Genomic DNA, 144,179 nt, shown 5'->3' on the forward strand with positions numbered 1-144,179 from the left:
GTGGCTAAATGTACAACTAATTTTGAAAAGTACATACAAATCTGCCTAGCAAGCATCTACAGTATTTGGTATATGTCAAAGGGATAATGGCTCTCCAAAGTTGCACACTAGGGCCCAGATGTGAGAGGGTCTATGTAGGGGGCTGGCCTGGTTTGTAGTGGGTACCTTGGGTACTTACACCTTATACCAGGTCCAGTTATCCCTTATTAGTGAAATATAGTAGTGTTCTAGCAGATTAGGCTGATAGTGGTAATTATAGAAGAGCAGCTTAGGCTGAACTAGGAGACATGCAAAGCTCATGCAATACCACTTATAATTACACAGTACTTATACACAAGTAAAGACAATACTCAGGCCCGTATTTATACTTTTTGACGCTAAACTGCGCTAACGCAGTTTACCGTCAAAAAAATTTGCGCCGGCTAACGCCATTCTGAAGCGCCATGCGGGCGCCGTATTTATTGAATGGCCTTAGCCGGCGCAAGCAGACCGGCGCTGCCTGGTGTGCGTGGAAAAAAACCACATACACCAGGCAGCGCCGGCGTTGGGAAAAATGGCGTTAGGGCGTCTTAAAATGGCGCAAGTCAGGTTGACGCTAAAAAATCGTCTTAACCCGATTTGCGCCATTTGAAACGACGCCCAGACGCCATTTACATGACTCCTGTCTTAGTAAAGACAGGAGTCATGCCCCCTTGCCCAATGGCCATGCCCAGGGGACTTATGTCCCCTGGGCATGGTCATTGGGCATTGTGGCATGTAGGGGGGCACAAATCAGGCCCCCCTATGCCAAAAAAAAAATATTAAAAAAAATATATATATACTTACCTGAACTTACCTGAATGTCCCTGGGGTGGGTCCCTCCAGCCTTGGGTGTCCTCCTGGGGTCGGCAAGGGTGGCAGGGGGGGTCCCTGGGGGCATGGGAGGGCACCTGTGGGCTCATTTTGAGCCCACAGGCCCCTTAACGCCTACCCTGACCCAGGCGTTAAAAAGTGGCGCAAATGCGGTTTTTTTTGACCCGACCACTCCCGGGCGTGATTTTTGCCCGGGAGTATAAATACGACGCATTTGCGTCGCCGTCATTTTTTTAGACGGGAACGCCTTCCTTGCATCTCATTAACGCAAGGAAGGCGTTCACGCAAAAAAATGACGCTCTTTACTCATACTTTGGCGCTAGACGCGTCTAACGCCAAAGTATAAATATGGCATTAGTTTTGCGCCGAATTTGCGTCGAAAAAAACTACGCTAATTCGGCGCAAACGGAGTATAAATATGCCCCTCAGTGTTACCAAAAATGAAGGTATTTATTTTGGTGAAACAGTACCAAAAATATCTGAGAGACAATACTCCATCTGGAGGTAAATAATATACACAATATATACACTAGACACCAAATTAGACAATAGTCATAGAACAATGCAAACAATATGAAAATGCTATAGAATGCAACGGGAGAAAATAGGTCTAGGGGTAACACAAACCATATACTAAGAAAGTGGAATGCAAATCATGAATTCCCCCTAGACAAGTGTAGTGTGTGCAGAATCACTGGGAGAGTAAGAAAACAGTAAAGGCAAGTAAATTACCCCACCCCAGAGCCCAGAAAAGGAGGAGTAAAGTACTGCAAGTTCCCTTAGGAAACACTACACCTTGTGATTGGGATTATGCAGTAACCAACCAAGTCTGCAAACAACAACTGCTGGATACCTGGACCTGAAGACCTGCAATAGAAGGGGACCAAGCCCAGAAGTCGAAATAAGCCCCTGTCAACACAGAAGAGGGTGCAAAAGAAGAGTCCCTGGTTAGTTGAAGACTGCAGGAATGCACCCTAGGAAGATGCCAGTGGATTTCTGCATGATGCAAATTATGGCCAACGATGTGAAGATGGATTCAGATGTGATTTTGGGTTGGAAGTTGCCAACAAGCCTTGGTTACGACAAAAGTGCCTTTTGCGTCAAAATGGCGCTGGCTGGACCCAAGAGGGACCTGGGGGCCTCAACTCTGTGTGAGGAGGAAGAGGGGGCTCTCAGCACTTTAGAGAGCCCTCAGGAGGCCAGACAGTACCCACTGGAGTTCCATGACATGGGGACAAAGAAGGTGCAAAATGCAGTTGGTACAGCACAACAAAGGAAGGTCCCACGCTGCCGGAGAACAACTCAGTGACTTGAGCTTCACAGGATGGAGTGCTGGAGACCTGGGTCAGGCTGTGCATGAAGGAATTTTGCAAATAGTGCACAGAGGCCTCAGGAGGTAAAGAAGACGCAGTACAAAGGGGTACCATCGCTCTCAGGGAAGGCATAGTCTTACCTCCTCCAAATTGCTTCAGCAGGACCTCAGGACAGTCTAAGTCAATGGGGTCTAACCTCTGTGTCCTTCGGAGCATGCTTGTTGCTGTGAGAGGAGTCCAAGGGTACCGGTCGTCATCTTAAAAGGTACCTGCTGGAGCAGGGAAGTGACTCTGTCACCCCACGTGAGATTTCTTCGGTCCTTCTGGTGCAGAATGAAGACAGGGAGTCCTCCGAGCGTGCACACCATGGAAACTGTTGCAGTTGCAGGCTGGAGCTGAAGTTGCACGAAAAGTATCCCTTGTGGATACTTTGTTGCTGTTACAGCGGTTCCTGGAGCAGGTTGCGGTTGATCGAAGGTCAGAGGATGATGAAGTAGTTGCAGAGGATTCCTGAAGGAAACTTGCAAGCAGACTCTGAAGAGAACAGACAGGAGAGACCCTAAATAGCCCTGAGAGGGGGATGGGCTACCTTATCAGGTTTGGACCTATCAGGAGGGGTCTCTGATGTCACCTGCTGGCACTGGCCACTTAGAGCCCTTCAGAGTGCCCCCACACCGTGCACAGCAAGATGTCTGAAGTCTGGGACACACTGGAGGAGCTCTGGGCACCACCCCTAGGGTGGTGATGGACAGGGGAGTGGTCACTCCCCTTTCCTTTGTCCAGTTTTGTGCCAGAGCAGGAGACAAGGGGTCCCTGAACCGGTGTAGGCTGGCTTATGCAAGGAGGGCACCATCTGTGCCCTTCAAAGCATTTCCAGAGGCTGGGGGAGGCTACCCCTCCCCAGCCTGTTACACCTATTTCCAAAGGGAGAGGGTGCAACACCCTCCTCTCAGAGGAAATGCTTTGTTCTGCCTTCCTGGGACTGAGCTACTCAGACCCCAGGAGGGCAGAACCCTGTCTGTGAAGTGGCAGCAGCTGTAGCTGCAGTGCAAGCCTCAGAGAGATGGTTTGGCAGTACTGTTGGTGCATGGTGGAGCCCCCAGGATGCATGGAATTGCCTCCCCAATCCCAGATTTGGAATGGGGGGACATTTCCATGATCTTAGACATGTTACATGGTCATATTTGGAGTTACCATGGTGAAGCTACATATAGGTATTGACCTATATGTAGTGCATGCGTGCAATGGCATCCCCGTACTCACACAGTCCCGGGAAATGGCCTGAACTATGTGAGGGCACCTTTGCTAGTAAAAAAGGTGCTCTCACACTTAGTAACTTTGCACCCAACCTTCAGCAAGTGATGGTTAGACATATAGGTGACTTATAAGTTACTTAGTGCACTGAAAATGGCTGTGAAATAACATGTGCGTTATTTCACACAGGCTGCAATGGCAGGCCTGTGCAAGGTTTTGTCTGAGCTCCCTATGGGTGGCAAAAGAAATGCTGCAGCCCATAAGGATCTTCTGGAACCCCAATGCCCTGGGTACCTAGGTACCATATACTAGGGACTTACAAGTGGGGTTGAGTGTGCAAATTGAAATTGGTAAAAGAAGTCACTAGCCTACAGTGACAAATTTAAAAGCAGAGAGAGCATAAGCACTGAGGTTCTGGTTAGCAGAGCCTCAGCGACACAGTCAAGCACTACCAACAACACATACATTAGGCCACAGATTATGAGCACTGGGGTCCTGGCTAGCAGGATCCCAGTGACACAGTAAAAACACACTGACACACACTCACAAACAAGCCAATAGTGGGGGTAACCATGCTAGAAGGAGGCTATTTTCTCACAGTCTAGGGCCCCTTTTCATCACATTAGCGTCATAAACAATATGGCACAACAAGGCCAACTGGTCAGCAGAATCTCAATAAAGTGGTGCAATATCTGTAATGTGCCACTTTGTCAACCCTTACCTCTCATTAGGCCTGTGCCAGGCATGATGTATGCAAGGTTCGAGCTACCCCAGTAGGGTGACTGCCAAAATGGCGCACTGCAATCTAAGAGATTCCGCTGCCTCATTATTTTATTCCTAGTTTTAATACCAGCTCAGAGCAAGAACTAAAAGGGGACACCCCATTGGTCACAATGGGCCCCTATGGACAGTCCAGATTAACATAAGATTCTCTTGCACTAACCATGAATGGTACATCATGTCCATCAAGATGTTAACAACATTTGGCACATACCCAGCACCATGGTGCACTGAATATTATTTAAGGCTCATACATGGTGGCAGATATGGGGGAGCTAAGGACTGCAAGAGGAGTTGTGCAGCACTGGGTTCGGCACTGGCTTACCTGTATATGTCCCTCTTGATGCACAAACTTGATAGACCTCCTAACTACCAGGTACACAATCACCATGTACATTTCGTACACATGTGATGGTGATGTGATCATGATTGCTCACAACTATCATGATGGCTAAAGCCTGCCATTTCATCTGCACACATCCTATCTACTACAATCCATGGCCTTGTCCCATATCCATCTGGAGAAGAGTGCAAATCCTAATGTGTACTCAACTAACTGCTGTCTTTCTCAACAAAGCTCCTTGTATGTCTGGTGCCTCAATTCATTATTGAAGAGCAGTGAAGCACCGGGGGTGCAAGTGTCTCCTTGGGAAAGACCCTCAGAGAGCTACACCCTGGTACATATATTTTACGATGTCCTGATTAAATTTGTGCAACAAGTTGCGCACAGTGCTGGAACAGTTGTTGTGAAAACATATGTTTGCTACATCCATGCATTGCACAGAGCCCGCACCTTTAACAAATATGGTGAATGACATCAGTGTGTTTGTGGCCATACAAAACATTTCCTGACACCCACTAATCCATGGCAGCACTTGTTGGCACCTGTGCAACATTCTATAAATTCCACATCCTCAACATACCATCAGACATGATGTTGATACCCAAGGATAGATGATGATGTCCAAATTGACATACATTCCATTTGTACTTGGCTTAATACACATCAAACCCTCTCAGACACAACACTGTATGTACATATGTGACATACTAGGTGACACTTACTGGGTGCATTGGGGTCTTCAAAAGTGGAAACCTCTCCTATGGTGTAATTTGCAGGCCTGCCTGCAAGACATGACAGAAAAACATAGCTTTATGATATGTGAACAAAGATTAGCAGGGACAACAGTTACACAGTGCACTGGTGTAGCTGGGTGACCTAGTCAACTTAATGTTTGGAATGACCCACTGCTATCTACAACATGTCAGTCATACAGACATAGGTAGTACCCCCAAACATATATAGCTATATGACTCACCCATACATACACATCCCTGATTAATATGTGACACATAAAGGGGGACAGGACACTGTTAATTGTGCAAAGCTTAGGGGCAGAAAATAGGGAAGTGTTGTGCACCCAGTGCAGCGCCGTTTTCCTTGTACCCCCCTGGTACCTGCTACTGCCGCCATGTGTGCGCTGTATCTTAGCACACACATGGTGATGGTAGGGGGTGCTAAGGGGTGCAAGGATGTGGCCCTGCCCTGGGTGTAGAAACACTTTCCTTACATCTACCCCCTTGATGTCCTCACCTTTCTCATGAAATGCTATTTTTTCTATATGCCTTACTGTCATGCACATGCAAAGGAGGATGTAGCAATGTTACAGGTTTACGCATCAACAGGTCCGCCAACCCAAACCACCAGGTGATCCAGAAGATCACCTTCCCTGGCACTGAGGTTTGCCCACTGGTGCTTGATCTGGTGGTCTGTGCAGTTCACCTTGAAGATACTGCGCAGCTGGAACAGGATCTTCCTCCAGTGCAGCTTCCTCGGCCACCTATTCTCAACATGTTGAAGAGGTAGTGGAACACTAACCAAATTAACCCCCCCAGTTTATCTGGACTCATGCACTGGGATCTTCCCTTGCAAGGCATCCCTCCATACCAACCAAGGACCCCCCCCAAAAAAAGTAAGCCCACCTAACTCCAAATACCCCAACAAACTATACTACCCCAAGATGAACACCCAACAATACTAATACAATGACAGGACAATTATGCTAAACAAAACTCACAAATACAACAAAAAGGACTGAACAGCAACAGGACACAGCACAGAACTCTCACCAACCATCACTCCTTAACCAGCACTAGCTCCACACAACCTCTCTCAATGACAGGCAGAATAGACTGTAATGTAAATGTGAAAGTAAATTCACTTTACCATGTGTGCATCAAGTAAGCCCTGTTATATCACTTCCTGGCATATGCATCACGTTTCCTGATATGCATCATTTGTTTTCATGCATGACGGCCATGCGTGGATTTTTACCATGAAGGCTGACAAGGCCTGTTGAATTGTAATTTACACGCAAAGGCCAGGTGTCACTTTTGGAATTTGTGAAGTTTATGGGACAATGGCATGCATCAAATGTTTTGACACACACCGGGCATGTGTGGATTTTTGAGGGAAGGCTGAGAGAGGAAGACAATTCAGATGCGCATGGTGCCAGGTGTCATTTTAGTTACTTGAGCTGTACGGATATGTAGCACATGCGTAAAAATTTGTGACGCATAACATACATGTGTGGATTTAGGGAGAAAGGATGACGGTACACCGAGATTAACATTGCTTGTTACAGGTGCATGCATCTATGTATTTTGTATAGTATAGCTACATGTGTGTGAATGAGCAGAGTTAATTATTCAGAGCAACACATGTAATGTATGGTTCACTATGCATGCGAAATGTGGGAGATGGTGTGCTAACGTGTGATTGTAGCTGTATATGTGACATGTATTTTGTGTAATAATATTTGTATCACGTCTGATAAGTGCTGCATGATACAGTGGTGTGTTTAGGGAGTGGACACATAACAAATCTCGAGTACAACTATCTTATATGTGGGCCATAGTGCTATACATTTGTACTCATATCTGTATAACACATTGTTAAAAATTGGGTCATTGGTTGGCAGTCAGGTTACCCCATGTCCAAGGAAGGACCCTCACTCTAGTCAGAGTAAAGGAGAATCACCCTCAGTTAACCCTAGCTCATCACCTTGGTAGCTTGGCATGAGCAGGCAGGCTTAACTTCAGAATCAATGTGTGCAATGTTTGTACCAATTCACACAGTAACTCAGTGAAAACACTACAAAATGACACAACATTGGTTTAGGAAAATAGGTTTTATTTATCTAAACAAAACAAGATCAAAATGACAAAAATCCAATATACACCAGTCAAGTTATGAATTTAAAAAGCAAACGAGTCTTAGAAAACTGAGAACGTTGTTAACGTACACACGTACCTGGGTAGCATCAAAATAACACCCCACCAGCAAGCGTGTGTTAAAAAAGACGAGCGATGAGTCGATTTCTCATTTGCAAGCAAGACCGTGTGCCGTTCCTCCTCCGGTCGGATCAGCATGCATTGTTTGTTCTCTCCAACAAGAGAGTGATGCTGATCGGGTCCGGGCAGGCTTTGCGTTGTTTTCCGCAACCAGTCGCACGGTGTAACAAAACCATGCTGAGTATGGTTTGTCTCGTTATCATCCTCTGTTAGCAGGTGTTGAGCATTGTTTCTCTAGCTGTGTTGCGTCGATCTTGCAGCAGCAATGCAGGTGGAGCGTTGATTTCAGCCACGAAGCTGGTGGCGAGTGACACGGAAGGTGGGTCGAAAATGTCCCCGCCCAGCGGTCTGTGCGTGGATTTTCAGTTCTTGGCTGCCAGCTTCACATCTTAAGGGCCCAGGGACTAGATAGGGCACAACTTGGCAGGGCAGGAGTCTCAGCAGAGAGTCCAGGTGCTGGCAGGGGAAGTCTTTGATGGCCCTGAAACTTCAAAACAGGAAGCATGCTCAGCTCAAGCAATTGGAGATTCTTTTCAAGCAGGAATGCAGAACAAAGTGCAGTCTTTGTCGCCTTTCATAGTCATAAGAAGAAGGCAAACTTCAAAGGAAAGTCTCTCTTGTTTGTAAGATCGTGCCTGGCCCAGGCCAGGCCACAGACACACACCAGGGGATTGGAGACTGCATTGTGTGACGGCAGGCATAGCCCTTCCACGTGTAGGTGACCAATCTTCCCCTCCCCTTAGCCCAGATTGCCCATCAGGATATGCAGGCTGCACCCCAGCCCCCATTGTGTCACTGTTTAGAGGAGTGGTGGAAACAGCCCAACTGTCAAACTGACCCAGACAGGGAATCCACAAACAAGCAGAGTCACAGAATGGTTTAAGCAAGAAAATGCCTACTTTCTAAAAGTGGCATTTCCAAACACACAATCTAAAAACCAACTTCACTAAATGTTTAAATTGTGAGTTCAGAGACACCATACTCCACATGTCTATCTGCTCTCAAAGGAAATCTTCACTTTAATAATATTTGAAGGCAGCCCCCATGTGAACCTATGAGAGAGATAGGCCTTGCAAAAGTGAAAACCGAATTTGGCAGTATTTCACTGTCAGGACATGTAAGACACCTAAGTACATGTCCCACCTTTAACATACACTGCACCCTGCCCATGGGGCTACCTAGGACCTACTTTAAGGGTGCCTTACATGTATAAAAAGGGAAGGTTTTGGCCTGGCAAATGGGTACATTTCCCAAGTCGAATTGGCAGTTTAAAGCTGCACTCACAGACCCTGCAGTGGCAGGTCTAAGCCATGTTTACATGGCTACTAATGTGAGTGGCACAACCAGTGCTGCAGGATCACTAGTAACATTTGATTTACAGGCCCTGGGCACCTCTACTGCACTGTACTAGGGACTTACTAGTAAATCAAACAGGCCAATCATGGAAAGCCAATTACACATACATTTTACATAGGAGCACTGGCACTTTAGCATTGGATAGCAGTGGTAAAGTTCCCAGAGTATCAAAAACAGCAAAAACAGAGTCCAGGACACATCAACAACCCGGGAAACAGAGGTAAAAAGTTAGAAGGGACCACACCAAGGATGCCAAGTCTAACATGTGTCCTCCCCACTGAAAGTGGGGAGCAATTACTCAACCTCTTGGGAGTTCTCATCACTGCGGCAGAAGAATCTGGACAGAGCATTGGCACGTTCTGTGCCAGGGTGGTGTTCCACCAAAAAGTCCATCCCCAGTAGGGAAAAGGGCCACCTCAACAATTTTGGATTCTCACCCCTTGTAGGAGCCATCCTGGTTTGTAGTAGGTACCAAAGGTACTTACACCTTATACCAGGTCCAGTTATCCCTTATTAGTGAAATATAGTCAGTGTCTAGAAGCCAGGCTGTCTAGAGGTAGCTGTAGGCAGAGAAGCCAAGCCTGAACTAGGAGACATGCAAAACTCTTGCAATATCACTATAGTCACACTATACTCACACACGAAAGACAATAATCAGTGTTACAAAAATAAAGGTACTTTATTTTAGTGAAACAAGGCCAAAAATACTTTGGAGACTATACTCCCTTAGGAGGTAAGTAAATCACACAATATACACACTATTAGCCAAAAACAGGTGAGTACACAGTAGGAAAACAGTGCAAATAGTGAAAATCACAATAGGTTGCAATGGGCCTAGGGGAAACACAAACCATATACCAAAATAGTAGAATGCGAAAGTCGGTTTTCCACCTAGGCAAGTGTAATGTGTAGGGGTGCTGGGAGTGTAAGAAAACACCAAAGGTAAGTAATAGACCCCACCCCAGAGCCCAGGAAACCAGAAGTAAAACACAGCAAGTTTCCTAAAGCACAGTAGAAGTCAAATCAAACAAAACTTTATTCAGCTTTCAACGAGCCATAAAAGTGTCACGTAATAGCACATTGGTAATAAATAAGTATAAAAAGGATTGTACATAAAATAAGTAAGATTATAAGACACATCCTTAATTCGTTCAAGAACAGGTATATATAAAACTTAATAGATGTACATCAGTGCAAAGACGGGTTCAATTACGGTGTTTTTTTTTTTTTTTTTTTTTTTTTAAGTAAAGAATTTGCCAGAAATTGCAGAGTTTCAAATAAAGTTAATTCAGTACACCCATAGACTTCCTTACAGAGAGTACTGTGCATACAAAATTTGCTAAAATTCCGCATACTTCAATAGAGGATAAAATCTGTAAGCTAAAATATGCGTCGCGACACTTGCGCATATTAGTTGATCTTAAAAAAGGCAGTAAAAGACGTTTTCTTGGTATATCATAAAATTTACAGAAGAGGACCACATGCATTGTAGATTGGGGAGCTTTCGCATCACATGGACATACTCTTAAGACTGTACTCCAGTCACGCATAGTCGGAAAAGTTACTAGCCGGTGGAAAATATTTAAGCGGAATCTTGTGAGAACAAATCGATGTCGGGGATTTACCACGCTTACTAGGTAGGGCTGGACTGCGTCCGTCGACAGAATTAGTTGGTTAGACATTACTGTTGTTTTTTTTGATTCCTCTTCCCATCTCTGTTCATCCAAGTACTTCAGAGTCAGGGCCCTCAAGTCTCTCCTGGTTATTTTTTCCAATGATTGTGGGTTTAGATAATACGCTTCGCAGCCCATATTTTTGAAAAAGGTCATGATGTATTTTAGCCAGGGAACTCTATACGAGTGTGTTAGATTCATACAGTCTGATAGTATGGCCTGGTTTAGTCCGGTATACTCAGAGGTCCACACTTTATGCCATAATAATAAAGGCTGTATCTTAATTAAATCAGTTACGAAGTGGACCCCAAGTTCCGAATGGCTAATATATGATGACGTGCTCTTTGGTGCCATTAATAGATATCTCAGAAAGTCATTTTCCACCAACTGTATCGCGTGGCAGTTCGTGTACCCCCAGATGCATGCTCCATAGGTAGCCGCCGGGATACATTTGGCTTTGTAGATTTTTACCATGTTTGACGGGGAGATTCCCCCTAGTTTTTTGGAGAAAATCTTCAAGGCCGCCGTTATTTTAATAATCTGGTCTTTTTTTGTTTTCACACAGTGTGCCCAGGTGGCCTGTTTATCAAACATTATGCCCAAATATGAGAAGGTGGGAGCTATCTTCACTTTGTCCTCTTGAATAGTAGTTTTATAGGGCTTACTCAATTTCCTGCCACAGTTCATTATGAACGTTTTCAAACGGTTAACTGTGAGGCCCAGGGCTGTCATGTAGTTTATACAGGAGGTTAGGAGTTTCTGGAGGGCTAGCGGTGTCCTGGCCATGAGTACTGCATCGTCTGCGTAAAGGAGTGCAGGGACGGGGCGGTTACCTATTTGTGGGAGATCTTTACATTTGTTTATCAATTCATTTTCTAGGTTATTTATATATAATGAAAATAGTAGTGGTGCTAAAACACAACCTTGACGCACCCCTTTGTATATACCAAAAGACTTAGTGCATTCCCCTCTCATCCCGTACCTTACACTTGCTCCACACCCAGTATACAGTTCTCTTATAAAGTGGACTATTGTTGGTTCAACTCCCATGCTTGTTAGGATGTCCCATAACTTTTCATGCAGGACACAGTCGAATGCTGAGGACAAGTCTATGAAGGCCAGATGCAAATTACCCTCTCTAGTCTTCGTATACTTCCCCTCTAGAATAGTTAAGTTCAGAGCCTGTTCCACTGTGCCTAGTCCTGTGCGGAAGCCATACTGCACTGGGGATAAAATATTATTTTCTTCCGCCCATATTTGAAGTCTGTTTAAAATTATTCTCCCTGCTAATTTGGCTGATGTATCAAGGAGGGAGATTGGCCTATAACAGGCTGGGTTTAGACAATCGCCCTTTTTGTATATGGGTATGATGATAGAATGACGCCATGTTGATGGTGGGCCTTGTGAGCAAATGGCCCTCAGTACCTGCGTCAGTAGGGGGCCCCATAAGTCAGTGTTAGCTTTATATAGATCAATTGGGACACCATCAGGCCCTGGCGCTTTCCCAGCTTTGCTTGTGTTTATAGCTTCTACTACCTCCCCTAAGGTAAAGTGAGGTGATACTGCTGGGTGTCAAACTTCCTCAGGATCTGGGACTTTTAAAAGGTCCGGGGGAACTCTGTCATTGGGTTGACAGTATATTTTAGAAAAGTATGTAATCCAGTCCTCTTCCGAAATTGCAATTTCCATGCTGGGGGTAATATTGGCCCCTAGAACGGGAGAATTTATTGTTTTCCAGAAGAGGGCGTTGTCTTTCGTCAGACTGGCTCTGTGTAGGTTGTCCCATGACTTCTCCCTCAAGGCGAGTTTCCTCTTTTTTGTGGCTATCTTGTATGCCTGTCTACAGGTGTGTATTTCAGTCTGACATCTTATGGGGGCGCTTAGGGCTTTTTTTAATCTTGTGTGCGCTTTTGTGCAATCGTGGTCGAACCAACCGATTTCCCTTTTCTTGCCCCCTGCCCCTCCAGTCCTAACCGTGAGGGCGTTTTTTACAGCATGGGTTATCTGTTGAAAGGCACTTAGGCATTGTCCAGGGTCCGTGTCTTCACTAAGGCAATCTAAGAACACATGGGTATGTTCACGTAATATGTCTTTCAATAATGCCTGTGGGTCAGTCTGAGTCCATCTCAAAGTGTAACCATTACCCGGGACTAGTTCAATACCGTTTGCCATTGTTACCTCTCTGGTATTAGCCTGTGTGGGTGGGATTAATGAAAGTTCCAAGCTTTGGGGGAAATGGTCGCTTATTGCGATGTTGTGGATTGTATAATTAGTAAAATAGTGTAAAAAATGTGTTGACATTAAAATATAATCAATAATTGTGTGTGCACCCCTTCCATTAAAGGTTGGTTTAAGCTGTAGTTCTTTAGTCAGTAATTCATTTACAAAAGACAAATTATATTTTTGAGCCACTGAATTCATTGCCTCTCCTTGAATGGTATGTGAGAAGTGCAATCCTAGGCCAAGGTCTTCGGTATCCCAGCCACACACCTTTCCTGTAAGTTCCTTGCAGAGGTGTACGTTAAAATCGCCCCCCCCATATAATGAGGGTATCACGTCTATTGCTCGCGCATATTTCCTCTAGGTCCTCACCCATCTCTGTTAAAATTTTGGGGACTTCTCTGTGGGTTGCATTATTATAGAAGTTGATGAGTACTAGGTGCGTGCTCTGATCCAAATTGCATTCAATCATTTGATAATAGGTTTTTGTAATTTGCATTTTTGGGTTATTTAACCGTGCCTTGTTTGAGATATATGTGCATAAGCCTCCCTTTGGCCTGCCGTGATTAACCTGTACAGCTGGTGTATGGAATGTCTTATACCCATTTATGTGAACTGGATTTAATGTCCAGATCTCCTGAAGACAATACAGGGAAAATCCCCGATGAAGTTCACCCAGAGTTCGTTGTTGATCTTATTGGTTAGGCCTGCCATGTTCCAATAGAGTATAGTTGTTCCCGTGTATTGGTAGGGTTGAGGGTGCACCTCCTCTGTAGATGGTATAGGTTGTACATCGTCATGAGTGTAGATTATTGGGGGGAGTTGGTTTCTCTGATTCGAACGGATATCTGTGATGTTCCGATCGGGTGCCTTCACTAGAAGTCATGTTAGAAGATAATGCAAGAACCAGAAGAGACTGCAAGACACCAGTGATAGATTCCTGGACCTTAAGACCTGTGGAAGAGGGTGACCAAGACCAAGAAGCAATGAAGAGTCCAGGGAGAACAGAAGCCCCTTCTAACCAGGATGAAGGTGCAAAAGAAGAAACACTGGTGAGAAGACAAAGTCAGTATCACACCAAAGAAGTCAGATGAGGGTTCCTGGTTGGTGCAGAAGGTGTCCCACGTGGAATGCATATATGCAGTCTGGTTTGCATCACTGGATTCCGCCAACAAGCCTTGGCACACGCAAGGCTCATGGTTAGCGGAAAATGACGCTGCCCAGGACCAGGAGGGACCTGGTGGCCTCTACCCAGGAGTGGAAGACTGGGGGGCCTCTCAGCAACTCAGAGAGCCCTCAAAAGACCTGGCAGGACACACAGGAGTCCCACAGTCTGGGGACAAAAGAGGTGCAAATGGAGTTCCATGCAGCACGACACAAAGGATTCCCACGCTGCCGGAGAACCACTCAGGAAGCTCTGTGTCACAAGATGGAGTGCTGGAGGCCTAAGCTGTGCTGTGCATGAAGATCTTCTTGGAAGGTCACACACAAGCCTTGGCAACTGCAAGTCACGTGGTGCTTGGGGAGGCAAGCTCTTACCTCTACCAAAGTTGGACAGCTGGACGTTGGGACTGTTGGAGTCACTTTAGTCCACCACCCATGTTGCTGGATCCACTCCTGTCATCTGGAGAGGGGACCCAAGCCACTGGTCGTCGCTGAGGAGAGGTGCTTGCTGAAGCAGGGAAGTGACTCAGTCACTCCACGGGAAATTCCTTCATTTATTCTGGTGCAGGTTGAAGACAGGCAGTCCTTGGAGGATGCATAACCTCAAAACTGTTGCAGTTGCTGGCAGGAGCTGGAGGTACAATGCTGCAGAAGTTATCTTTGCTTCTTTGTTGCAGTTTTGTAGAGTTCCTGGTGCAGTCAGTGGTTGATCCGATTGTACAATATGAAGTAAAGGATGCAGTGGATTTCTGTGGAGTCTTGCAAAAATAATCTGAAGAAACACCCACAGGAGAGACCCCAAGTAGCCCTGAAAGGGGGATTGGTAACCTAACCAGGTAAGCACTGTGAGAGAACACGGCCGAATGTAGAGGCCCCCTAACTTTTTGCCCCCATTTTCCACTTTTTGCTGGTGATTTCGTGACTCTGATGGTGCCCTGGGTAATGCTAACAAGTCCCAGGGCCTGTGCTCTGTATAAAATCAGTATGCAAATTAGGCTGATTATAATTGGCTAAGTCAACCTACCTATAAGTCCCTAGTATATGGTAGGGCATGGAGGTTTAGGGACCCCAGCATAGGTAATGCCCCCATAGGTGCACCACTGAGGTGCCCAGTGTCATTTTAAGGGTAGGCCTGCCTTGCTGGCTGCTTTTAAATTAAAGTTATATGCAAATTCGACTTTGGAATTAAAAGTAGTTCCAAAGTCTTAAACTACCTTATTTTTACATATAAGTCACCCCTAAGGTGTGCCCTATGTGCCCCTAAGACTGGGTGCCATGTAACTATTAGCAGGGACCTTCTAAAAATCGTTTTATAAGCCCTGGTGAGGTAAAACAGCCAAATTAGTTTGCCCCTCGTTATAGTGAATGGCCTCCATAGAGTGGAATGGAAACACTTTTTTTAATTTTTTAAGTCCCCTTAAGTAACAGATACCAGAAGTTCGGTATCAAATGAATTGTTATAATAAATCCCACAACTTCCAGTTGTTGGATTTAATATACCTTGTTCAGGTAAAGAGTCTTAAACTTTACCTGAAAAGTTGCCAACTTCAGCCCTGCATTGTTTGTGCTGCTGTGCTCTGATTGGCCAGCCTCTGCAGCCTGGCCAGGCTGCCTTGATGAGGTGTGAAGTGGCCTAGCTCCACACAAAGAGATGTGCCTGGGGGAGGAGACCTCCCCTCAGCAGATGGTGAAGCAGGAAGGGGGAGGGATGCCAAACTGGTCTTCAAAGGCAGAGAAGGACATTTGGAGCAACCCAGCCACACCCTCACAGCCTGCAAACCCAGACAATTAGGTGCCCCCTTGATTAGATTAGGAGAGGGCAGGAGAGGGGTGTGTTTAGGATTTTCAGTCACACCAGTGGATGGGCTCAGCCAGATGTAACCTCCAAAAATCACTTTCAGCGATGATGGATTTTTGAGGAATGTTGCTCCCTGGGACTGATTTTTGCCACACTTCCCAGGAAGTGGTTATCACAGGGGGAAGGACCCTGCCCCTGATTGGAGAACCAGGACCCCCTGTTTTTCACCCAGGCACAAGGATAAAACTGGCAGACCTGCACCCACACATCAATTCCCTACCAGATCCCCATCAGATTCCAACAAGGAAGAACTACAGGAGAAGAAGGACTGCCCTGCTGGACCCCTGGCCTGCACCTGGACCCTGCACTCTGACGGACTGCACCAGCTGCACACTTGGGCTTCACCACAAGAAAGACTTTGCCTGGCTTCAACTGGTTCAAGGATGGACTCCCTGTTTGCTACAGGTGAAAACTTGCTAACCAGAGTCTCCTGCACCAACTCCTGAAGAAACCAACGAGCTGACCACTGTCCAGTGGCCAAAAAGGAGTTTGCACCAGGTGCATTCTGGGAGTTGTAGTCCACACCCCCAAGGAGCATCTCAGAGCTTCTGGAACCTTGGGGTGAGCTGTGGATCCAAAATGAACCTTAAAAGAACATCTGAAAGAAGATCCAGAAGTTTGGAGAACTTTGGAGAACTTTTGGAAAAAAGCTCCATAGAGGGACCGACCCGCCGCGGCAACTCTAGCCGGCTTGCCTCAACTGCAACCCGGCCTGACTTGCAGGTTCGTCCCAGTGAAGAAAATCTCCAAAAAAGAGACTAAGGTGGTCATTATGAACATGGCGGGAAAGACTGCCGATCGCCGTGGCGGTGGTGAACAGAATCCCGCCAGAGGCGGCGAATGGAAACCCGCCATATCGGGATCGAAAAACCCAACCCCGCCAAAAATTCCCAGACCACCACTCCCCACCTGGACCCTGTCGGTGGGAATCCCGGCCCACCCTACCGCGCCACCGCCAAGCACACCCACATCCTGCCCTCCAAATAATGATGCACAAATCACCTTGGCAAACAGTGGAGGCTGGACGACCATTGGCGGCTGGGACTGCCACGGGCAGCAAGTGGGCCCAACAGCAACCAGTGTACACAGTTGCTAGGCCTAGCACCCAACCACCTGACACACATCCAGAACACCATAAAACACACCCAGACACACCCCACAATGAAACCAGGACCAGAAGATGGAGAGCACCAGAGCCAGACAGAGAACGCCAGCAGACAGGACACGCACAGCGACCCACACAGGAGCACCCAAACCCCGTCCCAGTCCCGACGCCATCCACCACCCTCACCATGTCCCCCCCAAAAATCCTCGCTTCACCGAAAGGGAGCTAAGGACCATGGTGGACGAGATCCTAAAAGTGGAGCCACAAATATTCGGGTCCGAGGTGCAGCACACACCCATTGCACGGAAAATGGAGCAGTGGCAGACCATTGTGAACAGGGTGAATGCAGTGGGACACCATCCACGCACAGGGACGACATCCGCAAGAGATGGAACGACCTGCGGGGGAAGGTCCGGGCCATGGCATCCAGGCACCACATCGCAGTGCAGAAGACTGGGGGAGGACCGCCACCAACCCCACCTGACTAAACAGACTGGGAGGAGAAGGTACTCGCCATCCTGCACCCAGAGGGACTCACTGGACTCACTGGAGGAATGGACTCAGGTAAGTCATCTATAATTACCCCATATACACCATACCTGTAATGCATGCACCACCCCACCCCATCCACACCCACCTAGACCCACACCCCACCCAGCCTTTACCCACCACATCCACTACCCTGCATCAACCACAACTCACTATCAGGCCCACATCACTCCCACTGTGCACAGCCACCCACCCCTGCACGTACCCACAATGGAATAATAACCTGCACCACAATGTAACCCCACCACTGCCACTAAATGCAATGACCACCTCACAAAGGCACCCTGGAAGGCCACTGAAAGACACACCAGCACAAAATTGCACAGTTCAGTACACCTCAAACCCTCATGCATATGTAACATACATTTCTATGTCCCCCAACCACCCATGCAACCCTAATGGAGGGGATAAGGAGTGCCACAGCACTTCAGGGAGACAGAGCCACATCACAGGACACAGGTGAAGGATCCCTGGACGGCACTGATGAGCAGGCAGGCCCCTCACACAGCCCTGGATGCTCACCATGCAGCAGCCCCACCCAGGAAAACACTGTAACCCCTTACACCCAGTCAAGATCAGCAGGCCAGGGGAGGCGTACCCACACCAGTGGACCCAGGGCGCAAACAGGTGGAACACAGCTACAGAGGCCACAGTCTCCCACCCCCAACATGCAGGAAGACGAGGGACCCAGTACAAGTGGCACGTCAAGACCTGCACAGGGGACACAGGCACAGGGCGCCAGGGCAAGGTCAAGTGCCCCAGTGGGTCAGGGGTAGGGCACCGGATAGATACAGCAGCCCAGGACGTCATTCCAGAGGTATTGTGGGCCTACCAACATACCCAAGACAGGTTGGCACAGATTGTATCCACCCTTGGAGTCAGAGGATGCAGCTGGAACAACACCAACAGGCCATGGAGCAGCGGAAAGAACACAATGCCACAATGGCCACCATTGCTGGAGCACTGCTGCAGTTGGTCAACAAACAATCAGACATCCACACCAGAGAAGAGGCCCGCACAACAGCCCTGGACAACCAGCAACAGATGACCCAAGCAGCTGAAACAGCACAGGAAATACCCTCCCAGGAATCACAAGGCCCAACCATACCACCTCAAGAAGCTCCACAGCAGGTGCTCAAATGTAGTCTCAGGCCAAGATATGGCACTTGAAACCCAGCTAGGAACAAGCCTCACTCCAACAATTGACACTGCTACTACTGCCAAGCAACCATCCCACCCATTCACCAACTACACTTAGCTGAGGGCTAAATAAAGTACTAAACTACAAATAGAACCCACCTATGAAATCAAACAGGCCTGCCACCAAGTCGGTTTTGCGGACACCCAACCATTACGACTTCCATCACTCTACATAGCACATTTCACTGTATTCCACCAATAAACCACATATCTCACCTGTAACACTGTCCCCTGTCTTCAATGTTGAACAAAGTGGAGTATGGATGCAACTAGCAGGGAACAACTTTATTGTCAATTTGTGCATGGTGGGGGTAATGTGTGTTTCAAATTAGGCAAGGAGGAAATGCATATATTGTCAGTACCATGCTGAAGAGGTCAATGTCTCGCCTATCATGACCAATTCCCCCTAGATGACATGGCACATTTACAGTATCAGTCACTAACCACATTTACAGGCTTAAGTCCCACGCAGTTATTGGAAGTAGAGTTGTATCTGTTGGTTCCTGGAATTGACGTCTTCACCTTCCTCATCCTCATCATCACTCTCCTCACCTCTCTGAGGTAACTGATTAGGACCTATAGCACCCTCCACCGCCAAAAGGGGGATTTAATGTATCACTGCCACGTTGTGCAGCATGCAGCAGGACACCACTATTCTACACACCTTCTCAGGCCCATAGGCCAGGGAACCTCCAGAGATATGTAGGCGCCGGAATCTAGCCTTCAGGAGACCTATAGTATGCTCTATCACCCTCCTAGTAGGTCCATGGGCCTCATTGTACTTCCTCTCTGCATCTGTCCTGGGATTCCTCACTGGTGTCAGGAGACAACGCAAGTTTGGATGGCCAGAATTACCTAGAGAAATGGTGCAATACAGAGTCGTCATTGTTATGCCCCTTAGTCAGACAGGCTGGTTCTCAGCAATGTGTCAGTTAGTGACAGGCAAACTTACCTATGATCCACCCTCTGTCCTCTTGTAGTTGTTCCATCTTCTGTGGCACACTACTGTTCCTCAAAACAAATGAATCATGGCCAGAACCCAGAAACATGGCATTCACATGGGATATGTACTGGTCTGCAGTACATACCAATTGGATGTTCATGGAGTGAAAGTTCTTCCTGTTTCTGTACACCTGTTCACTCACTCTTGGGGGGTTGATAGCTATGTGGGTGCCATCAATGGCACCTATGACTTTGGGAATGTTTGCAAAGGCATAGAAGTCAGACTTGATGGCAGGGAGGTCAGCAGTTTGGGAAAATCGCACATAGGATTGCAGATGTTGTACAAATGCATTCAGAAATCTTGTCAGTACCAGGCTGAACATTGGCTGTGAGAAACCAGCACCCATGCCCACTGTCACTTGAAAAGAGCCTGTGGCCAGGAAATGGAGTGCAGAGAGCACCTGCCCCTTAGTTGGATTGGCATGCTGATTACATTTTCTGGGAGTCAGTGCAGGATCCAGTAATGCACATAGGTCCTGAATAGTTGCACGGTTGAGTCTGTAGGTGATTATGATCTGACGCTCCACCATGGTCCCCATATCCACAAGTGGTCTGTACATGGATGGTGCCCTTCCATGCCACAAGGGTCGGTACCTATGAGGGGTAAGAAAAAGGAGTGATGTGCACACATACACTGGCATATTTGCTACATACATGCACTGCATTCTGCATAGTAGTGTCTGTACAATAACTGCAACCTGGCCGATGTACATGTACGTCACTAGGAGGGAACGGAGTAAATCATGTGTGATTATATACTCAATGGTTAGAGGCCTTGGTGCTTCTTATGGCTAGTAGGCCCAGCATTGTGAGTAATATGAATTTCAATATGCGTAGAAGATGGCAAAAGGTCTGCCCACTGTAGATCTGCCCCTTCGTTGTGGAAGTGACTTAATACCGCTAGCGGTTGACATCACATCGTACGGCGGTGTTGACCGCTGTTCGCACCCTCTTTGGCTAACATGGATGCCAATGGGGAATCTTGGCGTATCATGATCACCGCCGGCGGTGACGGTGCATACCACCGTGGAACGTGCGCGCATTCGTCATCGTTTGATCACTTGACTCCCTGATCCTGTGCAGACAAATACTGCACTCTGTGTACTGCTGTGGCCTGCCTCTGGCTATGGATGTTCCATGTGGTGCAGGGGAAAGGGCCCGGCCTTCACCCAGGAAGAACTGGAGAAACTGGTGGAAGGGGTCCTGCCCCTGTACGGAAGACTCTACAGACGGCCAGAGGGACAGGTGAGTCCGGGTTTTGGGGGCACTGTGTGAGTGATGGATGGAGTGGATTGCACAGATGTGTGCTCCTGTGAGCATGGATGGGGCTCGGTGCATGGAATGCTGTGTGCCACTGTCCTGCATGTCTGGGAGTACCGTCTGTCCTATGTCTGACAATCTGCCAGCTGTTGCCATTGTGCAGGTGCCTGACCTCTCTGTTCCATTTCTGTGTCACCCTAAGAGGTCAGCACCCACCAGAAGAGGGCACATTGGCATGCCATTGCCAAGGAGGTACGGACCCTGGGGGTCTACAACCGGTGGAGCACCCACTGTCGAAAGAGGTGGGAGGACCTGCGGCGCTGGGCGCAGAAGATCACTGAGGTCCAACTGGGGAAGTCCTCCCACCGTGGAAGGGGTGCCCGTCGGGCACTGACCCACCTAATGCGAAGGATCCTGGTGGTGGCATACCCGGATCTAGATGGGAGCTTGAAGGCTGCACAGCAGTCACAAGGGGGTGAGTACTCACAGCCCATACTTCAACCTGGAAAGATGAGTGTGTGTGCGATAGGGCTCATGGTGCTTAGATCAGGGATTTTGACTGGTGTCCAGCTACTGTCTGCTCCCAAAAGGGTGTAGGGATGTCCCTGTCAGGTTTCACCTACCTCAGCTCCAATACAATTTCAGGATATGGGTGTAGGTCAGTATACTGCTCAGTAGTCAGGGCCATGGCCATGGGCCTAGCGCACGGTGATGTCTGTTGAATGTGTCTGCTGGGTAGGTGTATGTCTGGCCACTGTGTATCAGTATTCAGTTACTTACAAGTGTCTCTCCTGTTTTGTCTCCCTATCCCTGTTCTCTTGTGTTTGTCTGATACAGCATCAACATCAGGCGAGGGAGCTGAGGCACCGGCAAGTGGGGAGACAGCGGCCCACGGATCCTCCGAGGCAGAGACAACGGATGCCCAGGGGACCAGCTGGTGGGAGGGTGAGGGGACTTCCACAGGGGAGGCTACTACCACAAGAGGTAGTGACTTATAGACCTTCTCCGATGGGGGTCCTCCGGCGGTGGCGGACACTAGTGGACAAACCATGACTGTGAGATCTTACACCACCCCATACCATCATCGCCCTCCCTTCTTCTCCCTACTGAGTTGCCCATGCCTGCCCACCCAGGATGGTAGGTGTCTCCTTTGTCCCAGGCACCTCCTCCCCTGCCCCAGTCAGCCCTGCTGCCCTCACAAAGGAGGCTATTGACCTCCTGAGAACCATCTCTGTAGGGCAGACAACCATAGTCAATGCCATCCAGGGTCTGGCTTCTGAGGTGCAGCAGACCAATGCCTATCTGGATGGCATTCACGGTGCTGTGTCTGCCCTACAGAGATCTTTTCAGGCTCTGGCCTCCTCTTGGACAGCAGCCAGTTTCCCTGGCCATTCTGTCCCCCCTCCAACCTCCTCTACCCCTTCCAGCACCCCACTCCCTACACCCGTCCAAAGCACACAATCAGACCCGCTTACAGGCACATCAAAACACAAGAAGCACACTTCCAAACACAAGCACCACACCTCCCACCACAAGCATTCACACAGCCAACAGACACCTGCACACACAACAATGTAAACTTCCCCCAGTGTTCCAGCCTCTTCCGCCTCCCTTTCTGTCCCTTCTACATCCACACCCTCCTGCACTGCACCTTTACTCACTGTTACTGCTCCTCTTCCTGCACTCACCACAATAGCAGACAGCCATACATGCACCCCATACACCACACCTGCACTCACCACCTCCACTGTAGTTGACACATGCAGCACACTCACCCGACTTGCAGACACCCACCCAACATACATCCACACTAGCTGTCTGTCTTCTCCTACTGTGTCCACCCCCCCACCTCCCAAAACACTCAAACGCACCAAGACACCCACCCATAAAACATCCACCACACCACAGCATACTGAGCAGTCACCTGCACCCACTACACGCACACCCACACCCCATACATCAACTCCCTCTGCCTCGACTTCCACACCCTCATCCACGCCCACCCCAATTGCTCCAAAAAAACGTTTCCTCTCCCATGCAGAACTGTTTGAACCCACTGGCCCACCCGTCTTGTCCCGAAACGTGGCAACCTCCTTGCCCTTTCCGCTCCTTCCACATCACAGCCCACAACGGTCCAGACTTCACATTCCCGTGCCCCTTCTCTGGTGAAGAAGAAGGCCCGCTCGGAGCCTAAGCCATCCAGCTCAACCTGAGCCAAACAGCCCCCACCCACTTTATAGGAGAAGCCCACCACCCCAACCTCCTCACGCAATTCAAAGTCCCACCCCGTCGTAAAAAAACGACTAAGTCCGAAGGTAAAAATCTCCACTGAGGGCTCTCATGACACGTATCCGAGTAAGAGTTCCAGGAGGTTGGATTGACTGGCAGGTTCGTTCTGAGCCCTAAGGAAAACTTTTGGCAAAGGCCTCCCGTGGCCTGTAGCCAAGTCGAGCTTCATTGCAGTCTGCCTTAAACTTTGACTTTGCCCCGTTCGAAGTGTGACCAGATGACCAGATTGGCGCTTTTTGTTTCTATGAGCTAGAAAGTAGTAATTCTTGAAAAAATCATATCTCTGGTTCCACTTATCCGATTTAATTCGTTTTTGTGTCATTTTAAAGATACAAATATAATCTAATTTTATAAATTGATTTTGGATTTTTAAACTCTTTCCTGTGTTTTATTTAATTACTGTTTTGTGATATTTGAATACTTTACGCTTTGTCTCCTAAGTTTAGCCTTGTTGCTCGTTGCCAAGCTACCAAGGGTTGAGCTGGGTTTAATTTACTGAGACCTAACTGGACCTAAGTGGAGGTTAGTGGCCTATTGCTAAGTGTAGGTACTTACCTCCCCTTACCAATAACCCATTTTCCAACAAGCACCTATCATAAGGGGTCTCTGACGTCACCTTCTGGCACCGGCCACTCAGAGGCTCCCAGAGTGCCCCACCACCTTGGAATCCAAGATGGCAAAACCCAGGGATACTCTGGAGGAGCTTTGGGCACCAACCCTGGGGTGGTGATGGACAGGGGAGTGGTCACTCCCCTTTCCTTTGTCCAGTTTTGTGCCAGATCAAGGACTGGGGGTCCCTGAACCAGTTTAGACTGGAGTATGCAAGGAGGGCACCATCTGTGCCCTTCAAGGCATTTCCAGAGGCTCTGGGAGGATATTCCTCCCATGCCTGTAACACCTATTTCCGAAGGGAGAGGCTGTAACACACCTCTCCCAACAGAAATGCTTTGTTCTGCCTTCCTGGGATTGAGCTGCTCAAGCCGCAGGAGGGCAGAAGCCTATCTGTGAGGTGGCAGCAGCTGGGGGTCCCTGGAAAACCTCAGAAGGCTGGTATGGCAGTACTGGGGGTCCACTGTGGAGCCCCCAGAGTGCATGGGATTGTGCAACCAATACTGTAATCAGTATTGGGGTACAATTCCCAGTTGTTAGACACCTTACATGGGCATATTCAGAGTTACACTTGTGAAGCTGGAGCTAGGTATTGACCTATGTCCAGTGTGCACTTAAAATGGCATCCCCACACTCACGAAGTCTGGGAAAATGGGACTGGATGACATGGGGGCACCTTTGCTAGTGCAGGGAGGCCCTCACACACAGGTACTTTGCACCTAGCTTTCAGGGCCTGAAGGCCTGACATATAGGTGACTTATAAGTGACCTGGTGAAGTGAAAATGGCTGTGAAATAGTGCATGCACTATTTAATACAGGCTGCAATGGTAGTCCTGTAGAAGCCTTTGCATGGGCTCCCTATGGGTTGCAAAAGAAATGCTGCAGCCCATAGGGATCCCCTAGAACCCCAATGCACTGGGTACCTAGGTACCATATACTAGGGGCTTATAATGGAGGGCCAGTATGCCAATTTGGAGTGAAATACTGGGTTACCAGTATGTAAGGACAAATTTGGAACCAGAGCGAGCATAAGCACAGGGGTCCTGGTTACCAGGATCCCAGTGACACAGTCAACCATACTGATTAAAACGGTGAAACATACTGACATCAGGCCATAAGCCATAAGCACTGGGGTCCTAACTAGCAGGATTGCAGTGACACAGACAAAACACACTGACAAACAGGCCAAAAATAGGGGTAAACATGTGCTATAAAGAGGCTACTTTCTTGCACCCTTAATCTGCATTAACCATCTGAGGGGACTGTGGTCGGTCTGAAAACGGAAGTGTGTCCCAAACAAGTACGGTCTTATCTTCTTCAGTGCCCAGACCACAACAAAGCTTCATGCTCTATGGCACTCCACCTATGTTCCCTGGGGAGTAACCTACTAGTGAAGGCTACAGGTTGTTGTAGGCCCTCTTCATTAAGCTGTGAGAGTACTGCTCCTATACCATGGTCTAAGGTATCTGTCTGCACAACAAACTCCTTGGAGTAGTCATGTGCCTTCAGCACAGGTGCTGTGCACATGGAACCCTTCAGGGCATCAAAACCAGCCCGGCAAGCCTCTGTTCAGATCACCTTCTTGGGTTGCTTCGTCAAAGTCAAATCATTCAAGGGGGACAAAAATGGTGCCATATCCCTTGACAAACCTCCTGTAAGAGACAGTGAGGCCTAAAAAGGGCCTCACCTCGGTCTGGGTCTTAGGAGGATCCCAAACCATAATTGTGTCAATCTTTGGCTGTAGGGGTGCCACCTGGCCACTCCCTACCTGTTATCCCAAATACACTACTGAACCCTGCCCTATTTGCCACTTGCTTGCCTTAATAGGGAGGCCTGACTTTGGCAGAGCCTCCAACACTTTGCAGAGGTGCTGCAAGTCTTTTCTACCAAGTGGAATTGAACACTGCAGTGTCATCCAGGTATGCTGCACTGAAGTGATCCAGCCCAGTCAACACCTGGTTGACCAACCTCTGGAATGTGGCAGGGGCACTTTTCATCCCAAATGGCATTACTTTAAACTGGAAGAGTCCTTCTACGGTAGAAAATGCTGACCTCTCCCTGGCCCCCTCAGTTAAGGCAATCTGCCAATACACAGATGTCATATCAAACATGCTGAGGTACATGGCAGCTCCCAACCGATCTATGAGCTCACCAGCTCGGGGATGGGGTGTGCGTCAGTTGCAGTGACCTTATTAAGACCCCAGTACTTCACATAGAACCGGAGTTCTGCTGTGGCACAAGGAGTGTAACCTTTGGAACCAAGACCACAGGGCTGGCCCAAGGACTGCTAGAAAACTCAATTACCCCTAGGGATAATATCTTAGACACCTCATCTTCTATGCTAGACTTTACCTTATCAGTCACCCTGTAAACCTTTAGTTTAATGGGTGGACTGCCCCTGTGTCCACATCATGTGTACACAAGTGTGTGACCCCTGGGATCAAGGAGAACAGTGCGGCAAACTGACCCAACACCTGGCAACATTCCCTCTTTTGTTCTGAGGTCAGGGAGAGGTACACTCCCTCCAGAGACCCATCCTTTTCTCCAGCAGACAGAAGGTCAGGAAGAGGCTCTCTCTTGTCCTCCACCCCATCATCTATCGCTGAGAGCATTGACAATTCCGTCCACTCAAAGTGTGTCTTGAGGCGGTTGACATGTAGGACCCTCAAGGGGTTCCTGGCAGTGTTCAAGTTCACCAGGTAGGTGACTTCGCTCTTGCACTCCACTACATCAAATGGCCCAAACCATATGTCCTGGAGCACCGTAGTCTCCACTAGCACCATTACCCACACGTTTTGCCCCCGTTAGTACTCAACCAGAGTGGCATTCTGGTCATACCAGGACTTCATATCTTCCTGGCTTACTTCTGTATTCACTTGGGCAAGCTTTCTGAAGTGAGCTGTCTGGTTTTTGAAAGCCAGCATTAAACTGAATACATCCTGGGGAGGATTACTGGGGTCTTTCTCTAAGCCCTCCTTCATCAGACTCAAGGTTCCCCTAATAGGCCATACAGTAACCCAAAAGGACTAAATCCAAGCCCTTTTTGAGGCACCTCCCTGTAGGCGAACAGACGGCATGGCAAGAGGTTGTCACACTTCTGCCTCAAGTTCTCTGACATGCCAATGATCATGCCTTTTAAGGTGCAGTTGAGTCTTTTACCCAGACCATTGCTTTGAGGAGTGGTGAACTTATACCTTACCCCACTCCTGCCACGGAGACTTCATATAAGTAGATATGAAGTTGCTACACCTATCAGATACCACTTCCTTGGGGAACCCCATGTGGGTAAAAATCCCCATCAATGCATGACCCTCCACAGGGGAAGTGAGTGACCTCAGAGGAATGGCTTCTGGGTACCGGGTGGCGTGGTCCACCAAGACCAGGATGAACCTTTTGTTCATGTCTGTCTTGGGATCTAGAGGCCCCACAATGTCAATACCATCCCTCTCAAAGGGGGTACTAACAACTGGAAAAGGTTGGAGGGGAGCCTTACATTTCCTCCCACTCTTGCCAATTGCCTGACAAGTCTGGCAAGACCTGCAATAAGCATTGAGTGCCTGAGCATTAGGGTCCAGTAAAGGTGGGTGACAAGCAGCTCAAATGTCTTGTTCTGCCCCAAATGTCTAGCTAAAGGCACATCTTGAGCCAAACCCAGTAGGAAGGCTCTGAAGCAATGGGGTACCACAAGCACACAGGTTGAACCAGGCTCAGCAACCTTAGGCTCACTATACAGGAGGCCGTCCTCCCAATAAATCAGGTGAGATCCTGGCTCCTTTCCAGCCGCCTGGTCTGTAGCCTGCTGACACAAACTCACTAGAGTAGGGCATGCCCTCTGTGCCTCACAGAATTTGTCCCTGGTGGGTCCCCCTTCCTGCTGCCACTGTGACAGCTCAGGGACCTCTCCGAGCTCAGCCACCTTTTCCCCTGTAGGCTCGGGGGTGTCACCCTCAGGCTCTGCCTCCTCATGGACTGTGGGAACTTCAGGGGCCTGTTTTCCCTGCCCCTTGCCCTTCCTCTTTTTGCTGGTCCCCTGGGCCACTGTTTCAGGCTCCAGGGGCTCCTGACCACCCTGACGGGCTGCCATTGACCTGGTGGATACGCATACCTACCCAGGCAGACCCAACATCTCCAAGTGTGACCTGTGTTCCACCTCCTTCCAAGGGGAATCCTCCAGGTTATTGCCAAGCAAACAATTCACAGGCATGGTTGGACTCACATCCACCTTTATGGAACCTGACACACCCCATTCAAAGGGAACATGTGCCACACTGCACAGGCGCTCTGAGTTGTCCACAGCAACTACTTGATGAAGTACACGGGGATCTATCTGCTCTTCAGCTACCAGGTGACACCTCACTGTAGTCACACTGGCTGCTGTGTCTCTCAGAGCCTCCCCCGTCCAGTAATGGTCACTCACTGCCTGTACTTTTTAGTGTTCTCAGGCATGAGGGTTCTCTGGACCATCTCACTGTCCCCTAGCGAGACAAGGGTCATCTCAGCTGGCTCCCACTCACCTGGAACCAACTCCTCCCCAAGGCTACACTAACCAAACCCTTGGACTGTGCACCAGTGGGTGCTGGTGTACTCTTGGAGCATATGGGGTCCCCCCTCCCATGGCTCACCTCGTCACATGCATAACACTTACATGGGGGACCTCCTTCCACTGGTTTCCCTTTGGAGAACCATGGCATCTTTTCACTGGGGGTTGGACATCATACCCTGGGAACTAGGTTGGGGCCCTTTAGAGAACTTCCCATGTTTACCCTTACCTGCCCTTTGTTCTGCGAGGGACCCTGCCCACCCTCGGTGTGGTCTCCTCCATACCTCTTCTGGACCCTGGTGCTCTCCCAATGGTCTCCTTCCTGCACAAGGTTCCTTGGGTCAGTCAGCTTGCTGTCAATCAGGTGCTGGCACAGCTCTGGAAAACATAAACTGTACAGGTGCTCTCAAGTAATCAAATTATAAAGCCCCTCATATGTTGTCAGCAGTGCCACTACCCATGCTGAGCAACACTTAGGGGGTCATTCTGACCCCGGCGGGCGGCGGGAGCCGCCCGCCTGGAGGGAACCGCCAGAATACCGCTGCACGGTCAAAAGACCGCCACGGGTATTCTGGGTTTCCCACTGGGCTGGCGGGCGACCGCCAAAAGGCCGCCCGCCAGCCCAGTGGGAAACACCCCTCCATGAGGATGCCGGCTCCGAATGGAGCCGGCGGAGTGGAGGATGTGCAACGGGTGCAGTAGCTGAACAGACACTGAAATTCAAAGTGGGGCCCTCTTACGGGGGCCCACGACACCCCTCACCGCCATCCTGTTCCTGGCGGTCGGAACCGCCAGGAACAGGATGGCGGTGAGGGGGTCGGAATCCCCATGGCGGCGCAGAAAGCTGCGCTGCCATGGCGGATTCCCATGGGCAGCGGAAAGTCGGTGGTACACCGCTGACTTTCCGTTTCTGGCCGCGGCTGTACCGCCGCGGTCAGAATGCCCGGCGGAGCACCGCCAGCCTGTTGGCGGTGCTACCGCCGACCCCAGCTCCGGCGGTCCTTGACCGCCGGGGTCAGAATGACCCTCTTAGTCTCTCATTACGACATTGGTGGTAAATCCTGCTTACCGCCGCAGTGATGGCCCCCAACATACCGTTGCGGAGGCGAACATCCGTTCACCATATTATGACACACAGACACTAAACCAACAAAATACTGCCACAAACACATATCCGCCAGACCAAAGGTAAGTGTTAAAGTGTTGGTACAAACACCCATACCGTCATGCCAAAAACAAACGCCCTCCACATTATGACCCACAAATCATCAGGGAGGGCATTCAATGGCACCCACTGCACAACACAGACCGCACAAGACCCATGTCCCCACAAAGGCTCCCCCGTTTCACAGATGAGGAGTTAAGGGTCATGGTGTAGGAAATAGGGTAGAGCCACAGCTGTTTGAAGCACAGGTACAGCAAATCTCCATTACAAGGAAGATGGAGCTATGGTGGATAATAGCGGACCGGGTGAACACCGTGGGACAGCATCCAAGAACAAGGGATGACATCAGGAAGAGGTGGAACGACCTCCGGGAAAGGTTATTCCATGGTAGCAAGGCACCAGCTCACCATCCAGAGAACTGGCGGTGGACCCCCGCCCCCTCCCCCAAAGCTGACAGCATGGGAGGAGCAAGTATTGGCAATACTGCAGCCTGAAGGACTCACTGGCGTAACTGGAGGACTGGACACTGGTGAGTCAAGATTGATTAACTATCTCCCACATACCTGCATGCCACCATCACCTCGCCCTGACACCCATCACTTCACTCCATCCCACACAGTGCCCCACCACAATTGACTAACTTCACTCCCAAGCCCTGCATGCCATACCAACTGCATGAACATCCCTCCCAGCCCTGCATATAAACCCACCACCAATGCATGCACAGCAAGGAGACCTAACAATCCCACAATACATCACCACACACAACCAAAGGAGTCAGGGCAACAGCAGCGATATAGGGGAAGCTAGGGATGTAGAAAATGTCACAGACATGTAGCATAATACACCACTTGCATCCCCACAGGTGCCCCAACCAATCTCAGCGGTAAGAAGGTGCCACAGCTACCCAGTTCAACAACAGAAGATGCCCCCAATGATGACAGTAACTCTGGACTTCTAAATCTGGATAAACTACCTGGCCCATCAAGGACCACTGGTCAGTCGGCAACCCCAGCCCACATCCACTCAACCACAGAGCCTCCCCCCTCAGTATACAACACCACAGCAGCCACCCAACATCCCCAGACCTCTGTCCCCAGGACTGGTCAATCAGCAGTGTTCCCACCTGTACTGGGACCCCAGTCCATGCCTCACAGCTAAGACAGTCAGGGTCCTGGGGTCAGTGGGCACACCATTCAGAGAACACAGGCACAAGGGGCCAGGGACGGTCAGAAGACAGCGGTGCACCAGGGGAAGGATAGGCTCAGGGAACCATCTGGCCAGGAGGCACTCACCAATGTCCTGGAGGTTTACCAACAATCCCAGGACAAGACAGGTCAGATTCTAAACATCAGCGGGAGAACAAGCAGCTGCAGGAGGTACACCATTAGGAGATGAGGATTGATTTGCAGGCCCTCAACACCATCATGGCATCCATAGCAGGGGTGCTGGCTAATATGGCCAATATCATGAGCGACTACACAGTACACCAGCTGGCCCCTTCCACTAGCCATTCATCTGAAGAGCACACCAAATCTGCTGCAACTAGTGGACAGGAGGCCCTGCCACAGGACCCACGGGCCACCAGCACCTCTCCCCCTGCAAAAGGTAAACCACCCCACAAATGTTCCCTGCGACCCAGACAGATGCTAGAGACACTTTCCAAGACCAAGACAACCACCAGGAAATGAGACCCTCCTGAATGTCCCCCTTGTCTTCCACTAGGTCACCTTGTCCACTTTAAACTGCCATTGCTCCCCTTCCTATGGTCCCTTGGACACTGGACCTGTGCTACAAACAGACCGGACCAATACCCTGGACTTTACTCTACCATCACCCCATTCCATTACACTATTCCTCCTATATTTTTCACTTCAATAAACACCCCTAAACACAACTTGAGTGATAGTACTTTATGTGATTAAAATTTGCAATAATATCAACAGTTACATCTTGTGCAATTGTCCTGAACTTTGCAATTGCATACGAATAATGGCCTGTAGCTGTCTGTAGTCATCACATTAGTACAGAGTTGTAATTACACCAACATCTTCAAAATGAGAAGGCATAGGTGACAGTCAGTTGAGATGCAAAGGAAGTGACTGCCATCATTCTACAGCCACACTGAAAAGATAAATAATCAGAGGAATGGTCAGTTCCACTGTCTTACCTGTGTGTCATTGGAAGTACTGCCGTATCACTGATGTCCTGTTGTCCACATCCTCATCCTCTGCCTCCTCATCCTCACTGTCCTCAGGTTCCACTGCTGCCACAGGAGCTTTTTCACCCTCCTCCGCCTGCAGATAGGGCACATGTCATCTGAGGGCCAGGTTGAGCGACATGCAGCGTACAACAACTATCTGGCAGACCTTCTCAGGGGAGTAGCACAGGGATCCCCTGTCAGATGGAGACATCTGAACCTGGCATTCAGGAGGCCGAAGGTTTACTCAATTTTCCACCTGGTTTGCACATGAGCATCATTATACCAATTTTCAGCCCCTGTCCTGACATTCCTCACTGGAGTCAAGAGCCAGGACAGGTTTTGGTAGCCAGAGTCACCTGCAAGAATTGAGGTACAATCATTAGCCTTGCACAATGGTATAGGGGATGCCTTCTGAAGGAATACACTGAAATGCATTGGGTGGGGACTCAGGCTCACCTATTAGCTACACCCTGTGCCTCTGTAGTTGTGCCATCACATTTGGGATGCTGCTATTCCTCAAAACAAAGGCATCATGCACTGACCCAGGATACTTAGAAGTGACATGGGAGATGTACTGGTCAGCCAGGCACACCATTTGCACATTGAATGAGTGGAAACTCTTCTGATTTCTGTACACATGTTCATTGTGCCGGGTGGTACAATGCAATAAGTGTTCTGTCAATGACCACAATATTATTTGGAATAGGTCCCATTGCATTGAATCCAGCCTTCACAGTGGCCAAATCTTCCACTTGGGGGAAAGCGATGGAGCTGCACATGTGTTTGAGCAAGGCAGGCTCAACCCTTGCCAGCACTATTGAGAACATTTGCTGTGACATTCCTGCTGCCAAGCCCAATGTTACTTAGAAAGAACCAGTTACCAGGAAATAGAGCACAGATAGAATTTGCACAAGAGGGGAGATCCCAGAGGGATGACGGAGAGCAGGCTCCAAATGAGTATACAGCTCTCTGATTGTGGCCCTATCCAGTCTATAGGTGAGTATTAGGTGCCTGTCCTCCAGTGTAGCCAAGTCCCAAAGGGGTCTGTACACGGGGTCCTGCCTCCTCCTCCTATTCCTCGACAATGGTAGGTATCTAAAGGACACAAGAGTAGAAAGGTGTCACAATCTGAACAATGGAACCACCACCTCAGTGTAACTGAGCGTGTATGCAATTGGACAATGCAAATGGCAATGTATGTACTATTGACAGCAATGACACAGTTTCCAATTTCAGATTGTTGACCACCAACATAAAATAGTGATCGCCTCTCCTGTATGTAGGGACAGGTGGAAGTGATGTAACTTTGCTGGCTTTGGGTGTCATGGTGGAAGGGGGTCTTGGACCACCGTGCTATTCCTCATTGGCTTACATGGGGCTCTATGGAATACAGTGTCCAATGAGGGTCACCAGCGGCGGTGACGGTGTACATCACCGCAGACGTGACCGCCATTTTCTGTCTATAACCTCACTTGATTCCTGACTTTTAACAGGACAACACCTCCACTGCGTGTGCTGCTGTGACCTGTGTCTGGAAAGTACCATGGCCCGTGTGACAGGGGAGAGGGCCCCTGACTTTACTTCAGAGGAGTTGGAGCCCCTGGTGGATGGAGTCCTACCCCTGGATGGACAGCTGTATACTCAAGACCAAGAGGTGTGTACACCATGGGGACGATGCATGCAAAAAGGTTGCATGGAGATGTGTGTGCTGGCAGTGTGCCATTTGGGTGAGGGGTAGTGTACATGCACGGCTCCGGGTGATGTGTGGGCCAATTGAGGGGCAATCGTATTTGTGTGCCATATGTGTGATTCGCTGGATTGTATGGTTAATGGGATCCTCCTGTCTGTCTTACCTCTGCAGGTCAGCGCCCATCAGAAGAAGGGATTGTGGCATGCCATCACTGAGGACATACGGACCCTGGGGTCTATAGCAGGTGGTGCACCCACTGCAGCTGGGGATGGCCTACCAACGAGGGAGGGGTGCCCATCAGAACCCGACCCCCCTGATGGCCCACATACTGGCGGTGGCATACCCAGAGCTGGGTGGGCACTTGAGGGCAGCACAGCAGCCACAAGATTGTTAGTAGAGTGTGTGTAACAACCATCTTTGTTCCTAGCATGGGAGCTTGGTGGTGGGTTTCAGTTAGTGTGTTACCCTTAATGCCAGCTCAGACATTGCTGCATGGTCCAGCTCAAGGTAAATGGGTGTATGGCAACATCTTGTTAACTAGCTAGGTGGCATACCATGTCAAACAGGGCTTAGTGGGTCCCAGGAGGGGTGCAGATAGCAGTATTTGGCTCTCATCTTGCTGTGGTACCTAGTCAATGGAATGCCAGTGTGGTACATTGTACTCAACCTTGATCCCTTTGTGTGAAGGTAATGTGTATGCCATCTATGGTGTTGGTGCTGTAATTGACCCATTACTCCCTCCCCCCCTATTTTCTTCTGTCATCCTGTCCATGTGTGCATTAGCATCATCTGGTGGAGGAGCAGGGGCACAGGCGACTGAGGAAGCTGAATCCCAAAGGACCCAGGAGCCAGAGTCCACCAATGCAGAGGGGACCAGTGGGACGGAGGGCGAGGGGAGCACAACAGCGGAAACAGGAGGTGACAACACTGACTCAGATTCCTCCTCTGATGGGAGCACATGGTGGTGGCAGACATCCCTGGAACCACCACAGCTACTGGTACAGCTGCAACCCCCCGAATCAGCACCACCCTCTCAGTAGCACCCCACCAAGTTGCCCATGCCCGCTCAACCCAGGCACCTCAGGCACTGCTCCACTGAGCTGTGCTGCCCTCAGTGAGGAGTCTATTGACCTTCCGGGATCCATCTCTGTAGGGCAGTCAACCATAGTGAATACCATCCAGGGGCTGGCATCCCAGATGCAGCAAAGCAATGCCTACCTGCAAGGCATTTACGGTGGCTCGGCGGCCCTACAGAGATCGTTTCAGGCTCTGGCCTCCTCTCTGATGGCAGCCAGTGTTCCTGTTCCTACTATTCTCCATCCAAATACCACTTCCCAGTCCCAGTCTCAGTCTCCTCAACCCCAACCCCAACCCATCCCATGCACACATACAGACAAGCATGCACACAAAACATCACACAGAGAGCACAGACAAATAGAGGCAGTACACTTCAGGCCACAAGCACACACACAAACAACAGACAGTTGTACACACAACAACATCCACTGCCTCCACTGTCTCCTCCTCCTCCTCCTTCTCCTCCTCCCTCACAATCACATCCACAATCACACCTGCATACACGGCATCAACAGCCACCACCACCATCACCACATAATGCAACACACACTTCACTTGCAGACACCTCTACAACATCCATCCTGTTTGTCCTCTCCCAGCCTGTCTGCCCCTTCTAAGAGACACAAACTCTCACACTCAGACAGCCAACAGCCATCCACCTCACACATGCACACTGTCCATGCACCTGCACCCAAGTCAAGCAGATGTACACCTCCGACAACCACTCCCTCTACCTCCACTCTCATCCTTCCTCCCACATCCCACCCCAATGTGCCTAAGAAGCTTTTCCTTGCCCTTGCCCAGCTTGAAGTCTTCCCTCCCTATCCAACCCCGTCATACCCGTAAGAGCAGGGTCCCAACGACCCATCCCAACACCTCAGCCAAGGAGTCTGCCATTGCTCCCACCAAGAAATCAGCTGCTGGCACAAAGGGTCCTCTGAGTGTGATGGCAGCCTCTCCTGGTAAGAGCACACCTCCGCCTCAGAAAGGGAGGACTAGGGTGGTGAAAACCAAGGGACAAAGGATGGGGACAGTGGAGGCACCTCCTAGTCCTGGAGGTAAGGACACAAGTCACATGTCAAAGGCCAAGGGGGCCTGTCACAAGAGGGGACACATGGATCCCCCTCCACCACCAAAGAGAGACAAGGATCCCCCTCCACCAGCAAAGAGTGCGAAGGATCCCCCTCCACCACCAAAGAGAGCCAAGGATAGCCCTCCACCACCAAAGAAAGGCAAGGTTCACACTACACTACCAAAGAAAGGCAAGGGCCCCCCTCCGCCAGCAGAGGGAAGGGAGCCCTCACCTCCAGCAGAGGCAGCCAAGGAGACACCTCCATCAGCAGAGGGCAGGGAGTCCTCACCTTCAGCAGAGGCAGCCAGGGAGACACCTCGACCATCAGAGGGCAGGGAGCCCTCACCTCCAGCAGAGACAGCCAAGAAGACACCTCCACTAGCAGAGGGAGGGAGCCCTCACCTCCAGCAGAGGCAGCTAAGGAGACACCTTCACCAGCACAATGTAGGGAGCCCTCAACTCCATCAGAGGCAGCCAAAGAGACACCTCTACCAGCAGAGGGCAAGGATCCCTCTCCTCCAGCAGAGGGCATGTAGGTCACCCACCAGGGACTGTTGGGCAAGAAGCCGCCTCCAGAACCAGTGGGCTTATTACCCATCCAGAAACTATGGCCTAGCACTCCCACCAGAGACAAACTAGGCAAGGAGCCCCCTCCAGAACCAGTGGGCATGTTACCCACTTCAGCTGAGCTGCCCCCACCCCCTTACCTCTGAGGTACCTGCCCATTTCCAACATGTTGACCCTGAAACGTGGAGTCCGAAAGTTGTCAGGAATCGAGTTGGGCCTTGGACTGTGCCCTGTGGCCATGTGGCCCTTTTGTACTTTGGACTGGCCTTTGGCCCAATCTGGACATCAACGCCTAAATTTGCATTTGATTTAACATTATGGTGGCTGTTGGCAGCAAATTACAGTGTTCATTCACTCTAATTGTTGTCCTTGTTTTAATTTAACGTGGGTTCCTGTGACATTTATTTTACTCTGCAGCGGGTTCTGTGTATGGTGCGTGTGTGTGAATGGTGTGTGTTGTGCGTGTGTATCACTCTCCTTTTCCTTCCTCCGTCCCTTGTGTGCTAGCAGGTAGTACTCACCATCGTCATCTTCATTGGCGTTGGTGTTCTAGGATGACCATGGCGTAGTAGAGCATCTAGAAGAATTGGAAGTTCCGGTTCCATGGCAGCAGCGGAATCCTCTGTGTCCCTGTTGGTGAGTCTTTCGTTGTCTGTGCAATGTTTCTGCCAGGCTTTTGATGGTGTTGGTACCACCCCGGAAATCCTGGCAGTTTGCTATGTCATGATAAGGTGGGCGGTACCTTGGTTTCCGCCTGGCTGTTGATGGCTACTGCTGTGGTCACAGGTGTTAACACCCTCGCGGTTGGTGTGGTACATGGGATGTCTATGGGAGGTATCACCCATAGTCATGATTTGCTGGTAATGATTGCCAGCCTGTTGGCGGTATTACCGCCACTTTAACAGTTACCACAATGTCATAATGACCACCTTAGTGTACATTTGCAACACAGTATGACTGTGCAAAGCATTATGCATGCACAGGATATGTTCCCCCATTTGGCTAAAGCTAAAATGGTGCAGAAGTATAGAAGAGGTTCCAATGAATATATTTTATCTGGTACTTCTGATGCCTGCAGAGAGCAAATGGGGCACACCATTGCTTTACATGTAGGCCTATGTACTGTGCAAGATTTGCACTATACATTTGGCATTTATCCTACACAGTCCATTGATGGCATCCATCATGTTGACACTATTGCACTTACTAGGCACCATGGTGCGCAATATATTGACTACGGCACACACATGTTGGGTGGCGGGGGGAGCTAAGGTGCCCAAGTGAGGAAGCACTGCCTTAGATGCTGTCGAACTTTTCTGTCATGTGGCTCTTCATGCTTTTACTTTAGACCTACAGAAGATTAGTAGTAGACATGTGTTCCTATTTTGTGTGTTGTGTGTCATGGAACAGATGAAGGGCCCTTTGTGCTGCATGTGAATCCCACTCCTTTGCGCTAGGAATTCCTCCCTTGCACAGAGTGTTGTTGCATACTTATGTGCATGAGGTTCATTTGCCCAGTGTGGGATAGTTATGTGGGATGTATTGTGATGTATGAAGGATTTATCAGACAGCTGTGGGACACAACAGGAAATGCTGTGCTTTTCTGCCATGCACTGCATCAGGAGTCCAGCCCTGCTAAGTTCCATGTATCCCTATTAATGTACATTTCTGGCCTCTCCCTGTACATTGGCATTAGTACATCCTACACAGTCCATTGTTGGTACCCTTGTATCATGGTATGGAGATGTGGGATTTACCGGTCTGTTTGTTGATGTGCTGTGGGATGTCCATTTCTGCACATGATCTTTCATCGATAATGATGTTGTATTTCAATGTGTGTTGCACTATGCACCACACAAGGGAAAGTTATACGCAATGTGTATACCCATCATATTTAGGTGATATGTAGATGGTGATTGGTCCACTCAGGTGGCAATAGATATCAGTGCTGCTTGAGTCTTCTATAGCATAGTTAATGTGGAGCAGTGCCAATATGTCTGTTGTTTGACGTTTGAATGCCCAATGCAAATCACATAGTAAAGTGATTCCTTGGTAAGGGTTTTATGTGTGTAGGATCTGTGTTTTGTTGTGAACCTGTGGACAAATGCATTTGCTGGAGCCCAGCTTTTGTATTCATAGGGGACATTGCTCAACCTGTCCGTTCAGTGATGTGTCAGTCAGGTGGTGCCGGGGACTTGTAGATATGGGCGTGTGTGAGAGTGATCTGCATTGCATGCAGTGTAGTGTGGCATGTGGCTTATGTGTTGTTGTTTATACATCTGTGTTTCCATGTCCATGTATGTTTGATGTCTTTTTGTATCGTTTGTACTACAAGTTTGTTGTGTTGTGTGTAATATGATTTGTATGGTATCTTACCTACAAATAGGCCATTGCCATATTGTCCATCCTGGAATTGTTGGTTTATAGTAGAGTGCCTGAAGATGTAAGCATCATGGACACTTCCAGGATATTTGGCAAGGATGTTTGTGATAATTCCACTGTAGTTTACGATGGCCTGCACATTGATGGAGTGGGTATGTTTGTGATTCCTATAGAGGTATTTGGTTGCTGCAGGAAGGACAAGTTGGAAATGGGTGCAGTCCATAGCACCCAGCACATGCTGGAAGCCAGTAATCTGATAGAAACCTTGCGTGGTCTCCTGCTGCAGTTCCTGGGTATTGGGGAAGCAAATGTGGTGGGTTGTGAGTCTGATGATGGCATCCAGAAAATTTTCTAAGGAAGGCAGAGACGGATGGTTGTGAGATTCTACAAACTTGTGCAGCAGTTGTCTGAAATTAACCTGATGCCAGCAAGTTTAGTAAAGCCAGGACTTTGGTCATGGGTGGCATTGCTGTGTGCACTCTTTTTGTGATGTCTGGCACTATGTGATGGAGCAGGCGTACAATGGACTCCTGCCTCAGACGGTAGAGTCTGATCACCTCTTCTTCCCTAAGGGCCATGATGCTTGCACACTGGTGAAAGATCCTCTCTTGTCTTCTAGGCTGAGTTTGTGGCTGCTTTTATGGTGTTTGCGGTTGCTGCAGTGGTGCTGGTAGCACTTAGCGTCATCGCTGTCATCTTCTACAGGTGCCAATCTGTATGATTAACACTTTCATGGTGTCCTGTTGCTTTCCAATGCTCCTTTTGTGTGTTTCCTTATGTAGTAGTGTGTGGGTCTCATTTTAACACCTGGTGTGAACAGGCATTAACATTTTGACACTAATCAGTTTTAATCAGACTTGGGGGCATATTTATACTCTGCATTGAAATAGCATAATTTTTTTTTATGCTATGCCAGCGCAAACTTAACTCCATATTTATATTTTGATGCTAGACCCATCAAATGTCGAAATATTGCAGTTAAAGTAATTTTTTGCCTGCAGAAAACTACCTTGCGTCAATGAGATGCAAGGTAGGCATTTCCTGGAAAAAAATGACTCTAAGACCCAGGCGCCTTATCTATCCTCCCGTAAAAAAATGCTGCACAGGAGGGAGGCGGGCATAAATAATGGCGCTAAGTTGCTTAGGACCATTATTTAACGCCTGGGTCGGGGCAAGCGTTAGGGCACCTATGGGTCTTTTTCCATGGTCAGAGACCATGGAAAGAGCCCACATTTGCCCTTCCTTAGCTCCAGGGACACTCCTACCCACACCAGAGGGACTGCGGAAGATGGGAGAACCCATCCCAGGTAAGTATAGGTAAGTAGAGGTATGTAAAATATTTTGTTTTCTGTAGTGCCATAGGGGGGGCCTAACTTGGACCCCCTACATGGCATTGGGCCCAATGGCCCAGGCCTGGCTGGCATCTTGCGATGGTGCTAGCCAGTGGTATACTTTTTGACACTAAACTGCATTAGCGTAGTTTAGCATAAAAAAGTGTAAATCAGGGTCTTAGTGTCATTTTTTGGATCTGTTCTTTTGCATGTGTAGTTTTACCATCAGGATTTAAATTTGGCACTAGCAGGCTAGTGTAATTTTTTAGGAGCGAATGCCCACCATGCATATCATTGTTGTTAAACAACACAAGGTGAGGTGGTGCTCCAAAAAAATGATGCGAAGTCAAAATTATGCTAGACTACAATAGCATAAAAATCTAAAAATGCCATTAAGTTAGCCCCACTTTTCCGTCAAAGAAAATGGTGCAAATCCGGCACTAACATTTCTTAAATCTGGCCCTTAGTGCCTGTAACTGAGATTGTTTGTTTTCATGTGTGTCACAAGTAAGTGTTGAGTATGTATGTTCTAAGGTGGGACCTTGTACTTCTTTGTTGTTAATGGAAAAGCTTTAAATAATATAAGTGGCAATGGATTTTACTACAGCATTGCATGTTGATGGCATTATGCATTATGCAAGTTGAACATAGTTGTTTCAGGATGGTACATATGGATGTGTAGTAGTTCATGGTTAATCATTGACAACAGACTGTCAAACAACATCAATCCAGCAGCACTAATAGCAGTTCAAGAAAAAATGAGTTGAATAGTCAACATGAAACAGTATCCTGAAGAGACAATCTTGTGGCTGTGTAGAACAGTGGTGCGCACGTCCAAAAAGTTAGCTTCAAAATTGTAAACAAGAAAACTAGTGAAGGAAGTCCAAAGTCTCAAGTTATGTGTTCCAGGAGTGCCAGAGTGGTTGCCACACCTAGCCACAAGGTGTGCAGACTGAGAGCCAAGATGGTCCACAATCGTTTATGCGGAGAAATAAGAACCACAGCACATCCAACTGTTCATAGTTGTATTCTTTATTCTTCTTAGTTGGATAACACAGCAATTCGTAGTGAATTTGGCGTCATCACGGCCAAGGGCCACGAAATATAGTGCCAAATATAATGTCAAATCAAAACACTTGTATATTGTTCAATGCAAACAACAGCCTGTTCAATGCAAACGACAGCCGACTTTCTCAAGGCTTAAGTATTAAGGTAAAGAGACCATAAATTAAATGTTGAAGCCGTAGTATACGAATTCCAACAATAAAATCTTCATAAATGCGACACGCCGTCGGACTAGGAAATAATTGTCGTGCACCTTATCGGACTTACCATGGTCCCTGTGTGGTCTTGAGACACATCAAAACATATTCTTGGACTTACCCAATCAGATTTTGTTCGCATTTATGAAGATTTTATTGTATGTATGATGTAAGGAGTTTGGGAGAGAGGAGATAGTGGGCATCAGCTGCAATAAAGACATCACATTCCTTAAAAGTTGCCTCTATTTTAACTATAAGACATCATGCTTACATACATGCAGTGTATGTATGGGTAATGTGTGCATTTGACTGTAAAGATTAATGAGTATATTTGAGATACCCCCTGATGCACATGTAGCCACACCAAAAGATGTTGTTACTTACCAATGAACCACATGTCACTGGAATCACCAGAAACAAAGCCAACCACAACATATCACTGACGGAAGATGTAGCTATTATGTCTACTTCAAGGAAAGGAGGGATACACATCATTGAAGCAGCCCCTGGCATCAAACTAGCTTTGAGGGAGCGCCAGCAGTGTCTGCTATGTGATAAGATGAATGAAGTGTCACATGGGTGCAATCAATGGCAAATTCCACAATTGGGAAGTGGCCAAATATATAAAATCACTGGGCTATCCTTTGCCCTTTCACCAGTGACTGTGACATGGTGATAAACTGGTTCACACTTCTGTGGATGCATGTCAGTATGTGATGCAATCATTGAGACTGGCGTGCCTGTGAGCTGACTACATTGTCAGAACTAAGCCTCTAGAAAAGTCCAGTGGTCCTCAAAGGAAGTGCAACCATTATTTTCCATGGGCAGAGATAGCCTGGGAATGGGCTGTCGGGCAATCAAGCTCCTGCTACCAGTCTGCAGCTATGCCAGGGATTGCTTCAGGTGAGAAGCAGCATCTGTTATGCTACCATCATTCTGTCTCTAAGGGCACAGGCCATGGGCCAACTGCAGCTTCAAAACCACTTTGAAGGCTCATCTAAAGGCCCTTTGTGACTTCTGCCTGCTTCACATTTCAGTCTTGAATACACTGGAAGCCATATGTTTGATTTCATGTACTACTAATTCCAGAATACATTGTCAAGTATTCCCTGAGACACAACATCCATTGTGCATTGCTTTCAAAGGGAACAGTCCTGCTGTTTCTCAGCACTGAGATCTCTCCTCCAGGACTTGTGAGAGATGAAAATTTCCCACACCACTGACTAGTTTTATGCTGCCCAATCATATGACTCCACTGAGAGCTTGCTGCTGCCTGGAACTGCTCATAAGCTGCTGCTACATGGAACTGTTTGCTCATCCATTTATGTCTGAAACTCTGTGTACCAGAACTCTTGCTGCCTGTTATCCTGATTAATTCCTGTCTTGATTCAGCCATAGCCTGTGTCCTGTCCCTATGGAACTTGCTAAACACATTTTTCCAGCCTTGCCTGCATTTTGCTTACTTTCTTTTCTACCTTTTGTCTCCTCTCCTTAGGTTGCTTTCCTCCTCTAAGATGGCTCCCATTTTAATTGCTCTTTGTTCTTTCTGCTGTTGCTAGTATATTCCCTTTGCTTCTTTCTTTTGTTTCATGGTTCAATTATTTTCTTCCCAGTCTCATAGATTTTGCTCCTTGTTTATGTGTCTGATCTCTTCTAGTCTTTAGATCTCTTGCAATTCCTGTGTCTTGCATGTTATACTTCTTTGAATTCTTGTGCTTGTCCCATCTCCCGTATTTCTTTCTTTTCTTGCTTTAGTGTCACCTTTTTGTTGTGTAGTACTATGCTTATAGTTTCTTCAGTCTATCTGTGCTAGATTATGTACAGCAGTTCTCTCTGCTATCTTTATATCTCTCTTGGGCTTTGATAACTATCCTACTGTGTCCTCTCCTGTGTATAAGTGTATTCCTGTTGTGCAGTGATTGCCTCTTGTATTCCAAGAGGTAGTCTCTGCCCTACCATTTGTCTTTTGTTGCATGTAGTTTAAGTGTCTTCTTTTCGGCAGTGTGTTATTGCTATTTTCATAGGAATCTTCATTGTGCCACCAGCTTGTCCTGTATGGGTTTGTCTCGTGTATGTAAGTATAATCCTTTTCTATGACTTACAGTCCAGATACAAAATCATGTCTTTTGTCTCCTTTCTATGTGAGTAGCTGGGTTACTATCAGTAAGAATAATCTGCACAGATATTTTTACTTTACATTATGCTCTAGGAAGATCTGAGTCTTACCTGTGTACAACCCTAGTGGTAACCCAGTGGGTTTGTCTATTACTGGTTCCTTCCTCTGTGTCACAGTGCCCTTTCCTCGGGATCTGCATGCTGCTGACCAAAAGGCCCACCTCCCAGCATCACCAACTCAGAAAGCTATCAGAGTGCAGAGTATTGATGAAGCCAATGGGGGAGAAGGCAATTAGGGTAGGGAGCTGCAGGGAGAGAGATCTGAAAAGAAAATGGTTAGGACAAAGATGCATATACTCTTTCATAACAGTAGAAACTCACCAATAAACTCTGGAACAAAGGTGTCTCCATGATATCGGATTGAGTCCCTTTGTGAACTGGGCGTAGCCCCTTCTTTGAATCATGGAACAAGAACGAACTGCAATCTCTGTACCTAAAGATGTCAAGAGCTTTGAACTATGATCATACTCTGAATATTAACCATGTAACAATTATGCTTTCATAACATAAACGTTTGATCTCAGCCTAGAAATGCACAAATATTTAAATATGTATCGCACATATTGTACTTCCCAAAAAACAATGAATCTACAGCTTGCTTTTATCAAGTGCTTTCACATTTGCAACTGAGGCCTGAAAAGTTTTACTAATTGAACTTGAAGCACTTCGATCGTCATGCATGAAGCGCTTTACTCATTATGCCAGGGGAGCTTCTACTTGTTTTGCCTGAAGCGTTTTGCTCGTTGTGTCAAGGGGCGCTTTACTCGTTTTGTCTGAAGCACTTTGATCATCATGCCAAGGGCGCTTTACTTGTGTGGCATGAATCACTTTGATTGTCGTGCCAAGGGCGCTTCACTCGTGTGGCCTGAAGCACTTTGATGTTGTGCCAAGGGCGCTCTCCTCGTGTGGCCGGAAGCGCTTTGATTATCATGCCAAGGGCGCTTTACTCGTTTAGCCTGAATCGCTTTGATTGTCGTGCCAAGGGCGCTTTACTCATTTAGTCTGAAGTGCTTTGCTCGTTGTGCTAAGGGGCGCTTTACTCGTTTGGCCTGAAGCGCTTTGATCCTCGTGCCAGGGGCGCTTTACTTTTGGGAGACAAAAACCCCCTTCAAGATTTGACTCATCAAGACCTTAAGGATACGAGTACGACCTACTCGTTTTTAAATTCACCATGGAAACAAGGATACTCTGACATGCTGCCACTCTGCCATGCAGGAAATCTGCTTTCTTCAGAGGAACTCCCCACGAGGTCCGACTGCACCGAAGTCTTCAAAATAGTGAGCAATGTGCTTGGGTGTGGCTGGGCTTTATAGGCCTGCCACACCCCAAGATGGCCGCTGCCTCTAAAAACTTGGGAGTTCTAGTCCATTCATAGAATGACATTGATAAATGTATCTTGTCCAACAATGTCCTGACCATGCAGCTACATGAGCTTTACCACAGGGCAGGCAACGCTGATGACCACTTCTGCAGCAAGGAGGGATCACAAGCGGCACGCATGACATGCCGCAAAGACACGAAGCAGAGGTCAGGGCAAGTCCTGGACCATGCACAGCCTTAATCCGGACATTACACACCTCTTCCAAGCGCGGTCCAGGACCCGGCTTATCAGGGTGGAGGAGATGAAAGCATCGCACCAAATGTGGTGCATGGACATGCCGTGCAGGTTCCCATGAGTTGTTTTCCGGTCCATATCCCTTCCAGGACACTAAGGCCCTGATTCTGACTATGGCGGGCGGCGGAGGCCGCCCGCCAAAGTCCCGCCGACAAATGACCGCACCGCGGTCAAAAGACCGCGGCGGCCATTCTTACATTTCCGCTGGGCCGGTGGGCGCTCTCCAAAAGAGCGCCCGCCGGCCCAGCGGAAATGCCCCTGCAACGAGGATGCTGGCTCCGAATGGAGCCGGCGGAGTTGCAGGGGTGCGACGGGTGCAGTGGCACCCGTCGCGTATTTCAGTGTCTGCATGGCAGACACTGAAATACTTTGTGGGGCCCTCTTACGGGGGCCCGTGCAGTGCCCATGCCATGGGCATGGGCACTGCAGGGGCCCCCAGGGGCCCCGCGGCATCCCCTACCGCCATCCTGTTCCTGGCGGGAGACCCGCCAGGAACAGGATGGCGGTAGGGGGTGTCAGAATCCCCATGGCGGCGGAGCGCGCTCCGCCGCCATGGAGGATTCTCCCGAGCAGCGGAAAGTCGGCGGGAGACCGCCGACTTTCCGTTTCTGACCGCGGCGGTTTAGCTCGAGGGAGCACCACCAGCCTGTTGGCGGTGCTCCCGTGGTCGGTGACCCAATACCAAAGGGAAGGCCCACGATATCGGGAGTCTAAAATAGCTTGCACCTCATGCTCCCAATGACCTTGGACTAGTAGAGGAGCAGGTTGTGCGACACTTGAGGGCGAAGCACGTTTAAGAAGTGAAGTGTGAAACACTGGATGGATTTTCAAGGACGATGGCAATTTGAGTTTATCTGTTACAGGGTTCACTTGTCACAGAACTTCATAGGGCCCTATGCATTTTGGATGAAACATGTTTTTATTTTTTAATACAATGTTTTTCGTGGATAACCAAACTCCATCTTTGTCTGTATACTGAGGGCCAGGCTGGTGTTTTTTGTCATACTGCATTTTATGTTTTGTCTTTGTCTGGTGTAGATTTGCTTGTAGTTGTGAATATATTCTTTTCATGTGTGTTAACATATCCATGACTGCTGGAGTGGCTTGCGTAAAAGCAGGTAGCGTAACTGGCAAAATGTGCAGATGACGCCCATATAAACCATAGAAGGGAGTTGCATTTATTGAAGAGTGGTGAGAGTTATTATAAGCCAGTTCTGCAAGCCACAGGAGATCCTGCCAGGTTTTTGGAGACTTTGTTGCATAACATCGTATTGTTTTAGAGTTTGGTTCAGTCTCTCTGTTTGACCATCCATTTGTGGATGATAACTAGTGGATCAGGTTGAATCAATTTGTAAAGACTTGCACCATTGCTGCCAAAAACGTGCAGAAAATTGTGTGTTCCGCTATCAGACAGGATGACTCTTGGAAGTCCATGAAGGTGAACAATGTTTTCTAAGATGATAGTTGCTAAAGTGTCGGATGTTGGGAGACCTTTACATGCAATGAAATGAGCATATTTGGTAAGACTATCCACCACCACTAAAATGGTTGAATATTGCCTTACTTTGGGAAGACAAATAATAAAATCCATAGAGATATGTTCCCATGGATTATTGGGAACCGGTAGAGGTATCAATAGACCCTTAGGCTTGCTATGTTCGCTTTTGCATCTTGCACATACTTCACATGATTGCAACATTTGCTTTAAGTCATAAACAAATGTAGGCCACCAAAAATACCTTTTCATTAATTCTAGTGTTTTTTGAGGACCTGGATGAGCTGCCAGAGGATGAGTATTCAACCAATGAAAAGCTGTCTCTCTTAACTCTTCAGTAGGCAGAAACACTCGAAATGTGTGTAGAGGTAGGCGTTGTTGAATGGAACTTTTGGTGTCTTGTTGTAACCATTATTGCCACTTGGTGATATGAAAATGATTACAAATGAGATCAAAGAATTTTTCAGCCGCTATTAAACACAGCACTTTTGAAGGCGTTTTAATAGCATGGGTTTTTGTTCAGTATGTGTGGTTGAAGAATCTTCCCTAGACAATGCATCGGTCTTGCGGTTATCTACTCCTGGTCTAAAAGTCACTATGAAATCAAATTCTGCAAAGAATAACATCCATATCAGTTGCCTGGTAGTTAGTAGTCTGGCAGAGCTCATAAATTGTAAATTTCTTTGGTCAGAGTATACAGTTATGGTGTTTTTTGCTCCCAACAGATAATGTGTCCATTCTTTGAAAGCATTGCGGATTGCTAGTAATTCTTTTTTCCGCAATGGTATAATTCTGTTCCGCCTCATTCAGTTTTCATGACACATATGCTATGGGATGCAATTGTCCAGTTTCGAGGTGGCGTTGGGAAAGAATGGCCCCAACAGTGACATTGGATGCATCGTCTTCCACAATGAATGGTTCCTCCACATTGGGATGAGCTAGAATAGGAGCTGAAGTAAAAGCCTTTTTTAACTCTTGAAATGCCTTCTCTGTCTTTTGGGATCAGTTGAAGACCGCCTTTTTCCTTAGCAATTTGATGATTGGTGCTACCTTTTGGGAGAAGTGATGGATGAAGCGTTGGTAAAAATTTGCAAAACCCAAAAAGCATTGAATGTCACGTACTGATTTAGTTGTGGGCCATTCTGATACAGCCTGAATTTTTCTCTCAGTCATTTGCATGCCGTCAGGTGTTAAAATGACTCCCAAAAATTCTACTTCTTTGGTATGAAATTCACATTTACTTAATTTGCGAAACAAATTATGGTTTCGTAGAGTTTGTAACACCTTTGTTACAAGTTCTTCATGAATTTCTTCAGAGTTTGAATAGATCAATATATCATCAATATAACCAATGACAAAGATGTCTAGGTATTCTCTCAGAACATTGTTTAGGAAATATTGAAAAGCTGCTGGGGCATTACATAGACCAAACGGCATCACTAGATACTCAAAGAGACCATAACGAGTTTTAAAAGCCGTTTTCCACTCATCTCCCTCTCGAATTCGAACTTGGTGATAAGCACCTCGTAAATCAAGTTTGGTTTAAATAACTGCTGATTTTACCTGATCTAATAAGACTTGTATGAGGGGCAGTGGTTATTTATTTTTAACAGTAATCTTGTTTATCGCTCTAAAGTCAATACAAGGTCTCAATTCGCCATTGGCTTTGGGTACGAAAAACAGCGGAGAAGCCGCTGGAGATCGTGATGGACTGATTAGCTTGTTGGCTAAGCATTGATCGAGGTATTCTCGTAGGACTTGGTTTTTTTTCTCCGATAATGCATAGATTCTAAAATCTGGTATATTGGCGCCGGGTACAAGATCGATCTGGCAGTCGTACGACCTGTGAGGTGGTAATGAGCTTGCTTTCTTTTCACAGAAAACATTAGTATATTCTAAATATTGTTATGGCAGATCAATTTCCTTCTCTGCTGCAGTAGCAATAGAGTGTTGAGGATTCTCTTCTTTGTCTCTTCTTGGTTGAAGACACTTGTTTAAACAAGAGGAAGAAGAAAAACGCAAAACCTGGTTGCGCCAGTCTATGCATAGAATGTGTAACATTAACCATGGCATTCCTAAAATAAAACCATATTAGGGTGCTTGGATTATATCGAAGCATGATTATCTCACAGTGGTTCAGATTCCCATCATTTTTGCAAATCATTTGCATTTGTGAGGTTTGCATAGTAACGGGGGCTCCTGCCAATTCACTACTATCGACTGCGTAAACAACTTAAGGAACCTTTTTCTTGACACTGGGTATTTGCAAGTCTAGTGTAGTTTGTTGGTCCACAAAATTTCCTGTTGCCCCTGAATCAATTAGAACTTGTACAGTATGACGTTTTCCCTGTACAGTTAGTTGTGCTAGAATTCAGAAATTTTTGACATAACGATTTGTACAAGAACACACTGAAGGGATCGTCAATTTGCCCAAGAGGTCCCTTTTGTTTTTTCTTGGGCACTTTAGTTTTCCTGTGTATTTTCCAAAGCAACAGCTATCTTTTTCTTTGCCACAAGTGTTGGATCAAGTATACCTTTGTGTTTCACTTGACATTCCTTTACGAAATGACCCTTTTTTCCACAGTACAGACGCTGTCCATTTCTTCGTTGTATGTCTTTCTCCTCTTTGGTCAAAGGTGGACGAATAGTTCAGATATCCATTGGTTTTATATTAGGGTCTGAGGACAACTGAGGGTGTCCAAACCTTTCCATTCGCCAGTTGGGCCTTTCCCATTTTTTCCTTACTCCTTTTCTTTCTGTAAGTCTATGGTCTAGCCGCAGGGTTAGATTAATTAAATCAGTACACGTTTTTGGTTGCGGTTCAATTAGACCCAAAACGTCTTTCAGTTCATCTTCTAGTCCTTGATAAAGCACTGCTGGCCTTTTTTCCTCTGGCCAAGCGGTTTTCACTACTAACCGGTTGAAGTGTGACAAATAAGCTTTGTTTCCTTGGCGTAACTCTAGTAACTCTTTGTCTGCAGACATGGTAATTGAGCGCCTGTCAAATACCTTTTCAAAATCCTCAACAAAACGATGCCAATTATACAAAAGGGGACTATCTAATCGGACTAATGGCACTGCTCAAGTAGCTGCATCACCATTCAGATAGGATATAAGGAATGCAATTCTAGATTGTGGATCCGGAAAGGCACTGGGACAGCACGTAAAGTGTAATTCCACCTGTGTGAGAAAAACTTGAACCTTAATGGGATCGCCAGAAAACCTTTCTGGTGCAGCCAGAGGAATTTGTGTCGCCACGTTCACAGCTATGTTAGTAGGTGTGGAATGAGTAGGACGAGACTCAGGTTCTGACCCATCCACCTTACTCTGTAGCGGGGTTACTTTGTTAACTAAATCGGTTGTAACATTTTTTGAGTCTGTTAAATCCCTTTGAACATGCGTGACTACTTGCATAAGGGTGTCTAAGGTGGCCATTTTGTGCAGCTCACGTACAGACCAAGAGGAAAGTATAAACTTGTGGGCTCACTGTTCTGTCACAGTGCCCTTTCCTGGGGATCTGCACGCTGCTGACTAAAAGGTCCACCCCCCAGCGCCACCAGCTCAGAAAGCTATCAGAGCGCAGAGTATTGATGAAGCCAGGCGGGGAAGGGAATTAGGGTAGGGAACTGCAGGGAGAGAGATCTGAAAAGAAAATGGTTAGGACAAATATGCATATACTCTTTCATAACAGTATAAACTCACCAATAAACTCTGGAAGAAAGGCGTCTCTGTGATTTTGGATTGAGACCCTTTGTGAACTGGGCGTAGCCCCTTCTTTGAATCATGGAACGAGAATGAACTGCAATCTCTGTACCTAAAGATGGCAAGAGCTTTGGACTATGATCATACTCTGAATAGTAACCATGTAACAATTATGCTTTCATAACATAAACGTTTGATCTCAGCCTAGAAATGCACAAAGATTTAAATATGTATTGCACATATTGTACTTCCCAAAAAACAATGAAACTACAGCTTGCTTTTCTCAAGCGCTTTCACATTTGCAACTGAGGCCTGAAACTTTTTACTAATTGAACTTGAAGCGCTTTGATCATCATGCATGAAGCGCTTTATTCATTATGCCAGGGGCTCTTCTACTTGTTTTCCCTGAAGCGCTTTGCTCGTTGTGTCAAGGGGTGCTTTATTCATTTTGTCTGAAGCGCTTTTTATCATCGTGCCAAGGGCGCTTTACTCATGTGGCCTGAAGCGCTTTGATTGTCGTGCCAAGGGCGCGTTATGCGTGTGGCCTGAAGCGATTTGATTGTCGTGCCAAGGTGCTTTCCCCGTGTGGCTGGAAGGGCTTTGTTTGTCGTGCCAAGGGCGCTTCACTCGTGTGGCCTGAAGCACTTTGATTATCGTGCCAAGGGCGCTTTCCTCATTTAGCCTGAAGCGCTTTGATTGTCGTGCCAAGGGCACTTTACTCGTTCAGCCTGAAGCGCTTTGATCGTTGTGCTAAGGGGTGCTTTACTCGTGTGGCCTGAAGCGCTTTGATTGTCGTGCCAAGGGCGCTTTACTCGTTTGGCCTGAAGCACTTTGATCGTCGTGCCAGGGGCACTTTACTTTTGGGAGTAAACAACTCCCTTCAAGATTTGACTCATCAAGACCTTACAGATACGAGTACGACCTACTCGTTTTTGAATTCACCATGGAAACAAGGATACTCTGACATGCTGCCACTCTGCCATGCAGGAAATCCGCTCCCCACGAGGTCCGACTGCACCGAAGTCTTCAAAATAGTGAGCAATGTGCTTGGGTGTGGCTCGGCTTTATAGGCCTGCCACACCCCAAGATTGCCGCTACCTCTAAAAACTTGGGAGTTGTAGTCCATTCATAGAATGGCATTGATAAATGCATCTTGTCCACCAATGTCCTGACACTGCAGCTACATGAGCTTTAACACAGGGCAGGCGATGCTGATGACCACTTCTGGAGCAAGCGGGGATGACAAGCGGCGCGCATGACATGCCGCAAAGACGTGAAGCAGAGGTCAGTGCGGGTCCTGGACAGCCTTATTCCTGACACTCTGTCTGTACACATTTGGGTTGATTGCCTTCTCTAAATTGTAACTGTCCTTTACCCTGTTTGTGTCTGTTTTTTCCTGGTGTATGCCATTGCTTGCAACTCTGCATCAGTATAACTAGACATTCCTTGATGTAAAAAGGTGCTCCTTCAGAGCCCCTTAACAGTATTTGGCAATAACTGTTTTTCTGGGCATCCCAGGGATGCTGGTCATTTTCTTGGAAACCTTTTCTCCTCCTCAACAATTATTCATCCAATTGAGGGGTAATGTAACAAACACATTCACAGACATAGTGAAAGCAGAAAATGGTGTTGGGTGTGTGACTTTGTTTCTTATGTGGTCAGCATTGATGTGATTGGTTGTTGAAATATTTCAACTGTAGATTGGTAATGAAATTCAGACAATCACTACTTGCTTTACCAAGTATGTTGCAAGTTTTGTAAACCTTGTTATAGAATTCTACAGGCTCAGATTTTTAAACAATTATCCAATATTAGCAACCAAAAAAAATGAAAAAACTTGCAAAAACATTTCACAGGATTTGCTTTACCATATTTTTGGATCTTAAAAAATAATTGTCCCTTTATAGTTCAGTATATTTTGAAAGTTATTTCTCCACTCCATTATTTTCTGTGGTGGTGTGTTGCAGAATGAGTGTTGGGCATTTGTGCTTCTAAACTTACTCCAAGGCTGAGCTGAAGTACATTTATTATTGTTTGGGATCCTTTTGCCCGTAGTAACTTTAGAGATGCAGTTTGGGAATAGCAATGGGCTTACTTCATTGTTAGGTTCTTTGCACCTCTTTAAACCCCTCTTTATTACTCCCTTAATCCCTCCTTACCTCTTCTGTCTTCTGGTAAGTATACCTCATTCCCCCCGTCCGTCTCACATTTTCTATAAAAAATGTATGTTCATGTGTGCGGAGATCTCCACAACTGGGGGAAAGATCTTCACATAGAAATATAGGAGCAGCAAAGACCACAAACGTCCACATGTAGGTTGGTGAATGGCATTTTGTAGTACCTGACTAGTACTTCTGTAGCACTACTAAAAGTAGGACGTAGTGCTGTTTATGAATAGGCTCCTACACGTCTATATTTTCAAGGTATCTAGATGTGGATAAAGAACAGTAAAAGCATACCTAACCCTTGTATATTTACTTACTTAATATTGCTGTAATCAATACAATATTTGTGTAAGGTGATTCTTGAAACATAATATTCTGACATATAGCCCTTTGTGGCAGCCACTCTGGAGAATCGAAAGGAGCATCACAACTACTGTACACCTAATATATAATGCCTCGTGGGCAATTTGTTTCTATCTATGTAGCCATCACTCCTTTTTAGTACACTCACTACCTGCACCACAAACGAAGGACATTTCTGGTCCTCATACATGCATTTACTTATTAAAATAATATCTCATCTGCCTTGCTTCATATGTATGTAGCCAACCTTCACACTACGCCAACCATGATTCAGGTGCTGCTGCTTTTCGCTGCTGCAAATACAGCTCACCACACCATGGTTGCATAACAATTGTCCATGATACACATCTCCTACACATGCACATTACTAGTGTACTGTGTCCAACACATATGGTTTCCCAGAAATTGTACCACACAGAAAGTGCGGTCTTGGCAGCATGTCAGCCCCTGTAAAGGCTCCAAAGGTTTTCTGTTTTTCAAAAATAAACCCCCAGAGCTGGAGTTTGTTTCTGAAAAACAAAAATGTAACAGTCCCCATACAATTAGAGTTTTCTCCCAGGGCATGTGGGGATCATTATCCTTTTTTATCTTGCTGACCACCAGTTTTCATGGATAGAATAAAAGGACATTAGACTGTCCTCTTTCAATAGGGTGTGTGGTATGATACCCATACTCTGACTGGCCCTTTTCAATCAAGCTGCCAGGGTAATTTTTCCAAGGTTAGAGTCAGCAGAAAACCGATGATCTACTTGAGTCATAATATAGTAGGTGGAATGAGAGTTTTGTGGTCATGGTACTCCTTCATGTTTGTGACCATGTACACCAACTCTAACTCTGTCCAACCACTTCTTTAACAAAAAAATAATAGGTTCAATGTTGTTTTTTCTTTTTAACTCAAGAAATTACCTGCTACAGTTTTTTTGCAATTTTGCTTCACAAAGGGTATATTCCAATTCAGTTTTTTATTGGATGGACACCAAGGACCTTGCTGTTTTGTAATATTACTACATTTGTCTTTATTTTCTCTTAATCTGTGTGTTGGAGGAACACATTTACCAACAAAATGAATCCCCTTCTAATTCTTGTCAAAATCATCTCCATCTTGGTATTATGTTGCTGCTTTAAACCAATAATAGAACATGTATTTTGTTCAGTATAAGCAATTCAATTGTGTTAAGTTTGGATAATCATTAGGCTTTAGGCTGCAATACTCTATTTGTAACACCATTGTCTATTGCAGATTTTCTAACAGTTTCACAGTTTGTACTCAAGTTGGATGGGTGTCAACATCATGGTCACAAAACATGATATATTTAGGAAGGCACAATTTATAGTTACTCAAAAGAACTCTAACTGCTGAATTTCTATGGTTTTCTACGAGTAAATTCAGAAGCTAACTATAACGGCCCTATAATCTTTGTTTTTTCAGTTGTTTTTAACATATAGGTGGTCATTATGACCCTGGCGGTATTATAACCGCAGGGCCAAAACAACGGGAGCACCGCCAACAGGCTGGCGGTGCCTCCCGGCGTATATTGACCGCGGCGGTAGCGCCGGGGTCGCACCCTGGCGGTTTACCGCCACAATGGCCCGGGCTGGCGCTGCCCAGGGGATTACGAGTCCCCGACCGCCAGCCTTTTTCTGGCGGTCTGACCTGCCAGGAAAAGGCTGGCGGTACGGGGAGTCGTGGGGTCCCTGGGGGCCCCTGCACTGCCCATGCCGCTTGCAACTCTGCATCAGTATAACTAGATATTCCTTGATATAAAAAGGTGCTCCTTCCTTTTCTCTTAATCTGTGTCTTGGAGGAACACATTTACAAACAAAATGAATCCCCTTCTAATTCTTGTCAAAATCATCTCCATCTTGGTATTATGTTGCTGCTTTAAACCAATTATAGAACATGTATTTTGTTCAGTATAAGCAATTCAATTGTGTTAAGTTTGGATAATCATTAGGCTTTAGGCTGCAAAACTCTATTTGTAACACTAGGAGCACCGCCAACAGGCTGGCCGTGCCTCCCGGCGTATTTTGACCATGGCGGTAGCGCCGGCGGTTTACCGCCACAATGACCCCGGCGGACACTGCCCAGGGGATTACGAGTCCCCTGACCGCCAGCCTTTTTCTGGCGGTCTGAACCGCCAGGAAAAGGCTGGCGGTACGGGGAGTCGTGGGCACTGCCCATGCCGCTTGCAACTCTGCATCAGTATAACTAGATATTCCTTGATATAAAAAGGTGCTCCTTCAGAGCCCCTTAACAGTATTTGGCAATAACAGTTTTTCTTGGCATCCCAGGGATGCTGGTCATTTTCTTGGAAACCTTTTCTCCTCCTCAACAATTATTCATCCAATTGAGGGGTAATGTAACAAACACATTCACAGACATAGTGAAAGCAGAAAATGGTGTTGGGTGTGTGACTTTGTTTCTTATGTGGTCAGCATGGATGTGATTGGTTGTTGAAATATTTCAACTGTAGATTGGTAATGAAATTCAGACAATCACTACTTGCTTTACCAAGTATGTTGCAAGTTGGCATGGGCAGTGCAGGGGCCCCCTGAGAGGGCCCCATGCGGCTTTTCACTGTCTGCTGTGCAGACAGTGAAAAGCGCGACGGGTGCAACTGCACCCGTCGCACGGCCGCAACGCCGCCGGCTCCATTTGGGGCCGGCTCCTATGTTGCGGCCAATGTCGTAATGACCCCCATAGTAATTTTCATTACTGTACGTTTATCCAACTATCACATGCACCCTGAGGCCAACCCCCTATAAGCACCCAACCTTTCACCCTGCATGGCCTTTGTCTGTGTGCAGTAGGGGTTGACCGCAAGACCTGGCCTGCAGCCATTCCCTTTGGCCAAACCCCCTAACCATGCAACCCCATTCTGTGCACGGCCCTTTGGCTGTGCATGTCAGCAGTTGGCCGTGGCTTCTCTTTGTGTGAGAATAGGTGTGAGAGGGTGTATCTGGGGGTGACAGTGGTTGTCAGGGTGTCTGTATATGTGTGAGAGTGCATACATCATTGTTTTAGTGGGTGTCAGTAGGTCTGTGATTGGGTGTGTGCCAGTCTGAGTGGGTGTGTGAGCGGGTGCATAACTGTCTGAGTGGGTCGGTGAGTGGATGCCTGAGGGTCTCACTGGGCTGTGAGTGAGTGCATAAGGGTGCTAGTGGGTCTGAGAGTGGGTATGTGAGTGTCTGAGTGAGTCTGTTCATGTGTGCATACGTCGAGTGGGTGTGTGAGTGGGTAAAAGATTGAAAGAGTTAGTGTTTTTTTTTTATATATTTATTTAACGTTTTTGCCCTTTTAGGGCAATCTGGCACCATGGGTGAGCTGTGGACACCTAAGAAACCTTCAAAGACCTTCTGGAAGAAGATCAAGAAGTTTTAAGAAGATTGGAGAACTTTTGGTAAAAAGCTACATAAAGGGACTGTCCCGCCGTGGTGAGTCAAGCTGGCTTATTTCAACCGAGACCTGGCCCGACTTGTAGGTTCATTCTGCTAAAAAGCTCTGGACCCCCAGAATTCCAGGATTTTACGGGGGGCTACTGGAAAGGTACTGTGGAGAGTCGACTGCCATCGGAAGGAAAAAGCTCCAAAAAAAGGTGACAAAGTCCAAATGTAGAAAGTTTACCGAGACTTCCCACTCAGTGTATCCGAAGAAGGCTCCAAGGACGTTGGATCAAGATTCAGCTTCGGCCCGGATGAAGTTTTCCAGCATAAAAATGCTGGCAGTATGTAATACCCAGGGCGGTGCTGCATGCAGCGCCACCCTGGCGGATTACAACGTCCAAGACCGCCAGGCTGGCAGCTGGCAGCAATCTGGTGGTGTCAGCGGAGCCGCACGGTTGTAATGTGGCAGCCAGAGGGCCACGAGCGCAAGGGCCTTAGTCCAAAGGTAAACTTTTGACCAAGGCCTCTTGCTTGCTGCTTGCGAACAGGGCTCCATTGTGGTTGGCTTCAAACTTTGACTTTGCCCGGGTCGAGGTGCGACCAGAAATCCCAATTGGCACTTTTAGTTTCTATTTGCTTAAAAACATTAATTCTTTAAAAATTCATATCTCCGGTTCCCCTTACTCAATGTTGTTTATTTTGGTGTCAAATTAAAGAGAAAAATATTGTTATAAATTGGTTTGGGATTTTGAAACTGTTTACTATGTTTTATTTGATTACTGTTTTGTGATATTTGAATGCTTTACAAACTTTGTCACTTAAGTTAAGGCTTGTTGCTCCTTGCCAAGGTACCAAGGGTTGAGCTGGGGTTAATTTAGTGGGACCTAACTGGACCTAGTAGGGGTTAGTGCCCTATTGCTAAGTATAGATACTTACCTGCCCTTACTAACAATCCACTATTCAACAATATATATATATCTTTAATGTTTAACAGCCCTTTATGAGCTATCTGGCACTGCAGGGGGAGTCTGAAGTCCCCCCCCCATGTGCCATTGCTTCAGCAAGCACTGAAATGCTTTAACAGCAGCTCCGTGCTTACTGAAGCATTTCATCTCTGTAGAGAACAGAGATGAAAGCTTCTATTTTTGACAACAGGACCTGTTTGACAGTTCCCACTGTCAAAAACTGAAGTGTTTGCTGTGCTTGCCCGCAGCTGCAAAGCTGCAGTCAAGCCATAGTAAACAGCTATGTCACAGGGGTAGGCACAACGGGACATAGCAAGAGCCGGCCCTGGGGAGTGGCAGTCCTCATGGCCATTGTGCCCCCCCTCCAATGTGCACAAAGCCCCAGGGATGTGGTGATCCGTAGGGCTTGGGGGTCTAATACGGACCCCCTTTCCATATTTTTATTGTTTATGCTGGGGAGGTGGTGATCCTCGGGTCTGTGGGGGGAGCAGGTGGCCCCACACACAAGATTTAGACATTTTCCCAGGGAGGTAGTGATCCCCCGGCCTTAGAGGGAGGCTGACGGGCCTCTCTTCTTTTTTGCATAAAATATGCATCACTCTAACCCTGAGCGGGCTTTGTTTTGACTTATACTGGGTGCTCCCTTGTGTCTGGACAAAGCTAAACCTCTCTAAAGAGAGCTAATGAGAGTGAACTACCTGTCAGAGGTTGCTTTTACTCATTCCAGGTTGGCTTATTCGGTAATTTACCAATCCAAAGTTGTAATACTGTGCCTGGAGTGGTAAATGGCTTTTGTCATTTTGCAGCTCGGCAAGGATGACCATGTGTCAATCCTATGCTTAAAGATTTTGCTGTACAAATGGCAAAATACTTTTTCCCTATCTAGCTCAGTGTGGATAGCACTGTGCTGATCCTATGCTTAAAAACTTTGCTAGATAACAAACATTTGAGGTGAGCAAATCTAGAAGGCCAATGGTGTTGCAGGGTGCTCCTAACTGGAGCTGCTCTCCACCTAAACTTGGGAACTACCCAGAGTTCTTTCTTCTCTTCTTGATAATTTATGTGTCACTCTAACCTGGAAAGGCCTTTGTTTTGATTCATATTGGGTGCTCCCTTGTGTATAGCCAAAACCAAACCCCTCTGAAGAGCTCTAATGAGAGTGAAACACATGTCAGGCATTGCTTTTACTATTTGCAAGTTGGCTTGGATGGTATTTTAACAGTCCAAAGCTGTAATACTATGTCTGGAGTGGTAAGTAGCTTTTGCCATTTTACAGCTCAGCGAGGATAACACTGTTTCAATCCTAAGCTTAAAGAGTTTGGTGTACAAATGGCAAAAGACTTTGTGACAGATTTATGCTAGCCTTGCGCCGTTCCAATGCCACATTAGCATTTTTTTTTACATTAATGTGGCGCTGGAAGGGGAAAAATTCCACCCCATACATACAATGTAGCCCAATGCTTGCATTGCGCCACTTTGTAACCCCTTTGCGCAACATTATGCCTGTGCCAGGTATAATGTATGCAGCGTGGCATTCTCGCGCTAGTGGAGCCGTAAAAATTGTGCAAAAGAATCTATGAGATTCCTTTGCGCCATGTTTACTGGCATTTTTAATGCCTGCTAAGTGCAGGTGTCAAAAAGAGTCCCCAATTGATTACAATGTGCCTCTGTGTTCGTTGCATGATTAGTATCATAATTGTTTACGCTAATCCTGCAAAGCGCTGGACTAGAGTAAATAAATTATGCCTCTAGTCACTCTAACTACCACCACGGTGCACCCTATTTGAAATACAGCAATACCATTGTGGCGTTAGAGGGGCTCTAGGGGGGTGCAAGAAAAGGGGCGCTAAACTAGGTGCAGCGTCACTTTTCATAAATCTGCCCCTTTGTCCCTATCTAGCTCGGCATTGAGAGCACTGTGCTGACCCTATGCTTAAAAACTTTGCTAGATAAACAGACATTTGAGGTGAGCAAATCTAGATTGTCACTGATGTTGAAGGTGCTCCTCATTGGAGCTGCTCTCCACCTAAACTTGGGAACTACCCACAGTTCTCTCTTATTTTTGCATAATTTACGCATCACTCTAAACCTGAAATGGCTTTGTTTTGACTTATACTGGGTGCTCCCTTGTGTATGGACAAAGCTAAACTTCTCTGAAGAGCTCTAATGAGAGCTAATCATGTGTCAGGGGTTGCTTTTATTCATTTCAGGTTGGCTTGGATGCTATTTTACCAGTAAAAAACTGTAATACTTTGCCTGTGCTGGAAAGTGGATTACTGGTAAGGACAGGTGAGTACTAGCAATAGGCCACTAAATCCCACTTACGTCTAATTAGTTCCCAATAATTTAAACCCAGCTCAACCCTTGGTAGCTTGGCAATGAGCAGAAAGGCTTAACTTAGGGGACAAGTATATAAAACATTTAAAAATCACAAAACAGTAATTAAGTAAAACACAAAATACAATAAAAATCTAACACTAATTTATGAACATAGATTATATTTGTACCTTTAAAATGACGCCAAAATGATAAAAATCAGATAAGGGAAACCTGAGATATGAAGTATTGTTTTCTAGTGCATACAAGCAACTAGCACTCAAAGGGTTAAAAAAGGTCACACTGGACAGGGGCAAAGTCCAGAGTTCAGGCCACCCATGAGGTAACACTTATTTTCAGAAGTGTTTCTTGATTCAGGAAAGTGGCCCACAGCACAAGCCAAGGGTTCAGAGCCTCTGGTTTGCCTCTTAGTGTCTGGGACTACAACTCCCACAATACATCTCTTCAATTTATGGAGATGCTCCAAACATCTCCAGACTTCTGGATCTTCTTCCAGAGGTCCTTTTTGGGTCATGGAAGTCTCCACAACTTGATCCAAGGTTCCAGAAGCTCTGAGTTGCTCCTTGGGAGTTGGGACTACAATTCCCAGAATGCACCTGGTCAGAATCATAAAATGGCCACTGTACGCTGGTCAGCTGGGCTCTGCTTGCACAACTTGGCATGGATAGCACTGTGCTGACTCTATGCTTAAAAACTTTGCTAGATAAATAGACATTCGAGGTGAGCAAATCTAGAGTGTCACTGGTGTTTCAGGGTGCTCCTTATTGGAGCTGCTCTCCACCTAAACTTGGGAACTACCCAGAGTTCTCTCTTCTTTTGTGTATATATATATATATATATATATATATATATATATATGTATATATACATGTAGATAGATAGATATAAATATATGCATATGTAAAGATATTTTCACTTAAAAATCTAAAGACGTTATAGCTAGGCTCACATTTTAAACGTACAAACCTATAGAAATGTATCTCTTATAGTTAGAGTTACCTCAATTAACTATAACTTGTGTCCTAATGTAAGTATAACTCGGGCCCTGGCCATGAATAGTTTTTTCTTCAAAACTTTTACTGCGAATACCACACTTATATTATCATTGATGTTATCAAAGGTGCCATGAGTCCCCTATTTTTGTGGCTTATTAGCACTGCATAGCGAGGGCACGAGTTACTGTTACCTTAGAGCACAAATAATAGTTATTTGAGATAACTAACTAAAACGGGTGAATTTTTATGGTTTTGTACTTTTAAAATGTGAGCCGAACTATAACCTCAATTGTGACCTTTGGTTTTTAAATTTAATTTCTATGGTGTTTTTTTTAATTCTATTTCCTAACTATTAAGTCCCTGTAAACTTTTTTTTTTCAGTCAATTTCTATGTTTTTTTTTAATGTATAGTCATTTTCATTACTTTATGTTAATCCAACCACGCCATGCACGTCTGAAGACCCTGAGGCCAAACCTCTAAAAGCACCTTACCTGGCACGGTTCACGGCCTTCACCCAAGTGCAGCAGAGGTTGACCGCAAGACCTGGCCTGCAGCCAGACCCTGTGGTGAACCCCCCATAACCCACCCGACCCCATGCTGTGCACAGCCGTTTGGGCGTGTGCGGTGAGAGTTGGTCGCACCCTCTCTGGATCTCTAGATATGAGAATAAGTGTGAGAGGGTGTATCTCGGTATCAGAGTTGCTGTGAGAGTGTCTGTCTGAGTGTGGGAGTGAGTACATCAGTGTCTTAGTGGGTGCATCAGTATGTGCATGGGTCACTCAAGGGCTCCCCAGAAGTCCCTACATGTTTTTTTTTTTACTTGTTTTTCTTGTAAAGCAAGCCCTTTATGGGTTATCTGGGACTGCAGGTGAAGTCTCAAGGCCTCCCCCACGGTCCCATTGCTTCAGCAGTCATGGAGCTGTTGTTAGTCCTGCAAAGCACTGGACTAGCATAAAAAATTATGACGCTAGTACCCTTGACTACCGCCATGGGGCGCTGTATTTTAAACACAGTGCACACATGGTAGCATTAGGGTGGCAAGAAAAATGGCACTGCACTAGGTGCAGCACCACCTTTCATAAATCTGCCCCTTAGTTTTTTGAAAAACTTTAATGCAGATTTGTGACCCTATTGTGAATTCACAGTGCTTTTTAGCCCTAGGTTGGTCCCTCTGGGACCCCAGTACCAGACTGAAGGGGTCAGGTTGTTTTTAATCTGACCTTTTTTGTATTTTTTATTCTTTTTTTCTGGGCCTCAGCTTCAGCTGTGTCCCAAGATGGCTGCCAACAATTCCATGTTGAAGAGTTAGCAGCCAATCAGACCTCAGCATCGGATCAGGAGAGGTCGCAAATCCTTTGCGCCCCAGATATACAAATTTGGATTTCCTTAAATTTCTAAAACATTATTGAATGGATTTACACCAAATAATAAAATGGGGGCTTTCTGGAAATTAAGTGTAATTCCGTCCAGCGGTTCTTGCGCTATTGTAGTTCAATTGTTCCTACAAGAAATAACATTGAAAAAACTCTAACCTTCACCTCTCATTTACCTCCACCTCCGCTTGATGGATCACCCTGAAACTTTCCAGACAGCAGCTGATGTTACCGTCAAATATTTTGAGAAGATTTTGGGAAGATTCATCAAATGACGCCAAAGATATAGGCAAGCAACCCTAGACAATATATATATATATATATATATATATATATATATATATATATATATATATATATATATACAGAGAGAGAGAGAGAGAGAGCTAGATAGAAAGAAAGAAAGATGGATAGATAGATAGATAGATAGATAGATAGATAGATAGATATATTGATTGATTGATTGAAAAAAATGAAGGTTACAAGGATGTTCTAATTAAGAAATATAATTAAAATAATAGGCAAGTCAAAAAATGCCTTTCCTATGCAAACTAGGTCCTAACTATAATGCCTTTCAATAGGTTATATATACATATTTATATATACATACATATATATATATATCTATATATATATATATATATATATAGATATAGATATAGATATATATATATCTGAAATTCAATTAAACAACCAAAGGTTACAGGGATATTATAGTTAACCTCACATTTTAAATGTAGAGAACCATACAAATTCAGCTGTTATAGATAGATATATAGATATGTATATTTATAGATAGATAGATAGATATTGCAAAAAGTGTGCATAGATATATACATATGCATGTGTGTGCGTGTATATACCTAGATACATACATATAATCAAAATATTTATGTTTGTGTACACAGGGGTATACAGTACATTACTGTTCAAGTGTGGTGGTTATGTAGGAAACAGCCAACGCTTGAGAAGTCTTCTGAAGATGAGATAGTTATCCGTGGATCTTATCTTTGGAGGTAATGAATAACCTAGTTTGGATGCTTGAACAAAGAAAGATGTACCCTATGGTTGTTTTCTTGTGTGGTGGGATTTTTAGGTGATGTGCCAATCTGGAGTGGAGGGTTCTTTGTTGAACATTGTTGGTGATTTTATTACTGATGAAAAGTAGTCCTGTTCCAATGATTGCTTTGTGGGTTGTACAAAACAGCTTGGAGGTGGATCTTCTGGCAACCGGTAATCAATGTGGGGCCCTCAAGGCAGGGAAGATGTGGGCTTGTGGCTTAACATATAGAAGTAGTTTGGTGGCACATTTCTGAATCTGTTGTAGTTTTCTCATAGTTGATAAAGATGATCTGTGGTAGAGGTCATTGACATAATCAATTTTAGGCAGTACTAGAGAGACGGTAGCCTGGACCTTGTGTGCAAATCCTAGGAGGGCATGCTTTACAGAATTTTCATGGTAATGAAGTTTGATCATGCTAATTTCTCCACTGGGGCATTCATTGATAACTGGGAGTGCATGGTGATTACAAGGTTTCTTGTTTCCTTAAATACTTTAGAACGTGGTCCTAGATCGTCAAAGCAGGCTCAAAGTGGGTCATAATTTTTTCAGTCACCGGATGTCAATATCTCAGATTTGGAAGCATTCAGGGGCAGATTTATGGAAAGTGGTGATGCACTGAGTGCAGAGCCACTTACCATGCGCACCTTAGCGCCCGCCACCATGTGTGCACCGTATTTATAATACGTTGCATCATGTCGCAGTATAGGGAGCAATAGCGTCATTTTTCATTTCACTCTGGTTGTACTTTGCTGGAGTAGTGCCAAAATATTGGTGCTACTCCTGGAGAGTACATAGGGGCCCATTATCAATAATGGAAGCCCCCATTTGCTCTGAGCAGGTGTTAAAAATGCTGTACAAAATGATGCAAGAAAATCTGTTAGATTGTCTTGCGCCCTTTTTTCGGCCCCCCTAAGTGGGTAAGGCCCCCTTTTCATACATTATGCCTGGTGCAGACATAATGTATCGCAAAGGGTTAAAAAAGTGGCGCAATGCATGTATTGTGCCAATTTGTATATATGGCACTAGGATTTTGGCCTTGTTGGGCCTCATTAGTGTAACAAAATTGATGCCAATGTGGTGCAAGGTGGAGCTAGGGGCTTATAAGTATGCCCCTCAGTTTGAGATGGCTCCATGTCATCCACTGATAAACTGCTCTGAGGCAACTAAAGATTTTTGAGTTTTCAATGTCTTTGGTACTTTTAAGTTCACCCCTGCTTTTGTAAAGTATGATTTGGATGAGAAAGGGGAGTATAGATGACATCTGCTCTGTTTTGAAAGTAGGATCTTTGTACTAGATTGCCATTGTCAAATGTGCAATGTAGCTGGGAAGTCGAAAAGAAGTAGTGCAGTGATCCCGTTCTAGTCGACAGTGTTTTTACGATCATTCCAGAGAGCAATGAGCAAAGATTCTGTGCCTCTTCCTGGGTGGAATCCTGTTTGGTAGTCTAAAAAGTATGGAGTTATCTTCAATGAACTGTGACATTTGGTCGAATGCTGTTCTTTCTATCAGTTTGCCCAGGAGAGGCCCATGTGTAATTGGTCTGTAGTTGTTGGGGCCATGCGGGTCCAGGTTTGTTTTCTTTAATAATTGGGCATTGGATGCCTTTTTTAGATCTTCAGAAAAGATTCCCTTAGTTAAAGAATTATTAACCCCTTCGCTGCCAGGCCTTTTTTTGCCTATTTGGAATAGTTCTCGATTAGGCCCTCATAACTTTTTGTCCACATAAGCTACCCACGCCAAATTTGCGTCCCTTTTTTCCAACATCCTAGGAATTCTAGAGGTAGCCAGACTTTGTGGGTTCCCCGGAAGGAAGCCAAGAAATTAGCCAAAATACAGTGAAAAGTTAGTTTTTTTCCCCAAAAATGGAAAAAGGGGCTGCAGAAGAAGGCTTGTGGTTTTTTCTATGAAAATGGCATGAACAAAGGGTTTGCAGTGCTAAAATCACCAGCTTCCCAGCGTTCAGGAACATGCAGACTTGAATCAGAAACCCCAATTTTCAACACAATTTTGGCATTTTACTGGGACATACCCCATTTTTATGATTTTTTGTGCTTTCAGCCTCCTTCCAGTCAGTGACAGAAATGGGCATTAAACCAATGCTGGATCCCAGAAACCCAAACATTTCTGAAAAGTACACAACATTTTGAATTCAGCAAGGGGTAATTTGTGTAGATTCTACAAGGGTTTCCTACAGAAAATAACAACTGAAAAAAAAAAATTGAAATTGAGGTAAAAAAACAGCATTTTTTCTCTACGTTTTACTCTGTAACTTTTTACTGCAATGTCAGATTTTTTAAAGCAATATACCGTTATGTCTGCTGGACACTTCTGGTTGTGGGGATATATAGGGCTTGTAGGTTCATCAAGAACGCTAGGTACCCAGCGCCAAAAAATTAGCTGCACCCCGCAGTGGGTTTTCATTCTATACCGGGTATACAGCAATTCATTTGTTGAAATATAAAGAGTGAAAAATAGCTATCAAGAAAACTTTCGTATTTCCAAAATGGGCAGAAGAAAAGGTGTTGAGAAGCAGTGGTTATTTGCATATCTCTGAATTCTGTGGTGCCCACACTAGCATGTTAATTACAGGGCATTTCTCAAATAGACGTCTTTTTTACACACTCTCTTATATTTGGAAGGAAAAAATGTAGAGAAAGACAAGGGGCAATAACACTTGTTTTGTTATTCTATGTTCCCCCGAGACTCCCAATAAAAATGATACCTCACTTGTGTGGGTAGGCCTAGTGCCCGCGACAGAAGATGCCCCAAAACACAACGTGGACACATCCCATTTTTTTACAGAAAACAGAGGTGTTTTTTTGCAAAGTGCCTACCTGTAGATTTTGGCCTCAAGCTCAGCTGGCACCTAGGGAAACCTACCAAACCTGTGCATTTTTAAAAACTAGAGACCTTGGGGAATCCAAGATGGGGTGACTTGTGGGGCTCTGATCAGGTTCTGTTACCCAGAATCCTTGGCAAACCTCAAAATTTGGCTAAAAAACACATTTTCCTCAAATTTCAGTGACAGAAAGTTCTGGAATCTGAGAAGAGCCACAAATTTCCCTCCACCAAGCGTTCCCCCAAGTCTCCCGATAACAATGATACCTCACTTGTGTGGGTAGGCCTAGTGCCCGCGGCAGGAAATGCCCCAAAACACAACGTGGACACATCCCATTTTTTGACAGAAAACAGAGGTGTTTTTTGCAAAGTGCCTACCTGTAGATTTTGGCCTCTAGCTCAGCTGGCACCTAGGGAAACCTACATTTTTGAAAACTAGAGACCTTGGGGAATCCAAGATGGGGTGACTTGTGGGGCTCTGACCAGGGTCTGTTACCCAGAATCCTTTGCAGACCTCATAATTTGGCTAAAAAAACACGTTTTCATCACATTTCGGTGACAGAAAGTTCTGGAATCTGAGAGGAGCTACAAATTTCCTTCCACCCAGCGTTCCCCCAAGTCTCCCGGTAAAAATGATACCTCACTTGTGTGGGTAGGCCTAGCACCCACGACAGGAAATGCCCCAAAACACAATAAGGACACATCCCATTTTTTGAAAGAAAACAGAGGTATTTTTTGCAAAGTGCCTACCTGAACATTTTGGCATCTAGCTCAGCCGGCACCTAGGGAAACCTACCAAACCTGTGTCTTTTTGAAAACTAGAGACTTAGGGGAATCCAAGATGGGGTGACTTGTGGGGCTCTGACCAGGTTCTGTTACCCAGAATCCTTTGGAAACCTCACATTTTGGCTAAAAATACACATTTTCCTCACATTTCAGTGACAGAAAGTTTTGGGGTGACTTGTGGGGCTCTGACAAGGGTCTGTTACCCAGAATCCTTTGCATACCTCATAATTTGGCAAAAAAAACACGTTTTCCTCACATTTCGGTGACAAAAAGTTCTGGAATCTGAGAGGAGCCACAAATTTCCCCCAGCGTTCCCCCAAGTCTCCCAATAAAAGTGATACCTCACTTGTGTGGGTGGGCCAGGTGCCTGCAACAGAAAAAGGCCACAAACGTGTTGAGATTATGGAGATAGCACATCGAGTTGATAAGCACATATTCTTCTTTTATACATCTTTAGGCTGACTCTGCTTTGGGGACCCACACAAGTGAGGTATCATTTTACTTGGGAGACTGAGGGGATCGCTGAGGAGTAGGAATTTTTTTGCTGGAGCGGTGATCGTACAAACGAAAGTCAGGAAATATGCTTTTTTAAGCACATTTTGAGGTTTGCAGAGGAGTCTGGGTAAGAAATTGTTGGGGATCCACGCAAGCCACACCTCCCTGGGCTCCTTAGGGTGTCTAGTTTAAAAAAATGTCTGGGTTTGGTAGGTCTCCCTAGATGAAGGCCGCACCCAGGCCCAAAAACATAGGTTCCCCTTCCCCCCAAACACAGGTAGTTTTGTAATATATCATTTTGATGTGTCTACATACGTCTGTGATGTGCCAAACACTAAAATTGTGAAAAGAAACGCTCCTAGGTTATGTGAAAAAGACGCCTCACCCACCAACCAAGTTGGTGGCATGCTTCATCATCGGGGTCCCACCTGAGACACCTAGCGTGTCACAAGTGTGCTGCGACGCCTTATTACAGCAGAGCAGGTTTTGTCATTTGTACCACACATACTGGTTGGATTTGGCACGAGGGTGAGTGATGGTTCAGTAGATCAAATTTTATTAACAAGAGATTTCACAAAAGTGAAATGCACTGGTAATAACTGAAAGGCCAAAAAACTGAACCAAAGACTCCCAGCTCGTGAGCTGTAAAGCCACGGCAAGGCACCAACCGCTTTACAGTCCATTCACACACCTTTCATACATGACATGCACAAGTCCATTCACATCGCCAGCCACGGGCCCAGCACATTACAACACTTGCATCGACAGACAGCGCCAGTCAAGGGCCCATCACTTTCATACGCTCACATGCCTGATACAGCAATCACACCAGCTGATGAGTGTGTGGACTGGTGTTTGGCTGGCACCGCTAGCCAAGCGCCACCCCACCCATACCGCCAGCCAAGCGCCATCCCAAGCACACCGCCAGCCAAGCGCCACACCAAGCACACCGCCATCCAAGCACCACCCCACCCATACCTCCAGCCAAGCGCCACCCCAAGCACACCGACAGCCAAGCACCACCCCACCCATACCACCAGCCAAGTGCCACCCCACGCACACTGCCAGCCAAGCGCCACCCCAAGCACACCGCCAGCCAAGCGCCACCCCACCCATCCCGCCAGCCAAGCGCCACCCCACGCACAATGCCAGCCAAGCGCCACCCCATGCATACCGCCATCACTTTTTTTGTTTTTGTTTATAAACAACAAAGAAACCACTAACTAATTATAAAATAAGTACAAAACTACAAACACAAAAGCTCTAACTAAATACATGACATTAATGCCAACCGTGAAAATGAACATATGAAAATATAAAACAGGCAGTTTACGCTCATGGTATTTCCCCAATTTTTTTCCTACTGTGGTAACTTCTAAAACAGCCGGGCACACACAGCCCAGGCTTTGAAGGGCTTTCGGGGCTGTACATCGGGCTCTCCCTACGGATTGATTTCCGGGCACATACTCTACATTTCTTTGTGGGCAAGTCTTTTTTGGGAGTGGGAGGAATGTGATCTCTAAAGTGGCGACCTTTCAATCTAGCCACTTCCACCACCACTTCTACTCTAGGAACTCTTGCCCGTTCCACCACAATAAGGCTCTCTATCACTGACTCCTGAAATTTAACAATTGTCATCCTTGACTCAGGTGAACAATCCCTGAACACAATAAAAGCATTAAAAGTTGCCAAATGAAATAAATGTTGGGCCAACATTTTATACCACACGTGAGACTTACGAAGAGCAGTGTAAGGTTCCAACCTCTGATCTACTCTATCAACACCACCCATGTGTCTATTGTAGTCCAAAATGCATGCAGGTTTGCGCACTTCCGCAACCTGACCCCAAACAGTCACAGGGGAGGTACTCTCATCATGGATAGTAGATAGCATGTACACATCCCCCCTGTCTGAAAATTTCAGAGCTACCAGCACTGCACTGTCCCCTCTCAAGTTTTTTTACAGACAAGCTCCCTTGGATAGCCTTTCCAGTTAGAACGGATTGTGCCACAAGCAACACTGTCCACTCTAAACAACTCCTTGAACAACTGCACTCCATTGTAGAAATTATCTACATACAAATGGTGACCTTTGTTAAACAGTCGTCTACCAAGTTTCCACACAATTTTTTCGCTAACTCCAAAAGTGGTTGGACAACCAGGAGGGTCAATACTGGAATCCCTACCAGTGTAGACCCGGAAATTATACACATATCCTGTACTGCTTTCCTACAGCATATACAATTTAATCCCATACCGTGCCCTCTTACTAGGAATGTACTGCTTAAAAACTAAACGCCCCTTGAAAAGGACCAAAGACTCGTCCACACTTATCTCTTTACCTGGAACATAGACCTCTGAAAACCGATCTACAAAATGATCAAGGACAGGCCTAATCTTAAAAAGACGGTCACAATCATGGTGATCTTGTGGCAAGGCTAAATCATTGTCTACAAAATGCAGCATACGAAGAAGAAGCAAATAGTGATTACGTGTCATAGTTGCAGGAAATATAGCCGTTGCCATCAAGGGACTAGTAGACCAATAAGGAGCCAGTGATGGCTTCCTGATCAACCCCATCAAAAAAGTCAAACCTAAAAACTTTTTCATCTCTCCCAGATATGTGGGAACCCACTGAGTAGCTCTAGACTGAGGCCTAAGTCTGGCAGCGTTGTCCCTCAAATATTGCTCTGCATACAAATTAGTCTGCTCCACAATCTCTTCCAACAATACATCGCCCATAAACAAGTGAATGAAATGTACAGGCAAAAAGTTTTCCGCAATGACTCTACACCCTGGGAGACCAGTAAATGCATGTAACTGTGGCTGCTCCATGTTTGGGGCAATCCAGGTGTCAGGTATTCTAATGGGAAACCCTTTAGCCCCAGGCTGCTGCACTCTTTGCACATCAATGTCCTCCTCTACAACAGGCCCTTCATCTGCACTGAGAGTAGCTTCCTCATCAGAAGAATACTCTCGGACAGAAAACTCACTGCCAGAGTCTCTCATTTCCTCCTCTGCCTCAGATGCAGAGTCAGTCTCGTAATCATGGTCTGAAGACGACTCAAAGAGCATGCCAACAACCTGCTGAGCGGTCACTCTGCGGCTAGCCATGATCATCACTAACAACAAATGGATTGCCAACAACAACTAGCACTAAAATAAGTAATAAACAAAGTGTAGCTTTATCACAAAGAGTTATGTACTAAAAAACTATACCACTCACTTGCGTGAAAAAGGTACTCACCAGCAACTACTCTGCACAGACACAGCAATCACCAATGATATCCCACTAAAAAGAAAAAAGAAAAAAGCTAATTAGACATATGACAACACAAATATCATTGGGCTCAAATCTAAGGACAATTTCACACACAATACTGCATTTAGTACACCACCTACAAACATGTCATTCATGCATGTCAACAATACTCCTTTGGAGTAAATTGCTTTCACTTACCTAAAACATGCATCTATGCAAACTGCAGGACAACTACTGCCAAAACCGAAAGGATCCACAGCAAAGGAAGCAAAAGCTTTGAACGAGAACAAAAAGAAGAAATGAACTGTTATAATCACAAATTCGCCAGTTGACAAACACCCCGCCACCAAGAACTTAGAATTTGTCCCTGGTGCCTAAGTGGCTACTGCCCCACTAGGAGGCAGATGGGCCTAAAACAAAATAGGCTGATCTGCCCCCAAGTGGGGCAGAAATGGCCAACAGCTCTGTACCCTGTTTGGGGGAGCGGTCCTTGCCAAAGGGGGCAAATGGGGGTGCCCCCAGCACACAAAAAACAAAGGGAAACAAAAAAAAAATTCTCTGACATCTTGGTGCCTTCGGCCCCCCTTTGGACAGATGGGCCTAACAAAAATAGGCTGATCTGCCTCCAAGGTGGGTAGAAATGGCCATCACTAATGTGCCCCCTTTGGGGGGGCGACCCTTGCCAAAGGTGCAGCCCCCCCACACACACACAACACACACGATCCCTGGTGCCTAAGTGGATTCTGACCCCCTTGGGGACAGATGGGCATAAATGAAATTGGCCGATCTGCCCCCAAGGGGGGCAGAAGTGGGCAACAGCTCTGTGCCCCCTTTAGGGGGTGACCCTTGCCAAAGGGGGCAACCCCAGCACAAATCCAAAAAAAGGGGGGAAAAAAAAACCCTGGCGTATTGGTGGTTTCTGCACTCCTTGGGGGCAGATCGGCCCAAAAATCTGCCAATCTGTCCCCAGGGAGGGCCAGAATAGGATAAAAAAAATAGACCCTTGCCCAAGGGGTCTCTCCCAAAATACATATGTAAAACTAAATCCTTGGTCTAGTGTTTTTCGCCATCCCCCCTTGGGGCAGATCGGCCGAAAAATCGGCTGATCTGCCCCCGGGGGAGGGTGGCGAAATAGGATAAAAAAATATCCCCCATGGGAGCGACACTTGCCCAAGGGGTAGCTCCCAAAATAATAGTGACAAACTAAATCCCTGGTGTCTAGTGGTTTTCACCCCCCCGAGGGCAGATTGGCTGAAAAATTGGCCGATCTGCCCCCGGGGGCGAAATACGAAATAAAATAGCCCCCCATGGGAGTGACCCTTGCCCAAGGGGTCACTCCCAAATCAAACACAAACAAATCCCTGGTGGCTAGTGGGGATTCCTGCTCGTGGAGCAGGAATCCAGTGAAAACAGGCACAGGGGGAAAGGAAAACCCCTTTCCTTTACCCCGTGTCTGTTTTCCCCCCAAATCCCCAAAAAGGGAAGGACTTACCTCTAGGAAGTCCTCTTCCCTCGTCGCGTTGGAAGCAAATGGCTTCCAGAAAGTCCCGGCAACACTTGATGACGTCGGCGCGCTATGAGCGCGCTGACGTCATCAGATTGCTGGGGGGGTCGAGGTGGAAGGGGAAGGGATTTCCCTTCCATCCACGACCGGGGGGTGTGAGTGGGGGCCAATGGGGGGACCGCTAGCGCTCCCCCGTGTCCCGGGTGCAGGACGAGGTGATCTCGTCCAAGGCACCTGGGAACCGGTGCCTTGGACGAGATCACCTCGTCCAAGGCATCCTACGTGTTAATGATTCTTCTTAATGGCCTGGCAGCAGAGGTAGTTAAAAGAATGTTCTTGAAGATTTATGGTGGATAAGGGTCAGAAGGGCAGCCGGCTGGCCTGCTTGCTTTGACTAGCTTAGTAAAATACCTTTGTGATATTTATTTAAAGGAATGTAGAGGCTGGATAAGCCTCCTCTTGGATTGGATTTTTGGAAATGGTTTTAAATAGGAGTCCAAAGTGTCTGATTTGATTGTGTAATGATTTGTGAGTGAATTCTTTAGTAATGGGATGAGTTCTACCTGTGCATTAAGGTTTATGAAATCTGGTGAGAATTTTATAAAATACTTTATTTGCACTTTTAGCATTTTTAAATCTGTGGCAATAGTATATTTTTTTAGTTTTTTCGATCTTTGTCGGATGTTAGTTGTGTTTTTAAGTATTCAAAAATGAGGTTGTTCTAAGGTTGGTAAGTGGGTGCAAGTAAGGTGGTCTTAGGTGTGCTGGTTTGTGTGGTTTTTATGTTGGAAAGTAGCAAATGGTGGTCTGACCATGTGAATGAGTAATACTTTGAAAGCTAACAAGTTCTGGATTTGCAACAATTGCATCTAGGATATGTCCAGCAATGCGTCTGAGTTTGTTTATGATGTGATGCAGATTCATTGTGACTAGGCCAGTGATGGTGCATATTGGGTATGTCAAATCAAGGGCCATATTTACAAGAAAGTGGGGCATCACTAGTGTTGCGCCACTTTTCTTGCGGACCCCTTGTGTCCCTTAACGCTGCCATGATAGCACCGTATTTACAATACGGTGGACCATGGAGCATGTTAGGGGCAAAAGCATCATTTTTCTGATGCTATTGTAACACTATACTGGATTAGTGTAAAATAAATTACGCTAATCCAGTATTGTGTTAAAATGCCAACTGAAATCAATGGGAGCCTCATTTTAAAACCTGCTTTAAGCTGACATTAAAAATTACGCTAGAAATGGCACAATGGAATCTTCTAGATTCAATTGCACCATTTGTACCGACTCTCTAATGAGGGAACATCCCCTTTGCGTACATCATACATATGTTTTGTATGATATAGTGCAAAGGGTTTACAAGGTGGCGCAAACTTGGTTTGCGCCGCCTTGTAAATATGACACTATGGTAGTGGCCCGTTAGCGGAACATTTGCTGCAAATGTTTTGCCGCAAATACGGCACTCAGGGGTGTAAGGGCCTTGTAAATCTGGCCCTCAAATGTTTAGGGGGCCAAAAATGCATAGGTTGGAGTTATTAAGTTATGAAGAGGATGTCATGTGTCAGTGAGTAGGTTGTAGATGTGGTGCTTGTTTGTAGAGAGTGATTGAACATTTATTATGAGGCAGTTTAGATATTGTGTTTTGGTGGTGGTGTGATTTTGTTTTGTAGAAGATTGAGCAGTTTTTTTTTACTTGTAACAGATGTGCCATCAGTGCAGGGATTAGCGGTATTAGGATGGCTGTTGTGAGCCACTCACCTAAACTCCAGGTAGTTCCGATGGGGCGACAATAATCTGAATCCCAATGAGAGCTAACAGAGCAGCAATGAAGGAAACACTGCAACCCCAGGAGTTTCCAAGGGGAAGGCGGGGTGAGGGAGAAAACAATACCAGGACTTCTGCATATTTGGATTTCTCTACTCCGGCAATGCTGGGCTCAAGGATATGTGGATTCTGGTTCTAGATTCAGGATACTGGCAATCATGATTATTCAGATGTTAGGGAGTGGACTTGGATTTCCTTGTAATGAACCCACATTTTAAAACTGGCGTTCAGAAGTTATCTTGACAATAAATATTGGTCTGGATCTGCTTTAAACATTGCCATTATGTTAATAACTGAGTGGTCAAGTTACATAAGGTTTCAAAGGCATAACATGATTCAAACTGGTACTGTGATGAAAAGGAAATAACAACATCTCTGATATCACTTATAAGGGGAGGAATAAGGCATGACTAGCCCTGCTCACAGCTGGGACCATGCCAATAGCAAGTGTGTTTTTATATATTGTATTCCTCATCCAGAAGGCTTAGAAGGCATTTTATTTTTTATTGTGTCTGTGTGTGTAAATGGTAGAGATAGTGGTTGAGAGAGTTGGTGAGCTGTGTTATTTTTGTTGTAGAACAGGACATGAAGATGTGAAGTTGTGAAGAGTGCCATGTTGTTTATTTTATTTGCGTCTTTTTAGGGGTGAAAGTGCCTGGGTGGGGTTGGTGATGGAGCATGTGGGTCATGTTTTAAGGCTCTAAATTGTGCAATGGATTAGGCGTTGGTGAAGAGAGGAAATCTGGGAGTAAATATGGTTTAGGTTGAGTGTTATTTGTGTAGTCAGGAGGGTGTAAGTGGGTGTATGTTTTTAATTTGTGATGGAATGTAATATGAAATTGTGTATGTGTATGAGATTTTGATGTGCTCACATTTGTGCTATGTTTTGTTTTTGTGGAGAACTGAGAGGAGATACTGATGTCAAGGAGATGCCCAAGTTTATGCCCCATCTGAGAAACAGTAGCCACATGGTGACTGGCAGTGGTGGCAGGGTGATTCTGAAATGGGACAAAGGCATTGTTCCCTGTACAGTTGTGGGGAACCACATAGTTGATCCCCCCGAAAAAAGTATTTTTAAACTCCATACCTGAATTCTTTTGCATACATCATTCTTGGGACATGTGGAAGGTTAATTGGATGTGTGGCGCTGTAGGAGGTTTGAATGGTATGGTGAAGGCTGAGTCCCTTGACACCCAGGGGTCTACTGAAGAGATTTGTTGATTCAGGGTGGGGCCTTCAGGGGTGGGTGCATAAATTGATATGAGGGAGGTGGGTCAGAGTTGGGCTAAAGCAGCTATTACCATGCACCTTGGGAACACAGACAAACAAGCTGAAAAGCAGCATTGTGATTTCATTGAAAGAAAAGTGCAGGTGAGTCATTCCTTAACGGGCTATTAGTAACTCTTTAGTCCTGCATGTCCAGGTTAGGAGTGGATGTCAAAGGGAGGCATCAGACTTGAAATGTTTGGCATTCTATATATATGTATATTCTTGAAAAGAATTATTGGAAATGAGATTTGCTTATATTTGATGAGGAGTTTGTGCTCAATCCCCTTGCTTGCAGTATTTGTATTTTGTGAATATTTGTCAATTTGGGGTACCCAGTGGAATTATTTTACATGAGGGGGCACTGGTTTAATGAAATTCATGTAGTTGTTTTGGCTGAATAGGTGGATGGGAGAATGTTGCAGGTCAGACTTTAAAGTAGGTTTCTCTTCCTAGGAAAAACACTGTTCTTCCAGTTCCTGTGTTGTTGGCCATATTTGCTAATAAGCAAAACACTGCAAATGCACATCACAATTAAGCCAGTCAGAACTAGACTCAGGCCCATATTTATACTTTTTGTGCTCCGCATTTGCATCCCTTTTTGATGCAAAAGTGGGGCAAACTTACAAAATACAATGATATTTTGTAAGTTTGCACCACTTTTGCATCAAACAATGATGCAAATGCAGCACAAAAAACATTTAAATATGGGCCTCAGTGTGGTCACTGTGCAGGGACCCTGCGACTAGTAACAGCCACAGTATGCTCCTCCAGGCTTAGGGGAGGTTTTGAAGTTTTAATAGAACAATTAACACTAGATTTTAGGGCCTCAATGGGCAGTAGTAGGGATTTCTTACCTCGCCTCTGAACTGTTTAGTTCTAAATGTTTTTGATTCTAGTAATCTAGTAATTGGTCCTCACCAATGACTGCAGTGTGGTGCAAACGTTTGGATGTGAGACTCCTGATAGTAATGCTTGATTAGTCTTGAAATGTATGAAACAGTCTTCTCCTTATGTAGTCTGATAACTGTTAAAATAGGTCACGAGGAATGCTGGCCTTTGCAAGGGTACAAAATTAGCATAGGTCAGAAGTCCCAGGTGAATGAAAGTATTTATGTGAGGACAGTTCAACCCCATGGTTGTGCTAGACTAACCACCCAAGAGAAAGAAAGGCCATCATTTATTCAGTTCCAGAGGACATTATTACTCACACTTACACAGTGGCGTCCAGTCCTGGAGGCTAGAGGTGATTGATATGATTACAGAGCAATTTCAGTACTCCATCAAACCTGCACTATTGTGGAGATACTGAAGACTCAATTACTGTTGTCACTAAACGCGGCCAGTGGCTACTAGTTTTCTATCGACTACCTGTGTGCTCCTAGAACTCTTGGGAACCTCGGTACAAGAAAATCAGGCCAGTAGATCCACAGCTACAGGCCCAGGCAGTAAAGCAATTTTGAGACATATATTGGCAAGTGGCCTACTGTTTTAAGTGTTTATGAGTAATAATAAGATGGACCCTGTGAGGCCTCTGTGTGCTGCACCTGTTGTTTGTATGCATCGGTGTGTCTGTGGTGCGACCTGTGCCATCTAGCATACTACATTCCTCCCCAACATTGGTTATATTTTGGAGTGAAACAGAATAACAAATTAACACAATAAGAACATGTTCATAATCATCGCCTGGGAGTTACCAGACAATGGGCCTGATTTAGATCTTGGCAGAGCTGGTCCAGACATCACTTTTCTGCCTGTTTCTCCATATGCCTACTTGGTGGTCAACCGGCTCTATTTATATGCTGCTGGCTTGATGGACAAAAGTCTGTCGGAGTGCCTCTGTCTCGCTCATAATTTTCCTCCTACGTCGAAGGTGCCATAGGCAAAAGAGGCTGTTGGAGGGAGTAATGCCAGTTTGTCCAATGGGCCAATCACTATGTGCCTTCCCGCAGATGTAACTGTGATGGGGAACCTCCACACCTTAGTTGCTGAATTGGAAGGGATATAAGGTTGTAACTCACCTTTTTTCCATGTCCCTTTCTGTCATGAACTCAATCGTCCAAGTCCTTCCTTTGCTGTTGCCACTTGACCATGAAGTAAATGAACCCTGTCATCACTGCAATTGAAGGTAAGCTACTTTTTTACATGTTACCTTTTGAATTGTCTGTTTTTATTAGCTCTGGACTCCTGCATTTTATTTTTACTCTTACAAGCAATATTTTACTAATGTGCAATGCATATGTGTGAAATGCAGTCATTTAAGAAATTTAAAGACACACACCTGTACAATTGTATTTCAGTTACAAATTTGGTGCAAGCTGCCTTCATGATAATGGAAACCTACACAAACATTTGCAATAATCCTAAATTCGAAAAGTGTCCATACAGGTGCGTTTTATTATTTTTTCTAAGATATCAAATCAAATACATATGCATTACACAATATTGGAATAATTTGAATTTAATAACATGTAGACATTTTACTAGACAAGGCAAAATATTTGTGTACAATAAGTGAAAAATCAATGTTAGTTCTAAACTTAAACATCTTAATATTTAGTAATGTCACATTTATGCTTGTCTAGTGTATTTTCTTTATATTATCAAAGTGCAATTTAGTCTTACATTTTTTAAAGGAATAATGCATGTGTTTATTTTTAATACTTATCAAGTTTAAATAAACACACTTGTATTACAACTTAAAAAAATCATTTTGGTATATGTCCATTATCATGATGAACGCTTGCACCAAAATTCTTAGGTCCATTACAACATTTTATCATTAAAGTGTGCACTCTACAAATGTGTTATTTAAAAAAGCTTTTGTCTTCACTGTCATAAATGTAAGTAAGTATATATCACATTTTCAACATTAATATTGCTACTAATAAATGACTTGTAAATGAATAATAATGACAGGAAAAACTTTGTAAAAAAAATATGTTTTTATTTTTAAATGAGATACTTCTCTGAATGTTTTTACTAATAAAATATGAAAGGAGGGCAAAATGATGCACAGCAACAGCCTGTGGGATTGTTGCCCAGAACCTACCTTCTAAACAGACGTTTAAAGGGTAACTTCCTCAGAAAGGGGCATCTAGTGGGCACAGAGAAACACCTCAAGGATCTTTCTTGGGAGGGGTAAGTTTTGGTTTGACAGGGCTAGGGACAGGTAAGACATGAATTCAGTAGCAGGAGTATGGGTAGGAGAATATTGGGTTTGCGAGGTCGAGGGAGCTGGATTGGGTGATGTCTGTGTGTGTCTGTATGTTTTATATTTGCTTATGGGTCTGCTGAATGTTGTGTATGTTTGGGTGTGTGTTTATTGCCAAGTGTTTGTTGTTCGGATGAGTGTGTACATTTGTGTTTGGTAGGTATTTGTTGGGGATGTGCTTTTGTGTGAGTGTGTTTATTTGAATGAGCATGCTGTTCAGGTAGTTGTGAGGCCTGTCTCTGTATGTTTTGCAGTTGCATGTGGGTGTTGTGTATGTTTGGGTGTGTGTGGTTTGGCAGGTGTGTGTATTCGGGTGAGTGGGTGCGTTTGGGTTTAGTCTGTGTTGATTTGCATGTAGATGTGCTTTTGTGTGAGTGTGTTTGTTTGGATGAGTGTGTTGGTGAGTTGCTTGGTGTGGTTGTGGTGTTTGTAGGAGTGCTAGTAGCTGTGGGGTTGCTGCTGGTTATGGCGCATGTGTCTGTGCTAGTGTTGTGGGTGTGATTGTAGTGCTTGTCAATGTGCTGGTGGTTGTAAGTGTGCTGGTGGTTGTGGTGCTGGTGGTTGTGGATGTGGTAGTGGTTCTGATGATGGTGGGTGTGGTGGTAGTTGTGGGTGTGGTGTATGTGTGCTGATTATGGGAGAGGTGGTGGTTGTGGTGCCTGTGGGTGTAGTGTCAATAATGTCTGTATGTTGTTTGGGTGTTGGTTTGTGTTTGTTTGCGTGTTTATGTTTATGTTTATGTGTGTGTGAGTGGCTTGCTCTGTCTGTTGGAGCAGGTGCCTGAAAAGAAGTGAGTGTGCTTGGGATAGGGGTGACACTTGGAATTCAAAATGAGGAAGGGTTGTGACTTGGGGCACAAGGTTGGGCTTGTTGGGACGGTGGGGTCAGCGAGAAGGCTATTTTAGCAAGCAATATCTGGGTGCCAGACACTGAACTGTGAATGGTATCCAGAAATGCAACCATTTGTTTCATAAGGCCCTGGATGCCATTCACAATCACAGTCTGGCCTACAGACATGGTGCATAAGAGGAGCAGCCTCCTCACTCAGCTCAACTTGTGGGACAAGGGTGAGGTGCCTCCTGCAAAAGAGACTGCAGCCCTTTTAGGGGATTGGGCGGGGGCAAGAGGAAGGTTAGAGATGGGTCTCCGGGTGGCAGACAAGGATGTGATTGGTACAGTTCTTATAGGATCCAGTACCACTGGGGACTGTTCACTTGTAGGGGCCTCCAAATAAGATGATGAGCTGGTGGCCTATATTCCAGTCCCCTCACTTCCCATGCGAGCTTGTCTATTGGTGTCTGAGGTCTCACTGCCTGACACACACTAGCCATCTACTTTCCCACCTTCATGGCCAGTGACCCTGTTCCCTGCTTCTAAGGATGCTGAAAAGACATATACACAGGTTTTATTGTTTCTGTGTAAATAGAAATGATTGTGTGAAGTTTTTCACAAAACATTTTCCAATTTTTCATATTTCAACTGCCTCAGGCTTTTTAAAATTAGGTTTAATTTACCATTCCCTCATGCATGTATCTTCAGAAACTATTTGGTCACAGTTTTGTAATTTCCTGTTATTGCTCCTATATTATTTTTGATCATTTCTCTTAACCTTTTTCAATTTTCTCCACAAACTGTTTAACACCTCTGAATGGATCTGATTGGCTATTTTAAATAGTGAACATATGTCACAAAAATCAATATATAGCAAACATATTTGTACAATGTGTGTACAAGGCAAATAAAATCAATGTATGTTAATATTTACTGCAATGATGTATCAATATTTGGATAAACTGAAAGCCTGCTTCTTTGGTTTAGGCATTTCACAATGGTAACACTTCCTTCAATTAACAAGTATTTTTCAAATTTCAAAATGAATTTTATAGATTCAGTACTTACATTGCTTATTAATGTATCACACCCTATGTATTTACTTATGCTGCTGTAGCAATCCAAAACAAATTTTGTTGGTATTTTCAAATGACTTCCACAGCGTAAGTAAATACATATAGCTCTATATGTTTCTAATCCAGTTTAGTACAAAACAAACATAAGCATTTTATTCCAAAATAATACTAATTTATTTTCAGTTTGTTTTACCATTGTGGAAAAAAATAAAAAATGTACTGGCATTAACTATAGGCAAAAATGGTATAACATAATAGTAAAAATGTATTACACTGATCATACATAATTTTCATTTTCAAATAAAAATTAAAATCACAATATGCAACAGATTAAACATTGAGTCATTTCTTAAATTTCATAATGAGTAGTGCCTGATTTTGAGTCTTACAGATAGGATACTACAACATATATGTGACAGAACTTTCCATCTGCAAAACTCCCTTTAATTAACCTGTTCTTGTGAATTGTTGATTTATCTTCTGGACATAAAAATTATGTTTTTTGGGTATGTGTTACTCTGTCACCAATGTGTACACATTCCTGACAGTTGTCTTTCAAAAATGTATGCCTATCAAATTCATTGTTTGAAAAACAGACTGGCTTACGTGCATATTTGTGAAGGAGTAAAACATCATGCAAATCTGTCACTTTTAACATAAATTGATTTGTTTTGTTTTTATTAGTAAAAACATATTTGTAATATGCTTTTAATTGAAAAATTAGCAATTTATTCGTATGTGTCTAGTCATCTTGGCTCACATGCTCACTATTGTTTGTTCATAATACCAAGTCACCAATGTTATGCTTAGTACAGCCACTGTATCACACGTGCATTTTATTCTACATCACCTGCAATAGGGCCAACATAACATCTATCACAATCATGACGGAGCAGCACACCTGACACAATTATAAATTGTGGCCTGTTTGATACAACTGTCTCTTATATCATCAAACAAATTCATATATGTTTTTGTAAGCTGGCATGTGTCTGCTCAAAACAGTCATTTGGTAGTGATCGGAAATATAGTGGTATCATTTTCCACAAATTAATATATAAAACACATCATCATACACCTCACGAAAAACTTACACTTTCATCAACTCTTCTTGTGCATTGGACGTGTGTCAACCTTTATGATGATGCCATAATTTGTTGCTGTAACAAAAAATAGTTATTTAATATGAAACACCAAAAAGAAGAACTTACCCCCTTGATGCTGCTGCTGGACTCCCAGCTTCCCATCACTCTGGGGATAGGTAACTTCAAGTATGTGTGACATTAGGGGATCAGAGCACAGTGCACATGCTTCTCATGTTGGGAGGACTGTTCAAACTGGACTTCAGCTCGCTTTTTGGTCCAGCATCGTAGGTCGTCCCATCTCTTCCTGCAATGGATGCTGCACCACTCGCAGACCCACAGTTTCTGAACCTCCTTCGCAAAGACCTTTTAGACGTTCTTCTTCTGATGGGTGTTGACTTGTATCAATAAGAAAAATTTAAAAAAAATGTATTCAGAGTTTTTATTTGTATTGATGTAACACAATTATGAGAAGTCAATCACAAACATTTTTAAAAAGTTAAATTAGCATATTTATTTTTTATATTTTTATTAAATAAAAATACCAATTTGTAGTGACCTGTTGAGTACCCTTATCCATTTTCATGTCTCTGTTTTACTAATCCAGGCCAATAACATCATCTAGGCCAGGGGTCTCCAGCACTTCTGTAGTGAGAGCTACTTCTGATCAGTTAAAATCATTGTGAGGTACTGGAGGTTAAACAACTTGTGCATCGTTTTCAGACACCCCCACGTCCAGCTTTATTAACTTTAAGCTTAATGTCTATAGAGCCAGACAATATTGTTTGAATCAAATATTCTGCCTAAGCGCACTATGAAAGCCTGCCCTGAGTGTCAGTGAGAGCAAGGTATTTGGATATGTATGAGCATGTGTGGAATATACTTGTAAAGGTGATTGGTAACCTGTGTTGTATGTACTTGCAGCACAGGACATATTTTTAACCATATGTGGCACTGTTACATGTGTAACCAAAACATACAATGTTTTACTTTTAAATCTTAGAATTTAAAGTGCAGAAACATAATATGCATAGGACATTTTTCTACACTTTAAATTTCTCACATTTAAAAATAAACAATTGTATGGCACATTGTCTAGTGGAAGTAAGGGGCCCAATGCAACACCTGAAAATTGGAGAAAATTGAAATGAAGAATTGATTTAATCATGAAGGTAACTGTTCATCTTAATTTACTGTCATTTAAAAGCTTTTAGAAACATCATTTTGTTCACAGCTCCAATATTGAATTGACAACGACTTTTATTTAAGAGTTAAATACTTCATTCCTTAAGGTGTTCACCTGTGTGACCCAGACCGAGACTGGGTCTTAACTCTGACTGAGCACTGCTCATTATCAGACCCTGCTAACTGCAGCCTGTTGATAATAATGTAAAATGAACACGGCCTTCCCTTAGCTTGAAAAGGAAATTTTGACCTTGTGCTTATTTAAAATTAAACTCAAACCTGTGAGCTACACTAAAGGTGTCTGGGGACTACTGGTAGCTCCCGATTGACTGGTTGGAGACATCTGACCTAGACCGAATGATTGATGGAATTATAGAAAAAGCAAAACTAATTTAAATTTGGTAGGTCAAAAAGATACACATATGTTAATTTGTATTACAAATATAATTCATTTTCAAAATAAGAATAATGTTAATTTTGTAGATTTCACATACAATTATTTCATGTGTGTGTGTGTGTACATATATATATGTATATATATATATATATACACACACACACACACATATATCTATGTATATATATAATATATATATATATATATATATATATATATATATATATATATATATATATATATCAGCTCCCACCAAGCAAAAGCAAACAGCTATGTTGCGGTGTGGGCACCCGGAAACAAAGCAGGAGCTGGTCCTGGGGGGTGGCAGTCCCCAGGGCCATCATTGGCTCCTCGAGAGGGGGCCACACGGCCCCCCTCTAATGCTACACAGCCCAGGGAGGTGGTGGTCCCAGGCTCTTTGAAATCCAAAACAGACCCCCTTCATTCACCATATTTATGTGACGTCCTGTGAGGTGGTGGTCTCCGGGGCTGCATGGGGGCTGCTCACCCCCTGCATCAAATTACATTATAGCTCCATAGAGGCGGTGGTCCCTAGGGTTGTTGGGGGACTGTACAGCACCCCTGAATTGAATTATATTATAGCCCTGTGGAGGTGGTGGTCCCAGGTATGGAAAGCCTGTGCAGTGCTCTTGCATTGTATTTGACAATAGCGCTGGGGAGGCAGGAGTCCCCGGGGCTGCAAGGGTACTGCACCCCCCCACATTGAATTTGACAATAGCCCAGGGAAGGTGACTGTGCCAAGGACTGTGGAGGGCACTCAGCCCTTCGGCATTGCATTTTATAATAGCCGTGTGGAGGTGGTGGTCCCCAGGCTGTGGGGGCCAGGTGCCCCCCCAATAAAATTAACAATGCCTCTGGAACTTGGCCCACCCAGGGGCTTGGGAATAATGAAGAGTGAGAGCCTACACTCCTTTTTTTAAAAAAATACCCAAGATACCCTAGTCCACCATGAATTGCAGTGAACATTTTGAAAAATGCTTTTTATGTATGGGGGGGGGGGTCCCAGCACTGGAGCTAAGGGGTCAGGGTGACGCTACCCTGGCCCCTTTTGTTTGTTTTTTTTTTACACTTTTTTCTGGGACTCAGCTGAAGCCAAGTCCCAGATCACCAAGGGTTGCAATTCCTTTGCGTATTTATATATACAAATTTGGATTTTTGTTAATTTCTCTAAAACTGATTTACTCCAAATAACTAAAAAGCTTCTTTCTGGACCAAGAGCTACCTTTTGCCAAATTTGGTGTAATTTCGTCTAATGGTTTCGGTAATATCTCCGTTGAAAATTCCTATGGATGGGGAAAACACATTATGGGACCCCCTCCCCTATTTCTCGGCCCGCACTTGATGGATCACCCTAAAACTTTCAAGACAGGAGCTGAAGTGAGTGTAAATGTTTCTTAGAAAAGTTCGTGAAGATTCATCAACCAGTGCCAAAGATATAGACAAATCTAAAAACATTTTTTTCTAAAGAAACTAAGGCCCATATTTATACTTTTTTAGTGCCCCATTTGCGCCACTTTTTGACGCAAAAGCGGTGCAAAGTTACAAAATACAATTGTATTTTGTAACTCTGCGCCACTTTGGGGTCATAAAATGACGCCTATGTGGTACTAAAAAAGTATAAATATGGGCCTAAGTCCTAACTATATCTACTTAGTGACGACTGCCAGTAGTTAATATGAACTACACTGATATGGGCACCGTGGACATTGATAACATTATAGCTGAAACCAGTCCTCTCTCTCCTACACTGACTGTATTCTCCATTAAGAGTAGATTATTTGTAATTTAAATGACATTGTTTGTGTTTTGGTCATTGAAGTAAGTCTGAGGAAGGCAAATCCCGAAATGTGTTACTTCCTATTAAATTTAAGTGAGATCACCCCCGCTAGTGCTTCGTCTTGGTTTTTGGGGAACCTGCCGATTACATAGCCTGGGTCCACCTCCATGCAGCGAGGGAACCTGCCCTGAGTGCATCTTGGCAAAAGTAGATGAAGGGACATATATATATATGAAATTCCCTTAAAAAGCCAAAGTCACAGGGACAGGGACGTTATAGTTAGACTCTCATTACAAACGTACAAAACCTTAGAAATTTGCCAGTTATAGTTGGAGTTACCTAAACTAACTATAACTTGTGCCCTAAGGTTACTATAACTCACTTCCTGCCAATCAGATGTCAGCACAAGATCGGGAGGGGTTGCAAGTCCTTCACGTCTCTGTCTATACAAATTTGTTTTCCCTTTAATTTCTCAAAAACTACGGAATGGATTTACACCATTCAGTAGTTAAGCAAGCAAGCTTAGTGGCAATATTTAGCCCCTCCTCCCACCCATGCGTCATTTTAGCATGGGAGGATAAATATTGGGCTATGGAGATAGCATAATTTCTGGGATCGGAACGCTACCTTGCATATCATTGATGCAAGGTAGGTTCACCCATCCAAAAAATGGTGCAAACTCCTATATTTTGATGTTAGACCTGTCTAACATCAAAATATAAATATGGAGTTAGGTTTGCCCTGAATTTGCATAAAGAAAAATGCAATGCAAAAAAGTATAAATATAGGCCTGTGTGCCTGTAACATATCCCAGATTGCGTCTTCATCATATGGCTCACTTGGTCTTACATCTCTACATAGTGAAATGTGAAAATCAGCAGACAATGAGCTTGTGATGGGTGGACTTATTACAAAGCAAATTCTGAAAACAACATGTGGAAAGAAAGAAACAAAAGATGTAAAATGAAGGGGCCATACACAATGAATGAAATCATTGGAGTGGAGGTCACACCATTGGGAGTCCAGAGTACTCCTCCCATTGGAACTGGTAGGTGGTTGAGGATCAGTCAACAGAGCGAATGGTTGACACACAAAAGAGGAACTTATGGAAGAGGTCACTTGCTGGCAGTGGTGGTTGTTTTTTTGCAACCCACACTCCCTGTATCCTTTGCTGGCTGTCCCCACTTGCTGGGGTGGGATCTGCTGCTACAGAGACAGGGGTGTCTGTGGCTGGTTCTTCCTCTGGCAGGGCCTCCCTTTCAGTGGCTGTTACCGATGTTGATGTGTCTGGTGAAGTGTTGTGCTGCAACTCAGGAGCCAGGACTCAGGGAGCACAAGATGGTAAACGTTGTGGACAGGATACAGGTTTGGGGACCAATGGCTGCCCGTGATGTTGCAGCAACCGGGCTGAGAGATGATGTAGTGGCCACAGTGAGACTCACTGTTGCCATCTGATCAGGTTGCCCAGATGGGCCAGAACCGTCTTCCACATCCAGACATCCAGGAGTTTTATCATCAATGAGGACTTCATTCAGGTGTAGTAGCAGTCTGTTCTGTGGCCTCTGTGTGTCCAGAAGCATCTCCACCTGTTGATGTTAAATGTACAATGTTACTGGTTGTATGCTGACATCTAAGTCCAACTGTTTGATATTACAGAAAACGGAGACTATGTACAAAGTCAAGTTGGAGTTAATCCTATTGTGGCAAGCAACCAATGCATTGGGTGTATTGACATGCCATGTGTGAAGCATGCCAATTCATTCAATCAGCAGCTGGTGAAATGTGCAGATCATTATCACTGAAGGGGATTGCCTGAAAATACCATCTTACCACCAGTGCAGGCAAACCAGTGGCTAGGCAAGATATGGCGTTGCCCACTAGGAGGCCTAGTTGAGTGTGATACAGGCAGACCCAGGTCTTTGTAGTATATGTGACTGGAGTCATCATGTGCACAGTGCAGTGTGAATGTGTCTGCTGCCAATACCAATCTGGCGATGCATCCTGAGTCCTTATGAGTACTTGTAATGCACAGTAGTTAAGGTGTCATTCCTGTCCTCCAATATTTCATCTTGGGTTAGCAAGTCAAGATTGAGCTATGTTGACAAATACATCTGTGATTTGGGCATGATCTGTGCTTAATCAGTCACAGGTTAGTATACTTCATTTAAGAGTTGACAAAAAGGGTATTAAGACAAGTGGGCACTGTGTTGGTGGTTGGAATTAGAGTTACAGCACCTGTTGGGCTTTGCAGACATGTCATTCACTCATTTTCTAGCACTTTGCAAATGGTATCCTCCCAGGTTAGTACACTTCAATTGAATTGTGAATTGCCAAACCAGGGTTCATGGACAAGTGAACACTGGCCTGGTGTTTGGAGTCAGAGAAACAGTGCCTCCTGGGAGTTGCAGTCAGGTTATTCCCTCTACTTCACACACTTGACAAATAGAATCCTCTCAGGTGAGTACACTTCATTTGTGGTTTACAAAACAATGGTATTTGGACAAGACAACACTGGGCTGGTGATTGGAGTAACAGGAGCAGAGCCTCCTGGCCTCAGCAGTCATGCACTCCCTATACTGCACACACTATAAAAATGTGATCTCCCCAGGTGAGTACACTTCATTTGTGGTTTACCAAACAATGGTATTTGGAAAAGAGAAAACTGGGCTGGTGAGTGGAGTAGCAGCAACAGAGCCTCCTGGCCTCAGCAGTCTTGTCACTCCTTGTTCTACACACACTATACAATTGTGATCTCCCCAGGTGAGTACACTTCATTTGTGGTTTAACATACAATCGTCTTTGGACAAGAGAACACTGGACTGGTGAGTAGGGTAATAGTAACAGAGCCTCCTGGCCTTAGCAGTCATGTCACTTCCTGTACTATACACACTATACAAATGTAACCTCACCAGGTGAGTACACTCCATTTGTGGTTTACCAAACAATAGTATTTTGACAAGAGAACACCGGGCTGGTGGGTGGATTTACAGACAAAAGGCCTTCATGACCTTAACAGTTGGGTCCAACTCTCTGCTTCTCACACTTGACAAACATATCTTTTCTGGTGAGTAAAGTTCATTTGTGATTTGCCAAACATTTTGACAAATGACAACTGGAATGATGTTTGGAGTCAGTGAAACAGTGTCTCCTGGGAGTTGCAGTCAGGGAACACTGTCTAGTACACACACTTTACAAATGCTAATCCCCCAGATGAGTACACTTCAATTGAGAGTTACCAAACAGGGGTATTTGGACAAGTGACTCTGGATTGGTGCTTAGATTTGCTGAAACTGAGCCTCCTGGGAGTTGCAGTCTTTCTACTCTCTCTACTACATACGATTGACAAATTGTCTCCCCCCCCAGGGGAGTAAACTTAATTTGAGAGATATATAGGGGCAAGTGACCACTGAGCTGGTGTTTGAAGTTAGTGAAACAGTGCCTCCTGGTAGTTGCAGTGTGGCCACTCTTTCTATTACACACACTATACAAATGTTATCCTCCCAGGTAAATCCACTTCACTTGAGAGTTGCCAAACTTCCCACACTTGACAAATGGTATCCAGGTGAGTTATCTTCAATTAAGAGTTACTAAACAGGGGCGTGTGTACAAGTGAACCCTGGTCTAGTTTCTGAAGCAATAGAAACAGAGCCTCCTGGGAGCTACAGTCACTGTACAACACACAGTATACAAATGTTGAGCTTTACCTCTGTGTATGCAGACTGCATTTAGGTTTGGGCATACATTTACCTTTTGAGAAATACCAAGAGTCCTGGGAATATTATGGTATACTGAAAGATGTACAGGCCCCATTTGGACCAATGGCATGTGATGGACCTAAGTATTTGTGATGTTGGGTCCAACAGTACATATTAATAATGTTTACACTCAGATACTCTGGGTATTGAATGTTGGTGGGGTACATAAACAAGACAGTGGGTAAAGATGAGCAGTGAGCATGCATGACATTGCATTTTGGTGACATTTGTTGTGTTGTGACATACCAGACTGCACTCCACCAGGTATTCCTGCCAAGCTATCAGGATGCAGGATGGCCAAGACCATCTCCTCCCAGGGACAGAGATGTAATATGGCACTGGGAGGGCCACCACCAATCTTCTTGGCCTGCAGCTGGTGACTGAAGACCAGGGAACAGACCTTGTACATGAGGTTGTTCCACCTCTTCCTTATGTCTTCCTTTGTGCACAGGGTGGTGCCTACAGCACTAAGGGCCAGATGTAGCAAACACTTTGCGACTCACAAACGGCGAAAATGGCCGTTTGCGAGTCGCAAATGCGTGTTTGCTGTGTAGAAATGCATTTTGCGAGTCGGAACCGACTCGCAAAATGCATTTCCGAGTCGCAAATAGGAAGGGGTGTTCGCTTCCTATTTGCGAGTTGCAGTCGTATGCAATTCCATTTGCAATGGAGTCGCAGTTAACATCCACTTGAAGTGGATAGTAACCCACTCACAAACGGGAAGGGGTCCCCATGGGACCCCTTCCCCTTTGTGACTGGACCCAAATTAATTTTTTCAGAGGAGGCAATGGTCCAAGGGACCACTACCTGCCCTGAAAAAATCCGAAACAAACGTTTTTTTTTTTTTTTTTCTAAGTGCAGCTCGTTTTCCTTTAAGGAAAACGGGCTACACTTGGGAAAAAAAAACTGCTTTATTGAAAAGCAGTCATTGACATGGAGGTCTGCTGTTCCCAGCAGGCCTCCATCCCCGTGAGTGCCCTGAGTTGCTATGGGGTCGCAAATTGCGACCCACCTCATTAATATTAATGAGGTGGGTCTTTGCGACCCGATAGCGACTCGCAGAAGGTGTCTGAGACACCTTTCTGCATAGCAAATTGCGACTTTCAATTTGCGAGTCGCACGGACTCGCAAATTGCAAGTCGCAATTTGCTTCTTTCCTACATCTGGCCCTAAGTCTGTCGAGGATCCGTCCCACATTTCCACTTTCCTACTGAGAGGAGTGTTCTGGACTTATAATCCGAACATTTGTGGCTCTACTCTTACGATTGCATCCACAATGACCCTTAACTCATCTTCTGAAAAACGTGGATTCTTCAACCATGACATGGTGGAAAAAAAGAAAATAAGTGATAGGGACTTACTTAACCGGGGAAGTGCAAAAGGATGTGAATGGACAAAAGTTTGTGCATGGTGTTCTATGTGATTGTGAAAAAAGGGTGCCTAATCTATGCAGTGTTTTGGACATAAGGTGCTCTGGCTTTTGTGTTTTACTTTCAAAATGGAAAGGATTGTGGTCTGTGAAGCGGTGTGTTTTATAGTAAGCTTTGCCGGTATGTCCACTGTGGCAATGTGTGTCAGCTGTGTTTTTTTCAAATTCATCTAATGTGTAGTTGTCTATTACTTTGCTGACCAAGAACTGCTGTGGTTTGGGCCACAATTGGCTGACCCCCATGAGGTTCCACCACTGCGACTATGTACTTGTAATATGCTTGGTGGTTGGTCGCTGTGCTGATGGTGCTGGAGGTCGGACCTCCTATTTCCAGGCCGTCCTGCCACTGGTGGTCTCCCTTTTTTTTGCTTGGCACTTGGCGGTCCTGCTTGTGCAACTAGTATTAGGGTGGCCTGAAAGACCACCAACATGGAGGTCTGGTGGTGCGACCGCCACACTTCTAATCGGGCCCATAGTGTATCAAAATGTTTAAAAAAGTGATTTTGCAAAACACGATTCTCATTCACGTTGAAAATAGGTTGCAACCATTATCCATTATTTTGTGACAAATCTATTGCACAAAATGTCATTAGAAAACAGGAGAATGTCTGGAACACATCAGATTCTTATCTTTCAATTATCCTTCTACACAATTTTCAGTAAAAATAATTCTTCTAATATTAGGAATATTACATCTAAAAAGTATGCTCACCTTATCAACTCCATGTTAAGAAAAACTGAAAAGTAAAAAGTGAAATAAACATGAATATATGCCACACCTGAGATCATCTAATATAACCAAACTCCAGCTAAGCAATCACCTGCTGTTGTCCTTGCCTTTCACAGCTTAACAACAAAGTCACAGTCTAACTGCTACATGTCAAGCTGAGCCATCCCATAGGCAATGTCAAAGTAATTTGCCAAACCATCTCCACATGGTTTGACCCCGAAAGTGAAGCCAAATACTTCCGAATGAGTTTCATATCTGCTTTACAACTTCAACTTTTCAGAAAATTCAGACAGAGCAAGTTATTTTGTTCCCAGATTGACAGAAGAGAACGTTTTTTTAAATCAGATTTACTTATATTGAAACCCTGTCTTCCAAATGTAAAAGTTAATTGTTGTTAACATTAATGATTGTCGAAAACAAATGTCCTAACTTAATAGTTCAATATAATTTGAAGCACAATCATTATTTTATACCCTAAAATCCAGACTTCATACTTGAACTCTCTCTAGGTGGGTAAGAAATTTCAGAGCATATTGTCCTTATCACACTTCTAAAGTGGACTCCACATAATTAGAGATAAGCACCATAAACATGAAGGACATCTGAAATCCTACCACTTCACATGATCCCACTTCTAATTTCTAAATCTGGAAACTCTCAATCTCTCTATTATCCAAAGCAACCACTAATCATTGTATCCCAGTTTCTCCACAACAACAAAAAAATAAAAATATATTTAACAGGTCAACATCGTGTTATTTTCTAAATTCCAGGCATCACGCTCAAACACCCTCTAGAAGAGGTGAGAAATCTGACAACATTTTGTCAGTACCACGCTACCAAGGTGGATTCCAGATCATCAGAGATCACTGCCATAGACATGATGGACCCCGAAGTCCTACCTCTTCTCATGAGCCCACTCTAAAAATTAAGAAATGGAAACTCTTGATCTCTCTATTTCAAAAACAACTATTGATCATTAAATCCATGTTTCTCCACAGCACAAATCTATTAATATGGCTGCCAAAAAAGTTCAATTTAATGCACAAGCCAAAAGTATATTTAATAGACTTTCTAAACTCCATACACGTACATTGTTACTTGAACCCCTCCTGGATGAGGTAAGAAATCTCAAAACACTACCTCATTACCACACTTCCAAAGCAAAAACTTTGCACACCTCCAATAGGTATTCAAACCTTCCAAAATTACCACCGTGAATCCAATGTATTCCTGGGATTTCGATGTTTTTCAGTTTCTCAAATCTACAAATCTACAAATCCCTATTTTCTCAGTCTCTGCTTTCACAACCATGAATCATTAAATCATAATTCCTCTCAGAGTAATGTGTATAATTATCTATCCAATTTAAGTCCTAGTTGCACAATTTTACATTTTTTTAAATCCAAAAAGACTCTCTTATTCTGACTTTTTTCTCTGTATTCCCACCTCTTCTATCAGGAACTATGTGTTAAATACCATAAAAGCTGATCCTGTCGAATTCAGACAGAAACTTCCCTTTTTTTAAATGTGTCACCATGGATAATTTAATATCATTATTTTTGATCACTCTGATGTGCTCTTTCCATCTATCCCCATGTTTCCGTGTTGTAGAGCCAGCACATTGTCCATTGAAAATGCATCCTACAATAAAACACAATTTGAAGTGTTGCAATTAATAGATGACAAGATTGCAGATTATTAGTTGTGTCAGAAAAAAAAGTGTTGGCAGATGCATACTTGTAACAAATGCAATTTCCACCTTCATTACAACCTCTTGGTTTTTCTGGAAACCATTTTTGAACATCAGAAATAGACTCTGAAAACTCTTTATACTTAATAGTTTACTTGCACTTAACAGAGTTTTTAAGTGCGGGCGCCTTCTTAAAAGTAATCAAAGGTTTTGCTGAATAAGAATCTAGAAATTTCTAGTTCAAGAGAGAGAACCGTCCAATGTTTTGAAAGATTTCTGTAAATTATATTAGAACATTAGAACGCTGGCAGCTCCATTTAAAACAATGGAGTGCTGCGGGCTTTTACTGGCCGGTAAAAGCCCGCAGCGCCAACATTCCAATGCTCGCTTTGTTCACAGCAACAGCTGTGAACAAAGCCTCACAGAGCCCAAAGGGATTTTAATCCCCTCGGGCTCCGTGAACAATTTGTTTTATTTAATAGAACATTCTGCCCTGAGTGGCAGAATGTTCTAATAGCCTTAGAACCCGCCGTAGCGGGCTCTACCGGCTATTAAAGGCCCGCTCCCGCGTTAAATGCCCGAGCCGAAGGCGAGGGCATTTAACAAGGGAAAGGGCCTTTAATAGCCGGTAGAGCCCGCTACGGCGGGTTCTAAGGCTATATTGTTACCTCCACTGTATGTTGTAATGAACCTCACATCATCTTTCTTAATGCTCGATTTTCTTTAACTTTACCCTTCAACAATTCATCTATAGTCATTTTGTTTGCTTGCTTGCTGGCAAGATTCAAAACTGTAACATCACAGCCCCTCTGAAGAAATTGCTCTGTGTTCAAACCTGCCTGTTTCTCATATTCATGATGTAAGCTACAGTTTTGCCTGGCTCTTAAAAATTCTCCATAAGTGATATTGTTAATTTGTCTCTTTAATTGACGTGAGCGAAGATGTAAAAACACATTTGATGATGTTGACTTTCTATATAATCTTGAAGCCAGTCTCTCTGCATTCACATATAATTCTAAATCTAAAGAATAAATATTAGTTCGGCTATATTCAAGACTTAGAGTAGCATTGAATCTGTCACTTCAAAAAGCCCTGTCCAGGCATTTTTCCTCTCATACAACCCCTTAAAGAGGTCAGCATAAGAGTAAATAAACCCAGAACCTATTACTGTTTCTTTCTGCTATTTATACTGTTGATAGAAATCGGCAGACACCACCACCATGTGGTTGACTAATATGTGTTTGTATGTGTGTCAAGAAATAAGTGCAGGCGCTAAGCACTGTCAAATGATCGCACAAATTAAGCATGGCCATGCAGCACAGTCTGCACAACAAGCAGCACCTGTTAAAGGCATGGCAAAATTAGACAGTGGTCATACATTTGAAGGAGCATTACAGCTTCACAATAGTTTGAATAAAGTTAGAGATAAAAATAAAAAGATTGGGTGGCAGGGAACGAAGGAGGAATGGAAATTAGAGGGAAGGCATTGTCAAAAAAGGTGGCAAAGAAATTGAAAATATTGATAGACACCCTCGAATAGAGAGTGAGAGAATGAAGTGGAGAAAGATTAAAGATAATGAGGAGATTCATGAGGATAAGGCTGGTAGAAAAATTGAGAGGAGTGTAAAGAAAGAGAGGGGAAGAGAAAAATGAATAAAAAGAGGGTAGATGCAGAATGAGAGGATATAAAAGTGGGCACAAAGGCAGACAAAAATGAAGTGTATACAAAAGTGAAAGAGAAGAAAGAACAGAAGTGTGAAAAGGAAAGGGAGGGAAAGGGAAAAGGAAAGTAAAAATAAACTACTGCAAACAAGAAAGACGAAATGACAAAAAGAGGATAGTACAGAGAGTAAATGAAAAATCAGGAGAGGTGGCATAAATGAAGAGAAGGGAAGGGAAGGGAGCTTGAGAATCAAGAATTAGAACCGGAGGTGTGGAAAGAAATGGGAAAGAGAACAAAAGAATGGAATGACACAGGAACAAAGGGAGGAAATGACAGAGTGAAAGAGATAGCAAGCAGAGAGAACGCCCCGGTTACTGTCTAGTTTTGGGTGAGGTGCAAACACCTGGAAGGCAGTGCAATATGGGGCACTTAAAAGTTATTTGAATCAGGTGCGCTTTGAGCTTTGCCCATGGGCATGTCTTCCATTAGATGCAGGAGGCCAGAGGCACTAGGGCCCAGAGGCCTGATTATTTCTGTATTTACTAATTCAAACAGCGGTGTGAGGTCCCATTTCCTTTCAAGCACTAGGGTCCATTACACAGTGGCTACGCCACAATTTTTCAGTTCCTCGTTCCGAGGATAGATAGTTATGAGATAATGCATGCACATGCCCCAGAGTAAGAGCATGGATGTAAAAATAGCGCATTAAGGTGCATCTTCTAGTGAAAAAACCCAAAACAACTCAAGCAACAGATGAAGACAGTGTGGTTATTGGTTGCATGCATATCCAGCGCATTTCATTGTTTGCTTTACACTGCTAACAGAGTTTTTGCTGATTTAGCAGTATGCAATTTTTCATTCATTCACTCCGGAAGGTGTTTGTCACGCTATGAAAATAATTGGTCATTTAAATTAACACTAGGGCAACGGGATTGGAAAGGTGAACACCTGCCATTCTTCTGCAGTGTTACACCCCCAAACTATCATTCTGTTGTCTGGCTTGATATGGATAACAGGTGGTGCCTCACTGCACCACACAAAATAGTCGAAATGTATTAAAACACAAGTTTATACTTTTTCGCAGCTAACCTCATAAATTTGCATTCTTTTGTGACAAGTTGCCAACACCTTATATAACATTGCGGCTTTTACGTTTGTTTCTCGTTACATGGAAAAGCAGCAGGAAAGTTGTGACTGTTAGCGCGTTGGGCCTTAATAAGGAAACTTGCAAGGGGGCACGTATAGGTTGATCAAACTTTTGACTTGTTCAAGATGTTCTTACTATAGTTCCAGAACAGAAACAAGTATCAATACGTAATAATCAATAATCATTAATCAGATCAATAATCAAAAATCAATGGAGTTAGTAATTGTCACACATATTAAAAATGCTAAAGTCATGTAGATTAATCTCCAAATCAAATCAAACGCGATTAATAATTTCTGTTAACCAAAAAGTCACAAGAAACATAATCTAATCAAAGATTAAATTACAATGCATTCTAAAGCATCAGCACAAATCATTAGTAAAGTCAGCTTGAATAGTACTGCATAATCCATAGAGTCCAGCAAAATAATTAGTCAACCATTTGTCTCTGCAAATTGTCAGTCATCATGTAGATAACCTCAACTAACCCAAATTAGCATCAGCATGTGGGGTTTCATGCAAACAATTTAAAACACAAATTTAGAAAACATCTACAATAAACTATTAAGGTGCAAATCGTTTGTGCAGCGCTGCTTGCACCACCAACTGAAGTAGCCTTTCAAACCTATCTAAGGCCTGCTAGCCTAGGGCCTTCATGCACAGTTTTTTGTGACAGGGACCGGGCATCTAAACTCCCCTTTTACTACATGTAAGTCACCCCTACGGTAGGCCCTAGCTACCCTTATGGACAGGGTGCTATGTATGTAGAAGGCAAGACATGTGTCTGGTTGCATGGCCTGTCCTGGTAGTGACAAACACCATATTTGGTTTCTCACTGCTGTAAGTGCTGTCTTCTCATAGGATTGCATTGGAAATGCCCCACCTTATGTCTAGTGAGAAATGCTGCTTACTGGTTTAGGTGGATTTTTTTTATTATCATTACAGAAATGTCACTTCTAGAAAGTGAGCATTTCTATCTGCTTATGACTGTGGTGTTTTGCAGCTTGACTCCAATCCACGTCTGACGAGAGTGACAGTTGGGCTTTGTGCATACTTTTTAGACAGCTTGTACACAGGGAGGGTGGAGTTGTCACAGAGGAGCATCTGCATTTTGAATGGTCTTCCTGGGCTAAGAGAAGGGAAAGCGGGGCACACATGCATTTGTAAAGGCTGTGCCCTGGCCTCACACAAAGGGCTTGTTAACCCCCAACTGATGTTTGCGCCTGTGCTTGAGGAGAGATGGTACTCCCAGAACCAGCTGGAACTGGTTGGAACCTCCTCTCCCCCTCTTTGCTATACCTTTGCAAAATGTAGTGTAAGTACAGAGGATTTGTCCTCACAGTTTGGAGTCAGTCTGGACTTTAAACATGCTTGTAACTGGACACAGAATCCTGCTGGAGGGACTCACCAGGAACCACATTGGACTGTTGCTGCTATGCTGACCTGTGATCTGCTGGATCATTTGGAGGAACTGCCACTGTCTGCATCCCCCTTTGTGTTGGCCTGCTGCTGGGCCCTGCCACCTTATGCTCCATCTTTTGTGTCCCCCTGGGGTCTGGGTGCTGTGACCCCTGACCCCTGCCATCACCTGCTGCAGCACATGAGGTATGCTGCTCTGGCTCCCCTTTCTGAGGGGCTTAGCGCCTGGTGATCACCTGTTCTTTTAATTAATGAGCACCTTGAGAAACACTTGACTTCACTGCACCCTGTGATTTGTGAGCGCTTGCCGAGTTGAACTGTATCCTGCGCTTTTTAAGCGCTTGCGGACGTGAAGGAGTTCACCTCCATGACCCGGATGTTTCAGAAAGGACAAGCATGTTGAAAGCATGCTGCCCCACATGCCTCCAGGGCACAAGAACAAGAAAAACAGGAGCAGGAACACTCCAGAAAGTGTCCCCGGGGCATGGGAGACTGTCAAGAAGCACCCCTTAGGCACAAGCAGGAATCCACTTCTGGAGTGTTAGAATTGGGGTCTTTGGTTGGCAGTCAGGTTACCCCCTGTCCAAGCAAGGACCCTCACTCTAGTCAGGGTAAGTCACACACAATCCAAATTATCCTGTGCCCACCCTCTGGTAGCTTGGCTCTGAGCAGTCAGGCTTAACTTAGAGGTCAGTGTGTAAAGTATTTGTGCAATAAATCATACAATAACACCATATAGCACCACAAAAATACCCCACACAGTGTTAATTTTTATCTGGATAAATGCAGGTCAAAACAATTAAAATGCAATAAGTATATGTTGAGATATCACTGGAAAGTGATGTAAAGTGTCTTAAGTCTTTTAAAAGCAAAGTCTCCTTCAAGCACAAAGTACCTGGTTCGCGTGAAAAATCTCCGCAAAGAACCGCAGAGGAGGAGATGTGTGGAAACAATGGTGTTTACATCGATTTCTTGGGCCGCACACGGCTATGCGTCGTTTAATTTTCATATGGGGATGGCTGTGCGTCGATTTCCGGCACTCAGTCGTGGATCCTCTTTGGGTTGTGGGGTTTACAGATGCCCTGGGGATGATGCGTGGATTTCCTGCGCTGGCAGGACGAAGTCACAGGACCTGCGTCGATCTGCTGGGTGTTGCGTCTAATTTTCTACCGCACAGCAGGCGCTGCGTTGATTCCTCTCTGGAAGTCAGTCTGCGTCGTTCCGGCTTGGCTGTGCATCTATTCAGTGGGCTGTGTGTTGAATTTTCAGTCACTACGCTGGCACTACGTCGATCTTCTTGTTGCAAAGTCGGGGCTGCATTGATCCGGTTCAGCGTGCGGTAAAATTTTCACCACGGTGCAGGCTGTGCGTCATTTCTGGCAGGCTGTACATCGAATTTCACAGCACAAGGAGTCCTTCTTGTAGAAATGAAGTGTTTTTGGTCTTGAGACTTCAGGGAACAGGAGGCCAGCTCTATCCAAGCCCTTCTAGAACACTTCTTCACCACAGCCAGAGAGCAGCAAGGCAGCAGGGCAACAGCAAGGCAGCAGTCCTTCACAGAAAAGAGACAGGTGAATCCTTTGAGCAGCCTGGCAGTTCTTCTTGGCAGGATGCAGGTTCTGGTTCAAGTTTCTTCTCCAGGAAGTGTCTGAGTTGGTAGGGGCAGAGGCCCTGTTTAAATACCCAAATTAATCTTTGAAGTGAGGGAGACTTCAAAGAGTGGCTTAGAAGTGCACAAGGTCCCCTTTCAGTGCACTCTTGTCTGCCAGGGCCCCAGTAGGGGGGGTGGCAGTCCTTTGAGTGAGGGCAGGCTACTGTCCTTTGACATGCAAGTGTCAGGCCCTCCACCCTCCCAGCCCAGGAAGACCCATTCAAAATGCAGATGTATGCAAGTGAGGCTGAATATCCTGTGTTTGGCGTGTGTCTGAGTGAATGCTCAAGGAGCTGTCAACTAAACCCAGCCAGACGTGGATTGGAAGGCACAGAAGGATTTAAGTGTAGAGAAATGCTCACTTTCTAAAAAATAGCATTTCTAAAATAGTAATAAAAAATCCAACTTTACCAGTCAGCAGGACTTTGTGTCACCATTCTGGCCATACTAAATATGACCTTCCTACTCCTTTCAGATCAGCAGCTACCACTCCAATAATGTATGAGGGCAGCCCCAATGTTAGCCTACGAAGGAAGCAGGCCTCACAGCAGTGTAAAAACGAATTTAGGAGTTTTACACTACTAGGACATGTAAACTAAACATGTACATGTCCTGCCTTTTGCCTACACAGCACCCTGCTCAATGGGTTACCTAGGGCATACCTTAAAGGTGTCTTATATAAAGAAAAGGGGGAGTTTTAAACTTGGCAAGCACTTTTAAATGCCAAGTCAAATTGGCAGTGAAACTGCACACACAGGCCTTGCAATGGCATGCCTGAGAAAAGGTCAAGGGGCTACTTAAGTGGGTGGCACAATCAGTGCTGCAGGGTCACTAGTAGCATTTAATCTATAGGCCCTGGGCACATATAGTGCACTCTACCAGGGACTTATAAGTAAATTAAATAGTCCAGTTGGGTATGATCCAATGTTACCATGTTTCAGGAGAGAGCATATGCACGTTATCACTGATTAGCCATGGAAAAGTGCGCAGAGTCCTAAAGCCAGCAAAAATGAGGTCAGAAAAAGAGAAGGAGGAAGGCAAAAAGTCTGGGAATGACCCTGCAGAAAGGCCATTTTTAACATGGAGCTTGAGTCGAGTGCGGCCATGCCGCAGTGACAGAGGAGCCGGCCTACTCTGCAGGTGTTGGAGAGACTTCCCCGGAGCTCTGTTGCTTGAGTGGATGAAAGAAGCAGCCCTGGGCGTGCTCCCCATGAGGATCACGGCGTTCCTGTAGGCTCCTGGCAAGTGCTGCACTGGAGAAGCAGGACACAGAAGGGCGAGGTTGAATCCCTCTCCCCCTGTCCCTGCACTAGGAGCAGGAATGCTCCAGTAGTGATTTGGGCCCTTTTTCATTTCTGCTATGCCCCCCCCCCAGTGAAGGCTGGTCGTGGCCCGGGAGATACCCGCAGAGATCGTAGGCACCCAGACAGGGCACATGCCTCAGGAGGGCCCCTGTATAAGAGTGGAGGGGTGCATGCCACCCCGCTCCATCCAAACATAATTCTGGCCCCCATTAGGTGAGGAGGGGCGCAGGGGGGCCCCAGTTTTCTTCGTGGCACTGGAGGTTCCTACTCCATAAAAAGACAGATACTTTTTGTGGCATTTGAACGGATATGTTTGCTGCTCATGCCTTGCCTGTATTTTCCTAATGTTCGTTTTATGGGCATGCTGGAATATTAAGTTAACCTGTTCCTTTTTATGATGTGCCATATATTTGCTAAATGTCCCTGTTATGGGCATTCTATGCAAATATGTTTTCCTGACTTGCCATAGGTTTTCTAATGTTCCTGGGATGGACATGTATGATACTTTCATGACAAGTGCATTTCTATAGTAATGTTTTCCTGGCGACTGCTTATATGACAGAATAATGAGTAACCTGTGTCTTATATGTGAGTTTTGCTGCTTTCTTCAGAATAATAGTACCGTGTAATGTTCTAACAACTACTTGGGTAGCAGGGTATTACTGACATGTTGCGTTTGGTCGAATGATGTTGTGTACAATACACTTTATTTTTATATAACTTGGTGCTGTGTTTCCTTTGTGGTGGTGATAGTGCGTCACATGTGTTGTGTGTGTTGTACAAACCCTTTACACATTGCCTCTGGGATAGGCCTGACTGCTCGTGCCAAGCTACCAAGGGGGTGAGAAGGAATTATCTTGGGTGTGTAACTCCCTCGCCCTGTCTAGAGTAGGTGGGTTCTGCCTGGCTTAGGTACATATCCTAACCAGCCAGAAACCCCATTTCTCACACTGGTTGTCAGCGGTGAGGATAGAACTTGTGCTTTCACAATACCATTGTGACTCACTGTTGCCCCACAAACTGTATTTTAGCCCATCTCATGTTTTGGTTCTCCTGATTTTCTGTCATTGGTCATTTTTCCTGTTTTCATTTCTTTCGCTTGGATATTTGTGTTGTCATACTTGTGTTTACTGTACCTTTTCAAAATTGGGCCAACCTTTAACCTAAAGGTTCTTGCAATTTTACACACAGGAGGAATTAAAGGAGTTCTGTAGAGAGAGAGGACTGCCAGAGTGCGGAGACCTCAGGAGATCTCTGAGTTACTTTCAAAGGTTTGTGACAAATGCCCAGGGGAAGAGTGTGCCTAGGGGGTACTCAGAGGATCCTGAATGTAGTGAGGATTTCCAATGGGAGGGTTCCCAGACCTCGTCCCTAGTGAGCAGTGAAAAACATGACTACGAGGGTGATAATAACTGGGTGAGGACTCCAGATGACAGGGAAGGCCCCAGTGAAATGGAGTCCCTTGCCGGGTCCAGTGTAAGAAGCAGGGTCACCTCTCATCCTTTGTCGTCTGATAAGCTAAGAGATAGGCGGGAAGAGAGGGACCTAAAGTTGCAGCTAGCGTGCCTGGCTGTGGAAGAGAGAAGCGATGAGGTGGAAAAGACCTTGGTGCAGGAGGGGCAGAGAGGGCCTTTGCCAGAGAGATAATCGCTGTTGAGCAGTCTGAAGGGTCTGGGCTCACCAACACTGCAGGTGAAGTCCAGTAGTGGCAGCAATGTAGAGTGCAGTAGCAAGGATGATCTTCACACACCCACTGATCAGGTACCTAAGTTCCAAGAGGGGGGTGACATACGCCAGTGGTTGGAACATGAGAGGCCTCTGGTAGAGCCGAGGATCCCTGAGGAGGATTTGGGGACTGCCCAAGGGAGCTATAATCCGGAAGAGGTGAGGGATGCCCTACTGGCTCTGGAAGGGAGCAACAGGATGGGGTATTCCACCATGAAGGACGCACTGATTGTGAAGTATGGTTTTTCCCTTAAGGAATACTGAAAGAGCTTCAGAAGCTGTAAGAAACTGTCCCACTAGTCTTCAGAGGAGTTCATGGAGGATTGCTGCATGGCACTAAAGCCCTCATTACAACCCTGGCGGTCGATGATAAAGTGGTGGTAATACAACCAACAGACTGATGCTAACTACCGCCAAATTATGACCATCGCGGTGAGAACTCAGATAGGCAGCCACTTTACCACACCGACCACCAGTGCGGATACAACAGCCACCAAGGCGGTTGCCGCCTACAGCCAGGTTGAAATCATTGTTCCACCCACCATATTAAGACCCTGGAACCGCCACCTTTTCTAGGGCGGTACCAACGACATCAAAAGCCTGGCGGAAACACTGGACAGAAGGGAAAGGACTCACCTTTGGAAACACAGGGAAGAACCACGCCACCATGGAGCCTGAACTTCAAATACTCCCAATGATTTTCTACGTCCTGCTCCACCACAAACACCAACGATGGCGAAGACGACCACGGTGGATACAGCTGCCTAGCACACAGGGGAGAGAGGGAGGAAAAAGAGAGTGTCACACACACACTCACAACACACACACCCACCCCCAACACCATACACACATACAGCTCTAGTAATAAAACTTATTTACCCTGTACCCCTGAGGAATAATGCTAGGACAACAGGATTGTGCAAAAGGTGAGTGTAATAATAACAACACAGTAGAAAAACAAAAATGCAATGAAATGGTATTTACATATGTACAGTTCAAGGGACACTGCCCAGTCCATATTGTGCGTGGGCCACAGTGCCACAGGCCAAAGTCCAAGGCCCCACTAGTCATCTGCACCAACATGGAGAGAACACTGCAGGGCATCATTTGGAAAAAGAGGCAGGCACCTCAGGGCGACGGGGAACGGGGGGCACCTCAGCCGGCAGATGGAACAACATCACTGGTTCTGGAGGGGGCAACATGCCCTGTGCTTGGTCCTGGGGAGTGCAGGGCCACCTCTCAAGTGGGTGACTTGCCCATATGCTCTGGAGGGAGAACCATGCCCTGTGCTTGGTCCTGGGGATGGCCAAGCCACAGTCTCTCAAGTGAGTGACTTGCCTACATGCCCTGGAGGGGGCAAAATGCCATGTGATCTTGATTCTGGGGAGTGCAAGGCCACAGTCTCTCAAGTGGGTGTCTTACCCACTGGTTCTGGAGGGGGCATCATTCCCTGTGCGCTTGATCCTGGGGAGGCTGGGTTTGGGGGGTGTTGGATTTTGCCCTTTTGCAAGGTCATCCCCTATCTTTATGCCTCCTATTTATTCTGACCTGTTTCTGTTGGCTTTTGAACTCTGAGCACTTTACCACTGCTAACCAGTGCTAAAGTGCATATGCTCTCTGTAAATTGTATGGTTGATTGGTTTATCCATGATTGGCATATTTGCTTTACTAGTAAGTCCCTAGTAAAGTGCACTAGAGGTGTCAGGGCCTGTAAATCAAATGTTACTAGTGGGCCTGCAGCACTGGTTGTGCCACCCACATGAGTTGCCCTGTAATCATGTCTCAGACCTGCCACTGCAGTGTCTGTGTGTGCAGTTTTTAACTGTAAATTCAACTTGGCACCTGTACCCACTTGCCAGGCCTAAACCTTCACCCTAATGTAGGCCCTAGGTAGCCCTAAGGGCAGGGTGTAGTGTATGGTTAAGGTAGGTTATATAGGCCCTCATTACAACATTTAGGGGTAAGTGCTGCTTACCGCCATGCTGACTGTCGACAACATACCGTGACTGCGTGGTATACTGATATCCGTATTATGACCCACACATAGAAATCCACCACTAAACAGACACACACACAAGTCCGCCAGCCCAAAGGTCAGTGATAAAATGGCGGTACCAAGAACCAAACCATTACACCAACAGAAATACGCCCACAGCATCATGACACACGAATCACCCCTGTGGTCATTCAACTGCGGTAAACCGTTGGCGGTACACACTGCAGCGCTCAAAATACACACAAACATACAAAACAACACCACATAGGACAATTCAAACTACACACACCTGACACACATACACACCACACCCACACACCCACAATACTATAAAACACACACACACACACTACCCAGAACCCTTTGCGACCCAAAGATTTTGGCAAGTGAGAGAGAGACAAGCCAGGATCACCCACTAAATCTGAGCCAAAAAACACCATCACCCATACTCCATCTACGCACCTCACAGCACACACCCCAACACATCACCCCACACACCCTCATACATACCACTCACACTACACCCATGGCACCACAAAGACACCCCAGGTTCTCAGAGGAGGAGCTGAGGGTCATGGTGGAGGAAATCATCCTGGTAGAGCCACAGCTATTTGGATCACAGGTGCAGGAGACATCTATTGCAAGGAAGATGGAGCTATGACAGAGTCTTGGACAGGGTCAATGCCGTGGGACAGCACCCAAGAACAACGGATGACATCAGGAAGAGGTGGAACTACCTACGGGGGAAGGTACGTTCCATGGTAGCAAGACACCAGATAGCAGTGCAGAAGACTGGCGGTGGACCCCCACCTATTCCCCCACAACTAACAACATGGGAGGAGCAAGTCTTGGTGATCATGCATCCTGAGGGCCTGGCAGGAGTAGCAGGAGGACTGGACTCTGGTAAGTCAAATCTTTACTACTATATCCCTCACCCTACCTGCATGCCATCACAAACAACAACACCTACCATCACCCCACCACCTCACATATACCCCACCATCACAACCCACCCATCCCAATACCAAGGCCTGCATGCAACACCAATGCATGGACACCCATCACAGACCTGCATGAACACCCATCACCACAGCATGCACACTCGTGACAATCACTTAGCCAAAACAAGCACCACTCACACAAGCCAAAGCTGCCTTGCTAATAACAACCATAGAGGGAAACATATCCATGCACAAGATGGCACACGCAGATACAATAACACTGCATTTAAATCCCCAAAGGACCCCCACTCAACGTCACCGGAGAGGAGGTGTCAGCCACATCCAGTCCTCCCCGAAGAGGCCCACAGTGATGACAGCAGCTCTGCACACCTGGATTACGATGGCCAACCAGGCCCATCAGGGACCTCTGGACAATCGGTGACCCAGGCACAGTCCCATCCCACCACAGAGCCTCCCCCTCAGGAAACACCACCACAGCACCCACCAAGCAGGCCCATCCTTCTGTTCCCAGGACACGTCAATCAGCAGTGTGTCCACCACTACAAGCACCCCAGGCAATCCCACAAACACAGGACGACCAGGGACCTGGGGTCAGTGGCAGTGGGCACACAGTTCTGGGGACAGAGGCACAGGACAACAGGGAAGCGGGGAGGAATGCTGTGTGACAGGGGGAGGACAGGGCCAGGGACCCGACTCTCCACAAGGCACTCACCAACATCCTGGGAGCATACCACCATTCCCAGGAGACCATGGGCCAGATACTGGCCAAGCTGCAGGAGACCCAGCGGCTGCCGGAGGAACAGTACCTGGGGATTAGGGAGGACCTGAGGGACATCCACACCACCCTGGTCAACATTGCAGGGGTGCTGGCAGACATGGCCAACACCATGAGGGAGGCAGTGGCACACCAACGGGCCCCTGACACTAGCCAAACCAAAGAGCAGCCCTCCACCTCTGCCGACACTAGTGGACAGGAGGCCCCACCACAGGAACAACAGGCCACCAGCACCCCACCTCCTGCAGAAGGAGAACCATCCTGCAAATGGTCCCTGCGATCCAGGCATAAGCCAGAGAACATTGCCAAGACTTCCCCCAATAAATATGACTCTCCTGATTGTCACACTTCTGCCCCACTCTGTCACCCTGTCCACCTTGAACTGCCATTGCTCCCCTTCCTATGCCCCGTTGGACAATTAACCTGTGATACAAAGAGAATGGACTCTACCCTGCACTTTCCTCCATCAGCAACCCCTTGGAACAAAATCAAATATGGAGTCTATCAATTGTTTGTTTCACAAACCGTAAACATTGCAATTCAAATGTACTGTAATATTTACGTAGGTAAGACCTGTAGTGGCCAGCAGTAAACACACCAGGAGCCAGAGTCGGGCACAGAGATCTGAAAATAGAGATGCCAAGCTGCAATGGAAGGTGAAGTTACAGTGTCTTCCCTGTGTGTCACTGGAATTACTGTTTAATTAGTGTAGTTCTGTGGTCCACATCTTCTTCCTCTGCCTCCTCTTTGACACTGTCCACAGGCTCCACCGCTGCCACACGACTATCCCCAGGCTCATCCCTCTGCAGAAAAGGCACCTGGCATCTCAAGGCAGTGTTGTGCAACATGCAACGATGATCTGGCACACCTTCTTGGGTGAGTAGTACAAGGATGCACCTGTAAGATGGAGACACCGGAATCTGGCCTTCAGGAGGCCAAAGGTTCTCTCAATGATCCTCCTGGTTCACCCATGTGCCTCATTGTAATGTTCCTCTGCCCTTGTCCTGGAATATCTCACTGGGGTCAGTAGCCTTGAGAGGTTGGGCTAACCAGAGTCACCTGCAAATATTCGAGGGATACCTGTTAGCCACACACTCACCGTTAGGGCCAACCCCACACCCATATACCTACATCAATTGGGTGGGGACCATGGGCTCACCTACTAGCCATACCCGGTGCCTCTGGATTTGAAACATCACATATGGGATGCTGCTATTCCTCAAGATAAACGCATCATACACAGAGCCAGGATACTTGGCATTGACATGGGAGATGTACTGGTCCGCCAAACACACCATCTGCACATTCAGAGAGTGAAAGCTTTTGCTATTTCTGAACACTTGTTCATTTCTCCGGGGGGTGGGGGGAATAAGTCCAATATGTGTACCATCAATGGCACCAATGATGTTGGGGATATGTCCCAGTAAATACAAGTTAGCCTTCACTGTGGCCAAATCCTCTACCTGGGGGAATACAATGTAGCTGCGCATGTGTTTCAGCAGGGCAGAAAACACTCTGGTCAACACATTTGAGAACATAGGCTGTGACATTCCTGATGCCATGGCCACTGCCATGGAAGGAACCACTTGCCAGTAAATGTAGCACTGACAGGACCTGCACTGGAGGGGGGAAACCTGTGGGGTGGCGGATAGCTGAAATCAGGTCTGGCTCAAATTAGGCACACAGTTCTTGGATTGTGGCCCTATCAAGTCTGTAGGTCAGGATAATGTGCCTGTCCTCCATTGTCGCCAGGTCCACCAGGGTTCTGTACACGGGGAATGTCTCCATCTCATATTCATCCTCAGTGGTTGAATTCTAGGATGAAAAACGGTGAGCAGAAGGTCACATTCACACATATGTCAAAATTAATATGCAACTTTTCCTTTACAGAAGCAGTATGTGAACTTGTAAGTCAGTTGATGTGCCCATGTCTGCTTTGACACAGTTAGGTGCCATGGCCTGTGCACCCTGAAATGGCTGCTGCTTGCATTGGTTATCATTGGGCCCTATGGGTTCCAGGAGCCTATGGCGATGTACGTCGGCGGTGACGGTACCCACCGCCGCTCACGTAACTGCCATTTTCTATCTGTGCACTCACTTGCTACCTCACCTTCAACAGGGGAAGACCTACACTGCAAGTGCTGCTGTGACCTGTGTCTGGAAGCGACAATGGCTCCAGGGTCTGGGGAAAGGGCCTCTGTCTTCACTTCCGAGGAGTTGTAGAGGCTGGTGGTTGGGGTCCTACCCCAGTACACTTTACTCTATGGTCCTCCAGACAAACAGGTGAGTGCTCTGCGAGCATGATGCCTGGGCCATGAATGTATGGATTGCTGTGTGTGTAAGCCCTGTGCAGGTGGGGTCCGAGGGGTCCTGGGCAGAGTGCTGCATATATGGTGGGCAATGTATGTGCGTAAGTGGATAAGGGGATATGGTGGGCCATGAGTATAACAGTCCAGATGCTATGAATAATACCTTTTCTGCTGTCTTTTTCCTACAGGTCAGCACCCATCAGAAAAAGGGTATTTGGCATGCCATCGCCAAGGAGGTGCGGACCCCGGGGGTCTTTGACAGGCGGAGCACCCACTGCCGCAAACGGTAGGAGGACCTGCACCGCTGGGCAAGGAAGATGGTGAAGGCCCAGCTGGGGCTGGCCTCCCAACAAGGAAGGGGTGCCCATCGTACCCTTACCCCCCTGATGTTCTGCATCCTGGCAGTGGCCTATCCAGAGTTGGATGGGCGCTTGAAGGCATCACAGCAGCCACAAGGGGGAGAGTACAGATTCAGAATCATGACCTCTGTCTCTCCCCCCCTTTTTGTTTTGTCACCCTGTCCTTGTGTGCATTAGCATCATCTGGCGGTGGAGCAGAGGCAACGTCTACAGACGGAGCTGCATCCCACATGGGCCTGAAGGCCGAATCCACCAACGGTGAGGGCACAAGTGGGACACAGGGCGAGAAGAGAACCACAACGGAGAGAGGAGGGGACAGTACCGACAGCGACACCTCCTCGGATGGAAGCTCCCTGGCGGTGGTGGACACCTCTGTGCCCACCCCAAATACAGGTACAGCCGCTACCCCCTGTACCAGACCACCCTCTGAACAGCCCCTCAGCATGTTTCCCGTGCCCGCTCACCCAGGAGGGAGGGGATCTCCTTCGCCCAAGGCACCTCAGGCACCTCAGGCCCTGTCCCAGTCAGCCCTGCTGCCCTCAGTGAGGAGGCTATTGACCTCCTGAGATCCCTCTCTGTTGGGCAGTCAACCATTCTGAACACCATCCAGAGTGTAGCAGGGTATTTGCAACAAACAAATGCATACCTGGAGGGCATTCACTCTGGCACTGATGGCAGCCATTGTCCCTGTCTCCAGCCTCCTCCCTCCAACTTCCTCTACCCAGTCCCAATCCCCTTAACCCCAGCCTATCCCAAGCACACCTTCAGACCAACAATCATCGAAATCAACACACAGAAGTGGCTCAGGCAAACACAAGCCCCCACACTTCATCTCACAGGCACTCACACAAGCACCATCCACATGCAGACACACCAACATCCACTGCCTCCTCCACTGTGTCCCCCTCCTCCTCGTCGTACACCTCCCTCCCAGTAGAATCTCCACTCACACCTGCATACACTACATCCTCATCCACTACCTCCATCACCATCACGCCTATCACTACACGCCCCTCACTGGCAGTCACCACCCCCACATCCAAGCACATGTCCCCTGTGTCCTCTCCCACTGTTTCTGTGACCCCTCCTCCCAAAGTACACAAACGCAAGCACACAGACACCCAGCAACCATCCACATCACACAGCTTCGAGCCCATGCACCTGCACCCAAACTGAGCAGACTGACACCTCCTACAACCACTCCCTCTTCCTCCACTCTCAAACGTTCGCCCTCTTCCCTTCCCAGTGTCCCTAAGAAGCTTTTCCTCGCCACCATTGACCTATTCCCTATGCCTCCACCCCACCATCCTTCACCTCGGGCCAGGGTGGCGAGAACCCAGCCCGGCACCTCAGCCACCCAGTACACAGCCACTGTGGTTTCTGCAGCTACTGCAGGTGTGAGAGGCTCCAAGGAGGCACCTGTCATTCCAGCCAGTGTGCCAGCACCACCTGCCAAGGTCAAGAAGGGTTCGCCACCTAGCAAGGGCAAAAGGGGACAGTAGCCAGCAAGGGGAATGAGGCACAACCAGCCAGCAAGGGCAAGAAAAATACACCAGCTGGCAGAAGCAAGGAGGCACCACCGTCTGCCAAGGGCAGGAAGGGGCACACAACACCAGCCATGGCACTTTAGCCGTCCGAGGCTGCAGGTGAAGGCCTGGAGGCTACCACCACCACTGCCAGCACTGCCACGTGCACTGCGGCCAGCACCGCCACATGCACCGCTGCCAGCATTGCCACATGCCCCGCTGCCAGCAGCACCACTGCCAGCAGCAGCAGCAGCAGCCCCAGTGGGTAGCCATCCAAGGCTGCAGGTGAAGGCCAGGAGGCTACCACCACCACTGCCAGCACCGCCACCTGCAGCGCAACTGCCATCCACTGAGCAGCTGTCAATGCTGGTGAGCAGTGTGTAGTGCTGACTACATGCGCTGCAGTGCGTCCTGGCCCCTGCAACACCTGTCGTTGTGACACACAAGTGAGAGACTGTGACCTTGCCCCATCCAGGATGAAGCACACCAGAGCCAGTGGAAGAAGGCATACACTCACCGCATCCTTGCCAGGATGAAGCACACTGGGCACAAGGCCCCCTCCAGAACCAGTAGAAGAAGGCATCCACTCCCCCCCTCCTTGCCAGGATGAAGCACACAGGGCACAAGGCCCCCTCCGAAACCAGTGGAAGAAAACATCCACTAGAGAGACTGTGCCCTTGCACTCCCCAGGACCAAGCAGTGGGCAAACCACCCACTTGAGAGACTGTGGCCTTGCACTCCCCAGGACCAAGCAGTGGGCAAACCACCTACTTGAGAGACTGTGGCTTTTCACTCCCCAGGACCAAGCAGTGGGCAAACCACCCAATTGAGAGTCTGTGGCCTTGCACACCCCAGGACCAAGCAGTGGGCATGGAGCCCCCTCCAGGCCAGTGGCGTTGTACCATCTTCCGGCTAAGGTGCCCCCCCATTCCCCGTCTCCCTGAGGTGCCTGTGTGTTTTCGACCTGATGCCCCTGCAGTGTTCTCTCCGTAATGAGGCAGGATTCAAGTGTGGCCTTGGCCTTTGTGGTTTGGCCCAGTGGGCCACAGACATTTTGGAGTGGACATTGTCCCTACTTTTGTATATATTGTACATACTGTTTATTGCTTTAAGAATTTAAGAACGTATTTTTCAAAATGTCTAGTATTACACTCATTTTACTCCATTCCTTTTGTCCTTGCGCTATTCCTGAGGGTTACAGGGTGAATATGTAATGTTGTTGCATCTGTTTGTGTGTATGGTGTTGGGGGTGGGGTTTGGGGTGGGGTTGTTGCATGTTGCGAGTGTGTCACTCTCTCCCCCCCCCTTGTGTGCTAGGTGCAGTACTCAACGTGGTCCATGGGGAACACCTGCAGCTCAGGCTCCATGGTGTCTTCGTTCTTCCTTGAGTGTCGAGAGGTGAGTCGTTTTCCTTCAGAGTACTGTTTCAGATCATGCTTTTGATGGCACTGGTATCGCCCCGGAAGAGGTGGCAGATAGGCGTGTTGTAATGTAGTGGGCGGTACATTGTCTTCCGCCTGGCTGTTGGTGGTTACTGCCGAGGTGTTTGTTACTACCACCGTGGGGGTCGGTGTGTTAAAGTGGCTGTTTGTGTTGCAGGTTTCCATCGTGGTCATGATTCCAATTTTTTACTGCCGGACGGTTGGCGATGTTCCTGCCGCTTTATCACCGACCGCCAGGGTTGTAATGAGGGCTATAGTAATGTGTTTTATATGTCGTAACAGTGAAATATTGCTACATTTGTTTTTCACTGTTGCAAGGCCTGTCCCTCTCACAGGTTAACATGGAGGCTACCTTTAAATATGATTAAAGTGTAGATTCCCTTTGGGAGCGGATGGACATGTGGAGTTCGGGGTCTCTGAGCTCACTATTTAAAAACACATCTTTTAGTAAAGTTGATTTTAAGATTGTGTGTTTGAAAATGCCACTTTTAGAAAGTGAGCATTTTCTTGCTTATATCATTTCTGTGACTATGCCTGTTTGTGGATTCCCTGTCTGGGTCAGTTTGACAGTTGGGCTGGTTGTACCTCACACTAGACAGTGACACAAAGGGAGCTGGGGTGTAGCCTGCATTTCCTGATGAGCCATCTGTGCTAGGAGGGAGGGGAGGAGTGGTCACTTACACCTGAAAGGGCTGTGCCTGCCCTCACACAATGCAATCTCCAACCCCCTGGTGAGTGTCTGGGGCCTGGCTTGGGCAAGGCAGGATTTGACAATCAAAAGAGACTTTGCTTTGAAGCAGGCCCACTTCAAAGGAGAAAATGGGTATAAGAAGGGCACCCAAAACCACAGACTTTAGAACACTTCTAGAAACCAAGAGGAACCTCTGCCTGGAGAAGAGCTGAAGAGCTGAGGAAGAAAAGCTGCCCTGCCTGTGACTGTGCTTTGCAGAGCTATTCTGCAGTTGCTGCTTCTTCCTGTACTAAAGGACAAAGACTGGACTTTGTGTTGCCTTCTTTCTTGTGAAGATCTCCAGTGGCTTGATTTAGAGCTTTCCTCCTGATGTCTCAGGGACAGCAAAGACTTCTCTCTGCCAGCACCTGGAGTCTCTGGAGAGACTCCTGCTCTGCCCTGTGGTGCCCATCCAGTTCCTGTGACCCTGAAAGGAGAAGCTGGCAGCCTTAGAGGAAGAAATCTACGCACAGAACGCTGTGCGGGGAAAAGATCGATGCAACTCTGATCTGCGGCTGAAAATCGATGCTCGCCAGCAACGCGACCCGAAGATCGACGCCCGGGGCTGGAGAAACAATGCACAGCATCGCTGATGGAGGCTGGGGAGATGGCAACCTACGCAGCATGGTTTTTGGATCATCGTGCGGCTGGATTTCCAACGCAAGTACCGTTGGGCGTGTAAAAACAATGCAAGGCCTGCTGACCAGATCGATGCATCACTCTACTGTGGAGAGAAAAAACAACGCGCCATGATGAAAGGAAAAAAAAGTAAGGTCTTGCTCGTGAGTGAAATCGACGCATCGCAACCCCTTTTTGACGCACACTCCCCCGTGTGGGGATATTTTTGACACACCCAAGGTACATTTTCAAGCTAACAGTGTTAGTGTGTGTTTAAAACTACATGAAGATTCTTTTTGCCTTTTAATTGATAACTTGACTTGTGTATTATGGATTTCTGTTGTTTTGGTCTTGTTTTGTTTAGATAAATATTCTCTATTTTTCTAAACCTCTGTTGTGTCATTTTGTCGTTTTTTCATTAAGTTACTGTGTGTGTTGGTACAAATACTTTACACCTAGCACTCTGAAGTTAAGCCTACTGCTCATGCCAAGCTACCAAAGGGGTAAGCAGGGGTTAGCAGAGGGTGATTCTCTTTTACCCTGACTAAAGTGAGGGTCCTTGCTTGGACAGGGGGTAACCTGTCTGCCAACCCACTGTCAGAAATGGGTGTCTTACCCACTGGTTCTGGAGGGGGCGTCGTGCCCTGTGCTATCGATCCTTGGGAGTGCAAGGTCACAGTCTCTCAGTTGGGTTGCATACCCACTGGATTTGCAGGGGGCAGGCCGCACAGCAGCCCATGGAGGCAGAATTACATACCATCCACCGGCGGTGACAGCTGCTCAGTGGTGGTGGTGGTGCTGTTGCTGGTGGTGTTGGGGGAATCTCCAGCCCATCCCCTGCAGCCACGGATGGCTGCCCACTGGTGGTGGTGGTGCTGCTGTTGCTGGTGGGGGGGAGTCTCCAGCCCATCCCCTGCAGCCTCAGACTCCAGCCAACTGGTGGTGGTGGTGTGGTTGCTGCTGCTGCAGGTGGGGGGAAGCTCCATCCCATCCCCTGCAGCCTAGAATGGCTGCACAACCATGGTTGCTGGTGGGGGTTCTGTCTGAATCCCTGCACCAGGCCCCTTGTCCTTCCTGCCTGCTGGTGCTGGCTCCTTGCCATTCCTGGCAGCAGCTGGGGCAGGCACCTTGCACTTCCTGGCAGCAGATGGGGATGGCTCCTTGGTTTTCCGTCCCGCAGCTGTGGATGGCTCCTTGCGCTTCTTGGCAGCAGCGGTGGATGGCTTCTTGCCCTTCCTGGCAGCTTCTGGGGATGGCTTCTTGCCCTTTAGTGCAACAGCTGGGGCCAGCAGTCTTTCCTTGTGGCTGCCTGGTGCCCTGGATCCTTTCCCACCATGAGTGGGTGTTGAGACTAGTGGGCCCGTGGACTGGGTGGCTGAGGTGCTTCCGGGCTTTTTGCCACCCTATCCAGACGTGGAGGACGGTGGGAGGGGTAGGGAAGAGGTCAATGGTGGAGAGGAACATTTTCTTAGGGACATTGGGGCGGGAAGAGGTAGAATGTTTGGGAGTTTAGGACGAGGGATTGGTTGTAGGAGGTGTCTGTCTGCTGTGTTTGGGTGCAGGTGAATGGGCTGGATGCTGTTGTGAGGTGGATGGCTGTTGGGTGTCTGAGTGCCTGCATTTGTGTACCTTTGGAGGGGGGTGACAGACACAGTGGGAGACGACTCACGGGACGTGTGCGTGGCTGTTGTGGAGGTGTCTGCCAGTTAGGTGTCTGTTCTGCTTGGTGTGGTGGAAATGCTGGTAGTGAATGAGGATGTTTTGCATGCAGGTGTGAGTGTAGACGCTACTGGGAGGGAGGAGGAGAAGGAGGAGGAGGGGGAGACAGTGGAAATTGTGGATGTTGATATGTCTGCATCTGCATGGTGTTTGTGTTAGTGCCTGTGGGATGATGTGTGGTGCTTTTGTTTGCCTCCGCCACGCTTGTGTGTTGTCTTGTGTGCATGCTCGTCTGCCTGTGTGCTTAGGATAGGTTGGGGTTGAGGGGAATGGGATTGGGAAGAGGAAGTTGGAGGGGGGAGGGTGGAAACAGGGACAATGGCTGCCATCAGAGAGGAGGCCAGTGCTTGTATTGATCTCTGTTGGGCCGCCAAGCCAGTGTGAATGCCCTCCAGGAATGCATTAGTCTTTTGCATCTGGGCTGCCAGCCCCTGGATGGCATTCACAATGGTTGACTGCCCTACAGAGATGGATCTCAGGAGGTCAATAACCTCCTCACTCAGAGCAGCAAGGCTAAGTGGGGCAGGGCCTGAGGTGCCTGGGGCGAAGATGGCCAACCTCCTGGCTTAGCGGGCAGGGGCAACTCGCTGAGCGGCTGCTGGGAGGACGGTGCTGGAATGGGGGGTGGCGTCTGTACCTGATGCTGGGGTGGTCACAGAGGTGTCCGCCACCACCAGGGAGCTTCCATCGGAGGAGGTATCTGTGTTCGAACTGTCACTCCTGACTCCCCCATGGTGCTCCCCTCGCCCTCTGTTCCACTGGTGCCCTCAGCGTCGGTGGACTCTGCCTCCTGGGTCCTGTGGGATGCAGCTCCCTCTGTCGCCAGTGCCTCTGCTCCTCTGCCAGATGATGCTAATGCACATAAGGACAGTGTGACAAAATAAAAAGCGGGGAAGAGACAAAGTATACCCTGGATCAATGGCTGCACCAACACCACCGTTGGAGTACACACCACCGTAACAGACAGGGAACATCCCTACGCACTATGTATTGCACTACCAGTTATAATTCTAGCCACCAAGGCATGGGGAGGGGCACATACTGCCAAATGCAGCATACCTGGGACCCACACAGACCTGACCAGTTGTGGATGCCTATGAGTTAGGGAGCAGAATTATCACTTCAGAACCCTGGCCAACATGGGACCTACTCTGCAATGTCAGTCCTGGCCTAGGGGCACCCAATGACACATATCCCTCACCTGGGTACCTCCCATAATGCATAAGTTGTAATGATGGGTACTGTACTCATCCCCTTGTGGCTGCTGTGATGCCCTCAAGTGCCCATCCAGTTCCAGATAGGCCACTGCCAGTATGCGGGCCATCAGGGCGGTCAGGTTTCGATGGGCACCCCTTCCTCGTTGGGAGGCCATCCCCAGCTGGGCCTCCGCCGTCTTCGTGCCCAGCATCTCGGGTCCTGCCACCGTTTTCAACAGTGGGTGCTCCACCTGCCGTAGACCTCCACGGTCCGCACGTCCTTGGCGATGGCACGCCATACACCCTTCTTTTGATGCGCACTGACCTGCAGAGAAATACACAGAGGAAATGGCACCGTACTGCCTGTTACACTAATGGCCCACCATACCCCTTCACATCACCATTTACACACACATGGCCCAGCACACAAGCTGTATGCGGCCCAGGGGACATCCACCCACCTCATTACACAAGGCCTTCACACACACCACTCCATGCATTCATGCCACATGCATCGTGCTCGCAGTGTATTTACCTGTTGGTCTGCAGGCCCATACAGCAGTCTGTACTTTGGTAGGACACCATCCACCAGTCGCTCCAACTCCGCCGAGGTGAAGGCAGGAGCCCTTTCCTGATTCACACGAGCCATGGTAGGTTCCAGACACAGGTCACAGCAGCACATGCACCGTAGGTCCTCTCCTTTAGAAGGTCAGGTAGCAAGTGAGTGATAAGATAGAAAATGGCGGTCACAGTGACGGTATGCACCGCCGGCGTACATCACCATTGGCCACTGTAACCCATAGGGCCCAATGTTAACCAATGAGGAGTTGCACGGCGGGTCCTGACCGCCTACCTCAATGGCGCACAATGTCAGCAGAATTACCTTACTTCTGCCTGTCCCTCCACACAGGACAGGAAGATGCCATTTCAGGGGGGGGGGGGGGGGGTCGGCACTGGATTATAACTGCATCACAGTTAAAAATTGTACATACAGGACAAATATCACTTATCCATTAAAAATGAACATCATGCATTGCACTGTTGTGGCTCCAACGCTGAGTTTGTGACCGGCTTCTCACTCTTTTGTCCCTTAGACGGCAACCGCTGCGGATGAATAGGAGATGGAGACATACCCCAGTGTACAGACCCCTGGTGGACTTGGCAACAATGGAGTACAGGCACATTATCCTCACCTATAGACTTGACAGGCCCACAATCACAGAGCTGTGGGCCCAACTGGAGCCTGACCTGATATCTGCTATCCATCACTGTAAAGGAATGGCTCCCTGTTGCAGTTACCCCACACTTTTTGCCTGATACTGATGCTGACTTGATTGAGAAGTGTGCTGGGACCCTGCTAACCAGGCCCCAGCACCAGTGTTCTTTCACCTAAAATGTACCGTTGTCTCCACAATTGGCACAACCCTGGCACCCAGGTAAGTCCCTTGTAACTGGTACCCCTGGTACCAAGAGCCCTGATGCCAGGGAAGGTCTCTAAGGGCTGCAGCATGTCTTATGCCACCCTAGGGACCCCTCACTCAGCATAGACACACTGCTTGCCAGCTTGTGTGTGCTGGTGGGGAGAAAATGACTAAGTCGACATGGCACTACCCTCAGGGTGCCATGCCAACCTCACACTGCCTGTGGCATAGGTAAGTCACCGCTCTAGCAGGCCTCACAGCCCTAAGGCAGGGTGCACTATACCACAGGTGAGGGCATAGGTGCATGAGCACTATGCCCCTACAGTGTCTAAGCAAAACCTTAGACAATGTAAGTGCAGGGTAGCCATAAGAGTATATGGTCTGGGAGTCTGTCAAAAACAAACTCCACAGCTCCATAATGGCTACACTGAATACTGGGAAGTTTGGTATCAAACGTCTCAGAATAATAAACCCCACTGATGCCAGTGTTGGATTTACTAAAAAATGCACAGAGTGCATCTTAGAGATGCCCCCTGTATTTTACACAATTGTTCAGTGCAGGACTGACTGGTCTGTGCCAGCCTGCTGCTGAGAGACGAGTTTCTGACCCTATGTGGTGAGGGCCTTTGTGCTCTCTGAGGACGGAAACAAAAGCCTGCTCTGGGTGGAGGTGCTTCACACCTCCCCCCTGCAGGAACTGTAACACCTAGCAGTGAGCCTCAAAGGCTCAGGATTTGTGTTACAAAGCCCCAGGGCACTCCAGCTAGTGGAGATGCCCGCCCCCTTGACACAGCCCCACTTTTGGCGTCAAGTCCAGGAGAGATAATGAGAAAAACAAGGAGGAGTCACTGGCCAGTCAGGACGGCCCCTAAGGTGTCCTGAGCTGAGGTGACTCTGACTTTTAGAAATCCTCCATCTTGCAGATGGAGGATTCCCCCAATAGGGATAGGAATGTGCCCCCCTCCCCTCAGGGAGGAGGCACAAAGAGGGTGTAGCCACCCTCAAGGACAGTAGCCATTGGCTACTGCCCTCCCAGACCTAAACACACCCCTAAATTCAGTATTTAGGGGCTCCCCAGAACCTAGGAACTCAGATTCCTGCAACCTAAGAAGAAGAGGACTGCTAAGCTGAAAAACCGTGCAGAGAAGACGGAGACACCAACTGCTTTGGCCCCAGCTCTACCGGCCTGTCTCCCCCCCTTCTGAAGACACTGCTCCAGCGACGCTTTCCCCAGGGACCAGCGACCTCTGAATCCTCAGAGGACTGCCCTGCTCTAGAAGGACCAAGAAACTCCAGAGGACAGCGGCTCTGTTCACCCAAGACTGCAACTTTGTTTCAAAGGAGCAACTTTAAAACAACTTGCGTTTCCCGCCGGAATCGTGAGACTTGCTACTCTGCACCAGACGCCCCGACTAGACTTGTGGAGAAACAACACTTCAGGGAGGACTCCCCGGCGACTGCGAGACTGTGAGTAGCCAGAGTTGCCCCCCTGAGCCCCCACAGCGACACCTGCAGAGGGAATCCCGAGGCTCCCCCTGACCACGACTGCCTGTCTCCCAGATCCCGATGCCTGGTAAAGACTCTGCACCCACAGCCCCCAGGACCTGAAGGATCGGAACTCCAGTGCAGGAGTGACCCCCAGGAGGCCCTCTCCCTTGCCCAGGTGGTGGCTACCCCGAGGAGCCCCCCCCCCCCTTGCCTGCCTGCATCGCTGAAGAGACCCCTTGGTCTCCCATTGATTCCTATTGGAAACCCGACGTGTGTTTGCACACTGCACCCGGCCGCCCCCGTTCTTCTGAGGGTGTACTTTCTGTGCTATTTTGCTAATTCAAAGTTCCTAAAGTACCTACCTGCAATACCTTTCATTTGAAGTATTACATGTAAATCTTGAACATGTGGTTCTTAAAATAAACTAAGAAAATATATTTTTCTATACAAAAACCTATTGGCCTGTAATTGTCTCTGAGTGTGTGTTCCTCATTTATTGCTTGTGTATGTACAACAAATGCTTAACACTACTCCTTTGATAAGCCTACTGCTCGACCACACTACCACAAAATAGAGCATTAGAATTATCTCTTTTTGCCACTATCTTACCTCTAAGGGGAACCCTTGGACTCTGTGCATACTATTCCTTGCTTTGAAATAGTGAATACAGAGCCAACTTCCTACATTGGTGGATCAGCGGTGGGGTACAAGACTTTGCATTTGCTGGACTACTCAGCCAATACCTGATCACACGACAAATTCCAAAAATTGTCATTAGAAACTGATTTTTGCAATTTGAGCTATTTTTCTAAATTTTTAAAAGTCCTGCTAGGGCCTTGTGTTAGTCCCTGTTAGCATTTCTTTTAGAGTTTAAAAGTTTTGTGAAAGTTTGAATTAAGTTCTAGAAATAGTTTTAGATTCTTAAAAAATATTCCAACTTTTAGAAACATAATGCCTGGTGCAGAAGAGAATGTGGTGGAGCTCGACCTCACACCTTACCTCCATTTTAAGATGAGGGAGCTAAGGTCTCTCTGCAAAATAAAGAAAATCCCAGTTGGCATAAGACCCTCCAAACAACAGCTCCAGGAGCTGCTGGCAGAGTTTGAAAAAGCCAACCCCTCTGAGGATGACCTCACAGAGGGGGAAGATAGTGTCTTGGAGGAGAATTCCCCCCTTCCAGTCCTAATTAGGGAGATCAGGGACCCTCAATCCCTGACTCCAACCGTAATAGTCAGAGATGCTGCTTCCCTCACAGGAGGGGCCAGCAACTCTGTTATCACTGAGGAGAGCCTCAGTGAAGATGACCTCCTGTTAGCCAGGATGGCCAAAAGATTGGCTTTAGAGAGACAGCTCCTAGCCATAGAAAGGGAAAGACAAGAGATGGGTTTAGGTCCCATCCATGGTGGCAGCAACATAAATAGGGTCAGAGATTCTCCTGACATGTTTAAAATCCCTAAAGGGATTGTAACTAAAAATGAAGATGGTGATGACATCACCAAATGGTTCACAGCTTTTGAGAGGGCTTGTGCAACCAGAAAAGTAAACAGATCCCACTGGGGTGCTCTCCTTTGGGAAATGTTTACTGGAAAGTGTAGGGATAGACTCCTCACACTCTGTGGAAAAGATGCAGAATCTTATGACCTCATGAAGGGTACCCTGATTGAGGGCTTTGGATTCTCCACTGAGGAGTATAGAATTAGGTTCATAGGGGCTCAAAAATCCTCGAGCCAGACCTGGGTTGATTTTGTTGACTACTCAGTAAAAACACTGGATGGTTGGGTAACTGGAAATGAAGTGCATGACTAATTGGGCTTTATAATTTGTTTATGAAAGAACACATTTTAAGTAACTGCTTCAATGAAAAGTTGCATCAGTATCTGGTAGACCTAGGTCCAATTTCTCCCCAAGAATTGGGAAAGAAGGCAGACCACTGGGTCAAGACTAGGGTAACCAAAACTTCCACTGGGGGTGACCAAAAGAAAGGGGTTACAAAGCCTCCCCAGGAGAAAGTGGGTGACACTAGAAACAAAGAAAAAGAGTCCTCTGTAGGCCCCCAAAAACCAGACCAGGTGGGTGGGCCCCAAGACACAACCCAAAACAAAGGTGGGTACCAGGGTAAGAACTGGGATGCCACTAAGGCATGGTGCCAAAACTGTAGACAGACAGGGCACCACACCAAGGACACTTCTTGTCCCAAAAACAAACCCCCTAGCAAAATCCCAGGGGTGACCAGTGTAGCCATTGGGGATGACTCCTCAGATGAGGAGGTCTTCATAGCCTTCAACTGGAAAAAGGGCCCAACAGGTGAGTTGCAGATTCCAGAGGGAAGTAGACACTTCCACCACCTACTGGTGAATGGAATCCCAGCCACTGCCCTGAGAGACACTTGTGCCAGTCACACCATTGTGCATGACAGGCTGGTGTTCTCAAACCAGTACATCCCAGGTGAGACTGCCAGAGTAAGAGTTAGCCCAGACAGGGTCACTGATAGGCCTGTGGCTTTCGTGCCCATAGAAGTGGGTGGGACCTTTAGCTGGAGAAGGGTGGTAGTCAGTACAGACCTCCCCCTTGATTCTCTCCTTGGAAATGACTACCCAGAGGTTAGTCAGAGCCCAAGAGAGGAACTGGTCCAGGGCCAGTCCTCTCCCAAGGACATTGGAGGTGCTACCCCTGCAGTAACTGCAAGTAGGCCCCAGAAGAAAAAGAAAGGAAAACAGAGTAGGAAAGGTGGACAACCTTTAGCCAAGTTTCCAGCAAGCCAGGGAGATTCTGCTCCAGTAGGGGAGAACTCCAAAAATGGCACTGTTAAAGTCCAACCTGACCCACAAGAAGTCCTGGCTAGTCAGGCAACTGTTAAACCTGAGTGGGTGGCTCCTCAGCTAACAGAAGAAAGAGTGGAAGAAGGATGTTTACTACAAGATGTGGTAACCCCCACTCTAATACAGCAGACAGGCATCCCTGAACCCAAAGAAGCCTCTAACTTACCCCCTTCCCTTGTAGGTGAAGAGCTAAAGGTGTGGTTCTGGGCACTGACAGCTGTCAGTGGCCTCTGCTAGGTGTTAGCCTTTATGGCTGCACTATCCTTGGCATGGTGGTCTGACCCCATGCCAAATAGCAAGTTAGGCCCCCTGACCCTGTTGGTCATGGTGGGGTTACTCCAGCTCTGGGTAACCTCTTTGGGTAAGCTAGGGGTGACCCTGGCTAAGATAAGATTAGCAGAGGTGGATACCTCTAACCCCAAAATAGAGAGAATGGGTGGAGACATTAAAGACACAGACAAGAGGCAATTCAGACTAGGTCCTATCACTGTGGAAGTGGGTCAGTTCCCCAGAGGGAATGACCTGAACAGGAGGATGGAAGGCAGAATAGGCCCTGCAAAAAAACAGCCTATTTCCTCTACTCTTCCTCGCCTGACAGACTAGGAAGACTCTCCCAGCTTTGGCTGAGTCTCCTGGCCTGTGGGCTGGGGGGGGCTTGTGTAAAGAAAGGGCTCCCTGTTGCAGTTATCCCCCACTTTTTGCCTGATACTGATGCTGACTTGACTGAGAAGTGTGCTGGGACCCTGCTAACCAGGCCCCAGCACCAGTGTTCTTTCACCTAAAATGTACCGTTGTCTCCACAATTGGCACAACCCTGGCACCCAGGTAAGTCCCTTGTAACTGGTACCCCTGGTACCAAGGGCCCTGATGCCAGGGAAGGTCTCTAAGGGCTGCAGCATGTCTTATGCCACCCTAGGGACCCCTCACTCAGCACAGACACACTGCTTGTCAGCTTGTGTGTGCTGGTGGGGAGAAAATGACTAAGTCGACATGGCACTCCCCTCAGGGTGCCATGCCAACCTCACACTGCCTGTGGCATAGGTAAGTCACCCCTCTAGCAGGCCTCACAGCCCTAAGGCGGGTGCACTATACCACAGGTGAGGGCATAGGTGCACGAGCACTATGCCCCTACAGTGTCTAAGCAAAACCTTAGACATTGTAAGTGCAGGGTAGCCATAAGAGTATATGGTCTGGGAGTCTGTCAAAAACGAACTCCACAGCTCCATAATGGCTACACTGAATACTGGGAAGTTTGGTATCAAACTTCTCAGAATAATAAACCCACACTGATGCCAGTGTTGGATTTATAAAAAAACGCACACAGAGTGCATCTTAGAGATGCCCCCTGTATTTTACCCAATTGTTCAGTGCAGGACTGACTGGTCTGTGCCAGCCTGCTGCTGAGAGACGAGTTTCTGACCCCATGTGGTGAGGGCCTTTGTGCTCTCTGAGGACAGAAACAAAAGCCTGCTCTGGGTGGAGGTGCTTCACACCACCCCCCTGCAGGAACTGTAACACCTAGCAGTGAGCCTCAAAGGCTCAGGCTTCGTGTTACAAAGCCCCAGGGCACTTCAGCTGGTGGAGATGCCCGCCCCCTGGACACAGCCCCCACTTTTGGCGGCAAGTCCAGGAGAGATAATGAGAAAAACAAGGAGTCACTGGCCAGTCAGGACAGCCCCTAAGGTGTCCTGAGCTGAGGTGACTCTGACTTTTAGAAATCCTCCATCTTGCAGATGGAGGATTCCCCCAATAGGGATAGGAATGTGCCCCCCTCCCCTCAGGGACGAGGCACAGAGGGTATAGCCACCCTCAAGGACAGTAGCCATTGGCTACTGCCCTCCCAGACCTAAACACACCCCTAAATTCAGTATTTAGGGGCTCCCCAGAACCTAGGAACTCAGATTCCTGCAACCTAAGAAGAAGAGGACTGCTAAGCTGAAAAACCGTGCAGAGAAGATGGAGACACCAACTGCTTTGGCCCCAGCTCTACCGGCCTGTCTCCCCCCCTTCTGAAGACACTGCTCCAGTGACACTTTCCCCAGGGACCAGCGACCTCTGAATCCTCAGAGGACTGCCCTGCTCTAGAAGGACCAAGAAACTCCCGAGGACAGCGGCTCTGTTCACCCAAGACTGCAACTTTGTTTCAAAGGAGCAACTTTAAAATAACTTGCGTTTCCCGCCGGAAGCTTGAGACTTGCTACTCTGCACCCAACGCCCCCGGCTCGACTTGTGGAGAAACAACACTTCAGGGAGGACTCCCCGGCGACTGCGAGACCGTGAGTAGCCAGAGTTGCCCCCCCTGAGCCCCCACAGCAACGCCTGCAGAGGGAATCCCGAGGCTCCCCATGACCGCAACTGCCTGTCTCCCAGATCCTGACGCCTGGTAAAGACTCTGCACCCGCAGCCCCCAGGACCTGAAGGATCGGAACTCCAGTGCAGGAGTGACTCCCAGGAGGCCCTCTCCCTTGCCCAGGTGGTGGCTACCCCGAGGAGCCCCCCCCCTTGCCTGCCAGCATCGCTGAAGAGACCCCTTGGTCTCCCATTGATTCCTATTGGAAACCTGATGCCTGTTTGCACACTGCACCCGGCAGCCCCCGTACTGCTGAGGGTGTACTTTCTGTGCTGACTTGTGTCCCCCCCGGTGCCCTACAAAACCCCCCTGGTCTGCCCTCTGAAGACGCGGGTACTTACCTGCTGGCAGACTGGAACCGGGGCACCCCCTTCTCCATTGAAGCCTATGCGTTTTGGGTACCACTTTGACCTCTGCACCTGACTGGCCCTGAGCTGCTGGTGTGGTATCTTTGGGGTTGCTCTGAACCCCCAACGGTGGGCTACCTTGGACTCAAACTTGAACCCCGTAGGTGGTTTACTTACCTGCAAAACTAACAAACTCTTACTCCCCCCAGGAACTGTTGAAAATTGCACTGTCTAGTTTTAAAATAGCTATATGTGATTTATGTGAAAACTGTATATGCTATTTTGCTAATTCAAAGTTCCTAAATACCTGCAATACCTTTCATTTGAAGTATTACATGTAAATCTTGAACATGTGGTTCTTAAAATAAACTAAGAAAATATATTTTTCTATACAAAAACCTATTGGCCTGTAATTGTCTCTGAGTGTGTGTTCCTCATTTATTGCTTGTGTATGTACAACAAATGCTTAACACTACTCCTTTGATAAGCCTACTGCTCGACCACACTACCACAAAATAGAGCATTAGAATTATCTCTTTTTGCCACTATCTTACCTCTAAGGGGAACCCTTGGACTCTGTGCATGCTATTCCTTACTTTCAAATAGTGCATACAGAGCCAACTTCCTACAATCACCCCACTAGGATCCCCCCTATTTTGCAAGTCCTATCTGTGCTCCATTTCTTCGCAACTGGTTCTTTCCAAGTGACAGTGGGCTTGGCAGAAGGAATGTCACAGCCAGTGTTCTCAATAGTGATGACAAGAGTGTTGTCTGCGCTGATTAAACACATGTGCAGCTACATTGTATTCCACCAGGTGGAGGATTTGGCCACAGTGAAGGCTGACTTCTATGCAATGGGACATATCCCCAACATAACTGGGGCAATTGTGGAACACATATTACATTTGTACCCCCCGACAATATGAACAGATGTACAGAAATCGAAAGAGGTTCCACTGCATGAATGTTCAGATGGTGTGCTTGGCAGACCAGTTCATCTCCCATGTGAATGTTAAGTATCCTGGGTCGGTGCATGATGCCTTTATACTGGTGAATAGCAGCATCCCAAATTTGATGGCCGAACTATAGAGGCACCGTGTTGGCTAATAGGTGAGCCCAGGTTCCCACCCAGTAGATGTTGGTGTATGGGCATGGTATGGGCCATATAGGATAGTGTGTGCCTAAATGTTGTCCCTCGATATTTGTAGGTGACTCAGGTTACCCCATCCTATCATGGCTACTGACCCCTGTGAGGAATGCCAGGACAAGGGCAGAAGAATGTTACAATGAGGCACATGGGCTATCAAGAAGGATAATCAAACAAACCTTTGGACTCCTGAAGGCCAGGTTCAGGTGCCTCCATCTAACTGGGGGATCCCTGTTCTACTCACATAAGAAGGTCTGCCAGATAATCGTGGCATGCTGCATGTTGCACAACCTTGCCTTGAGGCGCCATGTGCCGTTTCTGCAGGAGGAGGAGGCTGGAGATGGCCATGTGGCACCAGTGGACCCTGTGGACAGCGAGGATGAGGAGGCAGAGGATGAGGATGAAAATGAGGATAACAGAACTGCAGTGATTCAACAATACTTCCAATGACACACAGGTATGACAGTGTTATTTCTTACTTCTATGCCCACTCACTGTACTGTTTGGCAACTCATTTTGCAGATGTTGGTGCCCCACTATCACTCCTGGTATGATCACTGCAGCCAACTACAGGTATTTCCTATTTGAACATTACTGTACAATTGAATTGCTATGTTTGAACCTGGTTAAACAAATACATAGTTAAAAAATGTAACATACTCCATACTTGTATTTTTTCAAAGGGTGTTTATTTAAATGCTAAGAAGTAGAGGGGCATGTGCATTGGACTGGGGCGATGATGGAGGAAAGCCCAGGGTATTGTTCCGGTCTATTTGTAGCGCAGGTACACTGTCCAAGGGGACATAGGAAGGGGAGCAATGGCAGGACAGGGCGACAGGGTGGAACACAAGGGTGACAATCAGGGGAGTCTCATTTCCTAGCGGTGGTCTTGGCAATAATCTCTGGCTTCTGCCTGAATTGCAGGGAATGTTTGCAGGGTGGTTCTCCTTCTGCAGGGGGAGATTCACTGGTGGCCTATTGATCCTGTGGCGGGGCCTCCTGTCCACTAGCGGCAGCGGAGGTGGAAGGCAGTTCAGATGTCTAGCTAGTGGCAGGGCCCGCTGTTGTGAGGCTGCCTCCCTCATAATGTTGGCCATGTCTGCCAGCACCCCTGCTATGGAGACCAGGGTGGTGTTGATGGCCTGCAAGTCCTCCCTGATCCCCTGGTACTGTCCCTCCTGCAGCTGCCTGTACTCCTGCACGTTGTCCAGGATCTGGCCCAGCATAGCCTGAGAATGTTGGTAGGCTACCAGAATCTCTGCAAGTGCCTCCTGGAGAGTGGGTTCCCTGGGCCTGTCCTCCCCCTGGCGCATAACAGTCCTCCCAGTGTCCCTGGTGGCCTGTGCCTCTGTCCCCTGAACCGTATGCCCACTGCCCTGACCCCAGGTCCCTGATTGTCTTGGGTATGAGGTGTGCCCTGGTGTCCCTGTAGTGGTCGGCACACTGCTGATTGACGTGTCCTGGGGACAGAGGTGTGGGTACGCTGATTGGGTGCTGTGGTGGTGTTTCCAGATAGGGGAGGTCCTGTGGTTTCTGTGACTGTGCCTGGGTAACCGAGTGTCCTGAGGTCCCTGGTGGGCCAGGTTTGTCATCCAGATTCAGGCGACCAGAGTTGCTGTCATCAATGTGGGCCTCTTCAGTTGGGGGACTAGATATTGCTGGCACCTCTTTGCCGCTGACATTGGCTGGGATACCTGTGGGGATTTAAGTGAAGTGTTATTGTTTCTGTGTGTGACATCTTGTACATCGGTGGGTTGCCCTCTTTGTTTGTATTTGCCCTGGCAGCTTTAACTTGGTGTATGGTGGGATGATTAGTTCTCTCTAATGTGCATGCTTTAGTGGAAGGTGTCCATGCAGGGCTGTGAGTGGTGTCCAAGCATTGGTATGGCATGCAGTGAGATGTGATGGTGGGGGGTGTGGGAGGTGGTGGAGTGATGGGAGTGAGGGTGAGGGTGCGGGTATGTGTTGGCATGCAGGTATGGGGGTGATTTTTGTATAGAGTTGACTTACCAGAGTCCAGTACTCCTGCTACTCCGGCCAGGCCCTCAGGATGCATGATTGCTAAGACTTGCTCCTCCCATGTTGTTAGTTGTGGGGGAGGAGGTGGGGATCCACCATCGGTCGTCTGTACAGCGAGTTGGTGTCTTGCTGCAAGGAACGTACCTTCCCCCGTAGGTCGTTCCACCTCTTCCTGATGTTGTCTCTTGTTGTCCCTTGTTCTGGGGTGCTGTCCCACGGCATTGACCCTGTCCACGATTCTCTGCCATAGCTCCATCTTCCTAGGAATTGATATCTGCTGCACCTGTGCTCTAAATAGCTGAGGCTCTACCCGGATGATTTTTTCCACCATGACCCTTAGCTCCTCGTCTGAGAATATGGGGTGTCTTTGTGGTGCCATGGGTGTTGTGTGAGCTGTGTAGCTGATGTTGTGTAGGGGGATGTGTTGGGGTGTGTGGTGTGGGGTGCGTGGGAGGTGTATAGGTGCAGGTGGTGTGTGGCTCTTCTTTCATCTGTAGTTGTGGTGTCTGTCTCATGCCAATGGTTTGTATTCGTAGGGGGTTGTGAGTAATGTGGGTGTGTGTTTTATAGTGGTGTGGGTGTGGTATGAGCATGGGTATCAGGTGTGTGTTATTTAAATTGACCAATGTAGTGTTGTTTTGTATGTGTGTTTGTATTTTGAGCGCAGTGGTATGTACCGCCAATGGTTTACTGCCATTGAATGTCCGCCGTGGTGATTCGTGGGTCATAATGTGGTGGACGTTGTTCTGTTAGTGTAACGGTGTGGGTTTTGATACCGCTGGTTTATCACTGACCTTTGGTGTGGCGGACTTGTGTCTGTGGCTGAATAGTGACGGATTGGTGTGTGTGTGTCATAATATGGTGAACGGATATCCGCAGCAGCGGTGGTATGTTGGCAGCAGTCAGCATGGCGGTAAGTGGGATTTACTGCTAATGTCATAATGAGGACCTAAGTGGTTGGGTGAAAGGTAGCAGAGTGGACAATTTTTAAAGGCTGCTCAATCTGATTGTCAGAGAGCACCTGCTTTGTTGTTGTTTATCAGGGGTACGCCAACACTTGTCAGTGTGTGAGCTCTCTGACCCCAGGGAGCTTGCAAGGAGGCAGACCTCTGGTGAGTGCCAGAGGGTCTGGTGTGGCATTTGGGGTGTTCCTAAAGGGAGTGGTCTAGGGGTTTCCCAACCAGGTGTGGTGGGAGAGGCTTATGTCCCAGGTAGGTCCCAGTGTAGTGGGATGGGTTCGGGTTCCCATGTCCTGTCTCAGAGGGAGTGGGGGTGGGCTGTGTCCCAGGGTGTCCGAGTCTCAGAGCCAGGTTGGTTCCATGAGTGAACACCAGGAGGTGAGCCTAGCCTGCACCTTAAGGCCAGATGCTCAGAGGGACCCCTTTTTTCTAGGAGGACTTTGGCAGAGGGCTGGTGATAGCGTTCCACTGGTCCTGGTGTCTAGTAGTCTCAATCTAGAGTGGAGGAGGTGGAAATCCAGACGCAGTGTTGAGAGGTAGTTGAAGGCCCTAGTGGAGAACTGGGAAGGTAAGGATTCAGCTCTGAAGTCAGAGCCCCCCAGGAATGACCCTGGTGATACCATTTCTGGGGTGGGGGGATCCAGGCTTTGCCAGGTGGGCAGAGGTCAAGAGACCTGTGCCAGCCAGACTCTAGTGTAGCCCTTGGGGAAGGTGTTTCCCTTGTTGGGGGTAGTTGTGCCCCCCAGGAATTCCTAGTTCACCAGGCAGTGGTCTACCCTCAGGGTGATGACTCTGGGTTGGATAGGCAGGGTCAGGGTGTAAGCTCTGACCTGATGGGTGGTAGGTGTGCTCCCCAGGAAGTCCTTGTTCGCCGGGAAATGGTCCAGCCTGAGGGTGGTGACTCTGGGCTGGGTAGTCAGGTTCAGGGGGTAAACTCTGACCTGGTTGAGGGGGCGGTTGGTGTGTTCACCCCCTGTGTGTAACTTCTAGAGGTATTTCCGAAGGTGGGGGTGTGTGTGGAGCTCTGGGAGTGGGGTTCAGAGAGGGAGAGACTCACCCCAGACCCCGGTGCAATCCATAGGTGGTGACCCACAGTTGGGAGGCCAGCTGCTGTGTGGTGATCCTGGGCTGGTGGGAGAATTGTGCGGGACGGCTGTACCCAACACCCTGACAGTTCTGGATTCTGATGTACCACTCCTAGGAGAAGATGACGGGACCCTAGAAGGAGTGGTAGGGGAAGGAGAACCTCACGTCTAGCCCCTGTGGAATTTAAGGGTGAGGACACTAGGTTGGTGGATCAGTGGCAGGGTAGACTCCCTGAACTGGTTAGAAGTAGAGTAGAGACAGGTTGATAAGCACCTGGGGCTACCGCCCCACACTCAGTATGGTTTCAGAGACCAGAGGCCTCTAGATGGCCTGGGCCCTGGTTCTGGCCATTGGCAGCTAGGTTAGCCTAGGTTACCTGGGAAGCATTGACAGAGGGACCCAACTGGGATCAAAGTTGTGTAGAACTGGAGCATAGCTCTGCAGTTGCGGGTCAGGGTCCATGTTCTATCGCCCCAACCAGGGAAGCCCATCAAGGTATTGATTGGTCTCCCCTGGCTTTAGGCTGGTGGGGGGTTGTATTGGACCTGGCCCTTTTTATGGGTTCATCCCCAGACTTTTTGTTTCCATCCTCCTATTTTTTCTGACCTCTTGCTGTTGGCTCTAGGACTCTGAGCACTTTATCACTCCTGATCAGTGCTAAAGTGCAGGTGCTCTCCTTTATAAAGTTGGTATGATTGGCCTATACCTAATTGGTATATTTAATTTACATGTAAGTCCCATGTACAGTGGCATCTCTATACCCTGGGCCTGTAAATGAAATGCTACTAGTGGGCCTGCAGCACTGCTTGCCCCACCCACTGAGGTAGCCATTCAAACCTATCTTAGGCCTGTAAGCACAGGGCCTGTGTGTGCAGTTGTCTGCCACAGGGACCTGGCATCAAAATTTGATAGCCAGGCCCAGAACTCCCCTTTTACTACATGTAAGTGAGCCCTATGGTAGGTCACCCTAGCTAGACCAAAGGGCAGGATGCTATGTATGTAGAAGGCAAGACATGTGCCTGGTTGAGTGGCCTGTCCTGGAAACGACAAACAGCCTATTTGTTTTTTCACTGCTATGAGTGCTGGCTTCTCATAGGATTGCATTGGAAATGCCCTGCCTTATGTGTAGGGGGTATTGTCTGATTTATGAGGGGTACCGTAGGCATGTTTGGTATGCTTGTAATGGTAGTGACAAATGCTGCTTACTGGTGTAGGTGGATTTTGTATTATCATTATGGAAATGCAATTTCTAGAAAGTGAGCATTACTCTGTGCTTATGAATCTGGTGTTTTGTAGCTTGACTCCAAGCCACGTCTGGGCAGAGTGACAGTTGGGCTTTGTGCCTACTTTTTAGACAGCCTGTACACAGGGGTGGTGGTGGTATCTCAGAGGTGCATGTGCAGTTTGATTGGTCATTCTGGGCTGAGAGAAGGGGAGGCGGGCACACATGTATCTGTAAAGGTTGTGCCCTGGCCTCACACAAAGTGCTTGTTTACCCCCAACTGATATTTGGAGCCTGTGCTGGAGGAGAGAGGGGGTACTCCCAGAACCAGTTGTAACTGGTTGGAACATCCTCTCCACCTCTTTGTTAAACCTTTGCAAAACTGAGTATAAGTACAGGGGATTTTTACCCAAAATTTGAGACACTCTGCACTTTAAACATACTTGTAACTGGACACAGAATGCTGTTGTAGGGACTCACCAGGACCCACCTTGAACTGCTGCTGCTGTGTTGACCTGTGACCTGCTGGGTCACTTGGAGGAACTGCCACTGTCGGCATCCCCTTTGTGCTGGCCTGCTGCTGGTCCCTTCCGCCCTGTGCTCCATCTTTTGAGTCCCCCCAGGGGCTGGGTGCTGTGGCTCTTGACCCCTGCCTTCACCTGCTGCAGCACGTGAGGTGTGCTGCTCTGGCTCCCCTTGCTGAGGGACCTAGAGCCTGGTGAGCACATGTTCTTTTAATTAATGAGCACCTCAAGAAGTGCTTGATTTCACCGCACCCTGCACTTTCTAAGCACTTGCCAATGTGAACTGCACCCTGCGCTTTGTATGCACTTGCCGACGGGTTGGCATCCACTTCTGGAGCATGAGTAATGTGCGGCTGGGCACAGTGATAGAGGAGCTGGCCCACTCTCAAGGTGCTGGGTAGGCTTCCCCAGGGGTCAGTCGCCTGAAACGATGGAAGAAGCGGCCCTGGGTGCGCTCTGCAGGAGGATCGTGGCATGCCCAGAGACTGCCGGCAAGTGCTGCACTGGAGAAGCAGGACACAGGGGTGCAAGGCTGAATCCCTCTCCCCCGGTCCTTGCGCTAGAATCCAGTAATGCTTGGGGTCCCTTTTTCATTTCTGATTTGCCACTCCCAGGAAGGCCAAGAGGGCCAGTCATGGCCCGGGGGGTACCCGCAGAGATCATATGTGCCTGGATTGGGCGCAGACCTCAAGAGGGGCCTCCTCCCCCCAAACATAAAACCATCCCCCGTTTGGCGCAGAGGAGTGCAGGGGGCCCCCAGTTTTCTTCATGGACCTAGAGCTGCCTACACCATAAAAAGACAGGTACTTTTGGTGGCATTTAAATGGATATGTTTGCTGCTCATGTCTTGCCTGAAATTTCCTGATGTTCCTTTTTTGGGCATGCTGGAATATTATGTTAACCTGTTCCTTTTTATGATGTGCTATATATTTGCTAATGTACCTTTTATGGGCATTCTATGCTGATATGTTTTCATGACTTGCCATAGGTTTTCTAATGTTCCTGGGATGGGCATGTATGATACTTTCATGACAAGTGCATTTCTATAGTAATGTTTTCCTGACTACTGCTTATGTGGCACAATAATGTGTAACCTGCGTGTTATATGTGACTGCTGCTGATTTCTGCAGAGTAATCGTACTGTGTACTATTCTGACAATTGCTTGTGTAGCAGGGTGTTACTGACATGTTGTGCTTGGTCTAATGATGTTGTGTACAATACAGTTGTTTTTATATAACTTGGTGTTGTGTTTCCTTTGTCGTGGGGATAGTGCCTTACGTGTGTTGTGTGTGTTGTGCAAACGCTTTTACACATTGCCTCTGGTATGGGCCTGACTGCTCGTGCCAAGCTACCAAAGAGGTGAGCAGGGGTTATCTTGGATGTGTAACTCCCTCGCCCTGACTAGAGTGGGTGGGTTCTGCCGGGCTTAGGTAAATACTCTAGCCAGCCAGAAACCCCATTTCTAACACCATGCATCTGTAGATATGGCACTGTCCTTCTCTCATCCTATCGCGCAATGCAGAGTTTTGTGACTCTGGCCCAGATTATGAGAATGAAAAACAAACAACTGCACTGGATAACCTACTAAAATAACATGGATGCTTGGGAGTGCTGGAATAAACAAAGAGGTCCAGATTTATCAAAGGACCACACTGTCCACGCAGAGTGGCACAAGGGCAATGCAATTCTGAAGTCAGATTTATCAGGCCATGCAAGGCCACCTTGTGAGGCTCAGCATGGCTTGATAAATTGGGAGTAACGCATCCCAGCAAAAGGGGTTGTCTTGTGGTATTATGTGCCGGGAGGGAGTTACATGGGTGGAAAATGGGTGTTTCCACACACCTACCCATTTATCTTGGTGTATTTCCAGATTTACCAAGACAAGTAAACCTGGGAATGAATCAAAATGGCATGCCTTCCTGATAGAGGTGCAACGAGGAAAATATCATTATGTTTGCTAATTTTTTCACTTCAGTGTGTTACATCCTGCATTTTACACTAATGTGGCACTCTATGCAGCTTACTTAGAAAAAGGAAAATGACTCTAAAGATTGTTCTTGGGCAGGATGGTGTTCATTTGTGCACAAAAACAATCCTGTCTGCAATGCATGCACCCTTGCAGCATGGCACCAGGGTGCCTACATTGGTGCCTGGCAGCACATAGTGTGAAAGGACAGTGCGAGAGCAGGAATTCGTAAATATGGCACATTCCTGCGCTCTCAATTTGATGCTGTGCTTTGCAGCAAATTGTCTTGCATTGCGCTGCATCAAATGTTGACAAATCTGGCGGAGTCTCGTACAGGAGCTGGTGAGTTAGTCCAGTCCTCTGTCCTGCTTTGTTGAGACATTTAACTTTTTTGTCAATTTTAAGTCTTCCTTTTCTAAATATTTTCCTTAGTTAAGTGAACTGGCAAACACATAAATCTTGGCTTTGTTGTTCATTTCTAACAAAAACTATGAAGGCAGAGGCCAAAACAAGACGAGAAACCGGATGGGATGTAGTGTCTCACAGACGCCAAAGAGAAAAAATGGATATTGACCAATCCTAAATCTGAGACTCCAAGGATGAAACCCTTTTTTAAACACAACAATCTCTATAATTGCTGTGACTTTCTGCCTCACCGTTCTTGCAAGGTTGATGGCTGTTTCTGAGTTTACAAATGAAGAACTTACCTCAATCTGACTTAGGATGCATTACTCCAGAACTAGGGCCCATATTTATACTCCCTTTACTGCGGATTAGCATAATGTTTTTCACGCTAATCCGGCGCAAATTTAACATCATATTTAGACAGGTCTAGAGATAAAATATCTGAGTTTGCTTCATTTTCTGGATGTGTGAAACCTCCTTGCATCAATGAGATGCAAGGTAGGCGTTCCCATCCAAAACAATGACTCAACCACCCGTGCACCATATTTCTCCATCCGGGCAAAAATGACACACAGCTAGGAAGGCGACCTGGAAAATGACGCAAAGCATGATTTGCTTCAAATTGTAACGCCTGGGTTAGGGCAGCCATTTAAATGGGGCATATACACCACTACTTAAGGAAAACTCACACAAGCAATATCATTGCTCAAGAAGGACAACATGGAGGTGCTACTCATGCAGCATGCCAGGCAACGTAGAGTACAGGACCAACAGCAGCAGCTACCACCACACCAACATGGACCCCAAAGGCAACGGAGAAGGCAGGAGAGGCTATTCAGGACCAGGACAACCCTCCTGGGCCTCAAAGAACATAATATCATCCAGATGAACAGACTCAACTGGCAAGCCATACAGCAGCTGCTGCGCCAAATTGAGCCACAGTTAACAGCCAGCCTGCAGACACTCCACATTATTCCACCGGAGACCAAGCTGCTAGCTGTCCTGCACATGTTGACAAGTGGCACATTTCAAACTACCGGTGCTCTGGTTGCCGGGGTCTCACAGCCCTCATTCTCCCCCTTCATTCCCAAGGTTCTTGATGCCATCATCTACCACACACCCCGCCACATCAGCTTCCCCAACACACAGCAGAAGCAGCTGGAGACCAAACGGGGGTTTTACCAAATAAATGGCTTCCCGCATGTGCTTGGTGCCATTGACTGCACACATGTCCGGATTGTACCACCTGCTGCAACCGAACACCTATACCCCAACAGAAAGCAGACCCACTCCATCAATGTGCAGGCCATTGTTCACCAACATCATGGCAAAGTATCCTGAGAGTGTACATGATTCCTTCATCTTCCACCACAGCACCATCAATCAGCACTTCCAGGATGGACAATATGGCAATGGCCTTCTTGTTGGTAAGACCAGAAACGTAGTAATATAAACACAGCACAGCAACCCTGTAGGACACACAAGACATACACCACTACATTGACATGTGGGCAGGAAGACACTGAGGTGTGACGCTGGAGGTCATGTTTGATATCCTGACCCAATGGGATTCACACCTATGGACAAACGACAACTGCCAATAACAATAGATGCCACTCTAGAGCAGCCACAAGGGACCAATTTAAAACCACACAGTGACAATGACATGGCCTTAACTGGCAGTACAACTTGGAAGATTAACCATTCAATATCACATTAGCCCACATAGTCAATCTCACACCCTTCCAAGCAATATGTACTGTGTAAGGGGTGTGCAATGTGTGTTGCTGCATGTCAAACACCATGAGAAACATAGCATGATAATGCTGACTCAAATGAAGGTGACATGGAATTATTGAGGCAGTACCAACATCTCACATCACTCCTGGGGTGACATTGCCAGTTACCAATAAGGAAGTAGACTGTGCTATGAAAACATGTTGATATGACACTAATGCGAAGTGCACACTGCTACACATACTGAAAGAGAAAATTCCCCGTCTACATAACAGATGTAAATGGAGATGGACCTTCCTACACAAATACATCCACCTCCACAACCAAGTTAGCCAGCTCACCTGGAGCAAGTTCAGTAGTGTAGGTGCATGGTTACACATGAGCCAACTGGCAGAGGGAACAAAAACAGGTTTGCATAGAACTAGTCACACATGGGACAACTGTGCATTGTCAATACTGAACACCTCAGTGCTGCCAACTTATGAAGATGTGTTGTGCATTGTAACCCAGCCAAATCAAAGGGCCTCATTGTTGCATTTCATCTGCAATTACATATGTCTAATTGGATGGGATGTCCAGGTCATGTAGTGCAACCATGTTACCACCACAGTGGAATCTATTGTGTGTGAGGAAGTATCATGTCACCTCCAGTGAATGCACACTAAAACATCTTGCTCACTACATAACACATGGACATACACACCGAACTGCAAGTTTGAAAATATACCAGAGATAGCAGGTCAATTAGCCAAACACATGTTTTTTGAGTCAAACAACCCAATGAAAAAAGAACCTCATAGAAGCCCAAGATCCCACACAATACCACAAACACATATGAGTCACATACAACACAAGATAACAACTGCCATGCAAAATGACATTTCTGGTGCAAGCAACAACAAAATACTTACCCCTATTTTCTCTTTCAGCTGATTAGGGTTACGGGATCCAGCCAGGGATCATGACCCCATTTGCCAACCCAAGTACAGCAGCAGAACGTGCCTATAATGAGGCACATAGGAGGACACGCACCATAGTTGAATGGACTTTTGGCATCCTGAAGTCCAGATTCAGGTGTCTGGACATCACTGGAGGCAGACTCCTACATTCCCCAGAAATGGTCTGCGAGATCATTTTGACCTGTGCCATCCTGCACAACATTTGTGTTAGGAGGAACATTCCTCTATATGAACCTGAACAACAACTGCCTGAAGAGGGGGAGGAGGTGGATGCTGTCTGGAAAAATGAGGGGGAACATTGTAACACAGCTGCAGGAATGCGTAGCAGACAACTTATAGTACACATTTTTTTTCAACAATAGTCACTATCACCACTTTGTTACAATATGAAATTAAACAGCTCACTTTATCACTCAATCATGCTCTGGGTAATTATTTATGCATCAAGCGATCTCTAGGAATCAGAGTATTACCTCAGGGAGCATCGCAGAAAGACAAACTTGCCTATTTCTGATGCCACGTCACATTTGATGGGTATGAATGTACAGTAAACATCACACACAGTTTGTATGAAAAACATCTTGTTTATTTCACATTTGAAGGGCAAATTCATAGGACCACAGCTATGAGACACATCCATGTTGCCAACATAGTCCATTGCAGCATATGACACCCAACTATGACACCATCAATCGTAAGGTAAGAAATTGCATCATACATGAGGCAGCGGATGTGAAAAAGCATTGGTAACAGGAATGTATGGCCAGACCCTTGACATCAGTAAGTGTGATATCAGCTATCTCTGAAAGGAGCATGTGTGACAAGACGTGCATCAAACCTGAAAATGGATAGCATGAGTATGACAAGCAATGCTCACAAGACATGCCCTGCGCATTCCATCCAAGGTAATAGTCCTGCCACTGCCATGTTTTAAGTCTACGCCCACCCTTCTCTAGGGGGCGCTGTAAATGGACTGTCTGTACCCTGGGAACCATCATCTACACTCACCCAGACTCCCATTCTGACTCCTGTGTGCTTCACTTTTCAGTATGCCATAGTTCTACTTCATCAGCCTGCACCGACTTCAGGTAATCTGCTGTCCCTTGCTTCCAATGGGAAAAGTCTGGCTGGCCTCTTATACTGGATTCTCTACTCCAGGACTTGTGAGAGACTGAAGCTGTACACACCCCTGAGCTCTTGCATGCAGCCCAGCCATTTGAGTCTGTCCTGCCCTTGCTGCTGCCTGGAGCTGCTTGGAAGCTGCCATTACCCACAGCTCCTTGTTGTGCATTCGAGAACATTTGTGTTTCAGAGCCCTTGTTGGATTGTGTTACAGTGCTGAGTACACCTGAAACTGCTCTTTTGTTTCCACAGTGTTGTTCCTGCTTGTCCCAATCAGACTCGGCTCCCTGTTTTTCTGCCTTGTTCATGTTTGTTCCTGACAGAGCCTGCTTCCTGTTAGCCAGACTGGTTCCAGTCTTTGCGTTAACCAGAGATGTTCCCTGTGCCTACATTTGCCTCATAGTTGGTTTCCATGCCCTCTGTTTCCTCTTGGGGCATTGTGTCTGGTAAGTCTACGATCAGCCCTAAACTGAATAGAATAGTTTAATTTGTTTTGTTAGGTTTTTTGTACCGGCACATGTTTTCCAGGGGGCAAATCCAGCCCCCACCCTCTGGTTTTGCATGTATTAATTAGTGCCAAACAGTGACAGTGTGCTATGGCTGTATTCCTGGATTTGGTACTCTGCCTCCAGCCCAACAAACAAGGGCTGCTAATTTGTATGTAAGGACAATACATGTTGTGCCCTGACGGTCCAGACACAAATTCACTTCTGCTGCCACCTTTCGATGGGGCTTTCATGGTGACTAGCTGTGAGATTAATCAGCACAGAGGCACTGATGTTCCCTGTTGCTGTGGGAAGTTCAGAGCCCTACCCTGTGTACAAATGTGGGGATGAAAACTGCCTGTTTGTCTATTACTGATCCATAACATATTTGACCATAACAAGGCTGCTCTGTCGTCACTCTGCTGTAATTTCTGCTGTATCATAGCTGCCCTATTCCCTTGTATGCCTTTAGCTGATCTTTGGCTTAGGTCAAATCTGCTTTGAAGGATACTCAAATTCAAGGGGTTGCTCCACAGACTCCTGAATAGACCTGCACGTAACCGTTACACAATGGAGGCCAATACTGACACAGGGTACACATGGCCACACACTTGAACTGGACACTTTTGTGCAATGAACCACTGGAAATATGTAAACACATGCAGCCTGGGATGCTGGTCCACCAAAGCCACAGGAGGAACATAGGTCATTTACATTAGTCAAACTGTGGTGTACATACCAATGTTACGATTGGCTTTGAGGCTCTGTGTCACAAACACTGTACCTACCTAACATGTTCAAATGCCTGACTCATGGGTAGTATACACACAAGTGACCATGAAGTGGTAGCCAACATTTCATGACATGTGAGGGGTAACATATCTGACATAGCCCTCATCAGCCATCCTCGTTCTTTCCTGTGTATTGTTTGTCATGGGAAATGTATTGTCCCCAAAGTCAAGCAACTAAATACAGCAAAAGAGGCAACATATATTACAAACACATAGCATGACTGTTGTACCTCATTGATTGGCATCTGATGGTGATACCCATTTGTAACACATTCATACATGAACCTTACGCCAAATGTATTGCATGCCGTTCCAACAGAGGCACACAAATAGTTTTAACAGTCAATTCACACACAAAACACACAGGCCATGATTCATAATTTTGTAGCGAAGCCTTGCTGTCCTCCATTGATGCAACACCTGCGCAAACTTAAAATTTCTAAAGTTTGCGTTGCTGTTGCATCAGTTAAGAGAGCTAATCCTGCACAACGATATGAGGTTTGTGGGCCGCAGTAGCATGGTCTGCCACTTGTCGCCAAACACTAGAACACACACTGCAGGTCATACCATCCTATCTTTGTCTAGTTATAGGCTGCATGCATGTTAAAATGTGAAAAATGAAGCAAACACAGTTTGAATCAGAAATATTGAATGACGCAAACGCACAATATACATCAATGGGTCCCTAGCGTTAATTCCACAAGCGCACACCAGGCATGCGGATCTCCATTGAAAATGTATTGATCCATCAATGTGTGGGATTTTGACGCATATTCGTCCGAAAAATTAGACACAAACTACGTAAGCGTCAACAATTTACATGCAAGACAAAAAACGGGCCACAAATGAGACAGGAAGTGATGTAATAGGATATCCTGTTTACAGAAATGGTACAGTGGCTGTACTTTCACTTTCACTTTGCAGTCCGTGATTTTTCTAGACTGTGTGGCTGTGTGTTAGATTGTTTCTCTGTGGATTTTGTGATTTTGTCTCCTATGTGGTCTATATTTTGTCTTTTGGTGTTTAGTAAGTGTATTTTGTACCTGTGTAAATGTTTTTGTATCTTTAATTGTAGTTAGATTTGTATTTGTACTGTTGGGAGTGTGTTTGTGGGTAGGATTAGTTAAGGTAGCTTGGGGCTTTATTTGGGTTTGATAAGTTACCTTTTTCTACCTCCTTTCCCTGTTTTTCTCTATTTACTTTAATAAATAGTGTTTTGTATGATGTTGGGAAGGGCACGGCTGGGGTGCATGTCTAAGGAGGAGCTTGGGGAATTTGTGTGGCTGGTGTGCCACTTCCTCCCCATGATGTTGGAGGCTGGGGTCCGTGTGATACAGGGGTATCCCACGGAGGCAAGACGGCTGCGGTGGGCAAAGGTGCTGTTCCTCCCGAGGAGGATTTTTACCACAGCATGTAATGAGCACCAGCTGAAGCATCGCTGGGCTGACCTGGTGGCCCGAGAGCAGGACCTGCTGGGCCACCTGGGTGTGGTGATTGGTGGCCCTGCTGGTGAGTACCAAATTGACAAATGTGTACAGTACAATGCTCTGGACTGACAGTAGCAGATGTCGTGACATGCTGCATGCAATGTTTGTGGGCATGTAGAATGCAAGTTGAACAAACTGTAAGTGCACCAGGAATGTGATGTATTACACATGGTAAAACATGGTAACAATGCAGTTGACAGTTTTGTTGAACCATGTCCGAACTGTATTCAGGGCCATACGTACCAAGCTCTTCATAACCTTCACTATTATCTTAGGCCCATATTTCTACTTTTTTCGTGCTGCATTTGCATAATTTCTGGACGCAAAAGAAGCACAAACTTGCAACGTACAAATATTTTTGAAAATTTGTGCAGCTGTTGTGTCAAAAAATTAAGCAAATGCGGCACTAAAGAAAATATACATTTGGGCCTAAATTCACTGTATCGGTGTGTTTACATCAGGACAAATAATCATTCACATGGCCAAACCCAAATGGGCCATTATACTACCAGATAGCAATATCACAAACCAGGGTCTTTTAGTGGCATTTAGGATTAGGCTTTGAAATCCTATCATTGAGTAGCAGGCCCATACAACATTTTTTGCTAGGGCACAATTGGCGGGACTGAGCTATTGCAGTTACCATCTGTGTCACATTGGTGCCAACCCATTTTCAAAAGTGAAAGGGTCAGCATGGGATCCCTCCTCTTTATGAATGCATGGTTACAAACTATTTCTGAGCATGAAGTTGTGCAAGGGACCACTGATTGCTTCCATAATACTATCTTAGTGAAGAAATAGGTTGTTAAATTACTTTCTGTACACCCCTTCTGAAATATTGCAGCATTTCTACAAATGTAAACATCTCAATATGAAGGCAGTCACAGACATGGTGGTCTGCTGAGTTCAGCAGGCCAGCATTCCTGTGAGTGCCGCCATTCCCAAGGGGTTTTCAAATAGAGACCTACCTCATCATGATTGAAGAAGTAGGACATTGGCTACCCCATTTTTCTTTTGCAAACAGTGTCATTTCTGGCGTACTACCTCTGATCACCCAACTTGCTAATTGCTAGTTGCTGAATCTTGCAATGTGTGATTCACAATACCTGATATAGGTACACATGGCCCTGAGTGACACATTTCAGGTGCAATGACTACACCTGTGCCCATGCATTCTGTCAACGATGATCAACTAAGACACTGTCAGCATACATTTTTTTGCAGTTTTGGAACAGAAAAGTGGCCAATCCATGTCTAGCACTGCATTGTCATCATTTCACACACAGGATCCCTGCCATCATGTTGTAATAGGGGGCATATACGGCTTAGGGGACACTGCCAATGGGGCACACACCTCTTATCGACCACTGAAAGTACAACAATTCCTGAAAGCAAATCAACCCCTATGTCCATCACATAGTTACTCATTGTCCCTCGATGTAGAAGCCACAATACTGGAGTCACTGGTATTGTAGTGTAGCAGGAATGTGGCACTGCATTTGTCACCCAATAACAAATGATAAATGGAGTACCATCTGGAATGTATTAGCCACAAAAGTGTGTAGTCAGGTTTGGCACCACATGATTGCTAGGGCCAGTGCTTGTGTGCATATGTGTGTCTATCACTCACTGGAGTGGCAGTGTCAATGCAAGTTTGCACTGGCATGTCTGTTGGAGTGTCTACATGCCTGATGTGCAGCTCTATCATATAAAATGTCACACACTGTGATTTGTTGTTCCCACGTTTGTACGGTGATCAGACATTGAGCATATATCTCCCTTCCATGTTTTACAGGTAGACCAGCCCCCTACACCATTGGTGAAGTGGTTCGATTCTAGTAACCAGACGTATCTCGTAAGTGTGAAAATGTTTGTCCTGTGTTGTGTTTGCAGCTGTTGTGTGATTGACTGCTGTGTGTTGGACTCATTGCAAGATATGATGAGCTGGCATGTGATCTGATATGTGACTAGACTGGAGGTTGACATAGTGTTCCATAAAGAGTTAGATATTCACTAGCAGGGAATCATATATTGGGAGTCTAGTGCTGCACAATAGGCATGTGCAGGTGAACAAGGTGATTTGTAGCCACATGTATGCCCACAATTGTTTTGGAGGTGGCCAGTGTCATAATTTAGTCAGCAAGTCATACCCTAATTCACACAAAACAGTGATGCATCAGTTTTGCACACAAACTTGTGCATCCCTGTAATGTAATGAACATGGACGCCACAACCAGTCTGCAGACTTCACAGAGCAGCTAGAACAATTGGATACACGTAGGCGCCGGGTGGTTCACGTCGCGCCGAGTGCAGCGCGGAGCACGAACGCTGCCGAACGCGGCCGCTACTACCACAACCGCTATTGCTGCTTTTGGGGGCCCGAGGAGAACTCTTGCCGGTCGGCTCACGCACGGAGCACGGAGCACGGCGTTGCCGCGGCCTTTGGGGGTCAGAGGATCTCTGTGCGCCCCGGCTGTGGGTTGGCATTCCGGCAGGACCAGGCGTAACCTTGGCGCTGGAGGAGCCGGAAAGCCAGAAGCCAGAGTCAAAGGGAGCCAGAAGGGGAAGGAGAAGGAGTCCTGCCGTCCCCCTGTGGACCCCTGTGACCTCCTGCAGCCCCTCCTGGAAAAGACGCTGAGCGGGAGCGCAGACCGGGTGAGGACTGACCGGGACTGACCGGGAGAGACCGGGTAAGCAGACTTCGTGGGGGGGAGGGAGTCCATCCTGGCCAGTGAACCCCTCTCCTGCTCCTGCTCCTCCCCTGCTCCTGCCCCTGCCCTCGGCTCCGGCATCGGTACTCAACCACGCCACGTCGTCTCACCCAGCCTCAGCCAGCCTCACCCAGCCTCACCCAGCCGCAGCCACAGCAACAGCTCTAGCCATAGCCCTAGTTGGCCCTAGCTGGCCTTTGGCCTTGGACTGGGACTTGTCGTTGTTGTTGGTGGTCTCTTCTAAAGACCAAGCGAGGAAGGAACCCAGTAAGGAACCAAGGAGCCAAGGGGAGGGGTGCGGGGAGTGGTGAACGGTGAGCAGTGAACGGTAACCGGAGGATGGTTGGGACAAGAGGAAAAACAAAGAAGGCTAGGGAGGCCAACAAGGCGCTCACTCACCTAGCGGATTCCCAAAGATCAGAGCAGGAGCTCAAAAGTCTACAAAGCCTAGGGTTAGACCAGAACCAGGATCAGGATCAGGACCAGGACCAGGACCAGGACCCCAGAACCATCCAGCAATCCCAGGGGGGATTCGCAAACCTAGGTGAGTACACAGCAGACACAGCAGACACAGCAGAGGGTGTCCAATTCGGGTCTCCCGCCAACAAAAGCGATTCCGAGCCAGGAGAAGAGTCAGGCGGGGCATTAGAAGTGGTGACACTGCCTTGCTTGCCAGCCCATACTGACTCTGACGATATAGGGGGTGCCCTACCGAATGCAGGAGAAACTGTAGGCGAAACTGTGGGGAGCCTTCTAATTCCTCTGTGCAGGGGACATAAGTATACACTGACGCACCCGGGCCCGGGTGGATCTACGGGAGTAAGGAAAACTAGACCAAAAACAAACACTATCACTAACTATTACAACCAAGTGAACTTGAACTCAGAACAGCCGCAAACGCAAAGTCCTAAAGCCAGTGGCCTCCGATCACAGCCATCGGGGGAAGTGGGTGGCTACAACATGGGGGGGGGTGAACTGGAGCTACCAGCGACCGGGCTCCAGGATACTCGCCCACTTCAGCAGCAACAGCAACCGGTTGGTTTATCGCAATTATTCTGCCCAATGAGTAATCCTCTTGGGGATGGTGAAGTGGAGTTAAATAACCCCCCAAAGTGGAGCAACTTTTCGGGAGAGCAAAGAAAAGGCAACGATTCACATTATCCTGACCCCCAAACGGGACTATTGAACTCCGGGAATTTTTCACTAACATCCTCTCCACAATGTGCCCAAGCAGAATTCACAGCACTCCAAAATGTAATGGGTCCAGAAACAGACTGCTCACCATCTAAACAGACCCATAAAACCCCAGCGCCACAGCTTCACTGCGGAAGACAAATTGTTAAAACTAATTTAATGCTGGGCAGACTCAACAGTAGTTCTTTCAGTCTGGAGCTGTCCTCACTCGACAACTCCGTTATTGGCAACACAGACCCTCAACTAAACAGCATAACATCAGAAGATCTAAACTTCCTGGAAGGTAGTATAATCATAGGCCACAGAGGAAAGGAAGGTAAAAATCAAGAAGGTCAGATAACCAACGAACAAAGTGGAAATGGAGATGACCTCTCACTAGACCAACCAATTCTTAGTATCATGAAAGTTATATGTGCAACACTGGGCTCAATCGCAACAACGATCATGGCCCAGTCTCAAAAATTTGATGATCAACTTGAACTGACCAAACAACTTACATCCTCAATACAGTCTATAGATTACAGGATGGCCCTAGTAGAGGGCGTAATTAGGGAAAACCTGTTGCATCAAGCAGTGGCCGATAAAATGGACAAGTTGGATGGACAAGTTTGTGGACCACTGCTGGAAAAACTATTGGAAGTCCCAAAAGTAATCAAAGACATAATCGAAGACTGCAAACACAACCTTAAAAGCACACAGGGGTGCATTCACGAGCTAGGAAAAACAGAATCTAGTTTAATTGAAGGGCCAGCAGACAAAGAAAATATAGAAAGCATTTCGGCCCAGGACGAGAGAACTATCCAGATGCAAAAAATCAGACACCTAAGAGGGAGAGAACAAATGGAAGTCCTGAATTTGGAAGCAAAGTCCCAAACACAGTAGAAAAAAGGCCACCGGGTAAAAGGCCTCAACTAACAGGCAGATGGAAAAACACATGGAAGAAAGCTAGAGGAAAAAAAAAAGCACCAGCAGGAAAGGCCTTAAACATGTTACAACAGATAGGCCTAATAGGAGAAATCAGGAACACAGGTGATGAGAGCGCCCAACGTCAGTATAAAGATAAAAGCATTAAGTCGGAGAGTTTTGAGAAACCCACTGATAAAGTTTTTAACTTTATAAATAAAAATCCCGGATTATTGTGCGACAAAAGTTGCACTCACCATTCCCATATAAACCGCATACCCACTGGCCCCAGGGGACACCAAGCATCTGGGCATGACTTAGACAAAGAAAGGTGGTCCGGAAAAGACCCTGGAACAAATCATGGGATAATCGAGGTAAATGATCCTCCAGCCAACGAACAACCCAAATGGAGCCCAGGAACATCCAAACCTAGCATTTGTATCGATAAGCACCTCCCAGCTACAAAAACTGAACATTTAGTTCAGGTACACTACTCAAACATAGTAGAAGACCACTACGGAAAATGCCAGCAGCCTCCGAACTCCATTAGTGAGGGGG

Source organism: Pleurodeles waltl, chromosome 2_2, assembly GCF_031143425.1.
Source record: "Pleurodeles waltl isolate 20211129_DDA chromosome 2_2, aPleWal1.hap1.20221129, whole genome shotgun sequence".
Taxonomy (NCBI): domain Eukaryota; kingdom Metazoa; phylum Chordata; class Amphibia; order Caudata; family Salamandridae; genus Pleurodeles; species Pleurodeles waltl.